Below are 117,599 nucleotides of genomic sequence, written 5' to 3' on the forward strand. Positions count from 1 at the left end.
GGTGCAGGTGACCCCAGTGCTGCCGCAGGGTACGTTCTCTGCAGTCACGCTGAACAGACCTTCTTTCTCCTGCACCAGCATGTACTCACAGTCTCCCAGGAAGGAGAAACAGCGACCGTCAAAGGTCACATAATGTGGGTCGCCCGTAGCTATGCATGTTCCAGCGCACAGTGACTGGGTGCAGTGCCATCGACGCTGCTTACATACACTGCAGATAAAAGAAGAGTACAACATGGTGAAGTCTACAAAATGATTTTAAAAAGAAACTCATAGATATTTAAAAAAAAAAAAAACTGGCAAATCTTGCGCAATCTTGCTGTAGTTCTTTCGGGTTTGATACCTGATGCATATGTAATTATGTCTTTTATGTGTGTGTGTGTGTGTTTTCACACGATTAATTTATTTGCATATGTTAATTTTTCATATGTAGGGCATTTACTTTTATTTTTCACATGTGATTTCTCACATGAACAATTCTTTTTCTAATGTGATTACATATTATTCACATGATGCCACATGTTTACTTGAATTCACAGTGCAGTTTCAAGGCATAACGTTGAAATGCATCATCATATGTTTTTCATATGTGATCATATATTATGCAGATGTGAAATGTGTCATTTTCTAAACAATGGATGTAAAATGTTATTAGCAATAATGTCTCTAATCATATAACTGAATATACAAGTGAATGCGTCAGTCTCTTAGTTTGCTGGAAACGTGACACTATGATATTGTTTGTAATTGAATCACTTAAGCCATCCTCAGTGGGCAGAATGCTCACCATGTGTTGCAGTCTTTAGAAATGGTATCATTTGTGAAGAAGAGCCTGCCATTGTGGTGACATGGACATTCATCAGGAGACACACACTGATCATCCTATGGAGAAAAAAACCCATGATATACATGTAGATGAGATTAAAAAAAAAAAAAAAAGCCACCAATTTTTTTAAATGATTATTATTTTTAACAGTAGAATGCTGCTCCACCAGTTACAGGGTGGTTATGGGAAAGTACACATCTTAGCTTGGCTGTAACACAATCATCATAGCAGCAGGGTTTGGAAAGTTTTTAACTCACAGTATTCTTTGTTCCCATGATGCTTGTGCATGATTGTACAAAGCTTTCAATGAAGTGTAAAACATTATGCTAAGTAGAAATTGTACCACATCAGCACTTTCATAGCAGTAAAGTTGGATTAAACTCCTAGACCACAACAATGTTAACCATTACAGTTGACCCAGTACAGTGTCATTCTTAAATCTGTACAAAATGATGCTCTGTAGACCATGTGCCATAGTTTCACATGGATGTAATGGTTGAAATAAGCAGTTGCACATGTTATAGAAGGCAAAGCAACACTGAACCAGGAAATTCTCATATTTTTGCTAATATTTTATGCTTATATTTTGTAATACAAAAAATTATTGTGGATAAAGTGAATTGAAAGCATTTAACACTGCTATATAATGCGTTTCACTGTGTTTCAGCAATTAAAATTGCTATATAATGACTTCTTTTTAAGCATTTACTTACAGATATTGTCCAGGGCTGTTTGTAGCAGCTCAGAAAAAACACAACTACAGTAACACTAGCAGGATGAAATGTATACTAATAGGAGATATGCACTGAAACAATATATATTATTAATATATTAGATTTAAGTCAGTGCACCTTATAAACTGTGAGAGTTAGACCCCTGGAAAGCAGGCTTACTGCTTTGTAGATCATGTAGATGTCAGCATTATTATTATTGCATAATAGCCCTGGTTAAGCGGATATATTTGAAAAAACTAATGAAAGAGCAGACACACCAAGAGCACAGTTCCCTCAGGACAGACACAGCCATAGACGGGCTCTGCACAGGACCCCTTGTCCAGATTAGAGCAGGTCCTCAGACAAGATCGAGGGGAGAAGACCAGAGAGCCTGGACATTCTGTAACCTCAGGGCAGGTGTGATCAGTACAGTTCCACACACCGTGTCCACACACACTACAGAGAGAAAAACACACAGCAAGATTGAAGTTCCTATTAAGTGATGATCAGCGTACTGAAACTTACTTAATGCTGTTAAGACATAAACTCAAGGTCTGCATAGGACGAATATGGCCCCCTGTCTAATTTTATTTGGCCTGTGCAAATGTTTTTAAATTTAGAACAGTACTGTAATAGCCACAGAGTACAGTGATATGATTACCTATGAATCACCAGTAACATATGCACAATCATTATTCTCCAAATAAACAAGTCTATCTACCTGCAAAGAATGAGAAAAATGTTTAAGGAGGGAGAAACAGAAACTGAAAAATGGTTTGCTCTTAGGAGAGATAAAGCAATGTGATTTCTTTCCAAAGAAACAAAAATGTTAGTATGGCGCAAGCAGAAACTGAGTTTAACCTGACTAGCCCCAAGAGTCTACTTGGAAAAGAAAAAAAGAAAAAGAAAGGAAAAAATGTAATGGGTTATTGGAACTCTTCATGGACTAGTTCTTTATATTTTGATATAGTCTAGGACTAAATGAATATATATATATATATATATATATATATATATATATATATATATATATATATATATATATGTGTGTGTGTGTGTGTGTGTGTGTGTGTGTATGTATATATATTTCATTTAGTCCTATATATCCTATTCATATATATATATATATATATATATATATATATATATATATATATATATATATATATATATGTATATGAATAGGATATGTATGATATATATGACATATATCAATCATTTAGATATTTTGTGAGTGAAACATAAATGAAATATCTGCTGAAGTGAAGAACAAAAACTGCTTATGCAATGTCACAATCTAATGAGAATTATTATATTGCATCACTTTATCTGGTATGATCCAACATACCATGGCATTAGACAATAACCAATAAAATATGCGTTTCTTACGTGCACTTGTGCTCATACACACACCAAAAAAAAAATAAAAAATTGGCATGTCTTCACTAGCACTTAGGTCTAGACATTGTGTTCCATGTAATGAGATAAAAAAGCTGCAATGAAGTCAACCTATCCCGAGGAGAAACGCAGCGGGCTATAGAGTGACTTCATCAGAGCTCTCCTACCTCAGGAACGCTCAGGAGTCACTAACGATCTTGTAATTGCTGTATATTAGTGACTGATTTAATCCTTTTCATAAATAAGTCAGTTTGCTAAGAAACGTGTTCTATTTTCTGGCATCATAAGGCCAGATATGATAAGGATAGTAGATAATAGAGCCAGGTAAAAGTTTAACCCACTACACTACAACCTTTCAATCATTAGCCAAACGATGGAATCAAAAAGGGCAAACAAACTCCATAGGGATTCATTCATATCTTTCAACCTTTGACACAAAACCAATTTCATAGCAGACACTTGCTGTCATATATTTAATATGACTTGTAACATGTAATCCAAGGTTACGAAAGGATCTATCTACCTTCCTGGCATTTAAAATGAGGGGCATGTATAATATTTCACAAGCATAAAAAAATGAAACGTGCTGAAATATGGTGTATGCTGAGTCGTTGTGTCTGTTATCAAGGAAAAGATAAAAAGTTACCTTTAGATGGTAATAAAAACTTATCATAAACATGTTATCACAGAGAAACTAGGATAAGCCTCTTTTTCTCTTTTTCTCTCTATCTTCCAGTCATATATTTGGGCGAAGGGGTGAGACCCACCAGCCATTCCATTCCAACAGTCTAACGCCTAGAGCTCTTGTTTTAGCATTGGGCCCCTAAATTATCCTTCCCTTACAGCACCCCTGAGATGATATGTTTGTGACATATATTACAACTGGAGTTGTGATTCTTGGCTCAAGCCTAGTGACGGTGCATTAAAACTATGCAATACGTAATGAATAATGATAGAGTAAGGCAACTGTACAGCATGTACTTTATGAGCACTGTTACATTTCCCTGCGGTGTGTGGACGTGAGTGTGTGCATGCAAAACTAGACCATAAATGAACAAAAATGTTTCAGCAGACAGTTGGTACCTTTTTTCTAATTAAAGAGCATTAAAATATTTCAATACTGGAGTCTATCATTTTAAATATTGCTCATATTATACACATTTCTTTCCAAATGATTAACAGATTTCCAAATGATAGATAGATAGATACATAGATAGATAGATAGATAGATAGATGCTCTAACTGCAATTAAATCACACTATGGTCTGGTTGGAATAGGGATGTAACTGAATGTGAATATATTATTTGAATACAGATATGCATTATTTGCATTATTTGCATTATTATTTATTTTAGAAACCTTGTCAGAAAGATTAACAGGGCATCTGGTTGAGAACAGAGGTGTACATCAGGACTGGGATCCCACAGACATCAACAACAAAAAAAAAGTCATGCAAATGATAAGTTTTTACCTCCATGGAGGTGTGAGTGAGTTGTCAGATACACTATATGGCCAAAAGTTTGTGGACATCTGACCATTACACCTACATGTGGTTCTTCCCCAAACTGTTGCAGCAAATTTGAAAACACACTATTGTATAGAATGTCTTTGTATTCTGTAGCATTACAGTTTCCCTTCACTGGAACTAATGGGCCCAAACCTGTTCCAGCATGACAATGCCCCTGTGCACAAAGCGAGCTCCATGAAGACATGGTTTGTGAAGGTTGGTGTGGAAGAACTCAAGAGGCCTGGACAGAGTCCTGATCTCAACTCCACTGAACACATTTGGGTTTGGGTTTAAATGCTAATAGAGATACAGATACAGAATATTTGGAGTACATTTCCCTAGCTTGGAAGCTTGTTTGCTTTGTTCCGCACCTTAGTATGATTGCTACCTAAACAAACTCCACCAGAGAAGGTAAAAAGATACTGCACTTATGAAAAGCTCTATTTTTCCCATACCAGGTATTGCAGTTGATCTGCAAAGAGCTTCCTGGCCGATAGACAACTCCAGCATGAACACATGGGCACATGCTGACTGGCACACACTGGCCCTGGTCATCCTGTGCCAGACCTGCGGGACACTGGCAGCCTGGTACACAGCTCCGAGCACCTGCATCCACTTGGCAGCTCCAGTTCTGCTGCAGGTCAGTACATGAGCCTCCACATGGCTGGCCACACTCTTGATACACCTGACCCCCAGAACACTGCATCGCTGGGTGGAGAAAAATAGAGATTAATAAAATAAGTGATGCTCATTTAATAATGGTGCTACTGTTGTTTTTTTTCCACTTCCTATAATTGACCATTTCGACACAATCTGAAGATTGCATTCAACAGTCATGCTTCGTTGTCAAGTGTCAAAGCTAGGTGAAGGTGTAAGCTCTTACGGCAGAAGGTGTGGTTTCTCCAGCTCACTAGCACCCCCTCCTGCGCACAGTGTAGAGCATAGGCAGTGAGGATAGTACACTGACACTGCATGTGCGCGGTGCAGCTACACACCTCGCTCAGACACTGGCGCATGTACGGCTCCCGCTCCACCACGTCATGACAGTTCTGAGAGAGGGACGAGAGACTTATAGTCAGCGATTTTGGCTGAGGTTAGCTATAGCTAGCTGTTTTATAACTCAAAATTGAAACAACTACATGCTTTTCCAATATTTTCTCCAAAATCATATCCTAAATACACATGACCACACACAACTTTCAAAGCTAGTGTAGGTGGCAACGCTTTCTAAATTAACAGTTAATGTGATGAACAGGCAAATAGAGACGTTCCCTTGCTCTGACTGGTTAAATGTTTGTGGTCCATTTGTATTTTCTCCTATTTACAGAACCTGGACCACTACAGACTCCACAGCTGCCAGAATGTGAGCAAAGTAAGCACTTGTAAGCCTTGTAATTCCTTGCATATACTTCTAAGCTTACCATTTGTAATTTTTATTAGCCATTCACACTGATAGATTATTTTTTCAACTGCTTATCAGGTAATACAACTCTGGCAACAATTGACAAACCCAGACTCCTGAACTGTGTCATAAATCCATGTTAACCTGAAACACAGGACTGTGGATGACAGCACAGACACTCTCTGCATACTCTCTGCGCTGGGTGTAGGTGTTACAGGGGTCTGAGGTCACTGCTGAGGGCAAATTGCATGATCCAAGACTAAACTTTGCGACGAAGGACGTCACACTGTTCTCAATGTCCCCATCTGGTGTGGTGAAGTCATCGTGTTGATTCCAAGTCAGTGTTCCACACAGACCTCTCACCTGTTATAGTGCACAAACACACAAACAGATTTGGAGACTTAAGTCCAAATGTTACAATAATATGTATGTGGAGAAAGTTAGTGGTATTCAGAGTGGGGTTATGCACATGCTTAAATCGATTTTCTTAATTCAATGCCCTGTTCAGATTAAGCAAATATCCCGTGGGTAGCAGGTCACATTTTTTTTTTCTTGCTGTCAACAGACAGTTTAATAATCAATGAAAATGAACCATAGTTGTAATTATCAAATCACTGCAAATTTAACTATATGGTTTAAACTCTCATTATTTAGCAGCTAATAAAAGTGCACTTGATCCAGCACATCCTATTATTTAGCTTCTTTAATATTTTGCATGACAATTAATGGTGCACACGACTTAATACAGCCATGAGCTGCTAAATAAAGGTCATGAATGTGTAATGAGTGTGTGTGGGATGTAGGCTAATTTATCACGCTTTTAACTTGCTATTTTCAGTATAAAAACTGTCAGCCAGAGTGCTGAAATTAATACTGTTCGCTCAAGCCGATATCACAAGAAAAATCAGCTTAAGACCAACTTTATAGTCATGCATAACTGAGACACTCCTCAATTTTATGCAAACTCTGTCCTGTGCACATAACTCACACACAACTGTCTAAATAGTGCTTAAGTCCATATTTACATCTAAGGTTTGAATCCCGATGTGCTCAATTTCACTATTAACTCCTCACTGCACATGTGTAACTCAACTCTGAATATGGCCCTCAGGCTGTCTGACCTACTGCAATAAACAAAAGGTCCAAAAATTCTCTCATTCTAGCTCTGTCATATAAGTTACAAATGAGGTAACATTAGATACATAAACATTATTACCGATAATCCATTCGTAATTACTAGGTAGGTCACTAGGTAGGCATTTTTATAGCTAGCAACTCTACATTACATTACAGCTCTACATTACTGGCTTTCAAAGTAGTGCTGAATCATCAAGCATATCAGCTTCCACTTTCCGGTGGAAAAAATAACCAAGGCTTCCAGGATGCAAGTGTCCTCTTAAACAGATTGTTTCGCTTATTTAGACACCTGTTACTAAGTACTGTATTCATTCCAAAATTCAATAAGCTCACGAATCATGAACTTACTGGAGTAGGGCCAGATGTTAAGTATGTCACGAAAACAGGAACTGAAATATGCTGCATGTTTTGGTAACATTTCACTCTCTCATTGTAACAAAAGAATGTCCTGGGCTCACTAGCCATAACAGCATAACTGAAAACAGTCTTGGATATTTATGCAAGAGTACACAGTACAGGAAATGGCCATGATCCTTATATTAAGCGTTACTTATTGGTGATTCAATCGCAGTATTGCTAACACTGCAATACAATGCCGTGTCAAACTGTAAAAGAAGATGGCTGAGGTACTTTTTTGATGGAATAATGCCATACTGTACCTTATGAGCGAAGCCTGGCTGCAGAGTGATGAGGATCAGAGGGCCTTCAGTGTGCCACAGCAGCTGAGCCCCAAACACATAGATCATGAGGAAGCTTGAAGATGATCTCCGCACAGCCAGATCAGCCGTTAACACCGGCAAATCCTCTGGCTGTCCATTCAGCATCACAGAACCTCAGAGAGCAGAAGAAACAGAGTAAGAAAGTCAGAGACAGGGGAACAGAAGCATACAGAGTTAAACTGATAAGGTGATGATTAAATGGGTTTCATTCGTATGGTGACTTTAATAAATAGACAGACCAAAAGATGACCAAAAATACATCAGAGACACTTAGATCAGTGTATATGGTGAAAGGTCAGAGATTTAATGACTATAATAATTAAACAAATGGATGGATGGATGGATAAAGGGGTAGATACAGTAGATGGATGCTTAGGGAGGTACACTGAAGAATGAATGTGATGAATGAACAGAGCTTATTGATAGATGACTGGCTGTCTGACTGGTTGGATGGATGGGTGAATATTTAAACAAAACCATAGACAGACTTGAATTTATGGATATAAGTTGAGATATGTGGATAAATAAATGGAAAGACGAATGAAGGATCAATAAATGGATGAATGGATTAGATAGATAAATGGAAGAATGAAAGGGATGAATGGACATAGCTTATCAACTGGATGGATGGATGGATGGATGGAAGGAACTAATAATTTGAACTGAACTAGAGATAGACTAGATACAAGTTGTGCTGCATTGTTAAATAAATGAAAAAATGAATGACAGACCAAAGGCAGATAAGCTGCTCACCTGTGTTAGTGAGGGTGATTGTGGTATGGAGGGCAGTGATGGTTGTCTCCCATGGGCAGCGCATGCCACCTCCCTTTACACACTCCCCGCCTCTGATGGTCACTGCAAGTTTGTTATCCACAAAATCCTATACAAACAGCAATACAGATCAGGTGACCCCAGAAGCCAGTTATGTAAATCACATGTGTTTCAGAAGTTTAAACCTTTGATCTTCTATTTTTTTATTAACCCAGCCTCTGATATTGCACTTCATCTGATAAATGTGCAGTATACTTTCCATAAAAAGTCAAAGAAGCCATAAAGATATGATAATGTGACTGAATCAGCACTGACAGTTGCATCTTACCTCAACGGCTGTGAGCTGACAGTCACCAGTCTGGAGGTTATACTTCTTCTTATCAAAAGTAGTGATTTGCATTGCCCCAATAATACTGCACTGAGCTGCACACCTTTCTGCAGAACACTGCCACTGGCCTGCCTGACACACACTATGAAAGAGAAAGAGAGAGGGAAAGGGAACAGGATAGACAGAATAGCTGAAATTCTGTTTAATACATAGGTATCAATTACTCAATAGATTAACAAAGGTATTAATAATTGCATGGTTCTTATCATGTGATTCTCTTTGTGACCCCTTTTGGTCCTCAAATGTCTGAACAGGGATTTGGCTACAGGTGTAAATTGTAAAAATGTTATCAGGATGCAATAAAGATAAAAGATGTGTGAAGCAACCAGGTCTAATAAAGTCATATTTGTCTTTTACATGTTGTATGAACATTAACTACATTTTGTCTACATTTTGCCTTTGTGCAGACAAAACAAATATGCTAGATTTGTGATCACTGTGCCCACTAAATTGTAAATGTCTTAGCTACTGAAACTGCTCTTCTTTGAGCACAATAATCACATTGATAAAATTAAACCTAGCACAGGGTTTACAGCGTGTCAGTATGTTACTAGGTCTGCCAGTGCACCTACCAGGTGTTACACTTGTGTTTTATAGTGTCTCCTTCCTGATATGTGCGTCGCCTATGGAAGCACGGACAGTGTTCCCGCCGTAAGCATTGGCCGTCATGCAGATAGAGCCCAGGAGGACACTCACAACCCCCAACACACTCCTCCCGACACTGGCCTGATGCTGGAGGAAGAGCTGAGGAGCAGCTGGGGGGACAGGAAGACACGCAGTCTGAGAAAAGCTGACCCCCAGGACACACTCGCTCTGCATGACACATGAAAGGCAAAGAGGGACCAAAAAAGAGCAAGAGGAAGGAAGAAAGCCATAAGAAATAAATAGGTAACAACAGAGAAATCTGGTGTTTAAAACAAACCAATGCTATCCTTAAGGCTGGGTCAGGATACATTTTTTTAATGCCCTTTTAAAGTCATAAACAAAGTGCTAAAGAGAAGGTTTGATGGTGCTACAATGGGGTTTTATCAGTATATTGTATAAAAACCATCTCTTAAAAGCTATTAATTTACCTATAAAATCCTGACTTAATTGTAAGTAAGTAATTATTTGATTGGATAATAATAATAATTGGATCAAATGAGCATTGGTGACTACTTCTGCAAAAGAAATGGGAGCCGTACCACAGAGACCAGGGCCCCTCCAGCTGAGGATGACATGTTGTTGGGCACACTCACGGGCATAGCTAGCGAGCGTATCACACACAGCTGCCTCTCTCTCATTTGCCCCCAAACTGCAGTACACATATAGACAGGTATCGACATAGGGACCTGGATCCACCTGGGGCACAGTAAAAGGATTTAAAGTCACAGTAAAAGGATTTAAAGTCACAGTAAAAGGATTTAAAGTCATTTTTAGTACAAAATGCAGAATTTAAATGTGGACAAGTCTGTGAAGGATTCTAAGAGCTCTCTCACTCGATGATGGCATTGTGAAAAGGGACTCTCCTTGAGCTGGTGACATGTCAATTCTGCCGCTCTACGCAAGCTGATGTCACCTGTAATGTCACAGCTGTGGCCCAACTCCGCCGCATCACTACAGTCCTGGGGATGTTAAGACCATTGGAAACTCAGAGCTTTGGCTTTGTTGAGGACTATATATAGTTTAGTGCAGGGATCATCAATCTTACCTATAATGTGCTGGTTTGGATGCAGGTTTTCATTTTAACTAAATAAGATCCACTAGTTGTTTGAAGCCCAAAATAAGTTGGAATCAGATGTGGCTTCTTCTTCATTCTAATGAAAACCTGCAGCCACACCATCCCTTTGCAGATAAGACTGGTGACCCCTGGTATAGTGCAAGAACTAAAAGCATACTGAAAGTATATACACTAGAACCTCAGAGTGACCAGATAATACTTAGCGTACATAGTTTGCATTAGCTTTCTAATCAATCTTCAAAGGCTGATTGCAAATCTCCTTTGCAAAGAAATGACTGTCAACAAGTGAATAAGAATAGAGGAGTTTGTTTCAGGGTAATAACTACCTCTGTCTCTTGGTTTGAAACACGCCACGAATTTCCAAAGCTGGCAGCATACTGTGATACACTTCCACTCCTACTGGTGAAGTCATCTGTATCAATATAAGATCAAATAAAATAAAATATATATTTCATGAAATATATTTCACATTTGAGTCTCAACAGTCTGAACAGCACTGGACCAAGCACACAGTACTGGGGATCACCAGTATCCCAGGCAGAAAGTAGAAGATCCAGTTATAGAAGGAGGTTTTCTCCCAAAAGAGACCAGCTTCCTGAAGTGAGTGCTATGCGCTAGTAATCACTGATACAAAATGCAGTTAACTTCTCTGGCATGGTAATGAAGTGGTATTAAAAATGCAGGAATGACCACACATATCAGGGAGATGCTACAGTTGTCTATAAAGAGAACTTTTACACAACAGAAAAGCTTTTTTGTGCATAATTGACCCTGTCCTGGGGGTGAGTAGGATGAATGTAGTGGCTGGCTTCATATTTTTCACAGGAAACAAGTGCAAGTCCTTGAACTTGCTAGTGCACGGAAATTTGAAATGACTAGAAACTGGGCCAAAATCACTAAAAAATATGTTTGTAAGGATATCAGTGACTTGATCAGGGCATTCTCTTATCACCAGTAGTTTTCCTGAAATCAACTGAGAGAGTGCCTGATCACTTTGGAGTAATGCTGGTCTTTTGTTCAGACTTGTTGTGCTATGATTTAAACCATGCATAGAACTCATTCAGCACATCTGTCAGGGAGATATAACATACACAGGAATGTTAGTTTGTAGTCAATGATTGCCTGAATGCCCTACTATGTGTCTTTAGTGCACACAAAATGTCCATGATATTTAAGAGAGTGAATGGATGTCCCGAAGGCACACAAATTTCACACAGCTTGCAAGCTTTTTTACTTTTAGACAGTACAAGTGGGTAATATAATATATAAATAACACCCAGCTTACAGAAATCTCTTACCATCTGCATTATTGTTGTATAATCCACAGAGGCCCCTAGTAGCAGCAAAGTGTTCTGCAGTAACTGTCAGATATACAGTATTCCCCATGTCGAATTTCACTCTGATGCCCAATCCACTTTCAACAAACACAAAATCTCCCAGCCAGTGAATACTCACTCCTATTGAAAAAACATACACAATACATACTTTATTATACTGATATAAATATATCTTATAAATATTTCAGCCATTTTGCATAATTATCTTTAATTTATTTTATTTGAAATCCTTTAAGCAACTCAAAATGAACACTTTCCTATTATTTATTTATTTAATTTTTATTGACCAACTGTTAAATTCTAAGAGGCAGAAGCTCTAAGTTTATTCAGCTAGTAAAAGTATAGCCTAGGAAAACTGAATTGTTATCACTGACAACTTGCTTTACGCAGCTTTCATTACTCAAGTGGACTATTGGAAGCCAAAAAACTTTCCATTTCTTTCTGCATGAAGATATGTATACACTATTAAATGTGTATAACCATGTGCTCTATAAGTGTGTGCTGTATATGTATACCTAATGTGTATACACTGTAAGTTTTCTTCCCCTGTGGCCCCTGTGATATATTTATCAAACGTTTCTGTCCCAACACGCAAAAGCAAATTCCTTTACCTAACAAGTACTGGCAAATACAGTACATACATTGATTCCCAAAAATGGCAAAGGGTCATGGGATAATTTTTATCACCTGGCTAATCTACATAAGAGCTTCATTCTTAATGATAACTGAGAATGAATTTTGGCAAACATAAATCATTTTGTGACATACAGTGAGGGAGGGATAGTATTATCTAAGAGTTATGCAGGGTACAATAAATTAATAAGCAAAAGTACAATGTACAGGGTTCAGAATATAATTAAAAGTTATATGGGAGATGGTATTAATACCATTTCGAAAGAAAGGTTCACCCTGCTGTAACAGGACACCGTTGAGTGATATGTTGCCCTTATGTACAGACACAAGGTCAAGTCCCAACATCATCTTCAATGCCTAAAGAACACAAAAGGGTTTAGTTTAAACAGCAGTCAGTAGCAACCTGGTTCTGGAAGAGAGTATAAGCCTGAAAGCTCAGGTATATACTGACTTAAGTATAAGTCATTGGTTTTAACACATTCATTGTCAAAACTGTCATGTAATCTGTAACAAAAAGCATCTACACTATATGGCCAAAAGTTTGTGGATACCTGACCATCACACTTTGTATGATGTAGCATAAAGAATTCCCCTTTACTGGAATTAAGGGGTCTAGTCCAAACTTCTTACAGCATGACAATGCCCCTGTGCACAAAGCGAGGTCCATAAAGATATGGTTTGCCATGGTGTGATGTGGAAAAACATGAGTGGCCTGCATAGAGCCCTGACCACAACTGCACTAAACACTTTTGGGATGAACTGGAACACTGACTGCATGCCAAGCCTTCTCTGAATGGTCTGAAAGGACCAGGCTTAAGTCATCAATCACAGAGACAGTTGCAATAACCTGTGTCTATCAGTGCCTGTCAAGGTGGTAACACTACAGGTGGACACACTGGTGGTGAGTGAAGCTGTCAAGTTATAGAGGGAGGACCTGAGTAATGCTCAAGGAAGGATCTCCTGATTATTTTGAGAAGAGTAAGAGGCTAGAAGGGCTGCAGCCAAAGCAGTTGCAGAAGCGAAAGCTTGAGAATTGGAGGAGTTTGGGGATGCCATGGGAAAAAGCCTTCAGGTAGCCTCAAAGATGGTCTAGCAAAGCTGCACCTCAGCAGAGAGAGATGAGTCCTTGCTGTGCTAAGCAAATATTAGAGAACATTGACCTTTACATGGAAGAACTTTGAAGAACTTCTTAACCTGGTGGACATGCCCTCCCATCAGGTTCTGCTAAGGTCATGAAACAGTGGACCAGATCTTGCACAGCTTTGTGGGTGGTCATGAGGGTATACTAATCAAGTATACATGTCATGTGGATTTGGAGAAGGACTTTGACTGTGTGCCTCAACAGTTGTTGTGGGAGGCACTGCAGCAGTAGAGTGTATCTGAGTTTGGGTAATCCAGTCCCTCTATGAGCACAGTGTTGTGCCTGCATTCTTTGAGTTAAGTCAAAATTGTGTAAGATGGGCATTGGACTCCATCAAGGGTGTGTCTTATCTCCACCCTGTTTGTCGTTTTATGGACAGAATATCAAGGCACAGCCATGTTTGATGAGATATGCAATATGGAGGGCTTGAGGTAACATCCCACCAACATGGACTTGAACATTTTGCAGCTGAGTGTGAAGCAGCTGGGAGGAGAATAAAGACCTCCAAGTCTAAGGCCATGGTTCTCTCCTAGAAAAAGTGGGGTGCTCCCTTCAGGCAAAAGCAGAGACCTTATCCCTAGTGAAGAAGTTTCAATACCATAGGATCTCAGTCACTGCACCAGCTTCGTTTTTTTTTTTTTTTTTTAATAAAACTCTCTGTTTACCAGGCCATCTACATCAGTTATCCTCACCTGTTGCCATGTACCTGGGATAATAACTGAAAGAATATGGTCCCAGGTACAGAAAGGGGGAAGGTTGTTCCTTTGTGGGGTTTCTAGGCTTACTCTTTGTGAACGGTTGAGAAGCCAGGCAATCCTGGACAGCTTTAGAGTAGACCCACTGCTCCTCCAAATGGAGAAGAGCCAGCTGAGGGGGTTCCGGTATGGTGGTGATTTTGACATAATTATGAGATTTCTGACTGCTATAGTTACAGTAATGTACACTTGCTATCTATCTCAAAGTTTTCTTAATGCCTGACAAAATCATTCACATGGTGAAACCTTGATGTATTTCCCCTGATCATCACACATATCAGATACTATCTGCGAAAACCTATGTAAAAACCTGAAAAACATAGCACAGTCTAATGTGAATGCTAGTGTGTGATATACCTTGCTGCAGTGTCCTCTGCCATCACACACAGTGCTAATGTAGACAGCCCAGGTCCCATCAGTGGAGGAGGCCAGCACATAGGTGCAACCACCATGGAAATGGAAGTGCTTCCTGTCGAAAGAACGATAATGTGCTCCACCCCAGCTCATGCAAGTGGCAGAGGCCTTGGGATCTCGAATGCCCCCAAGAAGACCCCTATGAAAAAGGGGTGATGGCTGAGCATCTGAAGGCATAGAACAATGAGAAAGCAGTGACTAATACAGTTTTACACCAAGCAATGATAACAATCTAACTAGCAAAAGCTTACAGAGGTATTTTCATGAGATCTGATTACTGTTTTTTTTTTTTTTTAATCTTGTAAGAATGCCCATAGGTAGCCTGCTCACTTTAACTGTTTTCAGTGATGATGAAGACAACAATATGCTTTATCATAATGCATAATTCTGTTGAATACTGAATACTGAATACATTTTAGACTGCCTAGTGCATGAGAAAGCTGAAGGGACCTTACCAGTGCTGATTAAGCCAAAACGTTCTAAAGACTGAAGCAATGAATTAAAACAGTAATAAGATTACCTGGCAAGAGATTGTAGGAACAGGACAAGCAGGACTGGTCAGAAGCATTTTTCCAGCTAAGACCCCACAGGCTGCCACAGCATTGCTCAAAAGGCATCAGAGAGGAATTCTGAACCCCGGGAAATTCCTCACAACTCCACGTAGAGAAACACAGACCCCGGATACTCACTCCTAGAAAAAGCAATTATGGACAAATATAGTTTTGGAAAAAAGTAATGCACAATGTTAGTTACATAATCTATATGTATGCATTTGAAATATATACATATGTATATTTAATCTGTTTATGACGTAACTGGCAACATCTGGTATCTTACCCTGTGAACAGTGCGGACCAGACCAGCCTTCGCAGCAGGCCCTTACTGTCCTGTTCACTCGTTCAGTCACAATGTTCGCAGCTCTACAGCAGAAATATACAATGTCCAAACACAGAGCTACAACATTTCTCATGCACAAAGATGTAAACTAACAGAGAATAAAAAACAGAAAGAATATTTTTTCTTGGAGAAAGTTTTTTTATAGCAAGAAAAGAAAGAATATTTTTAGTATATCTTAATATTCAATATCCAATATTCAGCACTATTCAAATTACATTTTAAATTTAAGCAGATTTTTGATGTCAAGATTTTTTCTGGAGTATATCTCTTTTACTGAAACACACAGTGAATTTGATTTAACACAGATCGTCAGTTTTTATACAAACTTTAGCTTGTGGTGTCCATGCTAGCTTGAGTGCACGCTGTTAGCAAAGCAAAAGCAGGACAAACCAAATACTAATTCTGAAATGCATGTAAATATTTCTGAGATTCCATTTTTCACTCACGTTGTCACTGATCTTATAAATTGTAATGAAAAATTTTGAATTAGAAAAGAATGTAAAATTGAAGCGTTTTCAATATTGGGTTCAGACTTTTGGACTCTACTTTATATGAACATGTACACTAACACTGCAAGAATATTTTTCTTACTTGAATAGGAAGCAGGAAGCATTGGGTCCTTGTCTTTTGTAATACAGGGCAATGCCATCATCACCCCCGTGTGTGTGTCGCATCCTGTCTACATCCAACCTCCAGCCTTGAGTGTTGAACTGGTACACCTTTGAGCATGCCACTTCAAGCTGCAGGCGAGGGGAGATGATCTTCTCCAGTTTATCTTCCACTCTGCGTTCACACCAGTGACTGAAGTAGAAGAAGACTGTGATATTAGAATTGTCTGTCATTGCACAAAATAGAAGGGGTAAATAATTCACAGATTAATAATTTACAGATTGCATTTCTATAAAGAAAATTATGTTTTTCACATATCTTGTTTTCCTTTTGTTTTTTTCTTGAGTTTATATACGTTTATGTCATGCGGATGAATATACAGCAATAAATATATATGGCAATACATAGTGTATATATACACATATAAACAGTATATATATAAAACATCAGGAATCATATTGTAGTAGATTTTAGGATGTGACAGAACTTGGATGTATGAATGATTAGAACTATGCAAACTTAAATGTGGTTCAGAGATAGAAATGAATTAAACACAACAACAATCCATTAAATGTGTCTAATTAGTATATTTCTATGGCATGTTTGGTATCCTTTTAACACATATTTCATTATGAACAGTCAGTGTGTTGCTACACGGCACATGACCCTTTTTAGGGTTTTGATTTAGTTCAATGTACTATTTGTTACTTAGCTAATTGCTACCAGTTTGACATCCAACCTCTTATCCATTTGAACTATAACATATCATATAACATATCAGTTTTGACACAAGGTAAATATTTACAGTATTTAACAAACAAACAATAGTTTGCTGGGTGTAAAATAAAATTAAGGAGAAAACTACATCCAAGAATTTCGAAGATTGCGTTGACGAAGATCGCGTTGCATTTTGTGTCCAAACAATAAAAATGTAGTTACAGTTTGGTCCACACAGAGCGCTATTGAGCTAATTGTGTGAAGATTGTTGATGAGTTTACAAACTCAAGTTGGTAGTACCTACAACTCTAAATGAATAGTTGAGTATAATATTTTTGATATACATGAATAAGCAATTGAATGCTTAGTTATTTTTAACCTCATCAGTTGGAATCCGATAATTCAGATACACTAATATTCTAAATTAGAGTCAGATATTTATTAAATAAAATTAACACATACATTTAATGTTTGTATGAGTCTATTTCCACCATTGGTTTTAGGTTAACAGAGTTTTTTCCCCTAAAATATTCAAAACTATTATCGTCTTTAAAAAATATGAAACATAAACAAAGTAATATGAAATGTAGCCATAATATTTCCTGTGGGGAAAGTCACATATTTTGATATGTATTCATGTAAGTTTCAGCAAGTTAATTCATCAATGTATTGAGCTTTATTTTCAATCAATTACTCATAACCAGCATGATTAAAATATCTAAACTGTCAGTGCCACTGTATATAATTCAACAAGCAAATTTACTAGGATTAAGAATCGAGTCAAAAGTCAAGAAAAATAAGTAAATCTGTCGTTGCTTAAAACATGAGTCTACTACCTCCAAACCGAAACGTAGCATTTTGGGGAACAGTTAATATAGACGAATATTTTAGAAATGGTTACCCCATTCCCATGACCAGACGCAGACTCAACAAAGATACAAGCAGAGCCTTCATAATGTTTCTGAGGCTGTAGCTTCTTGACAATGTGACCAACTGAAAAATAAAAGCACAAATGAAAGTGTATTACATCCCTATGTTCATATCAAAGCACATACTGTGTATGACAAGGTCTAATATCTTTGAAATAAAAATAATATCAACTCAAGTACAATCACATCCAGACTCACTTATGACTTTTACTAAATGAGAATTAAATAGAATGATCATAATTTCAATGAGATTATTCTACTAAGAATTCAAGATGTTGCTTATTTCTTTCATCACTCCGCCATAAGATAATTTATTAGTAGTTTACAGCATGTTGGCACACTTATCTTTAAAAGATTTTCTGTTGTGCAGGCACAAATTTCAGAAAATAGCAATCAAGCCTGAAATAAATTACCTGTGCTGTCAGATTCAGTATCTTTTCAGTTCCAGCAGAGCTTCTTTATCTTCGGAAAATTGTTTCCTAAAATCTTGCTTTTATTAAATCTCTAGTGGTGTTGCTTTTTTCCCTACTTCTTATCTTCATTTATTTCCAACTCTTTGAAGAAATCTTTGGATGTCTATTCCTTTTTCAATTTTGCTCACAGACGTAACACTATTCCGTAGTAAGGATTATGAAGCCACTTTTCACACTGACGGGTGGTTTTTCTTTAATGGAGGGGGATTTGTAGACTTGTGGCAGCATCTGAAAGCCATGCAATTGGAGGACAAACCACTGGGCCACAGCTGCAATGTCAGCCATTAGCTGTTCATTTGTTATTGACAATGCTCAGTGCCCACCCACTGTCCTGCGTGCCCATCTAAAGAGAATGGGGGAGTACAGGGGTTAAATTCTCTTCCTTTTGCAAGAGGACTGTTTGTGCAAGTGTAATCCTATAAAGAAATTCTTCAGAGGAAGGATTTCAGGGGCGTTTATTTAATAAAGTGTGTCAATAGGGAAGGGCCAGGGGCCATGCAGCCTAACCATTATCATTAGCCAAAACCTTTAACTTTGGGGAAGACACAAACACAGCTACCTTCACCCTTAGCACTTCCTGTAGTCTACAGAGTCTTCTACATTCTGTGTCACACACAGCCAAGGATGAGACACGCAAAGTCAACACAGCAATATAGTTCTCACAGTAAACTAACCTTCTTAAATCTGACCTGTAAACTAAAGAATTTTGCTAGCTGTGTCATGCTCCAACGTTGGTGTGGTGGTCTGGGAAAACCCGTCACATGGTGAAATTTGAAAAGTATAGGATTTCCTGAACTAGAATGTGTTACCTTTTGCATGTTTCTCAATCACAAGTAAAGTTCGAGCATTTTAATACCTGGCCTCTTCCAAAAGTTAAAAATCACATTTCCATATTTTATTCCAGCTCCACTGATAGACATTAACACACAGATTGTCTAAAAACAACTGCTATATTATAATTTATATTGCATTCAATTTAACATGTAATAAATAATATATAAAAATAAAAAATATGACCTTATGTTGTCTACCTTTATATCTGCTTTGTTCATAGTCCATATTTTTGCAGACATATTAGTTAAATTGGCTCCTATATGGATACTAAATCAATCTTTGCAGAAAACCAAGGAAACTTCATTAATTCTTTCATTCACTCATCTTCGGTAACTTCTGTATCCCGGTGATGGTCACGGTGGATCCGGAACCTGTTCCGGGAACACTGGGCATTAGGCAGGGACACAGCCTGAACAGGACATCGGTCCATTGCAGGGCCCCATGCTCACATACATCCACAACTAAGTTTAGAAAATTAATTAAAAATGAATTACCAATTGGCTTGGCAAGTATATTTATGTTTTCTTAAAGCAGAATTGTCAAAGTATAAGCAGAAAAATAAAATTTGTCAAAATCCATTCTTTTGCTAGAACTCTGTTAGAACATCACATGGATTTTTTTCCAGGCCACAACATATCTGCGACATTTCCCTATATGACGAGGACGAGGAAGAAGAGAGCGAGGAAGATGTGATCGAGGAAGAAGAAGGAGATACAGGAAAGTGAGATGCACGAGGGAACTATTGGCAGAAAGGTATTTTCAGGTAATAAAATATAAATGAGCACATAAGAACGCCTTCTTTTCACAGAAGTAGGCCACTGATGAGATGATATCTGTTACCAAGAAGCACTGCCTCATCTCTGAACACCTTGCTCTGTGTAATGCTTGATTGCCTAGTACTTGAGAGCCAATCATGCAGCAACAGAGCAATGTATAAAATCATGCAGATACAGGTCAAGAGCTTTAGTTAATGTTCACATTATCCATCAGAATGGGGGAAAAATGTGACATTATTGACTTTGATCAAGACATGGTTGTTGGTGCCAGATGGGCTGGTTTGAGTATTTCAGAAACTGCTCATCTCCTGGGATTTTCATGCACAACAGTCTCCAGAGTTTATACAGAATGGTGTGGGAAAAAAAAAAACTCTAGTGAGTGGAAGTTCTGCATGTTGATGCAAATATTGATGGGAGAATTTAGAGGGAAATTGGTTCAAGCAGACAGGAAGCCATGTTTTCCACATGTTGTTATGTTGCAGCCTTATGCTAAAATGCTTTAAATGATTTTTTTTCCTACATCAATCTACCCCCTAATGACAACATAAAACCAGATTTGTGATAACTTTTAATAAAACTAATTACAAATTTATTAAAAAGAAAAAACTGAAATATCACATTCATATTAGTATTCAGACCATGACTTTTGCTATGATGCTTGAAATTTAGTTCAGGTGCATCTCATTTCTCTGGATCATCTTTGTGATGTTTCTACACTTTGATTGGAGTCCATCTGTGGCAAATTCAATTGACTGGACATGATTTGGGAAGGCACACACACACCTGTCTATATAAGGTCTAACAACTGAAAATGCATATCCAGAACCAAAAAAAAAACCAAGCCATGAGGTCAAAGGAACTTCCTGCAGAGCTCAGAGACAAAAAAATCTGCTGCATTGAAGGTTCCCAAGAGCACAGTGGCCTCCATAATTCTTAAACAGATATCATGTGTGGAGATGGGAGAAACTTGCAGAAGGTCAACCATCACTGCAACACTCCACCGATCTGGCTTTATTTTGGACAGGAAGCCTCAGCTCATAAGCAACATAAGGAGAGGCTTCCGTCTGGCCACTCTGCCATAAAGCCCAGATTGGTGGAGTGTTGCAGTGATGGTTGACAAGTTTCTCCCATCTCCACACATGATCTCTGGAGCTCAACCAGAGTGACCATAGGGTTCTTGGTCATCTCTCTTACCAAGGCCCTTCTTCCCCAATTGCTCAGGTTGGCTGGGCAGCCTGCTCTAGGAAGGGTCCAGGTTGTTCCAAACTTCTTCCATTTAAGAATTATGGAGGCCACTGTGCTCTTGGGAACCTTACATAGATAAGAGTATGCCTTTCCAAATCATGTCCAATCAATTGAATTTGCCACAGGTGGACTCCAGTCAAAGTGTAGAAACATCTCAACGATGATCCAGAGAAATGAGATGCACCTGAGTTAAATTTCAAGTGTCAAAGCAAAGGGTCTGAGTACTTATGTCAATGTGATATTTCAGTTTTTTCTTTTTAATAAATTTGCAAAGTTATCACAAATCTGATTTTTGCATAATGGGGTATGAAGTGTAGATTAATGTTGAAAAAAACGATTTAAAGCTTTTTAGCATAAGGTTGCAACATAAAAAAAATATGGGAAAAAAGAATACTTTTTTTTGTCTGAATACTTTCTGAATGCACTGTAAGTAACCACTCTTTACAGCCGGGGTGAGCAGAAAAGCATCTTAGAATGCACAGCATGCTGAACCTTGAGGTGGATGGCCTCAAGGAAAAACATTGCTTACTCTTTTTCCAACTGTCCAATTTTAATGAGTCCACTGTTGTTTCAGATTCATATTCTTGTCTGACAGAAGTAGAACCCGATGAAGTGTTCTGTTGTTGTAGCCCACAGAACGTTTATATATAGATGTATAGAACATTTATTATATACATTTATATAGAATGACACAGGTGTGAGTGAGCAGTGAAAATATTGGCATGGAAAATGAATAACTGTTAGTAGTAGGTCAACAGTTATCAGTCCCTGAGCAGATGAATTCATGTCATCTGCTGCAAATCTAAAAACAACTAAATAGTTGATAAATGATAATGTTAGGTTGCCAACTTATTAACACATTTTTGATAAACATGGTGTCTACAATAAACATTTTAATTTAATGATTAAATAATGTAACTATATCTATCCCTTAATGCTGTCTACTAGTCATAATATATAATAAACAGACAATCAACTGTAATTATGTAATTGAGTTAAATCTTATATAATGAATGTCTTGCTAACTCAAATGACATAATTTCTTAGTAATTTCATCAAGCTTTATTTGTTATTGAAATGGTCACCATATATAGGCAAAACTATAATCATTTACATTTGTTCAATTTTCTGACAGCTTTATGACCTGAAATTGACCAATCCTTTACCACACTTGAGACCTGGGTGGCTGATAAAAGGAACAATGCCAGAACAGAAGAGTTCATTTCATATCCCACTTGTCATCCAATAGGACTGTAGGGGAAAGCCTACAGCTGCTTGGGCTGGGCTGAGTAAACACATTTTAGCTACAGAAGTGACACATTTAGAGAACAAATCCCACAAGGATTGGAAATAAGAGCAGTAGGTAAGACCATTCAACGTTTTTCTTTTCTGAAACTGCATTGTTGAGTTTGACTTGTTGTTCTGTTTCAAAGGTGAAGTTACTGTAAAAGTCCTATAGAAAAGGGGGGCGGGGGGGCATGTTACATAATGGTGTTATAAATGTCTGGCAATAAATATGACCTTTTTTTTCCATTTATGAGACTTTCATGCACAGTAGCCTGGTGTACTAGTGGTTGCAACAGCCAGATTATGAGCAAAACAGAAGTGTTTTTTTTCATAAAAAACCTTTATAAAAAGGACATTGAAGCACATTGTTGCTGCTTTTAATAGATGCATTTTCTTATTGTATCACTGTACAGACAACGTTGTGACAAAGGAAGGGTTTGACTTTCTCCTACCAGTTAAAGAAGAGAGCAAATAAAGGTAAAAAAAAAACAACACTGAAGTTCTTTTATCTCTTACTGTCATGGGCACAGTTAAAACATTATGTGTATGCCTGAGTGTGAAATTATATTGACAGTTTTTATGCCCAGGTGTTACAAAATAGTTCACTATTTAATGATTATGTTGTTCTTACTGATATCTGCCTTTCTATTTATGCAGGTTCGGAAATGTGGTTGCCTTTGGTGCTGCTAGCTTCAGTAGTCAGTCAGGCTGCTACATCTAGGGTCCGAGAATGGGCTCATCATGGGGCCTCCATGTTTGCTGATCTCTCCCCTCAAGAAATGACAGCTGTGAGAGCCTATCTCCACTCCTGCAGTGAACTGGGCCTAACTTCAGCACGAGACAAGTCCCTCAAAAAGAACAGCATCCTCCTTATGGAGCTACATGTTCCTCGAAAGCATGAGGCCCTCCGAGCACTGGACAGGGGACAAGCAAAACCACCACGTCAGGCTCGGGTGGTGGTACAATTTGCCAACCAGGCCCAGCCTAATATAACCGAATACATTGTTGGTCCTTTGCCTTTCCCAAATTCCCGTCAACCCAAGACCTTCAAAGGTGACCGACCTATTAACTTTGAGTCCCGGCCAATCACACTTGTAGAATATGGGCATATAGATGCCATCTTGAACAAAGTTGCAAAGAAAGTGAACAAAATTCTGTATGAGAGCACAGGTTTCACATTTGGAAACTGCACCGATCGATGCTTAACCTTCTCAGACATAGCTCCTCGTGGACTGGAACCAGGAGACAGACGAACATGGCTCATGCTACAGAAATTTGTAGAGGGGTACTTCATTCATCCTGTGGGTTTTGAGATTCTTATCAACCACAAAGACCTGGATCCAGAGAAATGGACTGTGGAAAAAGTGTGGTACAATGAGCAATACTTCGACAGTGTGGAAGAGCTGGTGGAGCAATATGAGAAGGGAATGATCTCTAAAATCAAGCTGCCTGAGCATGATGAAAATGATCTATATTCCACCTACATTCCTCGCGGTCATAGCAACACACGCACAAATATCTATGGGCCAAAGCTTGTGGAGCCTCAAGGCACTAGATACCAGGTTGACAGAAACTTTGTGGAGTATGCTGGATGGTCTTTTGCTTACCGTGTCCGCTCATCCGCTGGTCTGCAGATCTTTGACTTGCGTTTTAATGGTGAGAGAGTTGCCTATGAGGTCAGCCTGCAAGAAGCTATTGCCTTCTACTCTGGAGACACTCCAGCTGCAATGCAAACAAAATACATTGATGCTGGCTGGGCCATGGGAACCTCTGATTTTGAGCTTGCACCTGGTATTGACTGTCCTGAAATTGCCACTTTTGTGGACATGTACCATTTCTACGATACAGACAAACCTGTGAGGTATAAGAATGCACTGTGTATTTTTGAGATGACAACAGGCCTGCCTCTTAGGAGACACTTCAATAGCAACTTCAAAGGAGGCTACAATTTCTTTGGGGGTCTTGAAAACCATGTTCTTGTGCTAAGAACCACATCCACCGTTTACAACTACGACTACATCTGGGACTTCCTGTTCTATCAGAATGGAGTAATGGAGTCTCGAGTTAGTGCCACAGGGTACATTCATGCTACTTACTTTACAGAAAACGGACTGAACTATGGAGCCAGGGTTTACGACTATGTTCTCGGAAATATACACACACATCTTGTTCATTACAAAGTGGATCTGGACATTGCAGGTGAGTTGAAGTAATGGCAAAGATGCAATCTCTTAAAATTATTGCCTGAGTTATAACATGAGTTCATCACTACTTTCATACAGAATGTATTGAAAAGAGTGTAAATACACTGAGCTAATTTTCCTGACTATTTCTACATATTACATATCATACGTATTTCTAATATAAAGGAAGGAAACTTGGCCTAAATCTTATGATGTTGTTCTCTATCTCCTGCTTAGGGCGTGACAACAGCTTTGAGTCAATAGAACTAAAATATGTCAACTTCACCAACCCCTGGAGTTCCCAACACACCATCAAACAATCCATCCTGTCCAGGAAGCAACATGAAACGGAACGCAGTGCTGCCTTCCGCTTTGGAAAAAAGTTTCCTCGCTATTTACACTTCTACAACCCCAACCAGAAGAACAAGTGGGGGCACCAGAGGGGTTACCGTATTCAGTTTAACTCACATGCCCACAGTGTATTGCCCCGGGGCTGGAGAGAGGAGAATGGTATTCCATGGTCAAGGTATTGTTGCTACACAAATGTCAATCAAAAAAGGATCCCTCTGCATGCAAGATGAACAAATTCCCAACCTGAAAATCTAGTGATATATACAGACGAAAACATTTTACAGTAGTACACATCTGGTGCAGTCACAATGACTAGAATCTATAGAATTGTTGGAGTAATGAAAAAAAAAACTACAATCTTTTTCAAGGAAAATTATACTAACATATCAGGATGCACTTTTTGATAAAGGTCAGATGTACTACAGATGCTTACAAGTAATTGTTAGACAAAAGTGAATTATCTAAAAGTGTCTAGAAACAGTGATTAATCTTTGATTTTTCTAATATTATAGATATCCTTTGGCTGTAACTAGACATAAGGACAGTGAGCCCACCAGCAGTAGCATCTATACCCAAAATGACCCATGGGAACCTGTCGTTTCATTTGAGGACTATATCCGCAACAATGAAAACATTGTGAATCAGGTATTGTATTGTCCTAACTGTGATAACCATAACATATTTTACGCTCAGAAAAAAGCATGCAGAGAAGGATGTGTCACTTGTGTCACTTGTCACTTGTATGTTCCCTTTTGCAGGATTTGGTTGCCTGGGTTACTGTGGGTTTCTTACACATTCCTCATTCTGAAGACATTCCCAACACAGCAACTCCCGGAAACTCTGTAGGCTTCTTCCTTCGGCCATTTAACTTTTTCAATGAGGACCCCTCACTATCTTCCCTCAACACAGTCATTGTGCGACCAGATGAAGACGGTAAACCGAAAGTTCAGAGATGGACTCCAGATACTGTAGGTCACTGTGTCTCGGACAAGCCATTCTTCTACAATGGCACATACGCTGGAGTCTAGAATGGTGTTTTATAAAAGATTATGTTAGTGTTGTTATTAAAGCCCAAGCTAAATTGCATAAGGAATTGTACACCAACTTCCCACATGCATGCAACATATGCAACATACTTAAATATACGTACTCTAAACTATATATGTAAATATGAATGGATGCCGGTTTGACACAACCTTAATCTCTCTAACTATAAATGTGTATGTATTGCAAACACATTTGTTTTGAGATAATTGCTTATCTTATAAACTATATAAAATGTTTCTTGTGTTCATTTCTGGCTGTCTTTTTATTATTGAAGACATAAAAATAAAACTGCTGGACACCAGTGTGTAATTCAGTTTTTAAGTTGCCATTTGGATGTCACGCCAAGGCAGAGATCTTTAGTGGTATCTTATAATGAAAAAAAGGATGCGTCTCCATGGTCTGGATTTATGTACCAAGAACATCCAGGAAGCAGGATGCTCCATCCGCCAGCTTATGCGCCTCAGCAGTCCTGAGTAGCTGGAGTTCAGGCAAAGAAAGGTTTTCTTAGGGAAATGATCCTGATCCCTCTCAGTAAACAATCTCGGACTACAGAACTCACCTGCAGGGTCGCCCGGGGTAACCTATAAGTGGAAAAGAAGAAAGAGAGTCTTTTTTCCTTTGAGTCTTATTTCACAAGAATGATATAAAAATATAATACAACAAAAAACACAAATTGAAGCAGTGGATAATTTAATATGAGCATAAAATATGTGTGTTTATAACAGTCTAATGATTATCCTATGACATTAATTTACATACTACTACTACTACTATTACTACTACTAATAATAATAATAATTAAATCTGCAAGCAGCATTTTCAGGGGCCAAGCACCCAGACTCTGTGAGAAGCACATTCACAGATGCGCTACAATTGTTGCCTAAGCAATCACAAGAGCAGAGCCATAACTTTAGGCAAAGGGATTCAATTATATAAAATATGAAAAACAATATAAAATATCAAAAATCATTTGATAACTTTTGTAAGTCATGTAAGCCAAGTTGGCAATTGGCAAACAGGAAGTACTCTTGACACTGATGAGCATTCACTTCAGCTTACTCTAGGGAATCATAGGAATGTAGAACTAGGAATGTAGAACAAGTTCTTAAAATTAAATTAGGAAAATTATGGAATTGTCACAGTTTTTGTCACAGGAGGCACAGTCATTAAAATTTTTGTGAACATTGAGGGTGAGGTCCTGAAGATTAATGTCTTGTGACAATATGCAGATGTCTCACATCCTGTTTTTCTGCATTTGCCAGTGTCTTACAGGAGAATGGTTTTGAATATCAAAATTCCTTTGATAACTTTTGTTCAGACATGTCTCAAGATGATGTGAGCCAAATCTGGTGAAGATTGGACACAATTTGCATGAGGAGTAGCAAAAATGGCAGTTGGATATAAGCATTTTTAGCATGTTATTGTAACTTTTGACCAGTAGGTGGCACGAAATTTGTTGCAGAGCCTCAGGTCATGGTCCTGATGATACCTACCAAGTTTTGTGTCAGTGCACAAAGTCGTTGCTGAGTTGCAGCCTCACTTCCTGTTTGGTGGCTTCACGGTCAGATTTGTTGGCCCCTTACAGACAAATTGTTTGGAGTATTCAAAATTCTTTTAATAATTGTTGTGACACTTACTCTGAAAATGACGTGTGCCAAATTTGGTGATGATTGGACAAAATTTGTAAAATGAGTAGTGAAAAAACAGTTTTTGACAAGATGGCGGAAAATCTAATTAGGTAGAAATTAATGTCATAGGATGCGTTGAACTCGATCCAGGGAATTCAGGGATGCCTGACTTTTAAATTTCGAATACAGGGTTCAAAAGGTATGACCATAACCATACTTCCAAATTAGGCCCAAATATGACCCGATGGTGGCGCTAGAGCATTGTCAGCACTTGGCCCAAAATTGGGCCATCCCCAATCAGTGTGCCTAATTTCACAACTTTTTACCAGAACAAGAAAAGGTAGAATAACAATAGAGTGCCTACACATCTTCAGTGCTTGGCCCCCTAATAATTTGCTTTATAGCACTTTTAAAATCTCAAAGTGTAAAATATAAATGCTTTACTAATAAATTAAGTATGCATGTATGAGAATTACTACAAATCATGAAAAATATATTTAACAATCCCAAGACTAAGGGCAATTTAACAAGTACACTCACTGGTCACTTTAATAGGAACACATGTACTCCTGCTCATTCATGCAATCAGCCAATCATGTGGCAGCCCGCAAATCCTCCGTTCATAGGATGTTTTTTGTTTTTTGCACCATTCTGTGCAAACGCTAGAGACTCCTGCGTGTGAAAATCCCAGGAGATCGGCAGTTTCTGAAAAGCTCAAATCAGCCCATCAGGCACCAACAACCATGCCACAGTCAAAGTCACTGAGATCACATTTCTCCCCCATTCTGATGTTTGACTAACTGAAGCTCTTGATGTGTATCTGTATGATTTTATGATTGCACCAGCCACATGATTGGGTGGTTGGATAACTGCATGGATGTGCAGGTGTTCCTATTAAAAAGGCTGGTGAGTGCATGTTTTAAATTTGTATTTAAAAACAGAGTTAACCTTATGATTAAAACTTTATAATTCTCTGAAATACTATTCCAGAGTTGATAGGTCAGAAAAACATTTTCCCGTTGCTGATCTGCGAGTGGATTAACAGGAGGCCCGTCTTAACTGAACTATGTGTTCTGTTTCGTATTGCAGGAGATAAACCATTCAGGGCTATAAAAGTCTTTTTAGGACTTTTTAGTCAACATGGAACTTAATACGCAACCAGTGTAGCATATGGAAGACTGAAGTAATGTGCTCTGACCTTGTTTTCGTAGTAAGGATGCAAGCTGCCGCAATTTGAACAAACTGAAGCTTCCTTATAGAGGCAACAGAGCAGCCAGCCATGGCAGGAAATGGGAGTAAAGTAAAGCACCTACAACATTATGGAGAGCTGACATTCCTAAACTTTGCTATAGTAACAAGGACCCATGCATCACCATACTTCAGTCTTCACAAAACAACGTTTGACCCATACAGTATCTCTCTCTCTCTCTCGAACAACTCACTACATTCCTAGTGTAGTGCTCATTACCACATCCCCATGCCTTTAACTGTTATTCCCATCAGAACAATGGATGTTCAACAGGTTCAATGAGTGAATCATTCTTTTGTCAATATTCTCTCTATTTGGCCAAGTAAGTCTAACATTTGCGCTAATGTAAGAATGAGAACTATCCTGTGATATTCGATCGCAGATGTGCACTGTTACAATGTCACCTTTTACATGTGAAAGTTATGCTAACAAGTGACATAATTAACAACAAAAATATGGACATGGTTCTGATTAGGGCAAAAAAAAAAACAACAATAATAATAATAACTACCAGCTCATTCCCACTGGATATATACATTTATAAGCTCCTAATAAAGAGTATTACCTATTGATTATCAAAACCCTCTAAACACTATAATCACTATTTTACTATAAAGAATTTTCCTGCAAAATTGTAGTAAAATACTGGCAGCAGGGTTTCCAGCTGTTTACTGTAATTTGTACAGTGTCCATACTGTATTCTGAATTATAGTTTCTTACTGTTCTAATAAAATCATTAAAATGTTGATTAAAGCTGATTAAATGCAAAATCATGACAATAATGCACATAAGCCTAAATTTAATAAACATAACAGGATTCAAATACATTATTTATTAAATAAGATGACAACACAATCACAACCTCAGAGTAAAAACACTAAATGAGTTGTCTGAAAAATCTGGCAAAAGTGAACTGCAGCTGAACAAAATTTTGTAGGGAAGTAAGTACATGTAAACAGGGGACATTCTTTGGGAGAGGTCAGTAAAATCCAACTAAAATATTCCTTCAAAAACCAAAATACATTTTTTTGTTTTGTTTTTTAAAAAAAAAAAATTCCATGTCCGAAAATGTCCAAATGTTCAAATGTCCAAAATCCAGAATTCTTTATAAATGTGTGTCTGCACACATACTACCAGTGAGTGCATTAATGTGAGTGTGTGAAAACCTGCTTGCCTAAATATCCCACTGAAAGTCCATGAGATTCTTCAGGAGAGTGGAGACACGAGGGTTGAGGGTTGTGAGAGATTTTACCTGTCCTCTTTGAGACCACCTTGTCTTTGAACCCCTTTCTGGATTTATCCCAGTCAAGCCCCTGGACACACAGCAATACACAACAGCAATTAGTTGGTGATTTTCAGAGTAGAGAAATGAGGCATGCAAGGAACAAAAAGAAAGTTAGATTTAAGGAACAAGGTGTCTTACCTTTGAATGAACTCCAAAGTACAAGACGCCTCCTCCTGGTACTGTAAGCTGAACATGTAGTACATTGCAAACAAAGTTGCAAGCCCAAGCAGGAATGTGGGTAGGATGCCCTCACAAAAGACATGACCCTAAAGACTAATCATCCAGCCTCAAATGACCAGCTCATTTCCACCTGAGACTTTTTTTTTAAAAAAAGACATTGTTTTTATTATTTTAAGGACACACTGTGTCAGTAATGCAAAGCACCAGCACCACTTTTGAATTTAGCTTGCTAAACAGTGAGTGAGTGAGTGAGTGAGTGAGTGAAAGTGTGAGTGAATGAGTGAGTGAGTGAAAGTGTGAAAGTGAGTGAGTAAGAGTGAGAGAAAGTGAGAGTGAGTGATTGTGAGTGAGAGTGTGAGTGTAAGTGTGAGCGTTAGTGTGAGTGAGTGAAAGTGTGAGCGTGAGTGTGAGTGAGTGAAAGTGTGAGAGTGAGTGAGTGTGAGAGTGAGTATCAGTATGAGTGAGTGAAAGTGTGAGAGTGAGTGAGTGCGGGTGAAAGTGTGAGAGTGAGTGATTGAAAGTGTGAGAATGTGAATGAAAAGTGTGAGAATGAGTGAGTGTGATTGAAAGTGTGAGGGTGAGAATTGCTTTGAGAAGATATTGTATTATACCTTAACATGAAATCACTACAGAATAAATCCTGATGAACGTTTCAACCACAGCATCATCTGACTGGGGACGTGGCTGGACAGGGGTTTCAGAAAATACTGTTCTATAACATAAAACTCTTTCCTGGAGCCCTACATCGCCAACATCCCTAATTTAAAGCATTGTAATTCACAGTACTATCGTTGAAAAACCAACTAACTGAAGCGTTTGTTTTTCCCCAGAGTATTTTCTTCAGAATTTTAAAGGAACACTGTGTTCTTTTCAGCAAAAATGCTATAAAAAGATGATCTGCTCAGTTACAGTCCCACCTAACTTCATATAATCTGTACAAGCTCTTCCAATACATCTTTCATTACACACAGCACTGACACAGCTTTCTTTAAGGTTGTTAGTCTGATCTTATCTGATGTTAGCTTTCTGCCACAAAATTAACTGTTACAGAATAATGTTTGTATGGCAGTAAAGAAAGCAGAATATTCCATAAGAGACCACCTTTCAGACAAAAATACATAATGAAGCCTGCTGGGTTTTGCTGCAAAAATAAGAAGAAAGTGCAAGAGTCAAAGTCTCCAGAAGAACTGTGGCTGGTTCTGCAAGATGCTCAATAAAACTTAGAGCTCATTCTTTAAAAGAAAGAAAGCACTGGTGAGCTCAACAACATTGAAAGGCCTGGAAGACCACGGAAGACAACTAAAGTGGATGATCGCAGAATCCTTTCCTTGGTGAAGAAAAACCCCTTCACAACATCAACAGAAGTCAAGAATACTCTGGAGAAGGTAGGCATATCATTGTCAAAATCTACAATCAAGAGACACCTTCATGAATGTAAATACAGAGGGTTTACAACAAGGTGCAATATTCTGGTAATATTCAAGAACAGGAAAGCCAGATTAGACTTTGCCAGAAAACATCTAAAAAAGCCTCCCATGTTCTGCAATAAGATTCTTTGGACTGATGAAACCAAGATGAACTTGTACCAGAATGATGAGAAGAGAAAAGTATGGGCGAAAGAAAGGAACAGCTCATGATTCAAAGTATACCACGTTATATGTCAAACATGGTGCAGGAAGTGTTATGGCATGGGCAGGTATGGCTGCCAATGGAACGGGCTCACTGGTGTTTATTGATGATGTGACTGCTGACAGAAGTAGCAAGATGAATTCTGAGGTGTATAGGACTATACTCTCTGCTCACATTCAGCCAAATGCTACAAAACTGATAGGACGCCACTTCACATGGTGGATAATGACCCTAAACATACTGCGAAAGCAACTCAAGATTTTTTGAAGGCAAAGAAATGGAATATTCTTCAATGGCCAAGTCAGTCGTCTGATCTCAGCCCAATAGAGCATGCTTTTCACTTACTGAAGACAAGACTGAAGGCAGAAAGACCCACAACTGAAGGTGGCTGCAGTGAAGGCCTGGCAAAGCATCTCCAGGGAGGAAACTCAGAATTTGAGTTTTGAGAACATGGGCTCCAGACTTCAGGCAGTCATTGACTGCAAAGGATTTTCATCCAAGTATTAAAATTATGGTTTTATTTACAATTATGTCACTTTGTCCAAATACCTTGGAGCCCCTGAAAATTTGTTGAAAATGGCTGTAATTCCTAAATGGTAAATGCCATATTTTTGTGGAACCTCTTAAAATAAAGCTGAAAGTCTATACTTCGATCACATCTCGATTGTTTTATTTCAAACCCATTGTGGTGGTATACATATATATATATATATATATATATATATATATATATATATATATATATATATATATATATATATGTAGGTCTATACATATATGTCTGTATCATAAAGTCCTGGCTTATCTCTATCCTGATATTTGATACATACCTTCCTGTAACTTTGTGTCACTTTTGACTCAATTTTCATCATCTCCGTTGCTTCACTGCTTACTTAGAATGACAAATACACCCACTTCATAGGTCCCCAGTGTAACTACCACAAAGCACAAAAGTGTTTGCTAGCCAGAATAACACTACAAAATATTTCAAAACTCAGCTTGAGGGGATTTACCCATTCAGATCTACCCCTCAGTTCCAGTGAGGGGAAATTGTAATGATAGATATTCTAGACAATTGTCTGCTTCCAAATTTGTGGCAACAGTTTGGGAAAAAACCACATATGGGTGTGATGGTCAGGTGTCCACAAACCTTTGGCAATATAATGTATATTACTTAACCTTATTCAATATTACTTATTGAATTAACCTCCTTGAAATTCAAAGTTATTTCTTTTTACTGTTCAAATGTGCACATTTTTAAATTCATCTGTATTCAATTATGGTTTTCTTTTTCAATGTTCAGAAATTCAAATTCATTAATTAAGTTTTCAGGTATGAGTGGAAAAACTGTAGATACAACCAGTCAAATTCAGTTTGCAAAATTCACTTTGAAAATACATAAATAAATTTAAAAAAAAAAACAGGCTACCCAGGCAAACGCAATTGAGCCTGGAACAAGACTGTACACTTATTGACTAGTTATTCCTTGTATTTCAGGATCTCTGGGTAGCCTGGATGTTTACCTTGTATTTTTCATAGTGAATTTTGCAAACTGAATTTGACTAAAATTACAATTGAAATCCAATCATTTTTGCAATGCTAGTTCTCTCTCCGTCCTCTCATTATATAATAGTTATGTATATGTACTAGGTATAATGTAAAATCATTATCCTATCATTTAATTTTATTTACTGGTTGTATGCTATTATAAAAGTTATACAGCTATTTAATAATGTGTATCAATATGTATTTTATGAATGTATTTTATAAATTTTATTACACTATGTCTCTTCTGTCTTTGCTAAACTGCTTGAGAAAGCTTTGGCATTCATTTCCAAGAACGTGCAGTACACACAGCTGTTCTATGTCTCAACTGGGAAAATAGTACTGCCATCATCGACATAATAACAGCTCAGAATCTGTCCTTGGTCATTTCTGTGGATCCTCCACATTCTCACCTTCACACCTCACCCATGATTGTGTGATTCACCTTGGCACCCAGCTGAGCAAAGGGCCGACTATAGTAAACAGTCTGTATTGCGAACATGTTTACTGAGCAGTTCTCAATTAAGAAACTTCCCGACAGCAATGCTATGAAGAGAGCTGAAAAGATTAACACTGATCCTCAGAGGAAATCACATGTTCTACAAACTCCCCTTAGGAAAGCGAAAATGCTCTTTCTGAATGAGTCACAAGTGCTATTTGAACAGCTTTTTTCATCACAAAGGGGATGAGCAGCAAGACTAACTGAAAACGACGTGCACTCCCAGCAAAATGGCATACAATATTAATAATATGATATTAATTATATTGCAAGACATTGTGATTATAACTTTCTATCTGCTTATTCATTCAATTATTTAATCAGCCAATCATATGGTAGCAAAACAGTGCATAAAATTATTCAGATACAGGTCAACAGCTTCAGATAATGTTCACGTCAAACTTTAGAATGGGGAAAAAAATGTGATCTCAATGACTTCGACCATGGCATGGTTGTTGGTGCCAGACACACTAGTTTGAATAATTGAGAAAGTGCTGATCTCCTGAGATTTTCACACAGCACGGTCTCTAGAGCTCATTAATACTCATCATCTCCTATAAATATCCTGCCAATGCACATCTGGACACAAGACTCTGGATCCATATACTTTAAGACGTTTCATAACATCCCATGTATGAATCATGGGGGAATTTTCATCAGAACTGAAGCTCCTTGTATTAGTGGCAACATAAACTTCAGGCATAAGACTACATTATTGAACAACACTGCTGCCTAGTGTTCACAGCAAAGCAAAGACATTTTAATCACCTGAATTTGTCAGACCATATACATTTACACCATTATTTTACACATTTATACAGTTAATGTTGTGTGAAATTACAATCAAGTACTTACTGGAGAATATTCAGCAATGTCAGAACATTTTTTGAACTGACTAGCTGATTAAAAATAATTTAAGAAAGTAAGTACAATGGGAAATTCTATCATGTGTTACAATATCCGTCAGTATCTGATGGACATCACATGTTGAAGTATATGCTCAGGTTTCATTTTTTATGAGAAAATTATTTTTAAAAAAAATATGGATCATTCATTGGTATTTCTGTGAATGCTCATAAGGCTTCATGTAATTGTACTTTATTCTGCATGAATGACCATGAATAACATCAGCATTAATCCTCCTGTAACACTGAAGAGGATGTTAACTAGCATTAGCAAACCAGTCTGCTAACATTGTATTGATTCTTGTGGCTATTGTTTTTTTTTTTTCCTGGAACAGTCTAAGTTCTCATAAGCAGGTTATATTAAGTGCATAGAAAAAATTGTGAAACACAGCACCTTTAATACTCAGACAGTGACTAATAACAGTGATAGAGTGCTATCTGCTCGTCATGTGAAACTGAACAAATCTACCCGGAAAACAAACACATGTCCACTTTCGGCTGCTAATGTTAGTAATTTGCAAATTCTCCACGAAAAAATCTATGTGTAATTGGAGCCCTTGCAAGAAATGTGAAACTGAACATGTTTTTTTGAAGAAATAGTGTTCTATACTTTACCTTAGGTTCACTTAGACACAGAACAATAACAGAATAACCACAAAACTCTGATTGCCTTCATGAGTTTGCTCAAAATGCATTATAATATCTTTATTCTTGATTTGGCCTATCACTGGTCAACCAATCACACACCTGATCGTATCAATTTGAATGTTAATTTTCACCAAATAAGATCCAAAAGGTCATTTGATACGATAATTCAAGGTAGCTGCTAACTGAAAGATATTTCCAGTATGAAATAGGGCTTAGAGAAATCTCTCCTACAGACCAATAAAATAAGCCCAGTTCATCCTAATCATAAATCAGGACCCCATGTTCTCTACACTTGATCTGTACAATGACTGTAAAAGGAGGTGCAGTTCTATGGTATTTTTTATGCTTTTTTTTTAATGATTTCAGTTTCTCCATAGGTCCATGTGTCTATCCTATTTTGCATTAAATGTCCAGATGAGTGGTTGAATGTTTGTAGGATTTATATACTATTATCACTGTAATCAGCAGATGAACTGATTAGATTTTAGAATTGATCCCAACAGGGTCAAGGTCACAGCAAGGTCAAATGTCTGAAATAGTTTTTCTTCAATAGCTTTCTTCCTGTTTCAAGTATTTTAAGGGTATTTCAGGTTTACAAATTAGTACTAGATGACTAGACTTGTTGCACTTGTTGGTGACGAAGGCATTCGCAGTCGATGCTTTGACATTGACTTCTACTTGTTTTGGTAATTCAACTGGATTGTGAATTGTAACTTGTAAATGTGGTCTTAGCAAGGCTACTGTTACCACTCAAACTGGCCTACAAAATAGAGTATTATTAAAAAGACAACATGCAAATACTGTAGGTCACTGTAGAGGTGGAATTTTTAACCTAGACTATATTTAGGTTTTCCCTAAACTATTTCTGTTACTAGCCATACCACAGTGAGCCAGTCAGAATCAGAGTCACCTTTATTGCCAAGTACCATGGGTTTACATGTACAAGGAATTTGTCTTGGTGTACTGGTGCTTAGTAATAACAGTAAAAGAAAAGAAATAAAAATAATATTAATAAGGTAAACATCGTAAGGTAAGATAGGAAAGTAAAAGAGAGAAGAGAAGAGAAAGTTAAGAAATGCGAAAGTTATGAAATGTCCTTTTTTTTATTTAATCATACAACCCAAGCTCAAGTAGCCGGTTATATTTGTCATGTGAAATATCATTGTGCTTTGTCATTCCCTCAAAATAACCAGGAACAGCTGAGAAAAAGCCCGAGAGGCATGCCACTTAATGTCAGACATGAGCGCCATTTGTTAAAAACAATCACGCATTATCTGTTGAGCTCTGGCTGATCAACACCTCTGAACAAAACATAAGCTCAAAGAGGCAAAGTGCCTAATGCATACCTACAGCTACTAATTCATTTAGATAGCTAGCTAACAGACAAAAACACAATCACAAAACATGTTAAATTAATGTAAAGACTTTGTAAATAGTGTTACATAAGCTACATTAGGCTAAAATATTATAAATATATATAGCACAATAAAAGGATAATATTAGTTGATTTTAAAAATACTTAACCAGCTAAGTGGCTATAATCACACACTTTTTCCTTGGCTTCTCTAAAATGTTTTATACACCATTTCAAATGAATATTCATGAGTGGAGGAAGTGACATTGCTGTTCCTAGAAAAAATCAGTTTGATGGTAAACATCATTCAAAGCGGCAGCGAAGAACAATATTCCATGCCTCTCTTTTTATGTGACTGATAGCTTGATTTAATGACAGGATGTTCAAATTAAAACTGTTCTTCAGATGTTGGATGTTACTTCAGGCCTGGAACAAATTTGATATTATCAAGGCTCAAATGCTCAAGGCTTTTCTCTGTTCTGGCATCTACGTGGTGGAATGAACTTCCCCTAGAAATCCTAACAGCTGAGTCACTGGCTATCTTTGAATGATGACTAAATATCTACCTCTTCGTTAAGTACTTAAATTAGCACTCTGTTATTTAAAATGTAAAAAAAAAAAAATCATTGTCTTCTGTTTTTTTCATACTATACTAACCTCCCCAACAGGGTTTTAAGACTGATAATACACTCATGGGCAAAAAAAAAAAAAAAAAAAAAAGGGCCAACCCCAAAATGGCAAATATTAAGCTTTTAATGGTCTTAAAAACAAATCATTGGTCAGAAAATTAGTAAGAATTAAACAAATGCACTCCTGAGAGCTCCTGTTCCACCATTTGCTCATTTACTTTTGCTGCAGTGAGCTGTTTTGGGGAAAAGCTAGAAACAGGGAAATTCACTTACACTCTAAAAAATAATACACTGGCTCAACTTAAAAAATTAAGGTAACAGTTTGCATGGATCTTTTTAAGTTATTTCAACTCAAGCCATTTTTGAGGAAATATTGTGACTTTTCTGGTTGCCCAACTCAGTTTGTTTAGCAAAACCAACATGATTTGAATTGTCCACTAAAAGCTTAATGAAGTTGAGCCAACTTAATGATATTATGTGGTCAAATTAGTTAACAGCAGTTTCAATTTTATGATAACTGTTTATTGAATCACGCTCTGGTGGAAACACGAAGGCAAACTATTTGTTACACTAATTAATTACACATTAATTTCACTAATTCAGTGAAATTAGTCTAACTGCGTCTAGTGTCTAAATGTGTCTAAACATGTCTATCAAACATCGTTAAATAAAAAATGTTCTTACATACAAACACGTTACAAGATCGTTCAAGCACTGATGCAAGAATGAACAAAATGGTGCTTCTACAACACGGTTAATCTTCAAAGTACAGCACAACGAAATGGCGCTTCTACAACAGAATCAAACTCAGTGTTTGGGTTTGCAGTGTTTGAACTAATGCTACAAACATTCAGTGCCGATTACGGTCATTCGGCTGCCACTGTAAAACAAAACCTAAGAAAACTGAACGCACGATAGCTAGCGGTCAACTTCACTAACTCCAAATTAGCAAAGGGCATGCTGTAGCTAACTTAGAAGATGCTAGCTAGCTAGCTGAAGTCAACTTTCAAACAGTCGAGTTAGCAAGGAGCAAGCTGTAACGTTACTTTAACTTTTACTGTGACAACCAGTTTTTTTGCACTGTGTCCCAATATAGTTTGATAGTTGCTGCTAGTATAGGAGGTGCTAGCTTCTCCTCCTATAGGCGTGGTCTGGCTCTGGCATGTTCAGACAAGGTCCAGCCCTGTTCTCAGCTTTTTAAGTTTGCTCACTAGATTTTCAAGTTTAACTAACTTAATACTTCTGTGTTGTTAGGTGAAAGCAAGACTGTTTGTTCAAAATATATTAATATATATATTAATAAGCTGAGACAGATTTCTTTCTTTTCAGTTTGACAAACTTCGTAAAATAAGTTGTCAACTCACTGATACATGTAGCCTACAGGTAACAAATTTAATTTTTTATGTTGAAATTGTTCTTTATTTTAAGCTTTTCTCACTAGCCACATGGATAATTTTTTAGAGTGTATATAGTCTTCTTGTATACAAAGGTAAAATCATGATCATGATTAAAATTGCGGTAAAATTCAAACTAACACATGTCTGGGTGTACAAAATGTTCCAAAAATATCTTATGGGATGTTTTTCTTTTTTCTTAAAAGATTAGTCATTATTTGGTTATCTGCCAAACCTGATGCAGCCCATCAAGAGCCACAAGGCTTTTAAAGAAATCAAAGGGAAAAGCTCTCCCATGCTAAGTTCCTTTATCTATTTGTTTAATTCTTGCTAATTTCTTGACCAATGATTTGTTGTTAAGACCATTAAAAGCTTAATATTTAGCCATTTTGGGCTTGGCCCATTTTTTTTTTTTGCCAAGAAGTATACACTTGACCTGACCTGACCTAGTGAACCTAGTATGAGGGTGTATTTATTAATAGAGACTTCCATACGAGCCATAACTTCCCCTTCAGTGAACAAGGCTGAGTATGTTTAGACAATGTTTGACAGTTCCAGCTTAACCACACATAATAACGATGCCATCCAAGATATTATTTTTCAAGATTATAAGAGCAAATATTTCCCACCTTTCTTCAAAGGAATTAACCAAACAACCTAACTGTGATAAGCGTTCACTGTCTTTCTGGTGCAAACACACTCCTTATCAACAAGGTAATGATTCACATAGGGTAGTCACTTTAGGTAAAATTTTTAAGTCTTCAGAAAAAAAACTTGTTTTCACACATTTGTGTTCAAAAGATTGGGTAATGACAATTGATCATTTATTATTAATTTTCATATATATCTTGTTTCCACACTTTTCTGGAGATTCAAGGAGCCATTTTAGTCATTTGAGTCATTTTTTGCTTTAACTGCTTACATTTAAAATGGTGCTAAATGAACAATAACAATAACAATAATAAGTGCTAAATGTTATTTTTACCCCATCGAAACAGTCTATAGTTAAACCTTAAAGAAAAGTAATTTGTTTAATGTTTCTTTTTCACAACTCAAGATATTTAATAGTGATTTAACAACATTTAGGTATCAATTTGTCACAAATGTTTCACCAAAGAATTCGAATGAGACAAAAATATGAGACCTTTTTCCAAGGTTAAAATTAAAAAAAGTCCATGCTTTGAACACACAATCTCATCATCACGAGAAAGTCAAGCTGCTTGCGAGTCAATTTTAAATGCTTGATAAAATGTTTATTTTAGGAAAATATTATTGTATTAAAACTTAGATAAAACATAAATAATTTAATTTGGACAATAAATAAGTAGAATATTTAGCATACATTTCACACCCATATTACTGCATCTAAAACTAAAATAATACTAGTATTAATATTAATACTGAAATACTGAATTCTTGGCATTTAGTGTATGTCTCTATAAGGATACTTACAAAGGTTACTATTCTCCAAGTACTAGGATATCATAAATACATTAGTGTACATCTCTAATAAATAAGTATATTGTGATATGATAGTATATCAAAAGTAAACTATACATTTCTTCAGATATATATTTGTATGCCTGTAGTACACCTTGAATGAACATGACACATTATTAACTTAGCAGATTAACAGTGTGAGACTTTGTTAAGAGGAGACTAATGTGAGATCATTGGGGTAATTTGTCGGGAGGAAAAAGCTGGGAGACAGGAGGCTTAAGCACAGGTCTGCCTTTTATTCCAATTTGATCTCATTGCTGTCTGGGAGAAACTGTAGAGGTATGACTGCTCCTATTAGCAGATCATTGGTCCACATATTTGATTTGGCAAAGGGTTTACGTCAGATGCCCTTCCTGATGCAACCCTCCCCAATTTTATCCGGGTTTGGGACCGGCACTGGGAGTGCACTGTTGTGTGCTGGGGGTGGTTCCCTGGCCGGGAATCGAACCTGTGCCACGGCAGCGAGAGCACCGGGGCCTAACCACTAGTCCTCCAGGGACCCCCACCAGACTGCATAATATGTTAATGAAATTACATTAGATCAGCTTTCACTAGGCTTTTAGCATTTTCTTATATCAGTATTTTCACCCAGGTCAATCATACAGTAGACAGTGGGAATAAGTAAATCACCAGCCAGTTCTCATCAGGCAGCCATTCCTATTCACATATTAGAAGCATAGAGAATGTACATGCCTGTTACGTAATTGTCTGGTTGTTGTTTTTTTTTCCATTTATATCCCCTTTATCTTAACAATCTTTTTCTTCTGTGCAGTGAACAGATATGCTGAAATCAACTTTCAGAGGACTGGAGTGTTAAGGAACAAAAGCTTGCTGTAAGCCTCTGAAATAGCTCCACTGGAGAGGAAATGATCTGCACCCTCAGATCTAGCCAGTTTCATAACATAGTGACAAAGTAATGTACACTTAGAGCCTAGTAGCCTTTTCTAGGGATGAGTGAGGATTATGTGGATTGTACAGTTAATCGTACAAATTCATTCATACTTTTTACATAATAATAAAAGAATCTATTGTAAAACCAGTGCTCCATATCAGAAGATGATCTGAATTAAAACTCTCAATGATTGGCTAAAATATCTGATGATACTTATTGGCTACTTGTTTAATAAATTAAATCTCTCTAACCATAATATCTAAGACGTCCATGCAAAACAAAGCCAGTTTTATCCCCTGCTGTGTGGTAAAATATGGGGCAGGTCATGCTCTATGCATGACCCACATTCATGCTTATCTGCACATGGATTTAGATGATTAAGGCTGATGATTTTATCTTTAAAAAGAAAAGCCCTAGAGTTGTGCTGTTTTTCTTGTACTACTCTCTAATATGGTTTTAGATGATAATATTCTTGGCCCTGAACTATTTGTACTAGCATGAGGATATGTATATGAAGGAGACTACAAATCGTTTCTGTAAGCTTTGTATAAGGATGTCTAAATGCTGTAAATGTAAATCTAAATGTAAATCGTCATGTTGCGGGATATGTTGTTTTGTTTATCTAAAATTGCCGGTTTAGTACCTGACCGTATGGTGACAGTGTTGTAATTCCAACATTGTACTCTTTGATACAATCTGTTGGCAACATAATGGCTATTTTTCACCTTTGCAGCTATTTTTACACCTGGAACAATTGTTGCTGAGTGGCTATATTGATCACAGTATTTTGGGTTGAGGCCATAGTGGCCAGGGATGCACTATTATTAGCAATGGCCCCTAACAAAAGAATAGATTTATTGGCAGTTAAGCCAGTCCTGAAAATATAGTCCTGAAAGACAAGAAAACACTGATACCAGTCCTAAAATACCATGGAGTCATTCTCCCTCACTGAAATTTCTGAACTGTCTTATTAGCTACCCACTATGTACCTTCAAGAATTCAAGAATGAGAAATAATGAAATTATGCAGTACAGAGTTGTCTGGTGATCTGGTACCACAATGAATTAATAATTTAGATGAATTAATATTGAAAGAGGTGAGGTAAAGTAATCCAAGCATACAGACAAGTAGTTATGAGCTAGGCCTTGCTCAGACCTTAGACTTGTAAAGACCTTGCAACATTCCAGCTACTCCAACAGAACCTTATCCACTCAGATATCACTGTACACTGCAACTGTTTTTATTATAGAATTGAATTCACAATGTAACCAATACTTTTAAGGTATACTTTACATTTTAATGCAAAAATGGTGTCCTTGTGACAAAAAAGAACCCTGGAGAATGTTTAGGGCAAGGCTATGAATTAATCCAATGGATTAATTACTTAAGATGAGAATTACGCAACAAAGTGTTAACACCATAATTGTGCTCTTGGACACAATACAGCTTTACTATATTATCACAATAGTATCTGATCTGTATCTCAGTAGTATCTCAACTGTAGGTGTTGGAAGATTTCACTAAATATATGCTGCAATTCTGATTTTAGTGACTATCTGGTCTATCTGATGAATTTAAATACCCTGTTCCAGGGACTCAGGGCTCTTAGGAGTGCAGAGACAGCCACAAACACTCCTACATTTAAATCACAAATTTGTTACCATGAATACAGAAAACCACAATACTAACCAGAGACGTAATACTCATCTAAACGGAGGTGGTACATCCCTCATCTGGATTTGATAACAATTTATTTTAAATGTGTATTGCTGAGAAATCTGCTCAATTGTTGGAGATGGCTGACACTATGATACCTCTTAAACTATGATGCCCTATCATAGCTGCCCTTAAACAAACCTGTTTACGTAGGAAAGTTATTTTGGGCAATTAGCGATGAACACTGAGGTGTATTAAATGGCCAACTACAGCAACCTTACACAGGAGCATGACGAGGCAGAGAATAAAAACCACCACATACTGATTCTCAGCTGGTCATTTATGGCAGGGGCATTACAGACAGAATGGGTCATAATTGCTCATTTCTGGTTATGGAGGAAATGGAGGAGGAAATTAAGTCCTACTGTTAACGAACCAACACCACCAGGACACCCATTTGGCTGTCCCACTTTAAATCTTTATCTTTCACATAAACAGTTGGCAAGCCAAGGTGGCAGTTAATTGCTAAGGGCTATACCTGTTTTGAGAAAGGCTGTTTAATGATTTATTTCTCTTGCTAGTTGTCTCACGCAGAAGGAAGGGGGGACGACATGTATGATACATTTCCATAAAGCATCATAGGTGTTGTAGTGATAGAACTTTGAATACATAAATGTGACAATATAAAATTGTGACAAAACACTGAGGCTAAGAGATGCAAAACTGTGCTACAGCATAATACAGCATACTATATTACTTTTATGCCAGAGTTCCTTTAAGCTGGCTGGAATTAGGCATCTGCCATTCAGATGGAAAACTATATAAATAATTGACAGCGTGAATAAAATAAAACTTAAATAACACATTCTGTGTGTATATCTGTGGAGTATGGTTAATAAATAAGCCTAAATGTACGTTCTTGCATAAATGGCCTTTAATTAAATAAACAAATTATAATAATAAAAGAAGAAGTCTATATTTTGTCACATATACGTTATAGCACAGTGAAATTCTTTTCTTCTCATATGCCGGCTTGTTAGGAATCTGGGGTCAGAGTGCAGGGTCAGCACCCCTGGAGCAGAAAGGGTTAAGGGCCTTGAACCCCTGACCTTGTGATAAGTAACACAGAGCCTTAACTGCTGAGCCACCACTGCCCTATTATAATAATAATAATAATAATAATAATAATAATAATAGGGGTGGCATGGTGGCTTAGTGGTTAGCACATTTGCATCGTACCTCCGTGGTTGGGGGTTGGAATCCTGTCTCCTCCCTGTGTGTGTAGATTTCCTCTGGGTACGCCGGTTTCCTCCCCAAGTCTGGAGACATGCGTTGTAGGCTGATTGGCATTTCCAGATTGTCCGTAGTGTGTGGATGGGTGTGTGAGTGTGTGCGATTGTGCCCTGCGATGGATTGGCATCCTGTCCAGGGTGTCCGCCCGCCTTGTCCCCCGAGTCCCCTGGGATGGGCTCCGGGCTCCCTGTGACCCTGTGTAGGATAAGCAGCACAGAAAATGGATAATAATAATAATAATAATAATAATAATAATAATAATAATAATAATAATAATCAACATTTTTGGGGTGGGGATTTTTTATTTTTTTTTTATATGGCATATTTTTTTTTTTCCAAGATTTCTATAAAAATAAGGAATGAAAGTTTCCTCACATTGCTTACAGAGCCATCTCCAGAAGGCGCTTTGTTTTGGACTGTGACGTTCACACTCATCTTTGACTGACAAGCGGCTCGCGCGCGGCTCGACCAATCAGCAGTCGGACCCGCCCCCCGCGGCATGGATTGACACTGGTGCATGGAGGTTGCTTCTCTTGTACATTGTGTTACGAGCGCGCTTGTGTAGTAGTGCACGCACTGCCGGCTATGAGCCGCACACCGAGCGCCATCTGACCCGTGAAAGCTGCTCAGCCGTGAGATTGAGGCGGAGGACAAACATGACGGAGAGGTTCGTGGTGCTGCCGGTGGCTCAGTGCTGTGACAGCGAGGAGCGCGAGCTTAATCATCACGATAATAACCGCGAGCTCTCACCTGGGTTTGGAGGTGAGGGAGATTTAGATGAGCCAGAGGCTGTTCCTATCCTCCAGTACAGCAGAGAGCCTAACAAATACGGTGAGTGAAACAGGGCTGCTTGCTTTTCTACACGCTTGAGTGAACTGCAGGACAAATCTGTACATGAGGAATTACCCCAGCTTTAACATGATCACCATGCACTGCCAAGCATGCATGCTGATCTGAGCTCAGTGAATAAGACACATGTGTTATTAGGTAGGCTAACACCTCTCCTCCAAGGATAAAAGAAATCAGATGAGTTTCCCATCATTTCCCATATCCCCATGTGCTTTATCCATTGGACTTGCATGTTGTATTTATACTGATGTAAATATGTCAAGTTATCATATTACTATAGAGGCACCTGGTTCTCTTTCCCCTCTGCTGGTGGTTGGAAAAACTTCCAGTAGATTCCACTGATTGCTTTGAATAAAATGATGAATATGGCATTCATAATATGATATCTGACCCCTGTGACGTCATGGTTGAGAGCTCAAATTCCCCAGCACAGGCTGTCAGTTATGGCATATTCCCAACAGTTCTCAAAATTCAGTATGGTCTTAGGTCTTAGTCTTAAATTACACAATATTTACATACAAGCTACACAAGCTATCTGAATGCATTCAGGGACAATTTGGGAAGTTTGGAACTGCTTGCTTGAAACTGTGTTTAATGGATCACCAAAAAGACGCTATACACATTATAAGGCAAGTTAAATGCCCTGGGTGATTATGCTGGATTACGTATGCTGTTTCGCAGACAAAACAAACCGCCGTGTTTAGTTTGACACACATCTCGCATCCCGGACTTGTCGAGCCGAGCATCCAAAGGCCACCAGGAGAGCTGAAGAAAGGCAAGCTGATGCACGTCCTCCATGCGTCCTCTATAATTTCATAACATTTATGTGTTCATATTGTGTGTGGACTTTTGTTGGATTAGAAACTGAAAGGGAGGAATAAAGTGGACAAAGGTATGTGTATTTAAAGTCAGAAAATTAAGTGGAAAGGTAATTATGCAAGTCTGGGAAATTGTGTAGTTCTGAAAATAGTTCTGCTCAGTAGAGTTAAAATGAAATATTAGTTATTTTCTCTAGGCATGGTGTGTCTAGACTGCGTGCTGGACATTCTGGAGTGCTTTTTTTTTTTTATTGTAAGTTATTGTACATAACTTCACTTAAAGTAATATCAGCCAACAAGTGTAATCCTATCTTATGATGTATGGATGGATCGTCTTTAATTCAGCTTTTAGGCTTAGCTGTGTCCATTATTAATAATGACTCATCTAACTGGTGTTGGAAATCAAGTTGCCAGACTCTTAAAGTAGGCTTTTAGTCTTGTCTGTTAGTGTCAAAGGTAGATTCTGTTACCATTTTTCCAAGACAACATACTTCTTTAACCAGGGTTAGTTTGTTGATTATGTCGGTGCATTACAATTAATGGGATGAATCGGATTTGTGCGTGTAATATAAGCTTAATATCTGCTTCTGTGGCAGGAAAAAGGAGATGCTATGACTGGATGTGTTTTCATATTCAGGTAGTGGTTGAGTGCTCAGTATGGGGTTACTGTCTCGCCACCTTTTCCGTCCTTTCAGATAAGTTGGGACTTTTCAGCCTAATTGTAATTTATCCTTTTGGTTTGAGCAATTATGCCATTGAAAATATCTGATGTTTCAGGAAAAATACTTTATTTTCAGACTAACGTCTCCACTGATAACACTTTCATGATGGAGGATAAAATTCACAGTGAAGGAAAGTGAAGAAAAACAAGGGTGAACAATAAGAGTGGCGGCTGTTGGTAATATTAGATGGGAGAGCTAAAATCTATCAAAATATAGTTGAGGTTTAATCGATGGAATAATAAGAATGATGTGGCGGCAAAGGCAGCTGCATTTGTCATTTGTGAAACTTGGTAAACAGAAACACTAAGCTTATAATTTGTATTTTGATTGAATAATAACAATAGTTTGTCTACTTTCACTTTTGCCTCCAAAGACATTTTGGGGGGGAAAAAGGAAATAATCCACCTTATTCATTTTCAGTACACACACAAGAGTGATATGTATGTGGTGTAATATATATGATGTGTTATGGATGTGTATTAAGGGGTGTCTCACTCTGTGTAATCACCTGACATGACTGTCAATGACTGTCGCATTTGTTAACAGCAAATAATTTGATGTGGATGGCAAAAATTAACATATATGTTTGTGTGTGTGTGTGTGTGTGTGTATAGCTAATTTATCATCAGCCATTGGACAGGAATAAACAAGGCTGTATTTGATTTGTATTTTTAATTAGCTGATTAAACAAACATCTAAAGAGCTACAGCCCTGACCAGTTTCTTATTTATTGATTGATTGATTGATTGATTGATTTTTGCACAGTGACATTATAGAAGTTCCCATGACTATAAAACATTTACAGACATTCCCATGGACTACACCTTGACTGTATTTTGCACATGTACGTGTCCAATGTGTTTTAATTTTAATATTAATAACTACACTCACAATACCAATAAAAAAAAAATGACACATCATATATGTCGTGCTTATTATACCAAACTTAGACTTAAGCGTTAAACGGCATCTTTAAAAGTAATGTGAATCAGGTGACCTTCGAGCACAGATTTGATTAAGAGCAACACAGTGTCTCCGGTTGTAGTCTGGGTTGTTAAGAGAAAATGCCAGGCTTGATTGAAGTGCAGTCTTGTTTTATGTTCCACTCTGCTGCTGCTACGTGTCGAGATAAAATTCTCGGCTAGAAACCAAGCCATTCTTTAGATGTCTGATTTTTTTTATGTTATGTTTTTGAATGCTATTATATCAGTTCAGATTTGTTTTTTCAGCAGCCTGCACTTGCAATTGACAGCAATTGACTGTCATTTTGCGTAAAAAAATTATATATAAAATTATATAAAATTATGCGTATATAGGCTCCACGTGTTCCAAGCAAGCAAGCGTGTTCCATGTTAAGAAGAGATAAGATTCCATTTTGGGCATCAAATTAGGCTATACACCAGACCTTTTAAACAAAGACATAACTGCAAGGCTCTATGTAAGTGCAGTGATGTGGTTAGATGATTGTCCATGGATTGTTTTTGTGGTCCAATACTTCAGTGCTTTCAGATCTTTAGTTGAAATGGCAAATCAGACAAAAATGGCACATGAGTAAACCGAGGAGCAAGTCAAAGCCATAATGCCACTATCAAAGGAATATTTGCAAAACAGTTTTGTTGTAATATATACCAGTCTGGAAAAGTCTACAAATTATTGGGTAATTTAAAGCAGCGGTGAGTCTTTCCCGGAGAGCAGCAACTCCTCCAGGAGCTCACAAAAATCCCATAAGAACTTCAGGTCTCGTCAGCCTCAGCCACGCTCAGTGTTCTTTAGTACTGATCTATTTATGAACCTGATGTACACTGTTGAAATTGGCAAAGATTTACATGTAACATGGAAACAAATGTTTGCCACCAGTCCTTTATTACTCCTTCCTATCCTCCCAAATTTCCATACATGCTCTTGGGATGGCCTCAAGTACTGGCTGTTTTTCACTTAACACAGTTATCGATCATAACATTACAGTAAATGTGGGAATGAAGTTGATTAAATGCCATTGGCATTGATTGACGTTTAGTACCAAACAGCAAAATGGAAATTTGTTCACAAATGGAGCTATGTTGGCAATTTAAACAAGATGGTTTGATTGGTTACAGTGGTTTTGGGGGCGGGGATTTATACAGTCATAGGATGAAGCACTGAAGCTCATTATTCCAGGTCAGTAGGTCTCAACCCTCTTCCTGGAGTCTAGTCGTTTCTGTACACACACACACACACACCTACACACACACATACACACAGGGAAACAATGACCTAAATCATTGAGGTAGTAATATACAACTACACAGTTATAATTTAATCATGATTTTTAGCCTTCTTAGTAAAAAAATCCCATGAGATGATTTTTATTCAATTTTGCTAATTGGTTATTGGCAGATGGTGTTTTTTTAGTCTCTCTGGCATAGTTGATTAAAAACAAATCAAATTTTCGTTTAATTGTGTTTATGCCTAGTCATTAAAAGATTCTCTTGGTTAATGTGAGTCTCGTTTTGATTCACAGATTTATAAATAGGCTTATAATATACAGAGTGAAAGAAAAGAATTTTTTTTTTTTTTAAATGAGAAAATGCTTTAGAACTGCTTTCTTCTGTGAATATTTTGTCCATTATCATGCAACCTTGCATAATTATAACTATGGTTTGTGTAGTTCAAAAGAAAACTACTGGAATTAAATTTTTTTTGTTACCTAATGAACAAAAGACAGCCTAACTGCATGCTTGGCATCTATGTACTTTTGGATGCAGTGACTCGTGAATCAGTGACTCGTGAATCAGTGACTTGTGAATCAGTGACTCGTGAATCAGTGGCTCGTGCTTTGACGTGAAATTACAGTGTCACCCTGGTGCTGCTGTCTGTTGGGACCATTATTGCCTACGCTGAGAGCAGTGTTTCCTTCCCTGCTTTGGCCTTCTTGTTTTTTTCTTCATTACGCCTGATGATTGCGTTTATTACCCACAATGAATAGATTTACGATGGAGCAGGCTGTAATAGTCTCTCTAGAGAGATTATAAACGCTGCAGCGATGATGCAGTGTAAAATCTTTGGACACTTTAAGGAAATCAGCATTTCATTAAAAGCACTCCACATTGTTCAGTTGGTTTTTTTTTATTGCATTTTATTTTTGTTTACAGTATTTATGCCACTTATTTTACACACTGTTGTATTTTTAGGTTTTAGCTTATAGACAGTTATTGAATCTTGTACAGTGTGTCCACTTATGAGGGTTTCAAAATTCAAAGCTAAACTGAGCTCCCCTTTTCTGTCCATATAACATTTTAGGTTGCAGTGTCTGGTTACTTCCTGTGTTTTGCAGAGCTGTGCACATCGACTGACCCTCCGTTTTGTGTGTGTATGTGGGTGTGTGTGTGTGTGGGTGTGTGTGTGTGGGTGTGTGTGTGGTGTGGGTATGTGCGTGTACATCTGTGCTCATAACAGGCTGAGTTGTAGATCTCAGTTGTAGATCTAAGTGTGTAAGCTGTAAATAACCACACCTACTGTGAGGGTCTATGGATTTTATTTAGTGACTGACTTCTGACAAAAATACTGTCTTATGTCAGAAGTCAGTCACTAAATAAAATCCATAGTCAGAAGTCAGTCACTAAATAAAATCCATTAATCCATGTATAATTAATCATATTTGAATCATGGTCATGATTTTTGATTTCGTCAGTTACTTGAGGAAACGCAACCAACTGCTCTGCTGCGTTAAAGCACAAACTGTGCATATATCTCTCTGTCTATCTATCTATCTATCTATCTGTCTATCTATCTATCTGTCTATCTATCTATCTATCTATATTAGAATAAAGTAAAAAGTCTGGTTTTGTGGGGAATGTAGGGGAGGTTGGATGTGAGGGATTAGTGTAATTATGGTATAGAATCACACTATTCTCCTTGCTGACTAATATGTACATGAGAATAACGTGTACAATGTAAATTTTTATTATTATTTTTGTTATCATGGCAGCCCTAGCTTATAATGTAAATGTATTTTTAAAATGATTTAAAATGATTATTCATGATTGGAGGGTTCCTGAATGGTAAAATCATTTTAACCATTGCTGTGGAAATCTATTATAAATATATAAATTGATAAAGGGGATAAAATTGAAGCCTGTTTGTTCTTGTCATAGTGAATAGCTTGCGAATCCTATAAAGTTACTAAAAAAAAAAAAAAAAAAAAAAAACGGGTTACGGCAGAATGCGACACAACAATTTTCTGTTTTCAATCTAAAACCCATGACCTGTCTGTGAATTCACAGAATTTCTTTATTACTCCTGCCAGTCTAATAACAGACATTTGAGTCATAAGTCTGCTGTAGATTAGGCTACGCTATTAAATATCAGACGTGAACTCTACTCAGCTGTCTCTTTCACTTATTGGTGTTAAGCTGCTGGAGTGTCTGTGGTTTTAGGTGACTTCCCCTGACGCTCCCTCCCTTTCTACCTCAGGAAGCCTCTACCAGTCAGCAGGGCTGCCTGTGGCATGCTGGGCACAGCTCTCTCATTGCATAAGAGAGAAAAATAAAGCATCGCCTGATCCTGTCCTGTCAAGCAGACAGCTGAGAGAGTTGCATGCATGTGCTTTGACATGCGAGATGGCGTGTGAGTGTACATGTGTCGACTGTGTGCATTAGGGTTGCCAAAATTCCTGTCCGTTCTTTCTATGTTTAGAAGTTCTTACTCTATTTATTTTTTAAATGCATCATGCAGACTGATATACTGTATATAGATGACTTCATCGCTTAAGTGCTGAACTCCTTTTACTACTTTTACACTCTGATCCTCCTCAGAGATGGATTTGTAAATATTCCGTTCTTTTCATATTCAGTTGGCTGTGTGAATGAACATTTGACTGTTTGCTAGATTGAAAGCATATGTCTAATTGAGACCAAAGGTTTATATACACCTAGGCTAAAGATCTCACAATCTTAATCCCAGTTTTTCGCAACTCTACATGTTGTCTCTGCTTTGTTTACATCAGAGGTCATTTTAAAACAATTGATTAGAGACAGATTTATTGCAGCTTTAATTCACTGTATCAGAATTCCTGTGGGTTAAAGTTTACATACACCAAGTTGTCTTTAAACAGTGTGGAAGATTACAGAAATTGACGTAATGAAGCTTCTGATTGGCCAGTTATCATAATTAAGAGTTAATTGGGAGTGTACCTGTGGCTGTTTAAGGGCCTACTTAGAGCCAGTGTCTTTTTGCCCTTGATACCATGGAACAATCCAAGCAACTCAGCCAAGACCTCAGAACAAATTGTGAAACTCCACAAGTCTGGTTCCTTATTAGGAGAAATTTCCAAAAAACTGAATGTACCATGAGCAATTGTACAAACAATTGTATGCAAATATAGAATTCTTGGGACCACACATACACTGCATTGTTTGGCAAAGAGGCACAAATTAACTCCCAGGATTGAACAAACTTTGGTTCAAAAGGTTCAACTGAACCCCAAGCCAACAACAAAGGAGCTGGTGAAGGAGTTGGAGGCATCAGGTACCAAAGTATGTACATCCACCATTAAGAGACTCCTACATCGCCTTTCAATGAAAGGCTGTCTCGCAAGGAAGAAGTCCTCCAAGATCGGCATAAAAACACAGACTGAAGTTTGCAGGTAAGAACTAGCCTTTTGGAGGAATGTTCTCTAATCAGATGAAACAAAAGTGAACTTTTTGGTCATAATGATGAGCACTATGTATGGAAGAAAAAGCATGGGGGTGGCAGCATCATGTTGTAGGGGGGTTTTGCTGGTGCACCTCTGAAAATAGATGGCGCCATGAGGAAGGAGGATATTCTAGCAATACTGAAGCAACAGCTCAAGACATCAGCCAGAAAGTTAAAACTTGGTCACAACTGGGTCTTCCAGCAGGATAATGTAGCCGGATAAAGATCCTAAGCATACCTCCAAAGCTGTAAGACAACAAAGTGAGCTGAAAATTTATGGACTAAACTGAAAAAGTGTGTCTGACTGAGTTACACCAGTTCTGTCAGGAGGAGTGAGCAAAAAATCCAGCAAAGTATTGTGAGAAGCTTGTGGACATTCGAGCAATTAATAGGGCAATGCCACCAACTACTAACAACGTGTATGTAAATTTTTACTGATATAGTAAATAAAAGTGTAAATAAGTCTCTCTTAGATATTATTTTGAAAAAGGAAGTAGATACCTGAATTGACGTAACACAGGGAAAGGTATGGTAATGTGAAATGTGTGGAGTTGTGAAAAATAGAGTTGGAATGTATTGACCCTTGGTGTATGTAAACTTTTGGCCTCAACTGTACCTATACCAAAAGACGTAATTATTGGATTGACTTTAATTGTTGGATTTCATGCGAGACATTTAGGGTTACTTGTGTATGCATCGAACATTTATCTTTTAAGATCAGCCTAAAATTAGTACATGTTTTTGTCAGGAGAATCAACCTCAAAATTAACCTGAATGTCTTCTAGTGTTGCCCAGGTATTACCTGTTTGCCTGCCTAGGTTCTTTCGTGGGCTAAATCAGGCCATTTGATGTAAAGTAAAAACAGTAATTATAATAAACACGTGTATAATACTGGAACATTAGACATTTCTCTATGCTGTGAGTACCTCAGTGTGGTAGAGCTGACAGGTACCAGACGACATAACGTCTGAATCGACTGAGATTTTTTTTTAACTTGAGCAACAAAGCATTGTGAGTCTAACAGGATGCAATCACAGTGTGTTGAGGAAGAAAGAAGAAATCGTACTCATCATGTCTCAATGTGTTTGACGATCACTAAATGTCATTGCAGCACTGTTGCCTGTTGATGTGATACATTCTTGGACTTGAATACCTCATATCTTAACACTGGCTAGATTATATGTGACTCAGGGGTTCCTGATCTTTTCTTAAAGCCCAAACATCAACTGAGTCTCAAAAATCTGCCTTAAATGTTGACTAAAAGGGCTTTTGTCTTTTGACTTGTAAACAACTGGAAATTCAGGGTAGGCTGTGTGGATGAGAGGTTGCCAGGAAAATTACCTTATAAATTTTCCTAGGATATCACGCCTTCCCCACATTTTTTTCATAATATTTGAATGTACACAATAGTAGAAGGGTCTATTCAAGTTTGCATAATGTCTAAGCTTTATAATGTGGAAGATTGTGTTATATATCTTAATCTATTTTCATTTTTTAGGAAAACTCATTTAGGTAGGAAGTCATTCAGTTCCTGTTTAAAATCATGTGGAATTTTCCACTAATGTCTGGAAAGGAAAGTGTTTTGCTCTTGCTGAGGATCACCAGGAGGTGGTGTTACAGTCCCAAAGACTTTTTCCAATGTACTTCTTCAGCACTCATAGCTCTTGTAAGGGAAGATGCCAGGAGAGACAGATGGGATAGATGATGTCTTACTTGTTACTTCACTTTTGTGCAGGCAGGGACCCCTTTAACAGTAAGTAATCCATGAACCCTCAGTATAGATTCCTTTTATGAACATACAAAGGTACAAATTGATGTTATTTATAGGCGTGCTTGGTTTCATGTTATTAAGGTTTGCTTAAACCTATTCATTTCAAGTCTCCAGTCATGTTAGAACTTAATAAATGTTCGTTTCCATCTCCCTGGCTATGCTTCACAGACCCCACTTTGACAATCACTTCCCTAAATAGAAGCAGCTGTCAAACTGATAAATATACTCAGACTGTCTACATCAAAACATAACATCCATTTCTGTCATTTGGTGCTTCTTTTCTGCAGAAACACACTCAACCTCTTACATCTTTTGTTTCAAAACTAGATTAAACACCCTGTCATCATATGTTTGCTCTCCCAGTTAGGAAGCATCAAACAGCAAACAATTCAGAAGCTGGGATTTTAATCTTGGGCTCTACAGGAGGATTGCATAATTTTGGTATCATAGAGAAATCTCAGTAAGTGCTCTAACACAATACTAAATATTTTATTGCATATGCCATGAGCTGAAATGAGATGTTCCAGATGAATGTTTCTGTGCAAGTTTTGATGATTCACATGATCACTTGGTTCAATTGCAGCTCTAACTAACTGTGTGAAGATTTTACCAGATCCAAACATCAGTGTAACTTCGAGAGTTTAGCAGAGTGTTCTTAACATTTTGTCCATACTGTGCTGTTATAGAAGAGGAAGTTCATTCTAGTCATACTCATAAGATTAGGGAGTACTAGGATTGCTGAAATCAGATTAATGTAATGTAGGTTGCATAGCGTCACATTACTTCCTTGTTATCCGTTAAATCCTGCTGTACCACTTTAGAAAATAATCACAAAAAACTTTGTCCAGATGCAGTGCATGGTGAAATACGCTATATACCAGATGAAAAGCTGGCATGAAGTATAACAGCCACACAAAACTTTTCACTTTTACCATGATGTTTCCAAAAAATGTGATATTTGGTATATCTTATTGGGTTGTTTGATCATCATACCATATATTTTGCCCCCATTTCACAAAAAAATGCTCAAGGGGTGAGCAGTGATATGTCAAGCTTTTAAATAAACTTTCTCAGTAAGAAAGAAAGTGGAGATGTGATGGAAATTTCACAGTAATTTATAAATCCTTATCCTTAATGGACACTACATGAGTTTCAACATTTCAAATCGCTATACTTCTCACACTAAATGGCTTCACTTGTGATCTGTTGTTTTGCGGACATAGCAGTGTGTACACTACGCAATCCATCACAGACGACGCTTACACACTGCACAGTCTTTCACCTGGAGAGATCCCCAGTGAAGCATGCCTGATTCCCAAAACATGTTTTCTTATGGAAATAAACACGAGAGCTGTCTATCATGTGACTTTGTCAAGATGGAGCCTGAGCAGCTGTCTGTGGTGGTTATTTTTGCAGTTTGTATGGAAACAAGAAAAAAGAGAAATAAGAAAATAATGTGGAGAAAGCTTGTGTTGGGGAGATATGGGCAATGGGGATTGTCTGTTCTGCAAAGAGAACTGGAGGTGTAATGAAAAGAAACGCAGGTGTTTTTATATTGTGAGTTGCCAGGAATAATGTTGTATTTAGGGGGCCAAGCACCAAAGGTGCATAGGCACCTTATTGTTCTTATTTTTGCTGTTCCTTACAACATGCCAAATAATTTCTTATAGAAGCAACAATATTGTGCTTACAGTTGTTTCCTCTCTGACTCTAATTGGCTGTTGTTCATCTGTTCTTGCTACTTGTTGTAGAGCTACTGAGACTACAAGATTGATCAAAGAGTATCATGTAATGTGCATTCAGCATTAGCAGGCATGTAAGTCTGACTTTAGCCAAAAACCAGTGTACGGGATCCTTATTGGATTAGGATGAACAATAGGATTCGGGGGGAATGCTGTGTCCATCTTACCCTGTCTGTCATTAACAGCTGACTCTCTGTTTGCACTTCCTCGCTCCACATGATCGCTCAGCAGTGATGATGTTTGCCGGGGGCATTAGTTGTTAGGATACAAAGTAAATGAGTGCTGTGTCAACATAACAAATACAGGCCTTGTAGCATGACACAGTCAATAAAGCAAAAGTTAAAAATTAAGACCACACAAAACAAACATGTGTAAATGTCTGTCTTGGTGCACTAAAGTTCCTAGGAAATGCTCAGGTGCCTGAAGGCTGGTTGTATACTTAAACACGGCAGGGTGTGAAACAGTTATTTAAAGGCCCTGTCAGGAATACAGCTCTGTGAATGTCCATTTTGACAAAATCTTTTACCTTCTGTTAAGAAACAAAACACAATTTTAGTGTTTCGTTATTACTGAATAGTCTGATTATCAGGGTGACCTGTATAAAATTCTTTCAAAATGGTAAAATGGCCGTACAGCTCAGAGATGGTGCATTGGAAACCCTATCTATGCACATCTCTTGTATTTCCTGAAGGATCAATAAGCTGGGAATAGCCATGTTAAACCATAGGGGCCGGAATGCAGGAGGATAGTGATACTGTTGTTTCTGACTTTGAAATGAGGTGAACTTTTCCGTTAATCCTCCTCGTACGCGTACACGACACCTACCTATGCCTTTTATCCTTACCATTATGCATTTTTTTTTTCTGTCAGCGATCGATGTCACATTCTAATACAATCAATATAATGGAAAAGTGTGAAATGTGGTGCAGGTGTGTCATAACTTTTCCATAAAACCACGTCATGCACATCACTTGATCTCTTTACTGAAAAACAATGTGAGGATTTGCTTATGAAGAAGGAAATACTTACTGCAATCTACTTTAAAATGCAATCTTTTCAGCTCTGTTCTATTACACTATGTGGCTCTGTAAATGTTAACGTTAATTAAATGTTAAGTACATCTCTGCTCCAAATGGCGCATTTGAAAGAACAATAATGGAGTTGTGACGAATTGTAATAGAATAACTGCCCGTTCACTTTTCTCTACAGGAATGGGGTTGTTGTAGAGTCTTTAATGGAATAGTCTCAGTCTCAGCCTCTCCACCCACAGCCTATGGAGAGTCTTATATCTTTTGTTTTTTTTACACTTTTCTGGCCACAAGCTTCGGAATCTTGGAGTTGCAATCTGATTGGCTCACTGCACTGTACTGTATTTGGTTTCCATATGCCAATTTTCAACTGGAAAACAAACTTTTGAACACCATGACACAATTACATGACGCGGTTTTTCAGTGCAAGATATAGGCAGTGGATTGAAAAAAGACCACAGTTTTCTTACTAATTTTATAGTAATAATACTATAAAGCTAGAGAGGAGTTTTCTTTTGTTCATTTGAGTGTTTGTTAGTTGTTAGGTGAAGAGGTGGGGCTGCACACTTCAGTGAGGGAAAGTTCATTCCACCTTTTGGGTGCCAGGACAGAGAAGAGTCTTGATGCATATTTTCCTTGTATACTGAGGGATGGTGTGTAAGTCAAGCCATGCTTGTGTCTGGAAGGGATCATGGTTCAGGACAGGATTTTATAAGTGCCTTCAGGTAGGTGGGGTCTGTTTTTGGCTTTGTAAGCAAGCACTTGTGTTTCACAGTGGCTGCATGCAGCTACATGAAGCTAGTGGAGGGACCACAGCGAGTTTCATGCAGAAACTTTCACGGAAACATTAAATATCTTTAGAGATAGCAGTTAACAAACCCTCAGACTCTACATGTTTGAATCGTGGTACACTGACAGAAGAGGACGGTGTGATAGACTGTTTTATAATGAGTACACACCAAGAAATAATTGTATTGGTGTTAAAATAACTAATGATGTTTGTTATTGGCAAGTCATTGGCAGATTGCATTGTGCAATGTGAGACTAATTTGTTTTGGCTTTAACATGCATTATATTATAAGGTCTTAAAATTGTTTTTCCTACAATCATGATGAAGCCAAATAAAAGTCAGGGAACTCAACTCCCAGCACTTGGGGGTAAAGCCTCTCCTATCATGTGGAAAACACAATTCCTACCGTTTCCTGAATCCTGCAGTAACGGGGTAATGAGGTTTTTGGGATGTTCTTGAAGGAAGGCCTTCTTGTTCTTCAGGCTTTAACTGGCTATTGGAATGTACAGCAAATAAGTGCCGCTCTGTCCGAGTCCTGATGGATAAATGTGATGCCTGGGTGAGTCTGGCATTTAAAAAAAAGTCTATGGATTGTCTGCATCACATTGGCAATTATTTTGATGTTAAAAATATTATTTGAATAAAGACTGGCTTTTACTGGTTACTCATTTACTGATGCATATTTTTTGCTAATGCATTTAGGGTTATAATATAATTTAACTTCATGTGATGTGCTTTTACAGCTTCAAAATTATATGACGGTGTGGGATTTTTCCAAAGTGGGGTTTTTATATACTGGAACTGCATATTCTATATAATGACTAGTTAAGCAATTGGGTCTGTTTTATATTCAGTGTAATAAGTTTGTCAAGAGTTTCCTGTTTCCAAATGTTTCATGACTAAAGCTACACCCAGTGCACTACTCATCATGCAGCCATGTCACATGAGCAGGAACACATGAAGTAGGCCTGCAGTCTAAGAGCAAACAGTTTGAACAGCATAGGAATGTTTTGTGATTTCTAATTTAACTCAAAAAGGTAAAGCATGGGATGTTCATGACCTGTGGCACAAGAGGTGACAGTCTGAAACAAGAACAGTAACTGAATAGTTATGGAGACTCTCAAAAGGGTTGTACGACATATGGTTAAACATTTGGACACGTTGTAAGCTGTCTGAGGAGTAAGTAGTGGGTAATTCTAAATGGCCCCATATTTGCATATTTGTTATATATAGGTTATATATAGGTTATATATAGGTTGTAAAAGCCAGTTTTTCAAGCCGCATATAATGTACCATCAGAAAAACTGTGATAATTTTTCTTTACCTCATTTTCTCCCAATTTGGTCATTGCCACGTCCCACCCGGTCGCAAGCTCTCCCCTATCATACGACAGCTACTGCCCAGTGAGGGCTAACCCGTGCTTCCCCTGAGACATGCGCAGCTGTGTGACTGCATCCTTACAAACTGTTTAGAGAGAGACACCAACTGCCTTCTTCTGCATACATAAGCTCACAGACATCCATCTAGCAGTGGATCATGACCATAGATTTGGGTTGGGCAACATTAATAATAACATCGCCTCAAAGTAAAGTAAATCGAACGGCTGTCCCAGTTGACGTAGCTAATAAGCTGCTGTCTAGTAAATATTTTAGAGTAACCCGGTAATGGACAGTTGAGTCGAGAACATACAGTCATCCAGCATACAATCTAGTAGCTTGATTTAAGTGCTTTTAGACGTAACTTTGTTCAACTGAGTTCGATACAGAAGGTGGATTTGCCAGCAAAATTTCCAGCCCAATTACAACTGAAAAACTGCACAAAATACCCGAAAACAGCCTAAACAATTCAGACCTTGGAAAAAGGAGACATATTTTTCTTCTTTTTCTTAGCCTTTGTGTGGAGAACAAGGACATTGTGGTGGTGCGCACACATTTCTGGTGTGTGGACATCATAAACTCCATAAACTTCCCAATCTTTGCAATATATCTTACGATAGAAATGTACATCACAGACACACAGTCTACACTTACACTTTAATTCTGATTATTTGGCCGTGGAGTATTTTTAAACTAGCCTAATTTGGCAACCCTGTCATTAACTGTCCTGTGTGTTGCTCCTCTACTGAAAATGTTTGTAGAATGAGTATGAGGCACCGTGATTCATGTCCAATGGGCCTCAGTCCGCACTTGCTGCAGTTCCTGTTTTGACCTCTAGGAACACTAGGTGCAATAATAACTCTATGGAGCTAAATGGGGCAACAATCGTGCAATATTTTGAAATTCGACCAAATCGGTGGAACATTGGCTTATATTTATGAAATAGCAACAAACGGTCACTCAAGAGGTAATTATTATTTCAAAATGTGTGCAAATGAGGACAATATTTGTTGAATGGCTGATAGTGGGGTCCAAAAGTCTGAGCACTAGTGAAAATCTTTCTGTTTGGCATTCTTTTTCAATTTAACACAAAATTTTCATTACAAATTATATCATCAGCAACAACGTCTTAGAAATCTTAGTAATATTTACATGAATTTCTGAATTTTCTAGTGTTTGGTTTCTTCCCTTTTTGCTTTAAAGACAGTGTGCACGTGTCATCTGAACACATGCTTCAATGGAAGGGATAAGTCGGAAAATCTGACCTTTTGTACAAAGACATTAATGTGGTCAATATCACAATTTTGCTTACATTTGAAATAAAAATATCCTAGAAATTGTGCAACATTTTGAATATTGAATAGTCAAGGTGTTGTACATTTTTGTTTTAGAATTTTTTTACAATTCTGAACCTTTCTGTTAATTTCCAGTTTTAAATAAAAAAAAATCCCTTATTTTCAATGTGGCTTCATACTTTTGGATCCTATCCTGGTTCTCTGCCCCACCTGCCCCTATGGACGAGCTGCCACTGCACTAATGATCGCCTAGTGTCACTCTAATGGGCAGGGGAGAGTAATGAACCATAAGAATAAGGGTTATGAGAGTAACGTGACCCCCCCTCCCACCCAGAGACCATGGCCAATTTTGCTTGGTTGTGCTCTTTTGGTGTGACATTGTCGGGGTTTGAGCTAGCAGTCTCATAATGACACTTTTCTGCTGTGCCAGTCTTCTTTTTTTTTTTAATAAACAAATTATATAAAAATAAATCCACATATGTGTTACTTTGGGTAACACTGAGGTTTGTCAGTATTATTAAAGTACTAACAATACCCACAATAGTCCAGTAGAATTATTATTATATTGATACATTGCTCAGCCATAGTGTAGGGAAGGTTTTTTTTTGTTTTGTTTAATTCACTCATCTTGTAAACATGAAAAAAGTGTGCTTTTTTGGATGCATTCCTGAATTTTTCCTACGAACCTGACCATAACCTTATCTTGTAGTGAAGCATAGAGTGTAAACAGATGAGTTCTGTATGTGGAGTGACATTATGATAAGATACTGGATAATCCTGGCAAACAGAATAAGCTATTCATCATGTAGCCAAAGCCAAATTTAGCTATGCACAATTGCTTTCCTGGAACAGTTCAGCAGTGATCGCATTTTCCTCAGCACTGGAGCTGAGGTCTGTGTTGATTAGAAATGCATGTTACTCCTCTTAGACTCCATGTAGCAATGTTAGGATGAATATTTATGTATGTATTTATCTGTAATTCTGCAGTTTAAAATTCTAGACTGACTTTAATTAAACTTCTGTTTTAAGGAGGTATGACACACAGTGCAAATAGTCTCTGCGTTACTCATTGAGCAAGAACTCTTCACGTCATGCCCCTTCACCCTTTTTAAGAGAGACAGGAAGTGGCTAGAGAGCTTAGCTTAATCAATACATCCTTTCAACTCTTGCTCTTTCTAGTTCCGTCTGTCTTTGGAGATTCCCGCTGCAGCAGACAAGAGACAGACTTCACCAGGCTATGCGTGTGTGCGTGGACAGTTGGGCGTGGCTGCTCCATATTTGTCAGAAGGCTGGTCACATGGGCCACCGGTATCCAAGCACTCAGAGTGAAACAGAGAACTTCGCTCAGATAAGCCACCGCACAGGACAAGAAGGAGTTGCTTCCTGGAGGAAGCAAAAAAGACATTAAAGCAGACTGAGTAAGACAGAGCGAGCGAGAGAGAGGGAGAGAGAGAGAGAGAGGGAGAGAGAGATAAGGAGTAGGAGACGTACTCGCTGAGAAGCACATGCTGTAAAAATGCCCACAAACTTCACGGTGGTCCCCGTGGATGACGGCAGGAATTCCCCTCAGGAAGACAGCAATGATGACAACGTCCTGAGGGAGGAAGACGAAGACGCTGCAGGTGAGCCTATCTCATGCGGTTTGTGGAAGTTTCTAGAAAACTCGGTCTTCGTGGTGGGATAAGATGTGTGTTAACTTCCTGCTGTCAGTTTCAAAAGTGGTGCTAAAGAGAGCCTGCTTTCTAGAACTTTTTTTTTCCTTTTTTTTAGAACTCTTTCACACACTTGTGAGAGGAGAATATCTGAAGGGTTGCTCCATGTGTGTTTATCTGTTTATGCTCATACTGCTTGCATGCATTATCTGTCCTCCATTGTATGATCTTGTGGTGGTCAGCAATATTACAATATCTTTTTTCCCTGTATATATAGCAAAGCAGTATTAACACTTTTGGCTTTTTAGTTATCGCTTATTATTGGAGTATGTGCTTTACAGCAAACTGCCAATAGAGCTGATACTTTTGTATTTACTAGCACAGCCTGTTCCACTGCTCCACTGCTTTTGCTCTGTTATCATCTGCATGTTGAGTCAGTGATCTCTCAGAGCATACGGATTGCACGAAAGGTCATCGGGTTCATCTGTTTAACACTGTTCCAACTCCTAACAGACTCTTTCGAGCTAGTATGGCAAAAAAAAATTTTTTTTCATTGTTCCAGTGTGTTCCTGTTAATTGTAACATGGTGTGCAGTAACACTTTTATTGACTCAATGGAGAGGCTGAAGTCTTGTCGAGGGTTATGTAAGGTTAAATGACTGGTGGGGTCCTGCATTGTGCAATGCCTGTTTTTCTTTCCCACCTCTCCAGTGAGTGAATTCAGACGTCAGCCAATTCTATCGATCGGCCTTGTAGCTTGCTATCTGTTGGTCGCCTTTAATGGGAGTTGACATTCCACGTATCAGTCATCTTAGCAATGTAGGTGGAATTATGTTTCTTTTTTTTTTTTTTTTTTTTTTTTTTTTTTTTTTTTGCATCCACCAATTGAATATCACGCTCAGCTGTTCGTCCAAAGCTGAACTTAGTCTTGCTGTCCACTGTCTTATCACAAAATTCTCCTGAGAAACCAGGAGGATATGCTTCTCTCTTTCTCTCTGATTGCATACTGCAGCGGAAAGCAAGGCATCTGTGTCAAATTATTTCCGCGCTCCACCCAAAGAAGAACCTGAAATTAACTGTAAACTCAGATCAAGCTTGTAGTTCAGAATCTCATCCCAGGGTTCTTGGGGGAGCTTTAGCTGTAATTGAGTGTAGCCAATAGAAAGATCTGTTTATTCCTTTTTTTAAAGGTAGAAAAAGCCAATCCATTAAGAGATTACCCAGGATAAAAGAGTCAAATAACATGTTTTGACAATAGGGGACATTTTTTTGCAACAATAGTTTCGGAGCTGGTATTCACAAATGACCTGCTCAACCCTGTTTTCTTTATTCTGTCTATTACACAGAGATTGTTGGCAGCCATCTGAAGACAAGAAGCCAATTTTCCATTTTATTTATTCAAGTTAGGCCATGTTTATTTATTGGCAAATGCTTTTATCCAAAGACACTGACAAGTGAGGCAAAATACAACTCAAAGTCCTTGGTGAACTTGGCACACTTACACCTACGCCTTGATAGCTTGTTAAAAGCCTCTTAATAGATCAGTATTACAATACTTTGGAATTATAATGTTCTGACCTTTTGGCAAAGATTTGTTAATGGGATTTAATGTGTTATTTACATTCCCCTGAATATATGTGAGCGGTGAAACACAATATGAATTAAGAGTTTCAAAAAATATGTTCTTAAAATGACAGAATTGTCAGATAGAACCTTATACTTGTGAGGTCTTGATTAAGATTCATTGTAAATTATTAAGATTCCTCAGAACACAGGTTTGTGTAAGGTGAGATAGTGAGGACCTCTTGTCATATTGCAGTAGTCCTATAGAGCAGGGTGAGGTTGTGTACTGATCATTTTTTCCTGATCATACTCTCTGTGGGATGGTAAAATGACAGGGTCTGCTGGAAAACCTACAGGTCAGTGGTGAGAAGCTTGTTATACTGAGAATTGATTAGAACTAAGTAAACAAGGCATGAAGGTTTCCTCAAGAGGGACAATCTAAATAAACCTTCAGGGTGCAAGCTGGAACTTTTGTCAGAGTGTATAACACACAGCTACCATTTTACTGGTATTTACTTAGTTATTTATATTATACAATACAATTATTTGTAGACCTCGTTGTCTGTTCTGGCCTTCTGTCCACACTGAAATAGTGATCTGGTCCACCAAAAAGCCTTTGTTTGAAAAGACAAAAATGAAAACAGTTTTTTTACTGTAGTATGGATGCTGAAATCACTGTCCTGGTACTGTTTTTTGGGCTGTTTTGGCACTGTTTTGGTACTGTTTTGGTGATGTTTTGGCTGTTGTGGTGATGTTTTGGGCTGTTTTGGGCTGTTTTGGCACTGTTTTGGGGCTGTTTTGTTGATATTTTGGTGATGTTTTGGCACTGTTTTGGGCTACTTTTGTGTTCTTTTGGGCTGTTTTGGGTTATTGTGGTCTTCATTTAGACTGTTTTGTGCTGTCCTGGGCTGTTTAGGGTTGTTTTGGTGCTCTATCAGGTTGTTTATTTGTGCAAAATGAAGTACTTTCTCACTGCTGTATGACTGCGTGCTCAGTGCTGTTACTGACTATATAAAGAGTCTTTTCTGTCACTTAGCCTTTTGCTGGGTGTATCGCGTAAAACCTTATAAAACTGCAAAATGGCATAATCTTCCTGGTTCAGGTAGTGTTGCAATCTGTGCTTGATTATTATACGTATTTTCCTATCGTCTGTGTTCAAGGTGGACAAAAAACCTTTTTAAAAAATGCTGTCTTTTCCAAATCTGAATTAGTGTGGATGTGGCCTCCCTAAGAATAAAAGATAGAAGAAAACATGTACTGTGTTGAACAGTGAGTTTAACTGTATTATAATTAAGTTTTGATAGAATAGGTATCATTATGCCTACACACTGGTGCTATTAGACTTTTATCCCGTTTATCCCCAAGATCATCAGTTCTCTTCAGTGGTTTTAACAAAGCTCTGTGTTTGACCAGTGTTTCACACTGCCATATGCTTCCTGTTTTTCACCTTTTCTCCTCTGGTGTCAAGTTATCTAAAGGTTCAACCCCCACAACCGCTGGCTTATTCCTGGCTGTTAACTGTTGCTGGTTTGTGTGTTTCTTGTTCATTTCTGCTTTTCTGTTTAGCACAGTTTGCTTATATGAGTATTTGTATGCACGTGGATCTCCCTTTGTTATGACTGACCTAATGTCTCAAGTCAGTCTGTTGTGCTTTCCTAGCGACTCGTCCTAAAGTGTTCAAGTGTGTGAGGGTTTATAAACACTTGTACCTGTCTAACCTGTCCTGTGGCTTTTTATAACCCCGTCTGATGTAGTAGGCTAAAGATATGTATGTGTGTCATAGGTATCAATGTAAATACAGGTCTTGGCATTATTGGCAGGTGATGCACAGGACAGACCCTCACATTTCTGCTTCTGTTCACTTCAGTAAACTGCATGATTTATCACATGTGAACTACTGTTGTTGTTGTTGTTGTTCTTCTTCTTCTTCTTCTGTTGTCTCCCATTAGGGTTTGCTACAGTGGATCGTTGGAGCGCATATTTGATCTGGCACAGTTTTTACACCGGATGCCCTTCCTAACGCAACCCTCCCCAATTTTATCAGGGCTTGGGACCGGCCCTGGGAGTGCACTGTCTTGTGCAACTCCAGGGGCTGGGGTTGGTTTCCTGGCTGGGAATTGAACCCGTGCCACAAAGTGAACTGTTATAGCACTATTTGCCTCAATTTTATATGTTACACCATTTTCAAATGATTTTTCTAGAAAGTCAACAAAAGAGAATGTATGTCTGTCATGCAGATACACTGGAGAGGGCACAGCAAGATGATGCAATCAAACACACATAAATAATGGAGAAGTTGAAACATACACTCGCTATGGTTTTATCACGGTTTATTCCAGAAATCTGCGTCCATCGCTTCTTATCATATCTTGTTTTTTTTTTTAATCAACATGCGAACTTTAGCTAACTCATGTCAATAAATATTTTTATGATATTTTCTAGTTGTATTTGAACTTATTTGGCTTCTATTTATGTTTTTTTATTGCACAAAATGAAACTTTGCCTAAAACCTAAAACACGGTCAAGTAATATATAGCACTTCAAACAACGTGTATTGCAGACAATTAACCAGTGTCATGTTCCTCATTCTGGGATTTTTCTGATGAATCATAGACATTCATGCACTGTGACAAATTTGCAATCATTTTTCCCACCCAAGAATTTCATCACATGATGCTAATGGAAATGTGACAGCTAAAGCTTGGCGTGGCATTTTGCTAAATGACATTTAAAAAAAAAAAAACAAGATTTACAACGTGGCATAAATGTTTAAGGCCGCACAGTGGGTAGCATTGTTGTCTCACAGCACCAGGGTCCCTGGTTTGATCTTGAGCTCGAATTACTGCACAATATGGCTAAAAGTTTGCGGACATCTGACCATAACATTCATACAGCATGTGCTTGTTAAACATCCCATTCCAGATTTAGTCCCAATTTGCTGTTATCCTCCACTCCTCTGGGAAGGCTTTCCACTACATTTTGAAGCGTGGCTGTGGGGATTTGCCCACAAGAGCATTAATGAGGTCAGGTACTGATGTTGGGTGAGGAGGCCTGGGGGGCAGTCACTATTCCAGTTCATCCCAAAGGTGTTCATTGGGGTTGAGGTCAGGGCTCTGTATAGGCCACTGAAGTTCTACCACTCCAGCCATGGCAAAATTTGTCTTCATATGATAATGACAATGTGCACAGGAGCACTGTCATGCTGGAACAGGTTTGTGCCCCTTAGTTCCAGTGAAGGGAAACTGTAATGTTATAGCCTACAAAGACATTCTATACAGTTGTGTGCTTCCAAATTTGTGGCACCAGTTTGGGGAAGAACCACATACGGGTGTGGTGGTCAGGTGTCCGCAAACTTTTGGCTGTATAGTTTATCTGTCCAGCCTTTTGCATGTTCTCCCCGGGTTTGCGTGGGTTCCCTTCCACCTCCCAAAAACATACCAGTAGGTGAACTGACTGCAGGATACGATCTTTATAATTCAGTTCTTGTGAAAATTCAGGTCATAGAATTTCAGTTTGGAAAAATTCAGAGAAAACATCCAGTATCCTCAAATTTCTGTTAAAAAAAAAAACTCTTCACCTTTCGAAGACTGAAAAAAATCCTGAATCTGCTCTTGTGTAACAGGATACAGCTTTAATTAACATACGTAATTAGGTATTCATACAATGTCATAGAGGTTGTACATACCAGTCATCTGTCATGCTGAGGTGACTGAACTTTGTTAATCAATGTATTGTGAGTTTTATTATTATTATTATTATTATTCTTATTACTATTATTATTATTTAGTTTATTTAATAGAGATGCGTTTGACACGTAGTGGCACTAAAACCCTGTCAATCCTGCACTCCATCACATATTTTTGATTATGCATTTTTATTCTCCTTTTAGAAAACATTCAGCATGTCCCATAACTCCTCCAATGATAATAATATTGGTCGTTTGAAAAAAAAAAAACAGAAATACATTTATAATTAGTTATGTCATTGCTTGCTATGTGCAGAGACAGACATGAAGAGTCACTCATACCAGGAAAAAGTGTGTTACTGTGTCCTCTGTGATTTTTTTTTTTTTCCCAGGGAAGAGGTCCAATAATCTCACAAACAACTTGCCAGTATACTACAGACACACTAACTGATATAAGATACTGACACCTAAAACAGTGACTAATGAACACCAGCAGAATGAAATGATAAATAACTAATGATATTGACTGAATCGTGCTGGAAAAGTGTTTCAGTTAACATTAGCTGTTTGTGAATTATTAATTGACCAGTGCAGGACCATGTACATTAATTGGTTGTGACTCCGGTATAAAATTTCTGCAAAAGCATTCACTGCACATTAGAGGTGCAAAAAAAAAAAAGTCACAGGAGCAGTCAGGTTTTATTTTCATGCAGGCGAGAGCAGGCAGTCAGATATGAAGCTCATGGGGCAAAGAAAGAAAGGCTATGTTGATTAGCATGGGAATGTATTGGATGCTTGCGTAGGATTCAAAAAATAGTGCCATGTACACCCTGACTGCACACTTAGACACGTGCCTAGAAACCTTTCACCTCGGAAATGTGTTGCGTTTGACCAGGTCTGAATTAAGATTAAATCAGTGCCTTAAATATGAACCCTTTCAACACAGAATGTTTCCCTGAATTTTTAGAATTATAATAATAATTGTAAGTGCAGAATAGTCTCCAGGTTTAATTCTTTATTTACGTTTACGGCATTTGGCAGACGCCCTTATCCAGAGCGACTTACAGTTATCTCATTTATACTCCTGAGCAGTTGAGGGTTAAGGGCCTTGCTCAAGGGCCCAGCGGTGGCAGCTTGGCGGTGCTGGGATTTGAACTCTCAATCTTCTGATCAGGAGGCCAACGTCTTAACCACTTCCCTTTATAATTTTCCCTTCCCATTATAATAAGAACCTCCCATTGCTTTAATATCTTGAACCTGAATTTTTGAATTTCAAATAGATGAATTCAGACTCAATATATTCAGATATCAAATTTTCCTTAAGTGTTCCTAAGATCAGCTTAATGTCTGTGTGGAGTTTTATATGTTCTTGCCATGTCCACATAGGATTCCTCTAGGTTTTCCAGTTTCTTCCCAAAACATGCTGGTGGATTGGCTGTGCTAAGCGGTACATAGGTATGAATGAGTGTGTGAATGAGTGTGTGAATGAGTGTGTGAATGAGTGTGTGAATGAGTGTGTGAATGAGCGTGTGAATGAGCGTGTGAATGAGCGTGTGAATGAGCGTGTGAATGAGTGTGTGAATGAGCGTGTGCGTGGATGGACTTAGCATCCTGACCAGGGTGTATTCCTTCTTCCTAGATTGCAAACCCTGACCAGGATAAAACGCTTACTGAAAATGAATGAATGAATGAATGAATGAATGCAGTGAAAATGTTTAATATGAAATTTTCGCAACCAAGTATCACGAATTTAGCTTTTGGTTATGGAGAATCTGGTTTAAACTCCATACATGAAGCACTAGCTGTGGCATTAATGCTGAGCCCTTTTGTCTCCCATGCGTCCTTTATGCTGTGGGTTTCCCACATCTGTTTTTTTTCCCTCTGGATTGCCCTGGGGCCAGTGAAGGACTGTGAGAGTTACAGATAATAGAACAGTGCATGACATTCATTGACCTAAATCACCTATTAAATGTTTTAAGTTCCAGGCTTCTAAGCATTGCTTTGCTTGTGTTTGCCATTCAGTGGGAGTGTATCAGATGGTGCATTGCCACAACATGTAGTGTTTCGCAATCACATTGAAAAGGAGGGCTCTCTAGTAGGAATGTTTGCAGTACCCTTAATTTCCAGACAGCACAATATTGCCTGGGCATGCTGGTCTGTTCTTGTCATTGAAATGTTAGAAACTGGTTTAGAGGATGTTTTCAAATGTAAGACAGGCATTACTTGTTGAGGAATTGAATTACTGAGATGAGGCTGGATTCAGTGCTGTGAGATACAGTATACACCACCTTTTGGCAGGTGTGTTCATGCAACCTGGCAGTTTGATGAACGTGTTTTCTGACCTGAACTCTGCCCTTGTGTTGTGTCTTTAGAGATGCAGCATCTGAAATTTTTCCATGACGAAATGCTTGTTTTCAGCCTTACAAGAGTCAAGTTGCATACGTATTATGCAACACATTGTTGGTGTGTCATTTTATAATACACACTTCCACTTTTCAGACATGCAGCTTTTGAAGTACGTCCTTTGTCGAGTGATTTCTTGAGTATTGTTGCTACAAACATAACAACAATATGCTTTAATGGCTAAAGCTTTATATTACATAACATTACGTTTCATTAAGTAACATTATATGCACCACAGCGCTTTAGAATTCTTGAATCTGATTGGTCAGAAGGTGTAGATTAACTTTCCAGTAACCTATCAGTTTTCTGTTTTTCTCACATCGCAGCTATGACAGTAGTGCTCACTGTAATTCAAATCACAGCTTCCAATATATTATAATTTCTATTCATAGGGAGTCTAGGTACATAATCTAATAAACTGATTATGCAGACACTAGCAGGCAGTTCGTGTTTTCAACTCAAGGGAGAGTCTTCAGGCCAGAGGACTTTGTGTTTTCTGGTTTCTCAGTAAAATGACAAGGTGAAAGTTTTGTCTTATTAACTTCGAGAGAGAATTAAGAGAGGCTGATGAAGGAACAACTGTTTTCTTTAAATATAAACCAAATTAACCAATATATATATTCCTTCTATGAGTGAAGACAAATCCACAATGACCTGTATGAACCATTGCCTTAATGTTAATTTCGGTTACTTGGCAAAATGAATGATGGGTTCCAGTATTTATAGAGATACATAGAGATAGAGAGTGCTTTATTGAGCAACAGGGAGAACTAAGTCTTAACAGTTCTCAAGACAAGATTTAAAAATGTACAATAAACTCACAATATGCCCCAAATAAGAGAATAAAAATATACATATAAATAGCTCTCCAAGTTATTTACAGACTAAGATTCCTATACAGATTAACTGTATTAAATGTATTACACTTTGGCAGGCTTAAAACTGTACATTAGACATGTGTGATGAGCAGTTGTGGTATTGTGTGTATAAAAATGTACAGTATTCGTAAGTAAAGTCGTAAGTAAAGTGGCAGTGTGTGTGTAAGAATGTGCAGTGACCCTATGTAAAAACTGTTGTGCAATATGCAGTGTAGTAGTTGGGTATGCAAAATCAGTGGACATGTCCATCGTCTGCAATGTCCACACAGCTCCCAAACCTCGTTGTTGTGCCATTGTAGAGATGGATAGCAGTGGGCAAGAAGGACTTCTTGTACCTTTCTTTGTTACAGCGAATCTGCCGTAACCAGAGACCTGAGTTGATCTTATTATCAACATTTAGCAACATGCTGTAAATGAATTTAAGTAAACATATATAGATTTTTTTCCCATAAACTAAATAAGCATTATTTAATGGAGACATTTTGTTAACATTTAAACACACCTCTTTAGGTACATGTTAACTTTATCAATCTTTTTTGAAATAAATGTTGCTTATGGATAAAGATTATGGTTTGTTCATGCTAACTAAGGCAGTAAATAATAATAGTTAAGGGAACATTAATGTAAAGTGTATAAGGGTTATAGCTGACTGAAAAGCAAGAAATCCTAAAGCCAGAGACACGCACACAAATACACACACATACACACACACACGCTTACTTGTTTTACTATCCCTGTGAAGACCTTCTGAGAGCTTTGCCTACAACTAAATCTGACCTTAACCTTAACCTCAGTAACCAAATAGGATGCATTTTGATTCCTTTACACACACACACACACACAACAATTCATATTTCCTGGAAGTAAATGGACAGCAGTGATTGATGATCCTGAGGAATTTTATTTTGTTCTGTTCTGTTTTGTTTTTTTGTTGCACTCATATCCTGATTTCTGCTGTACGCAAATAACTGATTGCTGTATGCAAATAACTCACACAAGCAGAACATCAGGTTACGTGATAACTGCAGCCATTATTTTCCTCTCAACATTCACGCATAATTTAATAAGCTCACGTATAAGCTAATAAGCTAATAAGTGTCTACACCCAAAATATGACATGGCATGACATGATTAGATGTGGCAGCTGTGTGTTTGGCTGTGTGCTGCTGGTAGTATATCAGTGATGGCACTCCATGGTATGGTTGAGTTGGCATTAAGGAAGAATGGCATTGTATAGCTGCTGGTGGTGTTGTTGACATGAAAACAAAAAAGTATTACACCTCAAGCTAAAAAGAAATAAAGCTAGTGCAGTAAGGATGTTGATATATAGCTGAGTTTTCAAGTTTGAATATCCCATGGTTCCTGGGTGAAAAAATAAAAACGTAAGCATTTGTACAATGCATCTGCAAAAAAAAAAACAATTTCAGGAAGTTAAAAATGAAATGTGGGTGTGTCCTCTAACAGGACAGAAAACCAAAGCCAAAAGTCAAAAAAAATTTTTAAAGGCATCTGAAAGAATTATAACATATATAGGGGGATTTAGATAGATTCAATAGAGCAGTTATGAAAGCAAAATTATTAGAGAATAATTCTGTTACATTCCGAAAGGAAGATATCAACTTTTGAACTGATATCATGTAATTTCTTAGTGTATGTTATAATATCTTAACATACACTATTTGAGTGTTTGTGGTGGCAGAACATTGGTTAATACACTAAACTGAAAATGAAAACACAATGGAAAAAAAGAACATTGTGTCTTAAGCGTATGCAAACTTTTGCAGTCACCTGTGTATGAAACTTTTCGTGTTAGAGGCAGGTCCTTCAGGCTTCGAGTCTCCACTTATATCCTGGGTTTTACTGTTTCTACTGTGCCAGGCAAATGGATCCTTTTAACTTTTCTAATGTTTTTTTTTTCCATAAGTGGGAAATCTTTTTATGTTGGGTTCTTTCTTTTCCATTTCACAGAATAACAAGCAATTTTCTCAATTCTTTGCAAATGACATACGATGCATTGAAGTGAAAAAGCCAAACATTTGGTATCTGTTGAAATCATATTAAATGAAACCATACCCCACAGATTGTCCATTGTCCATGGAAACATCTGCTCCTACAACTTCAGTTCCTACCTGCATTTAGCCCCCATTTTAACCACATTGGAGCTCAAAAATATAAGACAATAAGGGTTTCTCTAAGAGAGTTTTTCCTGAGTTTAGCTACAATATAAAATACATTTTAACAAAGATCACAAAGTTATGTGTTTGAATTGTACATTAGAGCGTATAAATTTTGGCTACTACAATGTTATATCGGAGCTTAAATTCAGACAATGCAACAACTACAAGTGACAATGCTAGCAATCGATACAAACTGCGACACAAGCAACTTTTCACTTGTTAGTGTGAACGCAGTTTAAGAACCGTTGCTGTAATTATAAAGACAGTCACATTTAGTAATGTTTGCCTTTTCTCTATATGACTGTCGTTCTATAATCCCACCATCCATCCAGTGTAATCCAGAAGAGGATTGGCTTCCTTTTGTCTGATTCCTCTCAAGGTTTCTTCCTCATATCGTCTTTTTCACTGTCACTGTCACCTTGGCTTGCTCATTAGGGATCTAAATCTACATGCACATTCCTGTAAAGCTGCTTTGTGACCATTCGTATTGTTAAAATCACTTCCTAAATAAAATTGAATAGAAAAGAATTGACTTGAATTGCAGTAGACCTGGGGGAGGACTGGGTCTGCTGGGGGCAGTAGAGTTACAGTTTGGTTGATACTCAGAGGTTTGGGGGTAGTGGAGGGGTTTCCAATGAGATCTAGCATATTTTCTATAAAGTTACTAGCTTTTAGTTACTCAAACCATAGCTGGGAAGGAAGGTGCTTTGTCAGGTTCGCTGGGCTTTTGTCTTGTTGTTGGATTCTCTTAGGTTAATGCTGCTCTGCTCTGCTTTTCTCTGCTCTCCCCTTTCAGCTCTACCTTGTCCTGACCAAAATGCAGACAGTTTTTGAAAGGGATTAATAAAGTTGGCTCGGTAAATGACATGGTTAAATGTTAAATTCCTGTCTGATAATAATGCCCTTGAAAACGAAGGCACGTGGACTGGTATAATCTCTGTTTCCTGATGTGTTGTTTGCTCAAGGGCCACTTGGATGAGGCATGTGTGTATTTGTCATATGCTCTTCATCCATGTTCTGACCGTGACCTGATCTGCTGACTGGTTATCAGGCAAGGGGCTGTGTCCAGCCCAATTACAAACATGCCTAAAAAATCTATAGCCTCTCTCTCTCTCTCACACACACACACACACACACACACACACACACACACCAGTGTTGAGGCTACTAGCACGCTTTGCTTTGAAACTTTTGTTTGTCTCGTGGTCATGGGAAATCTGTTGAACACCTGTAAAGTTTATATAATGATTTTTTTCAGTGTTTTAGATGAATGGTGGGAAATCTGTTGATCACCTGTACATTTTATATAATGATATTTTCAATATTTTAGATGGATGGTAATATCACAGTTTGTTTATAGCTTATATTTTGATAAGGATTGACAGAATCAGAGGGTGTATTAGAGTTCTGAGTTCTGAAATGTCAGGAATAATAATTACAGGATTAAAAACAAATCCACAAATAATAAAATAAGGAGGCAAAAGTATACTCAATCAGTTGTGAGTGTTTGTCAAAACCTATGTTACTCTTCTGTATTTCCCGAGAAAAGAACTGAAAAAAAGCCCTGCAGCATTAAGCTTGTTCAGATAAAACCAGCATAAAAAAAGATCTTCAGTCTGGAAGGTCGAAACTTATTGGGTTCAGCTGGTATTTAAAATTCACACAGCCCCCCTTACTAGTCTATTTTACAAGTCTAAGGAATGATAAAAATATGTTTAATCTTGTAAGTCTAGCAACTTTCCACATAAGAAAGTTATGCTTAAAAAAAAAAAAAAAGGCTATGATACCCTAATTATTAGAAACACCCCAAATCCCCCACCCCTTCCCCCTAAGGCTAAACCTAGAACATCTGATATAGTGAAAATTGAAGTCATGTAAGAGTATAATGAAGTCCTGGCCCATAGCCTAACAGCCAAGTCACAGGAGGAGTGATAAATTCCAGATGGTCTACACGTGGTCTAATTTATGAAGAGGAAAGGTGGACATGATAAAGCATACCATTTATTAGATCATCCAAAAGCTCTTGAGCCCATAAATTTTTGGGAGTCAGGTCTAAGAGAGTAGTGAGGCCAGGCATTTTTTTAATTAAAAGAAGATTGGGTCTGTAAGGCCTAGAGGAGGAGAGTAGAGGACACTGGGGTCGAGTATGTGGGAAACATAAAAAAAAAAATGTATGCAGAAATTGCATGCTGGGAGATCTGGAAAAAGTGTATGTTAAAAAGATGAAGCAAAGGAAAAAAAAAAAGGCATTAAGCTGGTATGCCATTAACACAGTGCAATTCATCTTATTTTGTCATTAACATGACATTAGTTTCCATGATAAACACAATGTGAAAAGAATGGCCCTTAGATTTATGGACTTGTGGGTACAGGTGACGTCATTAGAGTAGGACTGCAGAGCAAACACACCCACACACACACACACACACACACACCCCACCTCTTTTTTAACAGCTGCTTATGTAACGTCATAAGGCAGCTGGATGCACTAGGAGAACAGCACCCTGTCCTGTTTTATATACATGAGCTCACAGATGGCCATGATTGGCTAGTAGTGCTCTGATTTGATGCAGTCCAGAAGAAGACAAGGCCGGTTCTGCTTATCTAGACACCCGTCCTTGGTTGGGTGGATCTTCACCATTCATACTCACAACATCTCAATAAATGAGGCAAGTTGTTTGATATAAATTTGACTGAAACAAGTTCATTGAGTATCCTGCGATGGACTGGCGTCCCATTCGTGGTGTGTCCCTGCTTCACACCCAGTGTTCCCGGGATAGGCTCTGGATCCACTGCAACCCTGACTAGGATAAAGCGCTTACAGATAATGAATGAATGAATGAAAAGTTGCTTGAGTCTTTTATAAACTTAAGATTAATCTAATGATAATGATAATGAAATTCAGGCTGACTGTCAATTAATGAATGTGTAAACTCACTACGCATGCATACTGTATATACAAACATAGGAATGTGGTGTCTAATGATTAATCCCGAGCAGCTCAAATAATCATGATTTGACCATTAGTTCCTCTACATATAAACAGATTATTAATAAATGTGTGTAATGGTTGATATGATGAGGTTTTCTGTGAGGAGACATTTATCTAGCATTTATGGAAGGAGTCTCGAATGTGAGCACTTTGTAACAGTCAGAGGTAAAGCTGTAACTTTTTCTAGCACAAGTGTTCAGGACTGAGAGCTTTCAGGTTTCTTGGTAACATGACAAGCTGCATTTTTTTGTCTTGTTAACCTCTTTAAAAAAAAAAAAAAAAAAAAAAAAAAAAAAAAAAAAAAAAAAAAGAGACGGACCAATTGTTTACAGCTGGAAATTGTTTCGCAGACATTCCACAACATTAAATATGTCTGTAAATGGTTCAAACATATAAAATACCGTTCTTTCATAACCAAAACCATGTTCATTTTGGAAAATTACTGTGGTATGAGATGAATAGAACACTTCGGGACATGCTGTTATTGGAAAATACCAACTTTAGGGTGCTAACAGTAATGCTTTGTGTCGGGCCACGTCACACCACCCAGATGGTGAATATTTTCTTATAAAAATATGCCGTGTTGTTGTATTTTTATGCCTGTCACAGGGCTGCTTAGGTTTTTTTGCTATTTTGAAGGCATGTAAATTGCAGGCAAACAAATCAGGAAGAACGAGTACTGGATAATGAACAGTTATGACATTCTGTGCTAGTCCTTTTTCTTTTCAGTAATGAGCTCAGGGAACAAAACCAAACAAATTGTGCATTAAAACGAACACTGGTCGTCACTGTTATGTCTAATGTAACACTATAGTATCTGTAAAACAGTTAGAGTGGCCAGACTTGCATGACTGCAAACAGGCGTGTGTGCAAAAGGTGGTGCAGTTTTTTTCCTCTTCAGCTGCTGTGTGCTGATTCACTGCTCTACTACATCTGTAGGGAGCTGCTTGCTTTCTGTAAGGACTTTTATTGCTGATGCAGTGAACTTGCCAGCTGGATTCACCTTCACCAAGGCAGACTGGAAAACACCTGGTGCCTGCTGTTCATTAGGCATTTAGAAACCTTTTTTTGTTTTTAAATGTTTACACTAACTTTTATGACGCTATTCGAAAGACGCTGATGGTAACTCAGTTCTTTTATTTGAGAATAGTTCATGAAATTAAAAAAAAAAAAGCACTTAGATGCATAGAACCTAAATGTGGACAAAGCAGACACTGCTTTGTTTGTCAGTGATGCCCTCTGGTGGATACAACATCAGCCTTGCGTTTCATTTCATGTTCAATGCTTTCAGTTTTTAACATTCACACTTTTTGACATTATCCTCATTTGACCAAACTCATTCTTGACCTTAAACATATTGTAATTTAAGGCTTCTGTGGCTGATGGCTTCAAGCCATGACATGTAATGACTACTTTTGCCTCCCTGAGTGTGCATCGCATAGACGCACACACACACACACACACACATATACTCAAACATGCTTTTTTTTTTTCTCTCTAATGAAAAAGGAAGTACTCTGTATGTGTCATGGATGGCAATGGAAATTACCGGAACGTTCATGTTTCTTCTGTCAGTTTTTTTTTGACACACTCAGTGCAATAAATATACATCGTTGTCAATATTAAGGACACTCTGTGGAACAGAAACGTTATTAATGGTACACCACTAATCTGCTGGTCAATACTGGTGTCTTAATTTCATTACTCTTGTGGTTTCCTGTTCTGTGTTATTGACTTCTGGAGGGAAATTGAACTTCATATTTTGCACGTTTATTCAGGACTCTGTGTTTATTACGCCTCTGTCCATGTGCATTCAGGAACATATCCTTTATCCAATTTTTTTATTTTAGTATGTATAAAAATGACAACAGCCGCCAGTTGTCATTTTTCAATTAACTTGAGATGTCATAAATGTTTTTAAACACCTTACTATTAATGTAGTATTATATTTATCTTATATTCTTCAGTATATTCAAATACAGATTACGTTTGCATTGTTATTTTTCAAGGCCATGATTCTTTAAAATGCTGTTAAAATTGTTGTATGAGAGCCCAAGCGGCAAAACAAAGTCTATACAAGACACACATGCATAAAATATACGTAAAGTATATACAAGAGATGGATCATTTAATGCATCACTTTGATATAAAGCACAATACATTTGGATTTTGCTCACTTGAAGGAAATACTCTGAGAAACAGGTGCTAACTGCTTCCCTGGATTTAGGATTTCCTGTTTGCCAGTCCATGTTATTTATTCGGTGGTGATGGCAAAACATGTCACTCTGTGCAACAAAGTCACAGGGGATCTCTAACCTTTTGCACAGGGATCCTTTTAATTGTAAAATAAATTCCATGAACCCCCTCAGTCCAGATTTATTTTATGAACATAATCCAACTGTTCAAATATTATGTTCATTTTATACAATAGTTAATTCCAGTCCACTAATTTGATTGGTCGAGCAACATTCTAAGAGTGCCTATATTTACTATAACCACAGTGGGGCGTTTCACTGCGTGTATCCTTCCGCTTGTCTGTGCTCAACACGTAAAATTCCACTTCCTAGTTTGAAACGGTTACTATAGTAGAGTTAGCGACATTAATTGTACAGGAAGAACCTTTAACAGGTATGAACAAATTAATATAAGCTAACTAGCCAGCTAGCCGACGTGCTATAAAGTAAGTGTGGCTTCTTCTGGATCAATTTTCGCTAGTAGTGCAAAAATAAACAGAACGTTTGGCCATATTGTGTCCGAAATGCCAATACTTAATATTAATTTCTTGTTTATAGAACTGTTGTATAAAAGCAATATTGCACTCGCGATCGTGCCGGGCCGATATTCAGTATAACCGCACTCGTGCTTGTGTGATATTACTTGAATTTAAATGTGTACAATAAGATTTTGCCTATTTATTGAAGCCATAGATCTTTTTGTTCCATAACATTTCACTCACAGATCACATTTCTGTTAAAATTGTCAGTAGATTGAAGTTGACATTATTTAAAGGCTTGCTTGTTTTTGAGTTACTGAGGTTTGGATTAAACCCATTCGATTCAAGTTACCAGTCAAAAACGCAAATGACTACAAGAGCTAATAAGAAGTGGGGAATTCCATTGTGATTTTTCCGCTACTGTAACAAAATAAAATATTGCCGACTCCTTTGGCAGTGCTTCATGGACCCCTCGGGGCCCCTGGCCTGCACATTGAGATCCATGACCTTATGCACTACTATTTATGACATATACCTTAACTGTATATGGTGCAGATTAACTTCTGCACTGTGCTAGGTTTCTACAATGCATTCAGTGGTCCAACTAGAAGCCTAATGTTCTAATGACCTTGAACACAGTTTTTTTTTTTTTTAAATCCAATTATTAATAATTACCATAAATTATTTATGATTTTTACTTTTGTGTGGTGGTATTATGAACCCTGTTTGAATGATGACACATTATATTAAATACTGTCTTTTTTCTTCTTAAGACATCTAAAGGTTTCTTTTTAAACCATGCACTTGAGCGGTTTATTTTGATTATATTATATTATATAACAGTAAAAAGACAAATTCTACTTGTAGATGTTTTTCAGGTGGTCCTGCTGCCTACACTCTAGGCATGTGTGTTTTATAAAAAGGACAGGATTTTGCTAATCTTGTTAAGTGATTACTGTTCTGTCCACATGCTGATGAAGAGGGGGTTAATGACCACTGATCAGACCTTACAGAGTGTAACTGCGTAACTTTAACACCAGAAAGCAGAAATACAAATTGTTTTCCCATGTCACAGTCACTTGTTCTTGCATGACCACGTGTGAAATCCAGTGTAGAGGAACTCGAGAGACCTCATCATTGAAAGCTTTACGTAAATGGAATTAAGGCAGCTCTTTCATTTTCAATTTTAGTGTCACTTAGGATTTATTGCATTATACACAGAACTCTTTTTTTTCCCCCTTGCCATGCTCTGATGTCCATTCACTCGTGCTGTATAGAGCCTTGGTGTATACTGAAACACTGTACACTCAGCTAGGTGAACAGCAGTGCATCTCTTTTTTTGTGCTTGCACGCTCTCTCTCTCTTTCTCTCTCTTTCTCTCTCTCTCTCTCTCTCTCTCTCTCTCATCTATCCTTTGGCTCCTCCCTCTCTGTTAGTGCCGATGTTCAGGGATCAGCATCTGATGTGTCACTGGCGTCAGGTTGGCCGTGTGACAGTAGTTGATCATCAGAGCAGAGATTAGCATACCATCTTCTTGAGCTCAGGCTTTAGGGAACCTGAACGCAGCCGCTTTCGCAGCACAGCCCTCTCCTCTCCATCAAGTATGGAGCAGGGAGAGAGCTCCCAACGCCAGGGTAAGTACCTGGGGTCATGCTCCGCTGTTTGGCTTAATAATTTTGAGTATGATGGTTCCAGAAACGTCAGGTTGGACTATACATTTGAGTCGGCTATATTTCTTACCTATGAAAACTTTTAGTTGACAGTTCTGTCTTTTATGATATGTTTCGCAAAATTTAAGTATGTTTTCTTCTTCTATTGCTTCTGGCACTTTTATTTTAAGGGAAACCTAGACTAGGTGTGTGTTAGGCAGCTTAGAGTTCGAGCTGAGCAGGTATAAATAGACTGTATGCTCAATAACAAAATACTGATGCTCTTCGATCACGAATGGACTGTGATTCACATGCTTTCATCCAGATTTGGACTATTAGTTCCAAGCTTCTTGGTTTTATATCTTGTGTAGAGCGATAGTTAATATGCCCCACTGGACCAGTTTTCTGTCCTTTTCAGTGATATACATTCCTGAGGTGTTAGAAACCTATACTGCAGAAGGGTAAGTCATTTTAAACAGTCTAGTTGTAGTGCTGGGGGAAAAACAGTGCGGAATGATTCCTCCGCAGTCTCTCTGACAGTAGTATGGCTACTGTGAGAGGTCAAGCGATGGGCCAGCTCAAGGACTCCACTGCGCTCCACATCAGGTACACCTGCAGTCATTCATCACTGAGACTGGTGCAACCCCCAGCAAATTCAGCAGAAATGAGAACAGTGCAGCTCCTTAGGGGGAGCACAGCTGTAAATCAGACAGCATTGTGTGAACTTGTCAAGACAGGCGATCAAAGTCAGAGCTGCGTTAGATGTCAGTCATGTGTCATCGCCTGTTAGGCTCAATTTGCTGCCCCCAATATTGTCCCAACCACTTTTTCAAAGTGTACTTCTTTTAAAATGTTTTATATAGTAACCCGCAGCCATTTTAATTATAAAACCTGTATCCCTGCACGGTCATTCCTTTATCCAGTCTGCCAATCACGTGGCAGCAGCACAGTGCATAAAATCATGCAGATACAGAAAAAAACCTAATTAACAAATTAACAAAAAACTTAATTATTTAATTTTCACATAAAACATCAGAATGAGGAAAAACGTGATCGCTATGACATTGACTATGGCATGGTTGATGGTGTCAGGTTTGAGTATTTCAGAAACTGCTGATCTCCTGGGATTTTCACACACAGCAGGCTCTAGAGTTTACACAGAATGGTGAGAAAAAAACATCCAGCGAGTCAAAGTTCTGTGGGTGGAAACATGTTGTTGATGAGAGCAGGAGGATGGTCACAGGAGAATGGACAGACTGGTTTGAGCTGACAGGACATCTGTGATAACTCGAATAACCACACTTTACAACCACCCTGAGCAGAAAAGCATCTCGGAACACACAACGTGCCAGACCTTGAGGTGGAAGGGCTATAACAGCAGAAGACCACATTATGTTCCACGTCTGTCAGCCAAGAATAAGTATCTGAGGAACACAATGGGGTCTTCTGCTGTTATAGCTCATCCACCTCAAGGTCCAGCATGTTGTGTGCTCTGAGATGCTTTTCTGCTCACCATGACTGATGGTTATTTGAGTTATCATAGACGATGATGGCGTACAATCACTTTAAAAATGCTTTTTGGTGCACTTTTTTGAAAGTTATCCCTATACACCTGATCCACTCCATAAATAGACAATCATTTGTATCAGATGTGTTAGCTGTAAGGAAAAAATCCAAACTCCTTTACTCTCAGTCTGGTGTCTCCTTTACTGCTGCTCTATATAGGACAGTATATATAGTAAATAGTGAACAAGCGAGTCAGGGAGTGATTTCAGACACAGCACGGGTGCCTAAGATGTCTCTAATTTAGCTCAAATAGTGAGAGATGTATCATATTTTGAGAAACTAATATAGTTTCTTAACCTTTGCCATTTGGTTCTTAACAAATATTTTGAGAGTCTTCATTGTTTCTGAGTATTGCCTAATCCTGTCCATGGATAAATATCATTTGATCCTAACTGGATTGCAGCTATCATGGTGCAGACCTTCTAGTAGGTTGTCTGGGAATTAATAGCAGAGGTACTGTGCATTGGTCAATAGTGATTGGTCAGATACTGTGCACTGGTCAGTAGTGAAGGGTCAATGCAGTACATCTGACGTGCTGCTTCATAATAGACTTTCCCAAATACAAATCAGTTAGAAGGCTTTTGATTATATGGCTCAGAGCATTATTTGTGAATTTCTATGTTCTGTTTAAAAAAGGGAACAGTCTTAAGATCATAGGCACTGGTTTATAAGACACAAACGCAAGCAGTTTGTTAATGAGAGCAGGCTACTTTTATCTGTATTATGCTACAGTCAGTACTGCAGCAGATCTGTCCTTCAAGGATGCCCTAGTATATGATTATAGGCTAGTACTCATTAAGGAACTTTGTAGGTGGCTACAGACAGAGAGAGCAAATGCGTAGTCACATAGCCTTAATGCTTTTAACAACAGACATTGTCACAAAGCAGCTTAACAGAAATCCGGATGCAGATTTAGATCCATAGTGAGCAAGCCAGAGGTGACAGTAGCAAAAAAAATCTCCCATGAGGATGAAACCAGACTCCTAGGGGAACCTTCTGGGTGATAATAAACAGTGGGATTATAGATCATTATACTTCTATAGCTGTATACTATGAAATCAGACACTCATAAATGTATTAAAGAGATGTTCAATATGAGTATATTGTGGAAAAGTGTCCTGGGATGAGCACAGGACAGTCTTTATGAGCTGCAGCTGCAGTTCTTGGGTATAAATCTATAGCATTCTGATGAGATTATGCACTGAAGAAAAGGTAAGATGTGGGCATAAACTTTTTTTTTTTTTTTTTTGGGAAATGCAGATTTTTAGGGTATCCATGTAGGACCATACACAGCAGCACAAAGTGTGTCACAAGTGCAAAAGCTCCGAGCAGAAGTAGAGCATCAGGATGAATCAGGCAGGGCAAGAGGAGCCACAGAGGCAGTAATGTGTCAGGATCAGACACCAGGTTAGGCAGCAGTAGTGCAAGTTCAGTGAGAGAGAGAGAGAGAGAGAGAGAGAGAGAGAGAGAAGAGATTGTTAGGTATGCTCTTACCACACAGTGGTTTAAAAGAGTGTACATTGTGATCAGAGTACAAGCAGGGGAAAGATAATAAATTGCTTGGCATGCTGGTCAAACGAAAAAAGGGCACAGATGCACATACATTTTACTCTCACAAAGAAATCTGGATTATGCTATATGAAAATCAGAAACTGGTATGAAAATCAAATCTGGACGCACCCAAGATTCCCGGTATAATATCAAAAGATATTTGGGTGTCGAATAATGACAGGCTCTTTTTATAGATTTTATAATGCAGTACTACTAGCCTGTGTTGCATTCAACAGTAACTTCAACACTAGCTTGTCTAGTAACATTTCAACTCCATGCTGTTTCTTAAAGGAATGTGGCAAAACCACTGCAGGCTTCACATTTACACAGCGATCTTTATTTAGACCCTGCATTTACTTGCATTCCAGACTCATCTCATATGCTATGTGAATATCCTCAAAGATCATGTTATTGTAAATTTGTGATGTTGATGTAAGTTTGTGATGATCTTCGTAGGTTGGTACAACTGATGTGATCAAACATTATATTTACAGTCGTCACATTGAGATCACTGTCACATTGGTCAGTTAGGAGCGAGGGCTGCCAGTGATCAGTGTAGGGAAGAATGCAGAGAATCCTACGACTGTTATTACTGGCTGTCGTACCACGGTCACTAACAGACTGCCAGTTGTTACTGAGAAACTTGAGCCCTTCAGTAGACCCTGCTTTCTTGATCCTGAGGTCAGGAGTTCAGTTATCTATTCATGGTTCTCCCTGTTTTTCTTTTTTAACTCTTATTTTATTTTTGCCAGTTTTGTATAGGTCTCCATCCATGGCCAGATGATACTCACTGTGTACCGTTATTAAGGCTTTGAATAAGTGAGTGTGATGCGGGCAGTGATGCAAACAGGTCAGGAAACTGGGTCATTGTCCTCTTCCTGGTAAATGAAAGTGGAACATGTCTCATGCGAATTACACTATATGGTATACTAAAGATGGACAAAGAACAGAAATCATTTGAAAATGTTACATAGTTGTGCATATGTTATCAATCTGCAATCAACTGGAGGTAGCTAGCTGTAACATTAGCTATTGAGCCTTGCCAGAGTTACAGTGGTTCAAAGTAGGTTAGTAATTTGATTATTTTTCTGGAAATAGAACCAACAGAATTTGTTAGAGCAGGTAAAATAAAAAAAATTAAAACTGACCAAGCAGGATTAACATAAATGTTCCTTGCACGTTATAGTTGTACTCGAGTGATGTAGCTGAGTTTGAGGAACTGTCAGAGGCTGAATCCACAGCTTTTCCAGTGTTTTCCGGTGTTTCTGGTTTAGCTCATGCCAACTTAGGATTTAAATCCAGATACAGATAGTGGCATTGCGTTACATGCCAGTAAGTAGGTGGAGTCATCATATTTGATATCAGATGTGTAACTGCATCGTGGTAGCAAAAACATGCCCGGACTGCTGCTTTCTCTATCTTTTCCAAACTTTCTTAGGAAGTGTGCGTGTTATTTGCTGTTTACCTAGCTCGTGCTAAAATCCACAGTTCATGTAGCTTTAAGAAAAGGAAGTTCAGCATCAGCTCAAGTGTGCAAATATAAGGAGGTTTCATCTCAAAGTTGGTTTAATGACAGGGAATTATGTCACGTTTAAGTGCTTTTTTTCATAAAGCCTTAGGCAGAAGGATCAGCTATGTGAACTTCACATCTACACTCATAGATTAAAGTTTGTTGTTGATGTTTAATTCCTTGCACAGGCAACCATTAGGGTGTGGGAAATAGTTAATAAACCACTGTCTGTTCTGCAATGTGTGAATTTTACACTACATCAACCACTGTTCCGTGTCAGTCTTGATGGGATTTTCACTATCACTGCTAGGGCTGGGCAATATGACATTAGAATATCAGTTTTGAGATTAAAAAAAAAAAGGACTGGCTGCTGCTGAGGATCAGTGAGATTACTGTGGATGGTACCACTTACAAACCATAAAGATGACTTAGGACTGCAGTTGATACGAACAGTTTTGCTACAATGGCTTAGGACCGCGATTGCTACGATAGCGTTAGGACTGCAGTTGCAACACACAGTTTTGCACTCAAGTGTCCTTCCATGAACAGTTAATATAGCTAACGTCAACAAAATAGATTTTATGTTAAAACTATAATGAATTCAGAAATAACTCTGATGCTCATATTGAAAGGTTTCTGATAAGCACAAGTTCCTGGTTACACAATTGCCCTTTTTGATTATATAGTATACAGTTAGAGAAGGGAATTATTTACAATCGCACTATCCGGTGTCACCCAGATGAGGATGGGTTCCCATTTGAGTCTGGTTCCTCTTAAGGTTTCTTCCTCATATCGTCTCAGGGACTTGTTCCTTGCCATCGTTGCCTCTGGCTTGCACATTAGAGATAAATTTATAGATTAAAATTTATATCCGGAATTTATTTATTTCTGTAAAACTGCTTTGTGACAATGTCTGTTGTTAAAAGCACTATACAGATAAAATACTTTTCTGAGATATCACAGGTATCATCAGTATTTTATAACAATTACAAACGCTGATTGGAAGCAGCTGATCAGATTGGACTGAATTATTAAAATTATGTACTGTGTACTGCTGGTTAGCAGACCTGTGTATCATAGAAATGTCTTCAAGTATCAGGATATGTCACTCCTACTACCTGTTCTGGAAGAACAATGACTCCAGGGGCCAGGATTAGACTCACCATCAGAACATTAAGTTCTGTTTCGAAGAGGATTTAGTAACTAATAGAGACTGTCTGCCACGCAATAGCATGTTTTACATCACTGTGATTGTGCATAGCCACAGAGACCTTACCGCCATTCTTTAAGCCCTATTCATACTGCAGGCGCTACTACTGTCATTCCATTTCCATCTGGCTTGTCAACATTGTAGTTTGTCTTTCACGCCACCACTTAAAGAATTCTTGCCTGCTGCTTTCTGATTATTTTAGTTCCACCTGGGTCTTTCTTTGGCATGGGACATGATCACTTTGTCTCCATAGTGTCTTTACTAAGACAAAATAAAGCCAATGAGCAGAGTCTAATACCACATACTATTTAATTACCTGCTGTACTAACTGCAATGCATGTAATCTTAAAGTGTGACCTTTGCACAACACAATATCATGATTACAGTGTTCTAATAAATAAACAGCATGTGCAGTAAACTTCTATGTTTGTAAGAACCTAATTATTAGGTTTATTCTTAACCATCTAGATGCAGAAGTTTTATCAGAGAGGAGACATGAAGATTTTTACTGTATTTACAATACAGTTTTTTTTTCATGATTTTTTAAATTATATGTTAATAATTTCTGTTCATTGCTCGCTCATTGCAGATTATACATTTTTTTAGATGATGGTATATCCATTTTGAGCCAAAATAAGAACTTTTGCCATTAGGTACATACAATAATTAATATACAAGCAGGAAGCAATACATAAAAAATAAATAAATAAGCAAGCAGGTAACTAAGTTGCTTGCTTCTCAACGACAGATTTGCTTTGCAACTCTGCAAATGATTGTTCAAAGCTTGAATTTTCAGAGCATAATGGTCTGACCCACTCAGAATTTAATTAAATCATTCTGCCTTTTTGTAGGGAACAGCCATGGTCCATTAACTAATATCATTTCTATATGACAATACATTTCTATATATCATTTCTATATGACAATACTATATGCAAAGTAATTAATGCTTTGTAAAAGTTAGGTTATATAAGAATTTTTGGTTTAGAGCCTGCCTCTGCTCTGCATTTTCATTCCCCATGGATATTTTTCCTTTCTAGAGATTGTACTGTAAATCATGTACAGCATATTATTATAACCAATAACTGCATGTTATATGAAAGTATACTATACTTTATAAGGTTATTACTTGCTTCTATGCATATGAGCAATACAAAGGTGAAATCCGCAACAGCAAATCATAGGCTGCAGTTTAGGATATCAGTAGTGTTGGATTGAATGACCCTTAGAGGCAGAGGGACAACATCGATCACCTTTACATTCCAATTATAGGAAAATCAATGCGGCAGGGACCGATGGACTGATTGGACTGTGTTCAGTGTGCTCAGGTTGTTCCACTGCCTTTGGCATTGCATTTTATTTCTTTAGTTCAGTTATACTTTGTAATTCATGCATGGAGAAATTGGTTTAGTCTGTGAAAAGACTAAATAAAGAGACAAAATATAGAGGGTTTGGTTGTAAGTGATTAAAACAATGGTGTGAAAGTGTTTGACTGTTTGAGTCGATCCTAATCTGGCACTGCAGAAGGTGTGTGTTTCCTGTGGTACTACAGTAAAGCTTCAGATGGACCTGGTCTTTCAGCTTTCTCATTGTCTTGACCAGTTACAGTATACACACATTTGATTGGTTAATTAAGTGGTCTCAATCGAGCCGTATATAGCACTGTATACAGTGCATTCAGAAAGTATTCAGAGTATTATCTATATTATGATAATTATTGCTTTTAATTATATGCTTTAAATTATTTTTTTCCAGATCAATCTACACGCCATACCCCATAATGACAAAGCAAAAACCAGATTTGTGATATTGTGCAATTTTAGCTTATTTGTGTGCTAGCTTCTGTAATTAACCTGATGAATGATGACAAGCAATGTAGTACAAGAACTGAATAAACAGCACTGCGTGCACGTGTCAATGTATGTAATGACTATATGTTATGTAATGTATGTAATGTAATGTATGTAATGACAATGTAAACCTGTGTGATGGGCTACATAGTGTATATTAAGATGATGATCTAAAATGGGGACCTTCATTTGTTCTTTAGATTGGAACGGTAACTGTAGCTAATATAAGTGCATAACTTGTAAGTATAACATCCTGCCTTTCTTTGCCTCAGGTGATGGAAACCCAAAGGAAAGCAGTCCCTTCATCAACTCTGACAACGACAAGGGCAGCCTCTACGATGGCAAAAACATGGCACTGTTTGAGGTACTCTATCCATTTAGTCTAGCTAATAACGAGGATTTCCTCATTCATTTGGAAATCATTCTTAATATGTTAAAATGTGCTAGAATGTTGATATGTACTTACAGTTATTTTTGTGTTATAAAAAAAATAGGCTGGTGAACAACCTGCATTTTTGATATTGCAGTTGTATTGTGTTGTGTCTTTGCATCACATCTCTTTTGATTTTGGACAAGTTACTATCAGGCCTCTAGCTTCTGATTTCCTCCGAGTGCCAGTGTTTCATAGTTGTAATCTTTGGCACATAATATGCAGCCATGGATGGATGGATGGATGCCTTTTTTTTTTTTTGTTTAATGAATAAAATGTATGTGTTTTACACTTTATAGGAAGAGATGGACAGCAACCCAATGGTGTCATCACTTCTCAGCAAACTGGCCAATTACACCAACCTTACACAGGGGGTTCGGGAGCATGAGGAGGCAGATGAGGAGGAGGGAGCAAAGAAGAAAACTGTGAAAGTAAGTAGCACTCGCTCAGAAGGGGTCATTTTGTAGTTCATAGTAATGTGTTTCATTTTGAATTCAATTAGCCTACTGTTTATATAATTTATAAGGTTCTGCACTCAAATCTTTGTGTAAATCTTTGTTTGTAGTCTCTGTCCTTCAGTGAAATAGGATCATATTAAAGTGTTTTTGTCTTCAGGTTATGTATACAGAAAACACACTCTTTTATTTTCCTCTCTTCGGTTTGTGGATGTTTTGGCACCCTTCAGTCACAGGCTTGTGTAAATGTAGATCTTGTTCCTCTTATGAAAAATTACAATAACAAAAAACATTCCTGAATGGAGATTTTATGGTGATACTTAGAACATGTTGCAAAGCAAACACTCCCTTACAATTTGTAATAATATTTAGAATGATAGCTTATGGTCCCTGGAGGACTAGTGGTCAGGCCACAGTGCTCTCACCGCTGCGGCCCGGGTTCGATTCCCAGTCATGGAATCAGGAAGGCAGCGGTGCGCTCTCAGTGCCGGTCCCAAGCCCAGATAAAATTGGGGAGGGTTGCGTCAGGAAGGGCATCCGGCATTAAAAACTGTGCCAAATCAAATATGTGGACCAATGATCCGCTATGGCGACTCCTAACAGGAACAGCCAAAAGAGGAATAACATTTAGAATGATAGTTTATGCACGCTCACATCGATCAGACAAAAATGCTTGGACCGCTAGAATTATAAATCATGTTTTGAATGCCCTACAGTTTGTTTTACCCACACACATATCTAGGGGATCGGCACAACTCTAAGCTTAATCTGCGGGCTTCTTCAACTTAACATCCTACTTTGTTTGTTATTGTTGAAACTTCAAATTAGTTGCCAAGTCATGCCATGAAAACCACACACTGGGCTCACTGCCATGTCGTGACAGTGATGAGGTTCATTGCCTTGTCATGTTTTATGCTAAGAGTGGCACGACTTCTGTTGGTTGGTCAAGCTGCAGAGAAATACACAGAAATGACCATAAGGGGTTATGACATTGCAAAATGCTTCTCACATACTGTAGATGTTAGAATGAATAAGAGCTGTGAGTTTGATGAATGGCCATAGTTGATTGGTACAACTACTTTGATGGTACATGGACTTAAAGACACCCTTAGGTCCTTTAGGATACACTATTTGGAGGTAGGAATGTACGTGACATTGGTTTACTCTAAGCTATTATAGCTACTATAGCTAGCCCACTATTAAACCTACTTGTCTGCTGGGCAACTAGGAATAAAATAGTAATAGCCCGGATATGAAATCTGCCTATCCTGGGTTCCCAGGCTACTGAATGTTCCACCCCTGATCAAGTAACTACTAGTGTTGATTTCTGTTTTTCTTTGTGTTTTCCTCAATTTATTCTATACCATAAAGAAATACTTACTTACACCTATTAACTATATATGTAAAATTATAAGTTGTGGTCACAATTCAGAAGTCCAAAATAGTTTCACAATACTTTCAGTATTGCATTACAATGACTTGACTTACAGTGTTACTGCAATCCTCTCAAAATGAATGCCTCTTCGAGTTTGTATTCCGTTATCATTGCTTATTTTAATCAACGGTGTGAAAAGAGTTTGTGTTTTGTGCTTCTACCTCACTAAGAAAAGTCCACAGATGGGGACGTTCATGGGCGTCTACCTGCCCTGCCTTCAGAATATCCTGGGGGTCATCCTGTTTCTGCGAATGACCTGGATTGTGGGAACTGCAGGCATCCTGGAGGCCTTTATCATCGTATCCATGTGCTGCTGTTGTGTAAGTATACTCTGCTCGGAAAGTTTGCTCTAAACATGTCTTTTGAATTTTTTGTCCTGATGGATTGTAAAATTTTGAGTTGTGCCACAAGCCATAAGGGGTTAAATTTGGATGTTTTTGCATGTTACATAATAAATGTTTTATTCTTTTTGGAAGAATTGAAACATTACTTTTCACTGAGATTGTGTACAATAGGAACAAAGAAAAGAGAAGCTGTATGTGAGAGAATAAGTAAATGGAAGTTTAGTCTGCCTTCCTCTACAAACGGAGCTCTAGCATTTTATGCCTCTTGGCAGCTTGGTGTGTAATCTTCAGTGCTTGGGACGCTGAAACAGGTGTATATTTATAACACAGAGCAGACAATGGGATCAGGGAACACTTACTTACAAGTGTGGCAATGCGCTTCCTGTCTTTGTGTCAGTGTCCAGATTTCACTTTTGGAGGAATGCTTAGTTACAAAAATATATACTGAGTTACTTCTGCACTGTGTTGTGCCATTGCCAGGTCAAAAAAATGTCATATAATTAAATGCAATGAAGGTTCCTCTGATTGCATCATATCTTATTTTATATGGCAGCTGATTTTAAGACAAGTTGTTAAAATAAATTCTCAGAGAAAGGTTGAAGAGTTAGTCACATTGCCCAGCTTGCATTGCTGTCACAGTGTGTATGACATTCTCTGTCGAGGTTGACTGATTCACATTACATTGATATGATTCTGCCTGCTCTGAATACTATAGTCCTGGTATTAATATTTTGCTTACAGTGGCTCTAAGGGAAATTTCAAAGCTCAAATGATTCCTAGTCATTTTTACTGATTGATAATGCATGTGTAACAGCATAATGTGCATTTTTTATTCAGCAGATGTTATTTGAATGTGATGAATAGATCAGACAGTTTATTACTCCTCATAGTGTTTGCCAGAGATCATTGAATCGTTCATTCAAGCAGTGCTCTTGCAATCACTAAGCTGCTGTTTGAGGTAATGGACCAGTAAGTGGCTTTAGGGCAGCTTTTGGACTATGACTGAGATTGAAGCAGCTGAAGGGATTTATACCGATCATTTGTCCACCTTAGCTCAAGGACACTAGAACACAGAGGTGTGTTAGGTAATAGTGACAGAATTCTCCTTAAAAAGCAATTAAATGTTTGCGAAGTGCTAATTCCTCTTTTACAACAGCTAAGTACTTTTAAAAACACTTTTAACAACATTTGGTGAAGTTGTCCTCACATCTTAGAGGAGAATAAAAAAGGCAGTTTAGAGGATTAACTCTGGTCTCTGTGGCAGCCAGGCTCTGTGAATGTCAGAAATTATATGGACCAATAATATATAAGCAATTACAACAAAAAGACATTTCTACTTTCATTTCTACTTCCGTGCAAGTCATGTTGCCTGTCCTTAGAGAAAGCTTCATTCCTGCACTAGCTTGCAGGTGTTCTAGCCTATACTCTGGGCCCAAAAAATAGGCCAAGGTTATTTTAACACACAAAAGTTTTGCAGACTAGGACTCCCAAGTGGTGCAACAAAAAAGCATTCACCCTCTCACCAGGAGATCATGAGTTCAACTCTGGAACACAAAAAAAATTTGGGGTTTTCTAAATATTTACATGTGGTTTAGGGTGTGGCTTTGGAAGAAACACAAAAGGAGAGAATTGTATTTGTAAGGATTTCGAGTTTCAAAATAGCTTGCTTCACTTCATTTCTACCACAGTTGCTGATTATACCTTTAATGTACTATTTTTTGAAGCAGCTCCACTCAAGTCTGACCCAGTTATCCTTGAGGCCGTCCTTTGTCAATTGAGTCTACACTCTTTTCTAAAGTGTTCTGCTCTATTGTTTCTTACAGACAATGCTCACAGCCATATCTATGAGTGCCATTGCTACAAATGGAGTAGTTCCAGGTGAGGTGGCATTATTTTCTTAGTCATCACTATGGCCACTTTTGTTTAGTACACACTCATAACAACAAGGAATTATATGGACCACTTCAGACTTTATATGCAAATGTTTATGACTACTGTTTTCCCTGTCTCTGTTTTCTCATCATAGCCGGTGGATCGTATTACATGATCTCTAGGTCTCTGGGCCCAGAGTTTGGAGGAGCTGTAGGACTCTGTTTCTATTTGGGTACCACATTTGCTGGAGCCATGTACATCCTTGGTACTATTGAGATTCTTCTGGTGAGTTCTGTGTGAACGCATTAGTTTTATGGCCGGGTCTACGGTCAGGCTATTACATAAAGTGGCAGAATTACCCGGACCCTCCTGGGTCCTGGGATAAAATATGAGACAGGACGAAAGAAAATAAAAAGAAAGCCATTTAACTTAAGTTGTAGGGAGCTACCTACCCTATTTACAAACCAAAAGAAAGAAAATATAGCAACTTCCCTCACTTCTTAACTAAAAAACAGGAGAAAAATATTACACAGAACAAGCTACTCCATCTAATTTATTTACAGTAATATACAAATATATAAAATATGTAGGATGTTTAGTAGTTACACCTCACTCCAATACGTGCTTATTGCTACACACTACAGTCACAAGACAACAGTCAGCTGCGAGCTAGACAACACCATCTAACAGCCGAAGTGCGAGCGACCAGGTCTGGCCTGGCCGCTTCTGCTCAAGGAAAGTCTGGGAACAAGGAAAGCGTCGGAAACCCACACCAGAAGCAAACGCGCCCCCTACTTCCTTTCACAGTCTTTGTTATATGGGCAGCTTCCCCTGTTCCTAGCCAATCAAAACATTGGCCTGTAATTAAAAGAACACACCCAAACACCTACAAGAAGAGAGAGCAGACAGTCATTCAATCCAAGTTACAAATACGACCCCTAGAGTCATAACATTAGTTTCTCCTATTTTGTCCTTTACCCTGAAAAGAATTTATTAAAATACTGAAGTCATTCCCGGTTTGCATGAAGTCCTCAGTGTATGGCTAAAAGTACCTTTTATCTACGTGCAGCTTAATAAACTCTTAACTTAATTACTGGCTAGATCAGGTTGACATTTTAATTGTCTATTGTTTATAATCCAGACCTACATAGTGCCCAGTGCTGCCATCTTTAAGGCAGAGGAGAAGGAGCTTGAAGCAGAGGCCATGCTGAACAACATGCGAGTGTACGGCACTTGCTGCCTAGCCCTGATGGCGCTGGTGGTGTTTGTGGGTGTGAAGTATGTCAATAAGCTAGCACTTGTCTTCCTGGCCTGCGTCATCCTCTCTATTCTGGCCATCTATGCTGGAGTCATCAAGACCATCTTCGAGCCTCCAGTCTTTCCGTGAGTGACAAAGTGCAAGCTTTATCTGCTGACAATACGTCTTGTTGTTTTCCTTTTGTCTAACCAAGTTTTTCAGGTTTATTGCTTGGAAAAAAAAAAAGGCTATGCGAGTGGATGGAATTTTTGATCTCATTTCAGTGGTTTCTAAAAATGGTAGAGACACTTAGGCCAGGTGTGTGGGTTTATTAAAGATGGACTCAGTAAATGCCATTCTCTGTAATTATGCAAGCGCTAAAGCACATCAGGGTGTAGTGTTATGGGAAAATAATCAACATCGGGTTTTCATGTTACTGAGCAACCAGAAAGTCCCTGTTCTGTAGACTCCTGTGGTGGAAAACTTTCAGACTTACAAAGTTCTGATACTCAATATGCCTTCATAAATTTACAGAAAACTTCACCTTATTAATGGTTAGATATTATTCCAATGTTATTCCTTTGTTAAATAACATGTTTTTTAATCCATTTAGATTAGTTTGCATGGTCCATTTCCCATCCAAGTCCCTGTGAATTAGCTGTTACTATAGAAAGAATAACGTATTAAAATTCTATTTAATATGAACTCTACTGTCAGAACTGCTGTTATAGAAAGTTAATTAACACTTTCCGATCAATCAGATTTGAAAATTTGACAGTGCTGTGGTATAAATGATATTACCCTGATGCCTTGTACACAATATGATATGCTCCATATTTCTGGTGTCTGATTGGGAAGTTTTAGAAGTTATAATTGGAGCCCAGGATGTGGAAATGACCCATTTAGCCTGTTATTATTCAGGAAGCTAGTTTATAATGTAAATGGACTTCTTACATAGTCTACAGTCTGGTACTCATATTACTTTGTTTTTTTTTCCACATAAGATTGTTTTGAGCAGAGAACACAGGTGAGCTGCATCTGTGGAACTATAAATAACAATGTATGAAATTTGCTGATATCAGGTAGAACATTAGGCCTGTATAATTTACATGAATGAATGTTTCTATTTAGGGACCACAGTAAGCCAGATTGCACTTTACGATCCAAATAATGTAACACTATACTGATCATATAACTATCTGTGCCTAAAACCTTGTTATTGATTGATTGCTTTCTGAAGGGTCTGCTTGCTGGGAAACCGCACACTCCAAAACCAAGACTTTGACAAGTGCTTAAAGACTGAGATCATCGACAACGTTACTGTGACCACAAAGCTGTGGTCTCTATTCTGTGACACTCCTTATCTCAATGCTACCTGCGATGAGTATTTCCGAAAAAACAACGTCACAGAAGTGCAGGGTATTCCTGGCCTCACCAGTGGCGTCATCTCAGGTGAGGGACGATCACTCGGATACGAAGCATTGCGTAGACAGGCCCATGTAAATCTCACTCAAACTCTTGGTTACTTGCTTATTACATGCTCTTACATTTAGCACGGAGAAGCGTAGAGTAGAGTAGTAGAGTACCATTTGCTATGTAATGTAGGCTGTATTCATATGAAAGCTCAGGAAAAGTATTTTTCAGTGATATCAGTGTTTACTTGCTTACAGTAGCCTAACTATAAAAGTGTTGAGCTTATCTACTGTATCTTGGACCTAAATAACTTCTCAGTACATGTATGATGGTCTGGGAAAACCCATAGGATGTCGTCGCAGCTGAATTTTAGCAATCAGACAAAAATTCAAGTTTTGGTCACGGGATGTGGTTTCTAAAGTGGTAGAAACACTTGGGCCAGGTGTGTGGATTTATTAAAGATGGACTCAGTAAATTCTCTGTAACTGTGCAAGCACTAAAGCACATCAGGGTGTAGTGTTATGGGAAAGTAATTTACACCGGGTTTTCATGTTACTGAGAAATCAAAGTCCCCTGTTAGAAAACTTTCAGTGCTGATACTCAATATGCCTTCATAAATTTACAGAAAACTTCACCTTATCAATGGTTAGATATTTTCTTTGTTAAATAACGTTTTTTGTTTGGCCCATTTTCCATCCAAGTCCCTGTGAATTAGCTTTTACTATAGAAAGAATAACATATTAGAATGAGCACATTAATTATAAACCTGTTATTTGCCTTGCAGCCGTCTCTACTGCCCGAACTGCTTGTAGAAAGTTAATTAACGTTTCCAATCAATCAGATTAGAGAATTTCTGTTTTTTCTGTCTAGAACATACTGTACTTTGGCACATCTGCTTTAAGAAACCATAAATATATATTTCACCCAATTGACATGGACATGTTTTTTTTTTACTGTATTTTTTTCAGGTTGTTCAAGTTTTTTTTTTTTTTTTTTTTTTCTTTTTCAGGTTGTTCAATACTATCCAGTTGTTGGTTACCTACATAGTGAACCAGACATAAGCCTAAACAATTCGCTTTGTAATCAGATACTGCTATCAAAATATCTATGATGCTCTTGCACCACAGTCGAAATAAAAACTGCTGTTTCTCTCTTTTCACTTTTGGGTGTAACCAGAGTGAAAGAGAAACGTATTTCTATTCAGGAAACCTGTAGTTTGCCATATGAAAGGCACCAGCAATGTGACTTTCAATTCACTTTCTTTAGACATAACCCCACTTTTTTAAATGTATGTTATGCTTGTAAATGCCTGTGGAGTGATTCTTTTTAAAGCACTGTAACATTCATGGAGCTTGCTGTAGCATTAATGGTGGTTTCTGTCTGAGCAGAGAACATGTGGTCGAGCTACGGCCCTGCTGGAATGCTGGTGGAGAAAAAGATCGAGTCAGTGGCAGCGTCTGAATCCACTCAGGGCACCTCCTTTCCCTATGTGCTCAATGACATGGCCACCTTCTTCACTCTACTGGTGGGCATCTATTTTCCTTCAGTCACTGGTAAGGGCACTCTCACCTCTCCCTTACCTTTCTTTTCTCCCTTTTGTTTTTTTTTTTCTTCTGTTCTTTCAGGTTTTTTTCCACTACTTGTATAATACACTGTGTTCTTTAGCTGTGTAGTCCTCAGGAAGGCAGGTTACTGCTAGCCCAGTTCTGCCCACTTGTATTTAATCTCTGTTCTTGCCTGGTGGCTTGCGTGTATCTAACCACACATAGACAGTCAGGGAGCCAGCATGAAGATCATGCTTATCTGTTCACTTCAGCTGGAAATGTCTCATGCCAGTTTTTTTTTTCCCTCAGAGGCCTCATGCCTGCTCGCTGTAACACAATAGTGCTCATGTCAGCACTGACGGAAAATTTCCGCGCTTCCTTAAAATATATAAAACAATGAGGTATATGAAAGTGTATAAAAAAAGGTATATAAAAAGTGTATATGGTTAACCAGGGGAATATATTTATGCGAATACACAATTAAAACTGAACATTAGCTATATCCAAAAAAAAAGTAATACAATTTGATAAATAAAAACATTACACATAAAACATAAAAACATATTTTAAAGCATTTTTGAAAGCATGTTTTTTTTTGTTCTCTCTTCATTTTCCAGGGATCATGGCTGGATCCAACCGCTCTGGAGATTTGCGGGATGCACAGAGGTCCATTCCCATAGGAACCATTCTTGCCATAGCAACTACTACCTTCATCTGTATCCTTAATGTGGTCCCTATGGCTTTAGAATATTAGTCTCTGTAGAGTTTCTGTGTAGTTTTCTTCTTAAGTCTGCCTTAAAGGCTTTCTTAAGTCTTTTTAATTGATTACTGTAATCTACAGGATGTACAGGATGATGTAGTTACAAATAACTTTTATATTTTTTCAAGTAAATAATGTTCACTTGATCTTATTTTTTTATTTACTTTTTTTATTTGAACATTCTCTTAACTATGTAATTTAGACCTCTCTTGTGTGGTGCTCTTCGGTGCCTGCATTGAAGGAGCGGTCCTCCGAGACAAGTGAGTACTAGAACTGGCAAGGATTAATTAACAGTTGAAAGTTTATGTAGTCTTTAATGACTTACAGTCAGGTATGAAGCAATAAATGTGCTTCATAAAGACTCGTGTCAAAATTTATCTGTGGAGACTGCTCTAAATATAAAATAATAAATATAAAATAAATATAAGACTTGAAATTCTAGCTAAAAATATGCGTCTCTTATCAGGTTCGGAGACTCCGTGAAGAAGAACTTAGTGATTGGTACTTTATCATGGCCCTCTCCATGGGTGATTGTGATTGGTTCGTTCTTCTCCTGCTGCGGGGCCGGTCTGCAGAGTCTCACCGGAGCTCCTCGGCTGCTGCAGGCCATCGCTCGAGATGGCATCGTGCCTTTCTTGGAGGTAACACTGACACACACACTTGCTTTATTTCTGGCTCATGTAAAGTTTTGCGTAATTATAACTTTCTGTGTGGTGGGTTATAGAGCTTGCTATATTTATAGGCTTAGCTCACATCAATTCTCATAGTCATTCCTGTACCTCAACCCAGGAAGTCTTTTTAAATTATACTGTTTTAAATTATACATTTTAAATTATAATGTTATTATTTTAAAAAAAAAATTCAAACAATAACATTGGCATTATTACAAAATTTAAATCTGATGCACATTATACTTAACACTCACATGTATCTATGCTTTGTCCTTGCATCACTGTAAGCTTAGATATAAATATATGTATTATATAATGAATTGTATTACATAACATTTAAATAAAAATACAAAATAGCAACACAACAGTCTAAGAAAAAACCGTAGTGTGCAATATTGGCAAGCAATTAATCTGGCTAGTCTGGCTAATCTGGCCAGACGCAAAATGAAGCTGCTCAGCTCTGCTTTTTTTTTTTTTCCCTTTGTATAGTTTCTTCAAATTGTATAGTATCGTATAGTGTACAGTATAGTATAGCAGAGGACATTTAAAGGGCCAATGGAAGTTAAATCTAGTCCAAATTGCCTCACATGCAGAAGAACGCTATAAAAATAAAAACTGTTTCTTTATGTTTAATGTTTAATTGTTTATCAGTTATGTTTCTGGATTAAGAATTAAGAATTTTAATCTTAATGAATAGCTGACTATTTGTGGATAAGTTAGGGACAAGTTTGGCATCAAAACTGTGTGTCTAACTTGTTCTATTGTACGGGAAGGACATTATTTCCCTTTTCAATCAGAGCATCTCCAGGCAATCCACAGCAATCTGTATATAGAACAGGGCAGCAGATATTCTCCAAATGTTGAGGAATGTTGCTTTCTCAAGATAGAGATCATTTGATAGTTATTTCCCTTAAAGTAATCATAACCAATTCAAAGGAAACGTCATAGAAACACAGTGAAACAGTTTGCAAGTGGAGATGTAGCATTTAATGAGTAGCTGAAAACATATTCCACGTTGTTGGTCCTGTTTTCAGGTTTTTGGGTATGGAAAAGCGAATGGGGAACCTACATGGGCCCTGCTGCTTACTGCTGGTATCTGTGAAATCGGCATTCTCATCGCCTCACTGGATGCTGTGGCTCCCATCCTGTCCATGTGAGTGGGGCTGTCTTTCTATCGCTCCTTATCCCATTTGTTCATTTATAGTGCCATAATAGTACTTGCTATTAGTCATATTTTTTCCTTTTCTTTACTCTATCATTTGCTACTTTCTCACTCATTTTCACGATGTTTTTTTCCCTCTTGTCTTTCCCTACGCTTTTTTCATTGAGCCCTCATTATTGTACTGCATTTCCTGCTCTTTTCTAGCACTAGGACACCTGTGCTTCTTCATCTCCCTTTTCTCTTCTCATCTAATTCAACCTGAATTCACTTATCCCCACATCTGACTGCATTCTCTCACCAGCTTTAATGATGATAATAACTTTAATAGACCCTCAAACCCCCTAACAACCTCTCGCTCATTATTCCCCGCTTCCTTCCTGCTCACCTATTTTTACCTTCCTTTCTTGGCTGTTTATGAAAGCTGTTTTTATGAATTATGACAGATGTGCTGCATCTTTATGTGCGTTTGTCTTCTAGGTTCTTCTTGATGTGTTACCTGTTTGTGAACCTGGCCTGTGCTCTTCAGACCCTCCTGCGCACCCCCAACTGGAGGCCTCGCTTCAAGTACTATCACTGGTGAGCACAGAGCCTAGGTCAAACTCGCCTCACTCGTGTTGGATTGTGTTGGTCCATTATCAGTGTAGGTACTATTCTTAGATTATCCAAGTAAACCAAGTGAACAAGAGCTAATTACCCTCCCAGGGGTCAGTGACCTCTGACAGTTGTTTTGATCATCATGGCAGCCAGGCATGGAAACCTGCTCAGCTCCTATAAGCTACTCCAATTACAGAGTCTCAAATCTCTCCGAGGACACACTCTTTAAGGATACGCACATTGGTCCTTGACGACGTATCAGGGCAGTTCTAGTGCAGAGGAAGTGGAGGTTCTTTAGGGCTAAAGGCACACAGCCTGCCTACTGCCATTGCTTCAGCGTTGGCAAGTGCTTTGTCTATGGCCACTCCCCTTTCCTCCAAGCCTGCTGGGTAAATCCCATTAACAACTCATGTTCTGATCACACTAGGCCCTAGTGCCATTCCCTCATGCAAATACAAACAACACTCTGAGATTATAAGGAGTATGTGCAGACAAATTCATCAAGGGTTTGTGTTGTTAAAGGTGCCATATGTAATGTTTAAAAGCGTTTCAAGACCTGTACTACTCATATTATTTCAAAGATACCTTGAAAAACTGTGGTTTAGAATATTGATAAGCACTTATTCTGGTTAGTTTCTATTCTCCTTTATTCTATTTCAATATTTATTTCTGTTCTCTTCTATTTAAAATTTACTGACCCAGAAATTAGCTCTGCCCCTACATGGAAAGTTGAGCTTCTCAATTCTGCTTTTTTTCTTTTAAAAGGCCATTTGTAAGACTTACATAGTGTCAACCGAAGGTATCTAAAAACAACAAACCTTGTCAGTGTGTCAACTGCTCACTTTTACCTCTTAAACAGCTGTGTTTCTGAATAGAATTTAAATCTTAATATTGAATAGCTGTCTATTTTTTTCATAGATCATGTATAGATTTGGCATCAACCTGCATGTCAACCCTTAATATATGGTGTAGACCCAAGGTTCATAACTTAAATCTAATGCCAGTTTTAATAAAAGTGTTCTGTGAGAGGAAATTTATGGAATAAAAAGCTCTTTAGTTTTATTGTACACATATAAATATATAAATATGTAAATAATGAGGCTGATATTTAATAGTTCATTAAGTTCAAAAGTTGAGAAACACTGACATAGACTATTCTAAAATATTATAAAAACAGGTCCTGGTAGGTGACTAGTCAGGATTATTTTAAAGTAACCCCAACAAGATAACAACAGTTCTTTGTTTGAGTTGAAGACAAGCTCTTACGTCTCCTTCTTATCCAACAGGACACTATCTTTCCTAGGAATGAGCCTGTGTCTTGCCCTGATGTTTATTTCCTCTTGGTACTATGCCTTGGTGGCCATGGTCATCGCTGGTTGTATCTACAAATACATCGAATACAGAGGGTAAGCTCAGCGGAATGGTGCTAAAAGCACAGGTGTGACCGGCATGTCCAGATCAACAGCACTGCATGTGTAGGCGTATAAGCTGATTGGCTTTTCTGAGTGGTTTTATGTGACATGGAAGTGCTCAAGAAGTGTTACACAGAAGTAAACAACTAATCTCCGGCTCCAATATGTGTGCATTCGTGTGTATACAGAGCTGAGAAGGAGTGGGGCGATGGCATCCGTGGACTGTCGCTCAATGCAGCTCGTTACGCTCTCATTCGTCTGGAGGAAGCACCACCGCACACTAAAAACTGGAGGTGAGAATTCTAGTGTCTATATATCATATTTCTAAAATTCATATGGAGGCATAATATTTTAATCTGATTTCTCTTTACTCCGCTACTCAGATTATAGTGTCCTCATTTCTCACTAGTATAATCCGAAAACAATTACTATTTGATTTGCCTCAGGACCTTGCTAATCCCACACTGAATAAATTACCTGCCCTTACAGTGAATCATCCAACCCTTAGCAGACTGTGGTTGAAAACGCTGAGGCCAAATCTCTTTCTCCTTCTCGGTCCAACTATCCAAGGGTTGCCGTAATCTGACGCCAAGAAAACAAGAACTCATAGTGCCATCTGTCCGAGCGGGCAGAACGTCATGTGTTGAAACGAAACCAGTGCCCTTCTACACTCTCATTGTTGCTTAAGCCTCTTAAGCTTAATGCCAGTGTGTCACTGCAGGCAGATTAAATTTGCTGACCTGTGTATCAGTTCTTAATAAAACGCTATTACTCTTACTATTGCAACTCAAGATTATTTAACCTATATGCTTCTACATGTCCAAACTATTAGAAATGTTACATTTTTACTGTATATAGTAACTACACTGACAACAGTATAAATATTTATTTAACTTTATATTAACTAAATATTTAATTATTTTTATTTAACATGAGCCAGTGTAAATATTTAACTGCTATTACAGTACAAGATTGAGGAGCAGCAGTGTGGAGTTTCATGAGTATGCCAGCCTGTGAAATTCATGTTGTTAAAAACAAGAAAAAGCAGGTTTATTTTCACTGTCGGAAATAAAGGAACTTTGTATAAAAAACAAGACAGTGCGGTGACGTAGCGCATAGCTCCGCTGCCTCTTAGCTCCAGGCTCTTGGGTTCAATCCTGAGCTCAGGTTACTGCTTGTGCAGAGTTTTGCATGTTCTCTGCATGTTTGCATGGGTTTCCTCACAGTTCTCTGGAATAGTCTGTTAAAAAAACATGCAGGTAGGCAGATTGGATATGCTAAATTGCCCCTAGTGTGTGAATGTGTGTGTGATTGTGTGTATGAGTGGTGCCCTGGGTGCCCTGGAATGGACTGCCGTCCCATTCAGGGTGAATTCTCCCACCTTGCACCCAGTATTCCTGGGATAGGCTTTCGAGCCAAGATCCATCTCGACCCTGCTCAGTGATTCTTAGGTTCCAATAAAATACCTAAATCAAGGTCCACTACAATTATGTTCCTTATAACTAAAGGTACAAACATGGACCATTCAGGGGAACCACCTCAGTGACAACAAGTTCAGTCACATTTTCAAGAGTTATTAATGATAATTCTTGATTCTGCTCCTAATAGAGCCACAAGAGAGGCGGCAGAGGTCTACTGCAGACTCTTTAAGGTGTTCCTTACCTGAAAACACTCCTAACTTTCACCATAGAGCAGGATTATAAATCATTATTCTTCTGAAACTGTATACTATAAAGTGCACTGAAAGGATGTTCAGTATGAGTGTATTGCGAATAAGATTCCTAGGATGAGCAGAGTAAAGCCCTTATGATCACAGCAGCAGATCTTAAGTCTATGCCTCTTCAAAGCACCATATAAGAATACAAGCAAAACAAAACCTCAGAGAAATAACTGAGAACTGACGTTTTCTGTACATCATCCCTTTCTCCCCTGCTGTCATGTTTAAGACCTCAGTTGCTGGTGCTGCTGAAACTGGACTCGGAGTTAAAAGTGAAGCACCCTCGTCTCCTCTCCCTCACCACACAGCTGAAGGCAGGTAAAGGGCTCACCATTGTGGGCTCTGTGCTGGAAGGTACATACCTCACCAAGGATACAGAAGCCAAGAAAGCCGAACAAGTAAGACCACACCTCTACTCAATAATGGCTGCATGTATTAAGCAGCATGACTATAAGATTTAACTACCATACTACTTTCATTATCTAATAAGTTAAAATGAATTTACTCTGGGGTACAGTGTATTATAGCACCGGAAAAAATGTCCTCTGCAGGTCCCAGAATTCAATTTTTAGAAGGTTGACGTGTCATGGAGTATAAATCATGAGGAGACACTGACATCTAGTGGCATTAAGAAGAACTGTAGATGTATTCAAATGGTTAGATGTGTTGAGGTCTACGTATCTAACAAATAAACTGCAGGGTTTTTTTTATTATTAATGTTTTAAACACCATATTTCTTTAATATCATGAATTTCCATGTTTCTTTAATACTGTCTTATCTAAAGCTATAGAGTGTCTTATACACAGTGAATTCTGTTATATTTTGAATTCTGATTGGTCAGAACGTGTTGATTAATTCTCAGCAACAGCACAGCTCTGATAGTAGTGCCGGCTATAATTCAAATCACAGATTTATATTAATGTGCTGGTTTGAATGCTATTTTTTATATTAACCACGTAGATAGGGACTTGTATTGCAGATACTCAACATAAATAGATTTTAAAAAGTGTGTAATTGTTGACACTGACCTTTTCTTTAGTACATAAACTGTTGTTAGCGTTGGGAAATTACTGTAGTATAAGAGCAATTGGCAGATAAGCAGCTTCAGGGTGCTAACAGTAACTTCCCTTTTTGCACAGGAGCCGCATTGCACCACCACGTCATTGATTATTTTACAATAACAGTATGCCTCCAAGTGTTTTATTCCTTAATTATAATATCAGTTTATTCTGCTGTTCTTATCACAAAACAAACAGTACTTAAGGTGAAGCAATAAAGACAAGTGAGATGAAGTACAAACATTCTGATAAGATAATTTAAGTTTATCTAAATTGGATTTTTTTTTTTTTTTGTACATTGTAGAACATTAAAGTAGCCATGGCTGCAGAAAAGACCAAAGGCTTCTGTCACGTGGTGGTGACGTCCAACCTGCGTGATGGCATCTCACACCTAATTCAGTCAGCCGGACTCGGGGGCATGAAGCACAACACAGTGCTGATGGCATGGCCGAGCTCCTGGAAACAGTCCAATGACCCTCTGTCATGGAAGAACTTCATTGGTTAGTCTCAAAATCTATTTTTTGGTCAAGATTATACATAGTTTATTCTGTAAAACAAATATATATATATATATATATATATATATATATATTTATATATTTATATATATATATATATATATATATATATTTATATATATGTGTGTGGGTGTGCATATATATATATATATATATATATATATATATATATATATATATATATATATATATATATATAGTACTGTGCAAAAGTCTTAGGCATATGCAAAGAAATGCTGTAGAGCAAAGATGTCTTCAAAAATAATGAAAGTAAATGTTTCTACTTTAAAAAAATACTATAAAGAGCAGTAAACAGTAATAAATCAAACAACGTCAATATTTGGTTTGACGATCCTTCGCTTTTAAAAAAAAAGTCTTAGGTACTATTTGTGCAGTTTTATAAGGAAATGAGCTGTAAGTGTTACTGAGCATCTTGCAGAAGCAGCCACAGTTCTTCTGGAGACTTTGACTGTCACACTTGCTTCTTATTTTTGCAGCAAAACCCAGCAGCCTTCATTATGTTTTTTTGTCTGAAAAGTGTCTCTTATGTAATATGCTGATTTCTTTACTGACATACAAACATTTTTCTGTAACATTTAATTTTGTGCTTGAAAAGTAACATTTGTACTGAATCAATAATGTAGAAGTCATAAAATAAAAATCTATAACAAAGTTTGTACTAAAAAAAAATAGGGTGTCTAAGACTTTTGCACAGTATTGTGTGTGTGTGTGTGTGTATATATATATATATATATATATATATATATATATATATATATATATATATATATATACACATATATAAAAGACACCATACTCTACATTTTCAGCATATGTAATATAAATAACAATCCTGAAAACACTTGCTGTCTTCTTCAGAGACTGTGCGAGAGACCACAGCGGCCCATCAGGCTTTGCTGGTAGCTAAGAATGTGGACAACTTCCCTCAGCAAGAGCGGCTACGAGAAGGCACCATTGATGTTTGGTGGGTGGTTCACGATGGAGGAATGCTTATGCTGCTGCCCTTCCTGCTCCGCCAGCACAAGGTACACCAAACAAATGTCACCAGCACTAATAAAGATAGCTTAGCTAACCAATGATGGAATTTTTTCATTCGTTTGAATTAATCTCTGTCTGTTATCTTCTCCTTCCTCCTTCTTCTTCTCCTTTTCTCGGTCCGTGTCTCTGTCAGGTGTGGAGGAAGTGTAAGATGCGTATCTTCACCGTCGCTCAGATGGATGATAACAGTATCCAGATGAAGAAAGACCTTCAGATGTTCTTGTACCACCTTCGACTGGATGCTGAAGTTGAGGTTGTTGAAATGGTAAGCTTACTTATGGATAGCTGTCTCTTGATCTCATCTGATCATAGCCATATTGTAAATGCTGTCTTTTTTTTTTTTTAAACAAAATTTGTGTTCTCTTGTGTTTTCATGTAAACAGCATGATAGTGATATCTCGGCTTTCACCTATGAGAAGACCCTTGTTATGGAGCAGCGCTCCCAGATGCTGAAGCAGATGCATCTCTCAAGGACTGAGAGGGAGAGAGAGGTAATGTTTTTGCAAGAGCTTCCTTAATCTGTTATGTTGAAACGTATATGTATAATGGCATTTGGGTTGCAACCATAAAATTTCAAAGTAATGCTAACATGCAAGAATTTGTCATATTTATTGTTTTTTTTTTTAGGTTTGTAATTGCCTAAAATCAGACAAAACTTATGTAGACTGTAATGGTTTTTTGTAATTAGTAATAAATAATATTGAATTGCTTTATGTTGCTTTCAGTAGATATTTAAAAAAAAAATGGCACAGAAACATCCCTAATCATGAAACTTAGAGTAGGCTAATTGTAAATGCCTGCACATGCCCACTTCCTTCCCCTACTAAAGTAAAGGCTTCATATACTGTCCTTAAAATTACATGGGCCTCATTTGTATATTGGAACATGATAGGCTTTTCTGTTTGTTTTATACTGTGATTTATATTTGTTAAAAGAACGCAGTAAATCAGCTGAAGAAATAGTTTTCATTTGTCCAGTTTACATACTCATGTTAATGTAAATGAAATTTATTTCAAAAATTATTTTGTTTAGGGTGTTTAGGGTGAATTTATCTCCATGTATATAAGAATCATAGTATGCTATTGTGTTTTGAAACAATTGTGGGTTGGCATCACCAATTCGCTATTCTGCAAAGTTCTGTAAAATGAACCTATGTTGATAGTTTGTGAAAAAACAGGAAGTACAATTTCTGATCAATAATCTAGGACATCATGAAAAGTCTTGGATCCTAATGTATTTACATGAGAAAACAGCATCTGATTGTCAGCTGTCTAAAAACATTAGAAAACCTAGCATGAATCCTTGTTGCACACCGTAATGTGGCCATATGACATCTCTTATATTGTTGCTGCTATGGGGACTGGCACTTGCCCCTTCAGATACAGAGCATCACTGACGAATCTCGTAGCTCCATTCGGAGGAAGAACCACGCTCGGGCTCAGAGCTCGGGCTCAAGTAACCAAGGTGCTGCACTGGAGGACGAAATGGAGAATGAGGTAGCGAATATGAAAACCATGCCCTCGAGAACACCACCCTGGATCCAGCACTCACAATTACAGAGCCACAAACAAGTGCAGAGAGCTTTACATACAATCAAAAGCAAACCTTCTTAATGTTTAATCCTTACAAAGAGCTCTCTGTCACTTCGGTATCAAGTGACGTGGTGGCTCTGTAACTGTCATGGTGTGCTTATCCATCTCCGTGACTCCTCCCATTAAGCATGAATCTCTGATACCATACACAGTGGCCTCCACCTCCTTGTGAACCCCTTGTGAACATAAATATTCTTCCTCTCTCTTTTCACTCCTTATTATTTGCTTCCCTTCTCATAGTGAGACCTTCAGCACAGACTCTCCTCTTTACTTAGCTAGCAAAAAGCAGTGAATGGTAGCTAGTATTTTGACCCATGCATTGCTTTTTTTATGTTTTATTCACAAAAGATATGCATAACACTGCATGCCAGCTTATTGTAATAATACCACCTCATCATGCATATTAATAATTTGCAAAAACTATGTAAAAACTAAACATCAAATAACCGTTTTTATGTGTTTTACATGTTGTACAGCATGGATCATTTGGTACTCATATGAAACACACTTTCACCACCATGTGTACAGTTTTGTTTGGACTTTCCATTGCTCAGTTCTGTAAGGTTTTCATTAAATTTGTTAGCATATGTACTAAATACATAAATTTTACTTAAATTAAGTTCCAAATTTGATCAGAGAGCTCAGTAACTAAGTTGTAATATTTTAATAGGCTAATCATTCTGCTAAGAAATAACAAAAGCCTATTAACGTTTTGTAGTGTTGTACTGTTCGCATTTTTAGCATGCTAATCATGTTTGCTATTGTAGTTAAAAAATATATCCAATAGTTGGCAAAATTGTATTAGGTGGAGCTTGTACTTTCATTAGGCACTTTGAATTTTTAAATCATTACAAAATAGGAGAGAGCTGAGAAATAGCAACTAAGCCAAATCCTCCATTTTGGTTTGTGGTGCTATTTGTAGTGACTTTTAGCTGCAGCTAGTCACAGTTTGCAGAAATGAGCAAATGCTAGCTCAGATTATGTCTTTGTAAATACAATTACAAGTTCTCTAAATCAGTTTAGAGAAACCTGTAATTTTCCTATGTATAAATAAAAAATATTTGGAACTTTTTTTATAAGCATGTCCAGAAGTTGGATAGCTAGCTAGCTAGCTACATTTGCCATCTAGAGTTGAGCTAGTTAGCCACCTTGCAAATAATAATTAGTAAAACACAGAAGTAAACAACCTTAATCACTTCTTATAATTTGTGATCTGCAAAAGTGTTTTATTTCATACATCATGTCAAACCACTGCCAAGATGAGAGGTTCCTCCATTTTGGATTTGGTGCTCTACATGAACCTAAAGTATCCAAAGATACCTTTGTGACAGGCCAGTATGTGCCATTTAATATTGTATTTAAAGTTTTAACAGAAGCCTTGGACAGAAATTACCTGACGTTAGGATTTCTAGGGGAGGATTTCCTTGAGTCGGCTAGTATGCTTTAATGTTTTCTGAGCCATGTGAACTGATTTAATGCTTGTGATGACTCCTCAGGCGCAGCTCATTCATGATAAGAACACAGCGTCCCATGCTGCTATTAATGACAAAGCTGATGCCACTCCTGACCGGGTTCACATGACCTGGACCAAAGAGAAGTTCATTAGTGAACGCAATCGCAACCGGGAGCAAAACGCCAGCATGGGTGTGCGAGATATTTTCAACATGAAACCGTGAGTACATGCCACAATTTGAATTATTTCTTCATGTTAAAGTGTGCATTAAATGGGGGGTTTGGTTAGATTAGTGTACACAAGTACAGCAAAACTATGCTAGCCTAGTTGGAGCAATCTTCATGTTCTAGTTAGTAGTAGTTAAGAGATAAAAGTTAAGAAAAAATTATGACACTTGAAATTTCTGTGTCAGCATCTCTGTAACAACTTTATGAGAACTATTTAAGATTACTGTTAGAATTTGGTGGCTTTATTCTTGGGTTTTTTTTCAGTATTTGATTTATTAGCACAATTAAAGAAATGTTTCATATATATCGTCTCTGGTCTGGAAGAAGTTTGCATGATTTGACACATACTCTGATGTTCCTGTGTATATTTCGGGAGTTTGTTTCGTTTTGTTTTCAAGGGCACAGCCTGCATGATGTGTAGTAGTGGCATGGCCCGGTGTGTAGGCGCATTGTCTGGACTAACGGTCATGATTTCACCATGTGTCCTGTGTCTCTGTGTTACTGAATACACCTCCATATAGCCAACATCCATGTTTTCAAGAATACGTTACTGTTATAAGTAATACTTATACTTTTAATTATTAAAGATTTTAAATTCTCATGTAACATGTAACCCTTTCTAAATGTTCCCTCAGGAATGAATAACATACAGTATACTATATCCATGTATGTAATGTGTTACTATTAAAACAATAACATACAGCATACTGTATGTCTATAAACAACAATAGCAAGAATTTTTAATATAGTGTCCATCTCCTTTTATAACTAAATCTAGAACTTAGTATTCATTACAGAGAATATTAATTAATAAGATATTTATTATTACATCATGGGCTGGATTCAGAGTTGAGGTAACCGCATGTAGCGAGGGTTTAATACAGAAATTGTACACATCAGTATTCAGACCTCACTATGGATTTAAGCGCAATTCAGATAGGCTTGTAAATTATTAAATTAAACCATAGCAAGTTATTAATTTGTCAACTCAAATTTATTAAAATAAAAGCTTGAATTAATATCCTACATAATAATTAATTAATAGTCCACATCACACACAGTACAATTTCATAAGCTAGATTTACTATCACATGGCTACATTATATTATATTGGCAACCAGTATAAAAAAAAAAAAAAAAGCAAAATAATAGGAAGTGCTGAATCATGTGCTATTTTATAAGCTGTTGTATAATGAGGGCGGAATCCATATTGTTAAATTAAATTACAGAATTAAAGTTTTAATTAAATTTCTTTCGACTTCTTCTTTAGTCTTTATTTTCTGGTGCGTGATTTTTTTCGTGCTTAAAGGGAACTGCTAGTGTTTAAAAATGGTGATCTAGATGCTATTAAAAACCCTATTTCAGACGCTTCTAATCTGGCAACCTGGACACGTGAATTACACTTAGGTGATTTTCTTAATCTGAATGGAGAGCCAAGAAAATTGACATAAGCTGCTGCATAACCCAAATCTGAATACTAGTAATTTTTCCACCGTGTAAATATTGACGTAAATATTAGAATTGCGTCACCAACTCTGAATACAGCCCTATGTGTGTAGTTATGCAATATATCCTTATTTTTATAATTTTACTCAGGTGTATATTTGACCAGTATCCTCACTATGAGGTCCCAGCCTTGTGTAAATGTATTTAAAAGAATTTTTCAACAAAAAGCAGTGTTTCCTAATCCCAGTTCTGATGAATGGCAACTCAACACATTTTTATGTTGCACTTGAAAACAAATCTGTCTCATAGTGTGTTGAATTAGATGTGTCCTTGGCGCTGGGATTGAGAATGCTGCGTCAAAGCAGTTATTACTATTGATAAAGTTTCACAGTATGTGTGATTAGACAATTGAAGACTACATCATTAAGCATTTACCTGTGGAATTGCTGGGATGGTTGGCATGTCCTCGTGAAAGGTTTGCAGCAACGTCTAAGTTTGTCTCTATTGTTTTGTCCCATTTTCCTCCTTCCAGAGAGTGGGAGAGTCTGTAAGTCCACTTTCTTTTTAATGTAGGCCATGTGTCTGTGTTGTAGTTGTCCCGTCTCCTCGGTCCATTACAATTTATTCTCCTCAGAGTGTTTATGTTTGTGTGTGTGTGTGTGTGTGAGTGAAAGAAAGAGAGAGAGAGAGTGTAGATGCATGCTTATTACAATGTCATAACTTCTTTCAGTTCATAAAGTCATTTAACTAGCATGACAGAATAGTAGTTTCCTTTCAATCAAAACAATACGTGCTCTTCCGACCACAGCACCTGGTGTCAGTTTGAGAATATCTGAAAACCCAGTTCAAACCTTACTCTGCATCATAGGATTGGAAAATCATGCAAAATAAACAGATCCTTGAGTGTGGATGGTTGAACTGACATCAGGTTGTGATGGAGAGCACGTGTTTTGATTGCGTTGCGTGTGAGTGTGCTTAATTTTAATTTGCAATAAGGTCATGTGCATATCCAGCTATTAGTGCCATGCGCTTTAACCTCCGCTAATGTGCTTTTATTTAACTAGCTGCTATGACCCTGTTGAAGAACAATGCAGTTTTTATGAAAGATTTATATATATTAACAAAGCAATAATTTTCACATAATACACATCTTGTTAAAATGTATGTATTTGATTATTTTTTACCAAAACTCATGGTCTGTAATAGAATAGTAATGTAACATTATATAAAAGTGTGTATATATATATATATATATATATATATATATATATATATATATATATATATATATATGTATGTATATATATATAAAATAGCAGTTTAAAGTCACCCAAAACCTACTTTAAAGGCAATTTTTTTTTTTTTTTTTTTGCCTTTGTTCAATAATAAATTGCATTTCGACAAAAAAGGCATTCGATAAAATACACAAAAGTATCTACATTTCAAGAAATCTACAGAGTGTCTGACAAGTCAGGAACCTGGATGTGCTTCGTTTTGTATTTATTATTTACAACACAGGCGCTACAGGTTCACTCTCACTCATGTTCGCTTTGCTCATTTTCTCAGCCGCTGAATCGTGTTCTTGCGGATTTTGCTCAGCATATTGAGATCGACATATTTGCACAACATATTCCCATTGGTCCCTGACTTTTTAGACATCCTGTAGATTATATGAATATGCTAAATAAAAAGGCCCCCAATCCTACATGCACTTAAACTGGTGGTGATTGGCCTATATTTGCATATTGGCGCATAATTAGGTTTAATATTTTATTAATATTTTAATGCTTGCCTGTCCAGTAAACTCAGATTGTCCAATTAGATTTCAGATCTTCCCTATTTCATACAAGAATATCGGAAAACTGCTGCAGTGATATTTTGAACACTTGGACCAATTTACTCATTGACATGAATTCAATAATAAGGATATAATAAGGTTTCAGGTGACTTTAATGTGATTTTTTCCCTTTTGACACTTTAAAACAATTAATTCTCACATAATCTTGCAGCTTTAATTGTCTTTTGTGTATTTTGGACCGTAGAAAATCTCTGATATACAAGACGATATATTGGTTGTTACAGTTGAATGGGAGACTTAAACCACAGTACTCAACACAGGGACATTTCAGTAAATTTTTATTCACTTAGTTGGTACAGAGATTGTATCAATTAATTATAACACTACATTTTATGACTATAAATTCAGACTAGCATCTATGCTATTGGAACTGCCAGCTAGGGCTTTGACCATCTATTACCTTGATGTATTAAGTGCACTTTTTGTCCCTGTATTTGGTATCTATGGTTTATCCTCCATTCTTTGAGGTTTTCAGACATCAGTCTGTTGATATTTACTCCTTCTCTACACGCTTTTGGAAAACAGCAACCAGTCGAATGTGAGGCGCATGCACACTGCTGTGAAGCTGAATGAAGTGGTGCTGAACAAGTCGCAGGACGCTCAGCTGGTCCTCCTCAACATGCCTGGGCCACCCAAGAACCGTGGAGGAGATGAAAACTGTATCCTTATCTAAATTTATAAGTGTCTAAGCCACTACCGTACTTGTAGCTGTACTTGTAGTTGTACTTGTAGCTGTTGTTGTAGCAGTGAGTTTCACATAATCCTTGCAGAGGTCACATTTTTAAATTTCTGGTACTGCCAGGCCACCAATCTCACCTTTTTGTCTGTGACAGTAAAAACGGGCTGAAATTGTATAGTGTAAAGAGAGCTTTAACTAAAAAGGTACACTGATTTTTTTTTTAATTACTGTGAAATATATTTCTGGTTTCTTGAAGGTGAGGTGTCAGCCAAAACACAATTTTTCAGTTCTCCCAGCCCGCCATACAAATATATTAAAGAAAAGCCAGGTTCTACAATTAAAAGAAGGGTTCTGCTATATCTCTGTTTCCATTCACTGACAAAAATGAATGATATTTTTTCTTAATCAGTGTGCCTCAGACATGGAGTTCCTGGAGGTTTTGTTAGAAGGTCTCAACCGGGTCCTGTTGGTACGTGGTGGTGGGCGAGAGGTCATCACCATCTACTCATAACTCCCTTGCTGTCCCAGCTGTATTTGAATAGCATTGATGGTGAAGCTGAGATTAGGTTAGTGGCATTATGGAGGACTGGTGTTTCTGGAGAGACTGTACAGTTTTGGCCTTGGTGGAAAAAGGAGGCAGAGGATCCCCTTTGGCAGGAAGACATTTCAGGCAAGACATATAACCACAGAAGGCCGAAGGACAAACAAGCACACCGAAACTAATGGCACTCATTGACTTTCTATGTTTGTTTTATTTTGTGATTCTTCCTTTGTCCTCTATCACCCATGTCTGTTTGTGTTCCGTGAAGGATATATAATATCAGTAAATGCTGTATGTGGTGTTTGTTATCGTTTTCTGAAGGAACCGATTCCTCTCTCCAAGGTTCACGTGGATTTGTTAAAACAGCCATGAGCATATTCAACTTTCTAAGCCACTTGTTTAGGTATTACAGAGTTTTCATTGGGACAGGTAGAATTAGTTACTGTTACTCGCAATATGCTGCTCTTGACGAGGGCCGTAAGAAAACACTTCAGCTTGGTGTTGCTGCTCACCACAGCGGCACTACGTGTAGTTATGAGGAGGCCTGGCCAGCTGGAGGCCTTCCCCCAAGCTTTGCACCATATATTCAAGTTTTAGATTACAAAACAGTTATTTTTCTGCATTTACAGTCACACAATGATGTTACTGATGTAGCAAGAGTCAGTGTACACTCTTAAAAACAAAATAAAAGGTTCTTTAGCAATGCCATTGAAGAATCAGAACATTTTAGCCCATAATACTTTAAAATTTTTTTATAATAATAATAATTTCCAACTACTAAGATGCTTAATATAATGTTAGCATTTATGAGATTTTTCTCTCTGTCACCAAAAATGGTTAAAAATCCAACAATTTTCTTCCTATGGCATTATTCTTAAGAACCTTTTGTCACCTTTATTTTTCTTAGTGTATATAATCAAATCATCACAGTTCATTATGCATCGTTCTTTTATATTGTTTTTATATTGTTTGATTTTCTTTCCCAGGAAAATCTTCATGATCTGTATGAAAAGTTGTGATCTGCACCAAGTTTAGAAATGTGATATTCATGTTTAACTAGTGAGTATTTATTTGTCTTTTATGTATAGGTCTAGCTGTGGTGTGTTTGCCAAATGTGTGCTTGTTATTTTAGCGAATATTATTTACGTGGATACATGCAATAATTTTGGTTCCTTCATTACATCACTAGCATATCATTCTCTAGCTGCTTAAGGGTTTATTTTGTTGATTTGTATAACTAAGATGGTAACTAAGTCCCATCAGTGCAGCAGGAAAATAGCCATAATTCTTGCACAAAGAACTTGGACAATCTTGATTTTAGGAGAAGTTGTAGACCAAAAATCTTAGGATCTTGCTGTTTAAAAGACTCCCACAGAAAGTAAATGTTACACGTCAGAAATTAAAATATATCAAATAAATGTCATCCAGTCGATGACAACGTTTTAAACCATCAGCAAAGTTACAACCAAAGCCGTATTCCCATCATTTACAGTAGTAACCTCACTGACATTTGTGTGTTAGTTCAACTTTTATTAATGAAATGAACAGCTGCTGAAGTTTTAAATGCTGGGCCACTTAATGTTTTTAGTGGTGACAATCGTACACACCGTAAAGGTATAGGTATTTAAAATCCAGGCTACAGGTCATAATAGGTAGGTCACGTATACAGTAACACAGAGTTGGAGTGAGCATAACTATAGTCCATGTGCTCATATGTTTTGTTTTTTTTTGTTTTTTTAGTTTAAATGTAAGGGACAGATTCATAGGAAATCCTGTTGTTTTGTTTAGGAAGCCTGACAAGCTGGTATTGCAAAAGGAAGTACTGTTTGTGATTTAATCATTTTACGTCTTTAAGTTAATGTAATTGTCCTTTGTATCAAAGTATGATTTGTGCCAAAAAAACATACTGGAAGGTGTTTTTGGTGTGTGTGTGTGTGTGTGTGTGTGTGTGTGAGAGAGAGAGAGAGAGAGAGAGAGAGAGAGAGTGCATGTAGTAAAGTGAATTTACAGTCACGCACAGTAGATCACAGTAAACTCTGTATGTGTAACGTATAAACCTTTTAAAATGTGTTTCTGTGTTTGCAGCTTATGTGGTTTGAATTGTTTTCTTGTCGATAAGGTCTGAAACATGGGTGAGAGAGCGAGTCTGGATTCCCTAATATCATCTCTGTAGGTTTATGGCCTTGTTAGTATCCAGTGTCGTTCCAGCCTGTGTGGTGAAAAAGGGATACATCACTGTATATATTTGAACAGTCTCTTTTTTTTTTTTAGTTGTGCAGTATTTTGTAACCTGAACGTTGTATTTTCTACAGTGCATCGTGATAGAGCTGCCCATAGAAAGAGAATCCCTACAAATGGACTTTGATGAAGAGGGACTCTCTTTCTGTGGAGTTTAACATCCACGTTTCTATCCATGTACTAGTTTACTTAGTCTTATTGTGTTGTTCGTGGTCATAGTCTCTGCACTTCAGTTATGTTACTCTAAGTGTTATGTTTAATTTTAGTGAAATATGGGAAGGGCAATAAGTGTGTATGAAGTTTTTTGTTCTTGTTTTTTTTTTTTTTCCTTTTCTGTCCCCTAAACCAAATGGAACATGACATGAAATGCTTTTCTGGTTCACTGGGAGAAATTTTTATGGGACCAGGACAATAAATGGGCTCCAGCACTGTTAAAAATGTCATTTATCAAAATTTCACATTAGCACCAACTATTAGGTGTGAGAAAGGGTTTAACTTTTAAAATGTCTATCAAGGTGAAGCAGGAGCACATGGAACTGAGCTAAAAAGAAATGATGATGATGATGATGATGATGGTGGTTCTAAGCCGTTGAACCAGGGACTGACAGGATTTACTGATATCCAGCTACAATAAGATCGGTGAGAGGAGAGGCTCCATAACGACACAAAGTAGAGAGGTTAACAAGCCGTGCCTCATTAGTTTCTTCGAAAAATTAGAAACCCTTTGTGTTTTCTTTGGCCTGATTCTAATTGGGAGAGAAGAGAGAAGTTTGAGCCCGTGTGTGTGTGTGTGTGTGTGTGTGTGTGTGTGTGTGTATGTTGGCTGTATCAGAGAGAGAATGTACAATGTATGTGTAATATCTGTGTGTAGTGAAATATGTAACAGAGTGATCAAAAAGCTATATCGAAACATCTCAGATCATGAAATCCAAAGTCCCCCATCATTTTGATTTAACGAAGAAGACCCTGTCTCACATCTGCTGTGATGGACGCGCTCGACCAAAACCTGTACTAGCCTTGAGCATATAATACAAGAAAGGCACTGATTGTAGCACATCTACGTGGATGCACAGTAGTGGAGAGTAGCCCTTTAAATTACATTTGTGCCTCTGAATAATTTAAATTAAAGTGCTGAAATGTATCTAGTGTCTTTGGCTCATTTGTCCTTTATTTCTATTGCTAGCCATAATTTTTCAAACTAATTTATTTGAGTAAAAGTGAACAAATATAAAAGCAAGGTACACTCAGAACAATATCTACAAAAATTTATTCATAAGGTTATAATTTGGTACACCAGGTGGCACCAGTTCCACTGGAAAGAAATAATATAATGACTGGAAACTTGGCACCACAACAAAATTCAGTTAACCCTCGTGTTTAACTAGACCACAGCAAGAGAGATATTTCCTTACTTACGCCCCCTGGAAACGTTCATTCTGTCACCATGCATCACCATGCCTAAAGTACTAGCATTAACGTATTAATGGTATAGCCAGTGATTTTAGCAGCAAAAAAGCTAATACTAGCTGTATTGAAGTCTCAGACAAACACTGCTCTTCACTTCAGTATTTAATCCCAAGCCGGACCCTCAAACACAACCTTTGAATGTAAAATTATACTTCAGGAAGAGGAAGCTTGCCGAATTGACATGCAGGATGATTGACAGGCTATTAAAGACGCCTCCTTTACTTATTGACTAGTCATTGATGGTCCAGGGTTTTTTGGTTTTTTTTCCCTCCTGTTTACAAATCCTGGATGCCAGGATATTTTACTATCAGCTGATGTACTGTAATGTGGAACTGCTTTAAATATTTTAATAGTGATATATAGTAATATAGTAATAATCGTAATATTGTTTCTTAAAATACACCTGCACTCATCATGACTGATACTGCTCAGTAATAGTCAAGCATAGGACAATACATTGG

General features: G+C 37.7%; 3 protein-coding genes across 10 annotated transcripts in view; 2 read left to right on the forward strand and 1 right to left on the reverse strand.

The window, feature by feature from the left end:
* The window catches only part of sspo (SCO-spondin), a 92,653-nt gene extending 74,002 nt beyond the window's left edge, over positions 1–18,651 (reverse strand). Inside the window, exons 1-21 of the mRNA XM_053237585.1 lie at positions 18,425–18,651; positions 17,984–18,075; positions 16,348–16,557; positions 15,697–15,779; positions 15,380–15,550; positions 14,803–15,026; positions 12,804–12,906; positions 11,878–12,036; positions 10,906–10,991; positions 10,338–10,463; positions 10,044–10,200; positions 9,432–9,672; positions 8,800–8,941; positions 8,454–8,580; positions 7,641–7,813; positions 5,989–6,207; positions 5,326–5,491; positions 4,898–5,150; positions 1,815–1,992; positions 785–879; positions 1–208 (exon numbers count right to left, since the gene is read on the reverse strand). The exon at positions 1–208 is cut by the window's left edge and continues 49 nt beyond it. Coding sequence (XP_053093560.1) covers positions 1–208; positions 785–879; positions 1,815–1,992; positions 4,898–5,150; positions 5,326–5,491; positions 5,989–6,207; positions 7,641–7,813; positions 8,454–8,580; positions 8,800–8,941; positions 9,432–9,672; positions 10,044–10,200; positions 10,338–10,463; positions 10,906–10,991; positions 11,878–12,036; positions 12,804–12,906; positions 14,803–15,026; positions 15,380–15,550; positions 15,697–15,779; positions 16,348–16,557; positions 17,984–18,036 — 3,174 coding nt within the window. The 5' untranslated portion in view covers positions 18,037–18,075; positions 18,425–18,651. The remainder of the gene's footprint in view (positions 209–784; positions 880–1,814; positions 1,993–4,897; positions 5,151–5,325; positions 5,492–5,988; positions 6,208–7,640; positions 7,814–8,453; positions 8,581–8,799; positions 8,942–9,431; positions 9,673–10,043; positions 10,201–10,337; positions 10,464–10,905; positions 10,992–11,877; positions 12,037–12,803; positions 12,907–14,802; positions 15,027–15,379; positions 15,551–15,696; positions 15,780–16,347; positions 16,558–17,983; positions 18,076–18,424) is intronic.
* Positions 18,652–22,552: 3,901 nt separating this feature from the next.
* Positions 22,553–26,508, forward strand: aoc1 (amine oxidase copper containing 1). Of its 2 annotated transcripts, XM_026914370.3 has the most exons (6): positions 22,553–22,702; positions 23,040–23,103; positions 23,284–24,825; positions 25,047–25,335; positions 25,673–25,805; positions 25,919–26,508. In XM_026914370.3, the coding sequence occupies exons 3-6, from the start codon at positions 23,292–23,294 to the stop codon at positions 26,186–26,188; spliced, it is 2,226 nt and encodes a 741-aa protein (XP_026770171.3). In that variant the 5' UTR covers positions 22,553–22,702; positions 23,040–23,103; positions 23,284–23,291; the 3' UTR covers positions 26,189–26,508. The 2 variants fall into 2 exon arrangements, with proteins under 2 accessions (XP_026770171.3, XP_026770172.3); XM_026914371.3 differs by lacking the exon at positions 22,553–22,702 and having other exon boundaries at positions 22,885–23,103.
* Positions 26,509–45,019: 18,511 nt separating this feature from the next.
* On the forward strand, positions 45,020–116,819 carry slc12a7b (solute carrier family 12 member 7b). Of its 7 annotated transcripts, none has more exons than XM_034308539.2 (26): positions 45,020–45,324; positions 88,228–88,319; positions 88,685–88,816; positions 90,446–90,595; positions 92,443–92,497; positions 92,646–92,776; positions 93,633–93,874; positions 94,969–95,180; positions 96,530–96,694; positions 97,303–97,401; positions 97,648–97,705; positions 97,912–98,086; positions 99,151–99,269; positions 99,756–99,854; positions 101,159–101,278; positions 101,473–101,577; positions 103,231–103,399; positions 104,365–104,560; positions 105,458–105,624; positions 105,771–105,902; positions 106,021–106,128; positions 107,017–107,133; positions 108,726–108,901; positions 110,888–110,902; positions 112,739–112,872; positions 113,312–116,819. In XM_034308539.2, exons 1-26 carry the CDS (start codon positions 45,150–45,152, stop codon positions 113,401–113,403), a joined length of 3,435 nt encoding a protein of 1,144 aa, XP_034164430.1. In that variant the 5' UTR covers positions 45,020–45,149; the 3' UTR covers positions 113,404–116,819. The 7 variants fall into 7 exon arrangements, with proteins under 7 accessions (XP_034164430.1, XP_034164432.1, XP_034164438.1 ...); XM_034308544.2 differs by lacking the exon at positions 45,020–45,324 and adding an exon at positions 61,737–62,179; XM_053238121.1 differs by lacking the exon at positions 45,020–45,324 and adding an exon at positions 80,109–80,253.
* The last annotated feature ends 780 nt before the right edge of the window (positions 116,820–117,599 follow it).

The sequence above is a fragment of the Pangasianodon hypophthalmus genome, chromosome 1, assembly GCF_027358585.1.
Source record: "Pangasianodon hypophthalmus isolate fPanHyp1 chromosome 1, fPanHyp1.pri, whole genome shotgun sequence".
NCBI lineage: Eukaryota > Metazoa > Chordata > Actinopteri > Siluriformes > Pangasiidae > Pangasianodon > Pangasianodon hypophthalmus.

Excerpts from the sequence above, each read along its gene's own strand:
- aoc1 (XM_026914370.3), top strand. The coding sequence starts at position 23,292 with ATGTGGTTGCCTTTGGTGCTGCTAGCTTCAGTAGTCAGTCAGGCTGCT. Across the intron at positions 24,826-25,046 it reads AGTGGATCTGGACATTGCAG|GGCGTGACAACAGCTTTGAG; the intron begins GTGAGTTGAAGT and ends TCTCCTGCTTAG. Across the intron at positions 25,336-25,672 it reads AATGGTATTCCATGGTCAAG|ATATCCTTTGGCTGTAACTA; the intron begins GTATTGTTGCTA and ends CTAATATTATAG.
- slc12a7b (XM_034308539.2), top strand. The coding sequence starts at position 45,150 with ATGACGGAGAGGTTCGTGGTGCTGCCGGTGGCTCAGTGCTGTGACAGC. Across the intron at positions 45,325-88,227 it reads CAGAGAGCCTAACAAATACG|GTGATGGAAACCCAAAGGAA; the intron begins GTGAGTGAAACA and ends TCTTTGCCTCAG. Across the intron at positions 92,498-92,645 it reads TACAAATGGAGTAGTTCCAG|CCGGTGGATCGTATTACATG; the intron begins GTGAGGTGGCAT and ends TTCTCATCATAG.